Below are 131,038 nucleotides of genomic sequence, written 5' to 3' on the forward strand. Positions count from 1 at the left end.
TCCCTGCTGCAGTATGTGCAAACCTGGTCAAGAACTACAGGAAACGTCTGACCTCTGTAATTGTAAACAAAGGTTTCCGTACCAAATATTAAGTTCTATTTTTCTATTGTATCAAATACTTATTTCATGCAATAAAATGGAAATTAATTACACTGTAAAAAAAAAAAATCGTAAAGTTTACAGTAAAAAAAAAACGGCAGCTGTGGTTGCTGGAATTCTACTGTTAAAAAAAATACAGTAGCAGCATTTTAGGTTTTACGGTTTTAACTTAAATTTACAGTTCAATACCGTAATTTCATTAACTGATATAAGGTTAATATACCAACCTATTGCAGTACTGAACTCTGGTTTTTACCTTTGAAATACACTGATAACCACCAAATGCAGGTGGTGATGAGAAAGTCACATGATGAACCAAAGCCCATCACAAGCAGATTTTAAATAATAACATATATAGAAGGTGCACAGTGTCATTCACACAAACACTAAACACCATCATGGTGAGACTCATTAAACTGAAATATGCAATAAACATTAATTTAACAACATTAGAAGTAACATACAAGCCTAATAAACATAATTGGTAAGAAAAACTAAGAAGAAACAGTTATTTAAAAGAAAAAACATCAAATTCCAAAAATTTTGAAATGCAGGGAATTCTGAGAACAAAAATTTAGTTTTTCCCTGTAAATATTACATTCTTTTTCACTTCACATTCACTTTTTCACCATAAATTATCTGACATGTCTATTACAGTTTTTCACCATTTATATTAGGGGAACTTACCTTTAACCATTTAACAGTTTTTTTTCTGTAGCATTTTCACAGTTTTTTACCGTTAAAATTACGGTCATTTTTTTTACAGTGTATTTAAAAATCCTATAATGTGATTTTTCTGGATTTCTTTTTTTTTAGATTCTGTCTCTCACAGTTGAGGTGTACCTACGATGAAAATTACAGATCTCTCCATTCTTTGTAATTGGGAAAACTTGAAAAATCGGCAGTGTATCAAATACTCATTTGCCCCACTGTACATGTATTCTATATAGAACTTTTTTTAAACAGTTGTGAAATAATTACTTATTCTTGGAGTACGTGATTTCAGAAGCAGCCTTAGTCTATTCTTTTTTTTTTTTTTATTATATAGACATAAAGCATTTAGGCTATTCACATAGAATGCATTTTTGCATTTAAAAGTGTCATGGGACAAAAAGTAGATGCGTTTTGGTCAAGACCAAAGCGCAACCTAGAGGACTACAACTGAACAGTCTAAAGGCCAGGAATCTATGCTGTCATGAATTCATTTTCCTGCAGCTCCAGAGTGATGTGTCACATGGCATTTACAAATGGTGTTTATTTAAAAAAAAACAAAAAAAAAAACACTGTATGCAGAACTTGATGCCCGCAATGATCTATTGAATGGGAATGATAAGATCCAGCAAACCATAACATGTCCATTTAGGTCTAGTGTAAAGATGTGGTCACATTAGAATCAGAATGAGCTTTATTGCCAGGTATATTTACACATACGAGGAATTTGTTTTTGTGACAGAAGCTTCCACAGTGCAACAGAATGACAGTGACAGAACAAAAACACAGATAATAAAAGAATAAAAATAGAACAAGTGAATAAGGAATAACAATATACAAATTGACAATTGTATGTACAGGTATATTACAATAGACAGTTGTATGTACAGGTATATTATGTGCAAATTTGAAATGTAGACTAAGTATGTGTGTTAGTTAAATAAGTGTATAAATAGTGTTCCACAATTATTGTCAGGTGTTCATGAGATGGATTGCCTGAAGGAAGAAACTGTTTCTGTGCTCGACCACATGGCAGCAGTTCAAAGAGGGAGTGTGCTGGATGTGAGGGGTCCAGAGTGATTTTGCCAGCCCTTTTGCTCACTCTGGATAAGTACAGTTCTTGGAGACTGGGGAGGGTTGTACCAATGATTCGCTCAGCAGTCCGGACTACCCTCTGTTGTCTTCTGAGGTCAGATTTGAGCTGAACCAGACAGTTATTGAAGTGCAGAGGACGGATTCAGTGATGGCGGAGTAGAACTGTTTCAGCAGCTCCTGTGGCAGGTTGAACTTCCTCAGCTGGCGAAGGAAGTACAACCTCTGCTGGGCCTTTTAACAATGGAGTCAATGTGAGTGCCCCACTTTAGGTCCTGGGAGATGGTGGTGCCCAGGAACCTGAATGACTCCACTGTCGTTGCAGTGCTGTTCATGATGGTGAGTGGGGAGAGCAGGGGGGTTTCTCCTTAAGTTCACGGTCATTTCCACTGTTTTGAGTGTGTTGAGCTCCAGGTTGTTAAGATTGCACCAGACAGCCAGCTCTTTAACCTCCTGTCTGTAAGCAGATTCGTCACCGTTCCTGAATGAGGCCGGTAAGTGTGGAGTCATCTGCAAACTTCAGGAGCTTGACAGAGGGGTCTTTAGATGTGCAGTCGTTGGTGTACAGGGAGAAGAGCAGTGGGGAGAGAACACAGCCCTGAGGGGCACCAGTGCTGATTGCACGGGTGCTGGATGTGTATTTTCCCAGCTTCACTAGCTGCTGCCTGTCTGTCTAGCAACATTTTATCTAATGTTTAATCTATTGTCAATCATGTAGTGATATTTGAAACACTGCTTTCACAGAAGTCACTTTCAAACCAAGTAGCTTTCTGTTGGGCAACGCTGCAAATTTGTGTGATCAACTTGGTCCTTTTGCAGAATCTACTGGGGGAAATCCCTTGTCCCCTTGCATAAAATTCCGGATTGCAAAGATTCAAATTGAAATGACTGGATTTTGCCCATGAAAATTCACAGAATAACAGTAAATGTAACTGTACATTAATGGAATAGTTCATGGGAAAAAAAATGAAAATTTTGTAAAAAATTTAGCATTACATCACTTGCTCACCAATTAATTCTCTGCAGTGAATGGGTGCCGTCAGAGTGAGAGTCCAAACAACTGATTATAAACATCACAATAATCCATAATAACATTTCTTTCTAGGAAAAAGTCCACCCCCTGTTGTCCTCTCACATCAAAATCCACCAACATATTTGGTTAGAACAGTTTTGGTCTGTTTTTTCTTGTTAACAGTGCTTGGTCTGTGAATATTTCTCTCATGTTTCAGACAAGACTTTGTCACTGGAGAAAGCAGTATTATGGATAGAGAGTATTGTACCCACAAGCAATGGTTTGAGGTTCAAAACATCTTAGACCATCTGTTTGGACTCTCATTCTGACGGCACCCATTCACTGCAGATTGGTAAGCAAGTGATGCAATGCTAAATTTCTCCAAATCTGTTCCAGTGAAGAGCCAAACTCATCTTCAGGGTGATTACATTTTCAGCCAATTATTTGGGTGAATTTAATTTATGACAAACAATATTTTAGTGAATAACTACAGAGGGCCTGTCTACCAACACTTTAACAACAAACATGATCTTAAACCTCACACTCCATGACATGCGATTTCAGAAACCATTACAACATGAGCACCAGTCACACAGGTTTATGGTCTATCTCTTATGATCTCCACATTGCACTACAACACTGAAAAGACACTGTATCTGGCCAGCTGCAGCAGCAGGAGTGGGCAATGTTGTGAAATCAGAGCCGGTGGAGGTAAACCCACTCCTTCCCTGAGACAGAGAGCCTTTGTGCCCCCACCTTCCCCCTGCAGTCTGGGTAACACTCTCACACAGGACCCACGAACAATCGGCTTATTTGAATTCAAGCTGCAGTGCTTTTTCTTTTCTTTTCTGGGTGGAGAGTTTGGTTGCATCTGTTATAGCAGCATTTGAGGAGAGATTATGTTACGACTCTCCCCTCATCTAACAATCACCTCTCTAAACAGCGAGGTCTTCTCATTTTCCTCATTTCAGGACAAAACAGCGACTTTCTTAGCAAATGTTGTCCTGTGTATTTAAATGATCAGTGAAGGTGTTGATCGTTCAATGTTTCACTATTTCTGCTTTTGTTTCTGCAAGGCTCCTGTTGTCTACCATTCCTGGGTGGCATGTAGAGGCTAATGTTTCCCCTTTGTCTGGGGTCAGACCCATTATCCCCTCATCTCTGTCTGAGTTATGTGTGTCTGTGCTGACATTCGCCTTCCCCTCCCCCTGTTTTCGCACATAGCTTTGTTTCAGAAGACCCCACACTTTGTACAAGCCCCTCTGCTCCTCCTCCTCCTCCTCCTCCTCACACTATCACTCTTTTCATTGCTCCTGCTGCTCAAAGTCTCACCGCCTTACACAAGTCACTTGTGCTAAGGTGTAATTAACATGACAATGGAATGTGGTCTCATTTTGTGGTTTTTGTTATTATTTGCTTGACTTCTTGGAAATAGAATTGACTTTGTGGCCTTAGAAATTCCAAAGGAGGAGGTCTATGAATAGTGTTTGCTGACATGTACAATACTGTTCAAAAATTTTGGGTCAGTAAGAAATTAGTACTTTTATTCAGCAAGGAGGCTAAAGTGACCCTAAAGACTTGTTACAAATGATTTCTATTTCAAATAAATGTTGTTCTTTTGAACTTTCTATTTTTCCAAGAATCATGAAAAATATTGTATCATGGTTTCCACAAGCAATATTAAGCTGCACGACGTTTTTAAACATTGATAATAATAATAATAAATGTTTCTTGAACAGCAACTCAGCATATTAAAATGATTTCTGAAGGATCATGTGACACTGAAGATGGAGTAATGCATCACAGGAATAAATTATTACATAAAATATATTTTAAAATACAAAATGGTTATTTTTAATTGTAATAATATTTCACAATATTATTGTTTATTACTGTATTTTTTATTTTTTTAATAAATGCATCCTTGGTGAGCACCAAATAATTTTTCAAAAACATTTTAAAAATCTTACTAACCCCAAAAATTTAAACAGTGTTTATTCTGTTGCTTAAATTTCCTTTTTAACCTAAAAAATGAGCAAAGTAACTAACTTCATCCTAGTCTAATTGTTCTGTATACATCTTTAGTAGCTTTCATAATAAAAACAAGATGTGAAATGCAGTAAAAACATTTTAGTTAACATTTTCTGTGGTCATAATTGTACATTTGGTATGCCTGCTTATCAATATCATTACATGGTTATCCATAAGGGTAAGTTATAAAAATGCACGGATGACCATGCAGTCTAATGGCTATATTGAAATAATGATTCAGAGACGTCATATTTGGATTCAGTAGCCACTCTGTGAGTTCATTCAGTGATATATTTGGATCACTGGGAAATCTCAAAGTTCACACGCCTTTTTGAATGATGCATAAAAAAATGACTTATGAAGTCATTAATCCGTAAACACAGGTCGCATGTTTAGTTTTTGAGTGAAGCGTGAGGAGTGGCACCACTAAAAAGGACAAAAGCGCTGCAGGGAATGCTGATGCAATCTATGAATGCAACGCACTTGTGCTGCGTCGCATGAGAATTATGTAAAAACAAGTTATAGTATATTTTTCATCAAGTGGTGAATGCAATATTCCCATACCTTGTGCAACCCACCATTGAATACCGCTAATATAGGAACCTGCTTCTCCTTATTCCTTCACTTGATCTTCCACATAACTGTCAAAGAAACATGAAACCCACCCTGTTACATGATGCTTTAAGTCTTTTGACCATTGAAGGGCATCTGTGCCAGTGGCATTATATCAGCTGCCAGGCCCTCCAGTGTTTGAGAGGCGCTTGTATGCAGTTCTTAGTCAGCTGGACTACCCAAGGGACAAGCAAAGTGGAGCAGTTGTTGAGGAAATTATCCTTTTTCCTGGCTCTAAGGCAAGGGAATACTGGGTTACAGTGTGAGAAACCTGTGCGTTTGTGGCTCTTTGGCATCTCTCAGTGGGAACACCACACCCCTGTGTTGTCTACATGGCTGACATGGGCTTTGAGGTATCTTGATTTCTTGTTCTAATACCTTCTTAGAGGTAACTCTGTTAATTAACAGTCTTTCATTTCATTAGTTTAAGTACTGTTTGTTTATGTACTGTATGTACATGGTCTGATGCCTTAATATGGTAAGGAGATACAGTAGATTGTATAAAACATACTTTGTGGAACCAAGTGCCATGTTGTTTACATTAACTTTTCCGCCATGTATGTTTCAGTCTATACACCAGGCAACAATGGAAACAAACACAGGAAAACATAACTCCTTTCCTGCTAGTCGCTAGACTGATTTTGAGCGTCACTGACCATTTCTCAGTCTAAACAGTCCAAAGGAAGCCATTTTGTACAATATAAACCCAGTATCAACAATAAAGATTCACCATCAGATATACACTACCAGAAGTCTCTTGTGCTCAACAAGGCTGCAGTTACTTGATCAAAATACAGTAAAAGCAATAATATTTTTGAAGTATTATTGCAATTTAAAATAAACCTTTTCTATTGCAATATACTTTAAAATGTAATTTATTCCTGTGATGGAAAAGCCTCATTACTCCAGTACTCAGTATTCACATGATCCTTCAAAAATGATTCTAATATGCTGATTAGATGCTCAAGAAACAGTATTATTATTATTATTATTATTATTATAAATGTTGAAAACAGTTGTGCTGCTTAATACCTTTGTGGAAACTCTGATGCATTGTTTTCAGGATTATTAGATAGAAAAAGAAAATAAATAGATGTCTTTTTAAACATTATAAATGTCTTCACTGTCACTTTTGATCAGTTTACTGTGTTCTCACTGAATAGAAGTATTAATTTCAATTAAAAATTACTGACCACAAACGTTTAAATGTATTACTATATAATGTCAGCTTAAAATGAAGTGAAGATTTGAGACAAAGCACTGTATATATATTTCCATCTACCTCATCTAACCACATTAAAATGTGTCTCTCCTAATGTTTAAATATTTTAGTGCATTTTAGTGTAATCCTACTCTGCACTGACCCGGATATCTCCCTCACTGATGTGAAAAGCACTAACACAGAACAGGAAGTCCAAGGGAGGCAGTTCCTGCATGGATGTAGTCACCCTGGTGCAGGGTCACTGGAAGCAGCAGGAGTCCTTTAACATGTCAGCATTCACCTCAGAAACCTCTAATACATGTTACCTTTGAAGCTGGTTTTTACAAGGCATTTGAAAAGCTGATTGTTCCTTGCAGTGGTTATTTCATTAAAGCAAATGGAAGTCAATGACCGGACACTAGTTATGAGGTGACAGATGATACGGCACAGAAATCTGAGGCTTACATGATATGATATATAACTTTTCCATCATACATTCTCAGACATTCAATACACTGTGTAAACCCCCAATAACAGACATTATTAGATGCACCTGCAGTGGAGCCTGTGTGTGTTCCTGTCTTGCTGTACACCCTACAATTACTCAAGCACTTGGGTTCAAACTCTCACTCTACTGTGAACATCACCATGTAATATGTTTGTACAACAGCCCCTCAGAGTTGGGAAGAATTTTGTGTAGCACTGGACTACTTTCTGTATCTGACAACACATACATCTGTGGAGTCTCTGAGCTAAATTTATCTTGACACTTAATAAAATATTGTAATAAAATCACAATAGAATTGGCATATTGATTTATATTGTATAATTTTTCAATGTCTTGCATATCACATAAACGTATTGACTGACACTCTTTTTATTACTAAAATAATTGACCTACAGCCATACCAAGATGTACTTTGAAAATGCTTATTCAACCCCAGATCCTGTAGATCCCATAGCATTTGTTCAGCCAGTGCCCTGATTTATTTATGGGCAAATCTCAAAATTGGAGTCACCACCCAGCAGACACATAACAGGCACACAACATCATAAGACGTTGATATTTGGTTAAATTTCGGTTGCGATGTCGGGTGACCAGAATTCAACATAAATTCAACATCTAATGTCAATGTTAAATTGATGTCCAATACCGACGTCAGCTGACGTTGAGATTTTGTTGTTTTTAGGTTGTGCAACCAAAATCCAACGTTAAGTCAACGTCAAATTGACGTCAAATATTGGCGACAACCCGATTTTAATTTTCAACCAAAATGCAACGTCTGTCCGATGTCATGTCCAATGTCAACCTGATGTCACATAGACGTCTGGTGCCTGCTGGGCAGCCTATCCATTTTAAAATCACTCATAGAGCATATGCTACACCATATAGATGATACTGAATGGGCTTAATTCTAATTGTCCAATCCTAATAGTATTACATGTCAAAACGCTGCAGTTGGTACAGTTTATCATATGTTTTCCCGAATATCCAGAGATAAATAATTTAGAGACTCAAGTTTTCTGTGCTTTGGAAGAACTGATTGGGTTTAATATCTCTCTGGATCCTTGCCTGTGCCTTTTGAATGATAACCATTCTTTGAACCTTGGAGCAAGGGACAAACACATTCTCTTTTTAGGCTTCAATACAGCAAAGATGACAACACTCGGGTGCCCTGCATCAGGATGCTAATGCAATGCCCAGAACAGTGCAGGTTTGGTTAAAGGTTGCAAAATCATCTGTGACCAGTTTACTGTATGAAACATAATTTCTGTAAAACTGTAAAGTGTGTTTTACTTAATTTCTACATGGTATTAGTATGTCATATGGATGCTTTCAATATTTATAAGCAGTGTTGATGATAGATCTTCCTTGTTTTTTTTCATAACAAAGAAAATCACACACACACACACACACACACACACACAAATAACAGTCAAAACCTCATTTTGATGAAAGACATTGATTTTTCTCTGACATCTAATGGAATTCTTAACTGCCTTTTATACATCAGCTCACACCATAAAGTTTTAACAGGAAGCAGTGAAGAGTGTCTTTGATCCGGTTAACTGCAGGAGGGTACATGTGCACTCATAATGAAAGAGTAATGAAGGAGTCATGTTTCAGTCTGAAAAAGAAAAATCACTGTTAAAGCCAAGTAAATGGACAAAATATGGCTCTAAGAACTTTATTTTTGCAAATTGTAAATGTTCTAACATCGCACAGTATATACTAAGATTTTCAAGTGTGTGTGTTTAAAATAATAGACCAACAATACTCACCAGTCCATTAGCTCAAGTGGTAATTTACTACATTTCATCCCCCTGTGGACATCTAAACTTAACGCAAAACTAAAATTCTTCTGAAAAGATAATGAGAACATCTGTGAAGACGGAATTTTAAAACTTCTGGTGTTTGGAATATATGAAGAGTTCATTTGCAAAAACAGAGTTTTACTCAGTTTTTAACAATTTTCAAAAAGTTTTTTTCATTGTGCATTCCAGTTAACCTCAATGGGTTATTTTGATTAGGTTAAAAATAACTAAAAAAATACAGCTAACTAACACAATAAAAACATGATAACAATAAAAAAAAAATGATTTTTGAAAATGTAAAAAAAACCCAGAGTTATCTTTTTTGCAAATAAACTCTTCATATATCACACACACACACACACACACACACACAAATCCCAAATGCATTATGAAATATATGCTTTCTCTAAAAACAGCATGCTGATTCTGGTTCTGCTGAATTTTTTGCCAGAGCATATAAGCTTTGAATCAAACTGACCTTGGAGAAACTGGATATATACAAAGAAAATGACCAATCCTGATGTGGTTGTGGTCAGAACAGATGCTTTGACTCATGTTAAAACACAGATGCATGAAGACACAAAGTCTTATTCATTGAACATGAGGACTGGCAGGGGTCTTTAAATGCGTTGTATGGCAATCTTCCAAATAGTGTGCGGTCATGCATGTCTACCTTTAACATGATTTATGGTGGGAAGAGGGAATGTATTCTTTACGTACACCGAGGAAACACTATATCCTGTTCCACTGCTAGAATCTTTGCCCTATGGTCATACATACATTTCAATCACCTTTTGATCTGTCTGTCATATGTTAGTCCTTCAGGTTTGATTTCAGTCATCTAATATGAGACAAAGCTTGAATTTAAACTTTGTACAGGATTTCAGATGTCAAAATTATTTCTTGAATTTGTACAGGTTTCAAAATAACAGGTCTGTCTAGAAAATTGTTACATAATTTGTGATATTTCAAGCTCAGTATTCAGTATTCATGCTTCTTACACAGGACATTACTGATGATAGTGTGATATGGGAGATGTAGAGTGAGGCTAGTTGTCACATGAGGAAGTTGTCAAAAGAGCTATATATAACTATGTATAACTAGATTAAAAATAAAGGTTCTTTATTGGCATTGGTGGTTCTTTGAAGAACCTTTACACTCATGGAACATTTCAAATGTATAAAAGGATCCTTATAGTGGAAAAAGGTTTTTCAGATTATTCAAATGTTCTTCACACTAAGATAAAAAAATGATTATTTTAAGAACTGTTTACTGAAAGTTTTTTGGGAACAAAAATTATTCTATGGCATCAAAAAACAAAAAAAAAAACATGCAAAAGTTCTCTGGCTGAGGGTTTCATACACACAATTCAAAGACCTCTTGAATTATAATTTTGTGAAATCGGTCTTTCAAACTAAAATCCTAAATAACATATATTGCTAACAAGTTGTAAAATGATATTGGTTCACATTTTAAATGTTAAAAATTCATAAAATTTATAAATTGCAATATTTGTTGGCAAGACCAATGCACTGGGTTGTTATTCTAACTTATCTTTTACATTTTTGCTGTTTCATGAATTATTTAGTTGTTTTATGTTTATATTTTAATCATTAGTCTATAATAGTGTGTTTAACGGCAGGTTCCATTGTGAAAACTTTCTCCATATAGGCCTACTTTGACATTTTCGGCCAATAATTTAAGTATTTTGTGTAACCAAAATGAAAGACAAACTGCCTTGAAATATTCACTGGAATAAAAAATTAGCTCCACTTTCACATGTAAGGTAGATAATAGAATAATTATGTATTTTGCTTGTTTGCTGCTTAAACTGAAGCAAAATTATTTGAGCGTCACACTTACTTGATGCTGTGGTGTAATGACAAAAAATCTCTGCATAAAGCGCCCCATTAACCACCTATTTTGCCTGTATTGTTTGTATACCTGTGTAGATTCTTTTCAAAGGCAGTCCAGACGCGAACACGCCCATATAATTAAAGAAGCGTTTTGATTGGTGCGCTGCTGCGCGCCTCCCCTGCGTCAATTCGTCAGTAGCGGCGGTTGCCTTGGGAGCGTAGACACCAAAGTACACACATGCAGGGTCGAGGCGTCCTGCTCTCCAGAAATGTGACACATTACAGTCGTTGGATTAAGCAAACCGAACGATGAGGCCTTATTCCTGAGACTACATGTAGAATGAGATTCATTTGAAGGCAGATATGTCTGTTCAGCACCGCTTGGTCCAGCTGTCAGCCGCGTCGCTCGCTGTTGTTCTCTGCCGCGACGAGGACAGCAAATACAGCGCGAGCAGCACCAGCGGACAGGATGTGTTTGCGGACTTTAAATCGCAAAATTCGCGAAGCTTCTGGAATAAAAGACTCGTGAAAGCGGTGTTGGAAGTTTCCTTCCAGGGATGGCTGGAGAACTACGTGCTTCTCGTCCAGGGCAATGCCAATAACTTGGAGGTGTTGAGGGAAGCGTGGATGCGCAGGGCGCTGAGGTCGCCCAAAGGATACACTATCAAAGCAGTGGGTAGGTGATCAGCATTTGGCTGTTTGCAGGGTCGTTATGAGATGTGGAATCACTCGATCCTCTAAAGGCTTTGTCTACAGCCCATGGTCACCCTAAAAATTTAACTAAACTTGATCAGAACCAGTGCATTGCATAAGTGAGTCCCAGAAGAGCGAAATCTGAGGAAGGCTTGGGGTTTGACATTTGTTGATGAGTGACATGGTAAAATTTGGTAAAACATTTTGGACAAGGAGACATGCACGGTTGACACTTTTTTTTTTTTCCTGATCCTGAAAATCCTGAAAATTATTGTCAGTTATTGTGACAAATTTTTGTGTCCGGATCTATTACGTTAAGTTATCTTTTAAGGCAGAATCTTTAGATATTTTTTTCTAAACATTTCTATTTGAAAACATATAAATAAATATTTCAGTATTTAAAAACCTTTAGTTTGTCTGCATGAAAAAAGGCGAAAAAAATCCTCGTTACTGTGTGTCAAGGTCATGTTTAAGAAAATCACTTATTTTGTGAAAAGGCACATTTTGTTCAAGTCGAATGGAGTAACCCTAAAGTTTATTCATATGGATGCATCATAAAAGTTTTAACTTTAAACATATTTTTGAAAACCTTTTTTGAAGATAATGATTAATTTGCATTCAAAAGCACAGAAAATTAGTACATTTTACATGATGGTTACACCATTTGACAGTTTTAGAGTCAAAGTAGAAAATGATATAAATGTTCTCAAAAATATATAAAGCCAACATGAATTTCTTAGAACTTGACATGTATTTTAAACTAGATTTGTAAATGATTTCTCCTTTTTATCATCTCACAGATCCTTACTGAAGTTGACAGATTTCATTTGAAAATCAAAATATAACCTTCAGTTTTCCCAGCGGATCTCTATAGGGATCCACATACTTCACTGTCCTTATGAATGCCTTATCCTCCTCTGTCTCTCTATAAAGGTCCCCAGATTGTTTTTCCCAAGCTATAATAGAAAACCACATAATTTCCGTTCACTCTAGAAGGTAGCCTCTTAACCTAACCTGACCAACAATTCCCTATGAGACCTCAACATGCTTTAGGCGTAACTGTGTGCGTGCAACATAAGTGCATTATTTCCAGATGACAGGAAATATGATTTCTGGGGAGCTGTGTAACCCCGCTCTCTCCCTCTGACTTAATTCTCACTGCTCAGTTTCAGCCGAAGTGGTTAACTACCAAGAAAATTTGGGCGTCTTGATTTGGTTTGGCTACTAAATTCATGTTGGTTATTATTGTGTTTTGATTGGGGATGAAATAGTTTTTAGTTGGTCACATGTTGAGGTGACAGACCTTTTGTGACAGTGTGGACTTGTGTTGCCTCAGGTGTCGCTGCTTCTGGGAGGCATCTGGTTTGCCTACTGCAAACACGAAGCAGATTGTAAGAACCGCCATTTGCTCTTGCTGTCACAAGCGATGAAGGTGCATGTTAACACACTGGGTATAGTGTGTAACTAGGGCATTTTTGAGCCAGGACCACACAATTATGGGACTGGGAGAAGAAGGGGCTAAAGCCCACAGCTTTTCTCACTTGTTTCATTTTCAATCGAAAATTGGAAGCACACACTCACACATATAAAAAAAAATGTTAAGACCTCAGGTCAGGTTGGCCGCTGTGGTGACATAGGCCCAGACCCAGTGTCTTTTGTAATTTATTACCCATTCACTAAAGCCTATAGTACTGAGTTATGTCCTGTCCAGTTTGTCCACCAGCCGGGTTTATAGCTTGGCCACTGGAGACGATGTCCCTTGCTTCATTCTCAGGGTGGTACCATAGAGTTGTTTTATTGTTGTCTGGAGACGGCGCCAGGACATTGTGTTGGCAATGATTTAGGTATGGTTTGATGAAAGTATTGAAATGATATATAACTGTAAATAACTTATTAAGGTCATTGGGAAGTTACACCTCCAAGAGCTTTTTTTTAAACATCGCTTTAGAAGTGACACGCTTTCAGTACTTTGAACGCTTTCAGTATTTTTCTAGGCCTGTGTTTAGTCAGCAGGAAAGGGTTAGTGGCTGTGATTACCCATCAGCAGATGGGATGATGAATGAGCCTGCCTCCCTCTCTGTCCGCTTGATTATCAGTATACATTAAGTGAAAAGACTGATTGTTCATGGGGTCTGCTGTGCATTTTTAGCCTCTTGCTCATGATACTCATTGACTTTTCAGCTCAAATGTTTAGGCTTGTGTCTTTTGTGTGCTCTTTGAAACGTAATAAATACATTTATATTGATTTAGACCACTATTTGCATGACTTATTAGTTTAAAAAAATTATAAATCTGTCGTCACCTTCATGTCTTTCCAAATCCACATGCCCTTATTGTATAATTATATTCACCTCCAAAGTTTTTATGTAGCCTGCATCTGTGTCCAGATCCAAAAATGGCACGTTGTTTAAGCCAAAACAGCAATAGAACGTAACGGTTTCTGGACGCAGATATGCTTAATTTGTTCTGTCAAAGCTATTTTATGACTAAAACGTTTTTGGAATATAGTGTACTGGTCAAATGAACTTGTTTTATAATATTTTAACTATTTATTACTTTTACGATATTTTTATTTTTATGAGTTTTTATTTTATATTTGATGTTTGTGTTTTTTTTGACAGCCTGATTACTATGAACCGCCATTTTTTTGGGAAGAGGAGTGTAAAGGTGGCATGTTCCATGGAAATAATAACAGCGGGCGGGTTGGGAATGGCAAAAGGATGAGAACCTTGAAACAATTGTCTTTTTTTGGCAAACTATCTCTTTTAAGTTTTGAAGAAACTTCAAGAAAGTTAAATGGGCAGAAACGGCTCAGACACTTCTGTCTCTGGCCGGTGGCCTTGATACAGAGAATTCTTCATGCATCATTGATCAGTGAAGCTGATTAAAATTGGAGGCGTAGGAATAATGTGCTCTGAACTACAGAAGTTTAGGATGATGACTGTAAAAATCATTTGCAGAAACAAGAAATTCAAGGCTGCCTCACCCTTGTCCGTCTGTCTGTTGAAATCTGAGGTGCTTACAATGGCTGTCTGAAGTCTCTGCATTATTGAGGAGCTGTGGATCATGCCGTCATACTCAGAGGGGTATAACATCTAAGTTCTAATGAGGTGTTCAGTAAGGTTGAGCACAATTAACCTCACTGATATTTTCAAAAAAATACTATGCCATCTGGTTTAACTTAAGTTTTTATCAGCTGGACTATGTTTGTTAGTGCACATTTATGCTATCTTCATACCTATCTGTGAAAATATACATGTGCCTCTACCAAAGTAACCTGATTTGTTGGAGGTTTATGCAATGTAGACTACATCTCTCAGATCTCGGCTCATTAGCCATGACATGGAGTTGTGCTGGACTCTTTTATCCTGAGGTCAACACCCCGTGGTTCTCATGCATTGAAAGCTGCCCTCTTGGTTAACAAGGCACCAGAGGTCATTGCTCCCCAGCGCTTTTCTCAAAGATGTCATTGCTGACCACAACACTTCCAGGTGTGCACCGTAAACAGAGGAGGCATAGTTCAGTCAACATGTTTTTGTAAAAGAACAAAAGCTTTCTTATTCCCATGAAAGCATATCTTTCGTTAACTTGAGGAAAAACCTAATAAAAGCGAGAAAGAAATTTGCTTACACATAAAAAAACTATTGTAAGAGTAGCATACGATATCATCACAAGCAGATATTCAAGAATAAATAATAAGTAATAGAATAATCCATGTGTGTTACACAGAAAACTATTATAATGTAATAAATTACATTAAAAATGACATGCAGTATCGCCACAAGCAGAGACAGGATAAACATGTGGGTTATTTATTTTTAATATCTAGACACATAAAGAGCTAAGTCATTTTGTACTTTATTTAATTTAACTTTCATCACAGCCAGAGATTCCAGGATAAACATGTCAGGTATGTTTATTTATTTAAAAGCTTCCCAGGTGAAAAACAAGTACACTTCCATAATGTACTTAAAGTGCTCTATTTTCGTGCACTAATTTTGTACTTAATATACTAAAAATGATCCTTTAGTACTTCTTAAGGTTAACTTAAGATCATCTAAGTGTACTCAACTGTGCTATTTTGAGACACCATGAATATGAACTAAAATGCACTTTTAATATCTTTGTATTTAAAAAATGAATTTAGCTACACTTGTAGTACACTTAAGTGTACTAGTGTATGAAAGATGGGTTCAAGTGTACTACAAGTGGTAACTAAATAAATTTTTTAAATACAAAGATAGTATGTTAAAAGTGCATTTTAGTTCATATTCATGGTGTCTCAAAATAGCACAGTTGAGTACACTTAGATGATCTTAAGTTTATCTTAAGAAGTACTAAAGGATCATTTTTGGTATAAGTACAAAATTAGTGCGTGAAAATAGAGCACTTTAAGTACATTATGGAAGTGCACTTGTTTTTCTGGGTTTTTAAAGCAAATTATCTAATCCATGTGGCAAGAATAAAAGAGAGACATATGCTGTGTACATGCTGGAAGATAAAGGTGGAGCTGGATCAGGTTTCTAAGAAAGCAACCAATGGAATGTTTTCCAAGATAACCAAACACCCAAAACAAAGTCTGCCACAAGCAGCCATGTGTATTTCTTCAGACTTCTCCATTTTTCACCCGTTGAAATTGTGAAAATCCTTTATTCATCAGTATAGTGAAACAGCCCTGACATGACGTTCTTGTCCTAAAACTCTCTCTCATAGAGCTCTTCTCTGTCCTTCTGTCTGCTGAAGCTAATTTCACGTTGAAAAAATCCATCTCTTCCTGTGACTCCAATTATCTCAACATCCAAAAATTCAAGCTGTCCATCCAAATGCTTTCCAAACACCACAAAAGACTTCTTATTTTCAGCTTGAGAACTCACCATTTGTTTTGAACACATGTGATGTGAGTGTGTGTTAGCGTGTATATGTGCCTGTCTGTGGGTTTTTTCTATTTGTGCAGGAGATATTTCGTCATGTCTCCTTGAACACAGCTGACATGGATTTCCCTTATCCGTCCTAATAGGAAGGCATCATACTATATATTTGAGAATCTTACCTTTGTCTTAAAGTATGTTATATACTGTTTGCAGCATCCTTTTCCCATTACAACAGGAAGTGAAGCCTTGATGAAATCTGAGCTGGATGACATATTTATGTAGTTCACAGCCAGGTGGAGATCTAGGCCAGTACAAACAAATGAAAAGATTATCCTGCTCTCCTACCGTTAAGCATTGCAGCTAATGTGTTTGCAATTACAGAACCGGTTTTCCCTCATATGTCCATTCCTTTCACTAAATAATGCATTTCCTTTCCAAACATGATGTAAATGGTGTATTCTTGAGTAGTCCTGACCTGACTAATCCATTTCCATGCTCCTACTTAATTGAAATCAAGATATTGTAACAAAGCTTTTGGCATTAAAGCTGTTGCAGCTTAGTTACAGCTTCACTATATGTGCAGGGCCTCCAAATGTAAGGTTAACAAACCCAAAATCTGATGTAGCTCAGACATGGTCAGAGGAAATGGTTCTCATCTGGTGGAAATTACCAGCATGGAACTTGATTAGCGGTGTAAAAATGCTGTAAACTGTGGCTCCTTTAACTTCAAGTAGGAACAGAGACTAGTATGAAATACCTTATATCTTCAAGCTAATAATGAAACTGAATCCTGGATATTCCTTGAGGAGTAACAAAGAGTTTATAATAAACACAGACCCTCAAGATGATTTTTTGGCAGTAGATTTAGCATTTAATTTTACTTGATTATGTATTATATATTATTATGTGTAATTATACTTGATTATGTATTTGATTTAATCACAAATTTGCATTCTTTTGAGGGAATATAGACTACTGTTTAAAAGTTTGGGGTCAACTTTTTATTCTTAATTTTTTTAAATAAATCACTTAAGTTCACCAAGGGTGCTTTTATTTAATCAAAAATGTGACCCTGGAGCACAAAACCAGTCATAAGTTGCATGGGTATATTTGTAGCAATAACCAAAAATACATTGTGTGGGTCAAAATTATTGATTTTTCTTTTATGCCAAAAATCATTACGTAAAGAAAAATCATGTTCCATGAAGATATTTTGTAAATTTCCTACTGTAAATATATTAAAACTTAATTTTTGATTAGTAATATGCATTGCTAAGGACTTAATTTGGACAACTGTAAAGGCAAGTTTTGAAAGTTCAAAAGAAAATATAAATATTTTGTAACATTATAAATGTTATAATGCATTATAAATGTATTTGTAATGTTTTTAATGTCTTTTTTATCGATTTAATGCTTGCTCAATAAAAGTATTCAGTTCTTTAAAAAATCGTACTGACCTTCAAACTTTTGATTGGTAGTTGTTATTCCAAACACATCACTTTTCATGCTATATGATATTTGTTACTCTTGCTCTATAGACCAAAGATCTAAGAACATTTACTTTTCCTGTGGCAGGTAATATGGCCTATTTGCATGAACTTCAAAAGGGTCCCTATAGTCTTTTGGCTTGAAACCTGAGAGATGCTGCCAATTGATAATGACCTCCTTTCAGGAGACCTGATACAACATGCTATGTACAAAACATTATTCTCTTCAGTACAGGACAGCGAGCTGGTGGGGCTTTCAGAACGTGTTTATATGAGGGCCTTTGTGACTTCTCACAAAGTCAAAATGTTGGTTTAGTCACTCGTTTTCGTTGTACGTTGCAAGTTTGTCAGTGTCAATCACTGAAACAGCTGTATGATGATAAAGTAATCACATACCATTTGTTCAAAATGACAGCATAAATGTGGAGACATATTTCGTCAGCATTGTTAATGAAGCAGGTTCCTCTGTTAATGAGTACACAAGTCCACAGAGTATCATGAAGAATGTAAACATTGTAAAATGGCTTTTAATCAGTCTAACAAACCATCATGCCTGTGTGGGAGGATTGGTAGAAGAACTTCATTTTTCCCTTGGAACATTTGACATGGTTAACATTTAAGACAGGTGTTTCATTTCAAAACTACACCAGACACATTCTGTGAGAGGTGTGTTAACTATCAAGAATGTTTGTGAGTGGCTGAAAGGGATAAATGTTTAGGGCCTCTTTGGATTTATGGGCCTTTTTAACTTGTGGCATGGCAGGCAAAGCACTGTAAAACCTTCATAGTAAAAGGTGTGACCAGGAACCCTAGAGAAACTAATGACAGCACAAAAAGATTTTCATTAGTCCACTAACAACATGCAAAACTGAAAAGAGCAAAGGCTGAATTGAAATTGTGCATGGATGAGAACACAAATACTGTTCTGAACAGTGGACTGAAGCTATTCCAAAGCAACATATGACTCTGCTTACTTCATTATTTTTCGTGTTAATAGAGCGTCCCAGGTTTAGGGCCAGTGACTGGCATGATCTGAAGGGAGGTCTGAAGGCATGAACGCTTACTGGGATTAATGTTTTAGTTCCCAGCGGAAGAACTCGGTGAGAACTCAGCCATCTCTTTAACTGTTATGTATCTGAGGCATAGATGCATTGCCCTGTTTTTGACGTCTGTGTGAAAATGTAATCATGCATGCATAATTTTTTGGCGGTAAAAGAATATCGTGTTTCAGGTGTGTTTTAAGAGGGCGTTCTAGGAGTTTGGGGCTCGGCCTTTTAAAGTACCTCATAACTTTCAGGTAGCTATGGGGCATGTCTGGAGATCTGAAAGACAGCGTGGTGCATGGATGTGCATGTTTCTCTTTGCAAATTGCTTTTAAGAGTCAAAGTTTTAATGTGAAGAACTTGTGTATTTTTTATGTGAAGAAGACACATCTTTTTCTAAATCAAACATATACTCATTTCCATTGAGTCAAAGTTTGTACTTGAGGTTTGTACCATTCATATCCAGTTTCCTTGAACCATGAACTTGAATGTCTTAAAAAAATGCCTCTTGACTTTCTAAGGTCATTCAGACATTTTTATCACTGAGCAAAGGCCAGAAAAATGTCCAAATAATTGGGCTTTCAAAACCTGTGATATATTGTTTCCACCATATGTTACCCATTTCTTGGTCAGGTTAACCACAAATAACCCCTATATAATGCAGGACTTTCTTTAGTGTTGAGATGGCTTTGTAAAAGGCATGTTTTTATAGTAAACTAGTAAAAAAAATTGAATTCAGTTAAATTTTTCTTGATTTTGTCAATATGTCATGTGGGGTCAAAATGTTTAAAACCTAATTAAATCTTCAGTGTACTTTTATTAATCTGGCATTTGGGCACTTGTAATGTTTGACACCTAGAAAAGCATATGATTTCAGCCACCTGTGAAGCACAGAATTCCTCAGAGGCAGGAAGTTGCCTATAGGGCGTTAAACAACATGTGTGGCATTATCAAATTACCTTTAATTCCACTTTCTTTTTCCCGCCTCCTTTCACTTCGGTCCACTGTGTATTTTTGTTGTTTCAGCCACTTAAGGTGGTTCAGAGAGGATAATGTAAGTAATGGTTTCAGCTGTGACAAGGAATGAACCTTACCACTTTCAAATCTTGTATTTATTAGTACAAGCACACGGGCACTGAAGAGCACCTTATATGTGGTGTATATGTGTGTTGCTTAAATCAACAGAGCACTTGCACGTTAATTACACCTCTGTGGTTTCGTTCTGTGAAGTTTGACGCCCACAGCTGACCAGGTTGTTTTTAACAGAATGTTTCTTGACATGAAAAGGCACACTTTTATTTATTTCCTTTTTTGTATGTAAAATTTGTAAATACAAACCTGTTATCAAAACTGAAATAAAAATATAAAAATGCAATTATTGGTATTTTACTAAAAGAGTTTATAAACCCAGTCCTAAAAAAATGACCAACTTTGATCATCAGAAAACCATGTGTGTGGAGATAGATTATGTAGATTTTCCCATTAAACAATAATACAATATTATTAAATATATAAAGTTTTTATTTTAAATTATGTTTTGTTTTCCATATTTCATGTCTAATTTATGATCGTCTTTATTTACTATTTATTTTTTGTGTGGTCAAGTGATCTCATGGCCTTGTTTGTCATTTCAGTACCATGAAAGTGGCCTGCTATGACCTGTGTGATGAGCGGCAAGAGCTGTAGGGTAATGTAATAAAGACAAAATGGGTATCTGAGTAGCCATGCACAAAACATTCACATGTGATTTTCAAATCTTGTTTACTCTAATTAATTTATGCTTAAATGTCAACCACTGGTTATTTTTTTATATTCATTTCTAACTTAAATTAAGAGACTTGTCCCACTCTCTTTCTATGTCTTCCTTGCCGCTGTTTACAGTGTGACATGGCTGCCATGGTATCTGGTGAAGTATTCCTGTGACAAAAGTCTTAATGTTGTCAGAACAGCTTCATGATACAATGAGCCCAGAGTGTTTCCCTGGAGAGAGGAATTAAGGGTACATGTGTCCTTAGTAACAACCACATGCCCACGTCAGCTCAATTGATTCTGGAACTCTCAATTGTTGTGCAAAACGTTTCCCGCTTTCTCTCTGAAAAGAATATTTGAACTCCTAAAAAGACGTTTATAGTAACGTCTTCTAGCTCTGTTTCTGCAGTTAAAGCATCTAAATAATTCTATACATCCCAAGGACAACCTAAAGATGTTCTGTTCTCACATTTACAACACTTCCCTGAAAATTAAAGAAGACAAGGATTGATTTATCAAGTGCATGCATCAGTCTTTCCTCTTTTTACACCTCTCAAACTACATGTGGTCAGAGACCTTAGACAGGATGTTTCCTGTTTGAAACCCTAGACAGGATGTTTTTCCCATGGAAAACAGTGTCAAAAGTGGAAGGTGATGTTTCAGCTTACTATTATCTCTGGGCTCCCCTACAACAAAGGAGAATGGAATAGTTGCTAAGCACGCAGAACGTCAGACATTTAATGGGAACTAGCAGATGAATGAAGCTAAAAGTGCAGGTCAGGAATAGGAGTGGCTACTTGTACAACTGACTATGCCTCTTTCATTTACTTTTGCATATATAAAACTAGTAATACAGTAACAAGTATATTTTCATACCATTTCTTCCAGGTTTGAGTGAGTTTGGCCCTTTAGTTACTGATGAACTTTATTGTGGGAGTAAGTTTTACCTGGGATTTGGTTAATTAATCAACAACAGAATGGAAAGTCAGTGCTGGCAGGTGTCCAACATTTAATGTAGTCATCCCTAGTTAATAATCTATACTTTGGCTCTATCTATGGTCACAGATAACTGAAGAATCTACTTACTTCTGATCAGTGGTTAAAACAGAAAAGTTTGAAAATGCATTAGATGTGGACAATGAAATAAACAGCTTTGACATGAATACTTGATCACTTATATGTTGTTTGTTCCACAATATTTCCACAAACAGCAAGTATTAATGTCTATTCAGTACTTGCCTACCTGTGGAAATACTGTGAAACAAGCAACCTATGCTTTAGGACACAAACAATAGAGCTCTTCATTAACGTAGACACTTTATTTGAATGTAAATGTTTAGAAATTCTTTGTGTGGTATTATCTCTCTCAGAACTACAAAGCAGTTCAGAGATTAAAAAAAAAAAGCTACTACATTTCCAGGCTTTAGAAGAATCAAGTAAAATTCTTTGAGGTAATTTACAAGTTTTTTTGAGGATTAGTTGCCCATATTTTCTCGTTGTGTGTTGGTCTAAATACTCCATCTGTAATTAATGTGTTTATTGAAAATCATTCCATCTCACTTCTGATTAAAATTTAGTCCTCTGTGGATTTTAGGATTTGTTATTTTCTACCAATCTCATGGTATATTTAAGAGCCTCTTTATCCATTAAAGAATACCTTATAATCGATTATGAGTAAAAATTTGTAAAAAAATACATCTTTTAAATGACACTGACTTCAACTGACCATGTTGTATTTATTTATTTTTCACAGGCGATCTGTCCCCTGTGCAGATGTCACCAATTTCCCAGTCTCAGTTTATTCCACTGTCTGAAATACTGTGCTCTGTCATATCGGATATGAATGCCGCCAATGTGGTTGTTAATCAGGAAGCATTGATTAATCACATGATGAAAGCGCACCCAGGTAACACAATATTATGTCTTGTTTCACTTACTGTGCTTACTTGTACACAACCTTATTACATTTTTATTTTAATTCATATTCATTATGAAACAGCTATATTCACACAAATAATATCTGTTTCAGGAATGACCATTCCCACTCAAGACATCCTGTACAGTGCTCTGGGAACTCTTATTAAGGAGAGGAAGATCTATCACACTGGCGAGGGCTACTTTGTAGTCACCCCTCAAACATACTTCATTACCAACAACATGGTGAAAGAGAGGAATTGGTGGAGTGCTGGCGACAATGACCTGCCATCACCTCCTCCCATCACGTACCTGGTGAGCAACGAGAGCTGCATGGACACCTCTAATGAGGTTCCTGTCATGGCCCACTGTAAGTCCTGTAGCTGCTTCACCTCTCCGTCCATTGTACCTCCATCTGTCCAAGATCACCAATCTATCAGCATCAGTGAGTGCACTGGAAAAAGCCTCAAGTGGCCCAAAGAACACAAACCTTCCATTCAGCACCAGTCCACATCTACTGCAGACTACCAGGCCAGTGAGATTAGTAAATCCACCAACACAAGCCGCAAGGACAAGGAGAAAGCTGGCCGCAAATTTGGCCTTAATCTCTTCCGACGAAACACAGGGAAGAAGGAGAACAAGGCGAAGAAAGAATATGCCACGTTCTCTGGACAATTCCCACCGGAGGAATGGCCTGTCAGGGATGAGGATGACTTAAACAACCTCCCCAGAGACCTAGAACATGCCATCATCAAACGGATCAACCCAGATCTGACAGTGGACAATCTAGTAAAACACACAGTTCTTATGAAGAAGCTTGAGGAGAAAGCTGAGAGAGTAATGGAGAAAGCTGTGGACAAGGGCATTTCCACTGAAGCTCTTCTGTCTAAGCAGAGGCATTATACCTCTAAGCCTGTGGGGAAGAAATCAGCCCCAAGAGCTACTCGCAGCAAGAGAAGAGGCCCTACATCCAAAGAAAAACAAAGAGCAAAGAGTAAAACCTTGCAATGTGCTGAAGATTTAGAGGCAGATGATCAAATTCTTCCACACCTCAGAGCAGAGTTTGCTTTGGATGAACCTGACAATCAGGAAGAAAGTACCATTCTGAATCCAAAATGTGTCTACAAGAAACGGATAGACAACCCTTTTCTGGCATTGCCAGGAAGAGATGTGGAAACAAACATCAGCCATAAAGAACAAAGGAGGAGAGAAGCCAAGATTCCAACCTCCGGACGCCGGGAAAGACCAGGTCACAGGTCAAAGTCCTGGGATCCTCACCGGGCCAAAGCAATCACTGACAGCGTGGAGAAATCTCACACACTGAAGGACGCAGCCTGTGAACAGCTCCATGAATGTGCACCGACTGTAGACTCCACCCTGGATGTTCAACCAGTTCAAGAGCTTTGTGGAGATTACAGCTTGGCGTACCCTGAGAGCAGCACTTTGAGGATAGAGGACAAAATTAGGCTGAGAGAGAATAAAGTCCGAAGCAGGGAGTTCAGAAATGGCAGAGTAAGAGAAATTAAATGTCAGGGTGGAGACATGAGAAATGTTCCTGACCAAAAGAACAATGTAGATCATGCTACACATTGTGATGTAACAGAAGTACCCCTCTCGTGGCCTAAACCTACAATTCAACGTAGACTTTCCCTACATCTACTAAACAGTAAAGAAGAGTCTCATCACCGTCCAGATCTGCTGTCCTCACATCAGCAAATTGGCAATATTACTAGCCATCAGCTGTCAGATGGTCAAACATTGGACAGAAACACAAGCCAGACTGAGAGTGAAGTTTATACAGATGATGAATATCGCATCTATCAAAAGACAGTGGAGGATGAGGATGGATGTAGCTCTGTCTGCCTGAATGAGGAATGCGTTCTTGACTTTGAGGTATCACAGACCGGCACAGCTCGTTGCCGTGAGCCTGTCTGTGCAGATGGTGGTTGGGATGGACATTTTGTTGAGGAACATGCTCATCAAAAACCCACCAGAACCACATACAGGTCACATGAGTACAGGTGGCAGTCTTCTGATCACCAGATCCTTCAGAAAGGTGCTAATCCCAAACAAGAAATCCAGGGTCTGAGGAAAAGACCACAAGAATCCAGTTTGGCAGATGATGAACATACTGAAGCCCTGGAAAGCAGCATTTTTGACTACTGTCAGACAAGCGAAGTGGAGTCCGATTCTGAGACCATACATAAATCTGCAGATGAAGCAGAAGCTGGCAAATCTAACCACTGGATCTGTCACCCAGAATTAAAAGACTGCCATCAGAGAACAAATGAGACATCTGAGGATGCTGGCAACATCAATGCAAGCCTAAATGACCCTACAGGGGCCTGTGCAGGAGAAACCACAGAGAATCAGAGTTACACAGCTGATAGTGGGATTGACTCTCCAAGGTTAGTCTGAAAGTCATTCATCTGAGATGTGCATTTAATCCATAAATGTAATCACTTAATTTTGCTACAATTAAAATATCTACTTAATGCTGCAGTCCGTAACTTTTTTTGGTTAAAAATGATCCAAAATCAATATTTGAGGAAGTACATAACCAGCCAGTGTTCAAAACTATTGCCTTACTTTAGCCCGATTCACGGTTAGCTTATAATAATGTTTTCTAATTTGAGTGGTACGGGTAGGTTTTCACGGGAAATTCGAACATGGCACTGCGTCATTACGTCACGTCTGTAAACATAAAGAAGTTGTTCCGGCTAGTAGGCTATAGTACATGCAGATGCTGCAGGTGGCGCATTGTTTGTAGCCTTTTCTCACAGCAGCTGGAATAATTAAATGTATAATTTTGATGGCGGATTGTTAATCCAGGAAGTATTATGCGTTTACGAAACACATGTGAATGAAATTAAATTATATTCCAGTTCTAAATGTGCTTCTGATTACAGCTAGCCTGAGTTTACACAAGATTTGTATTTTAAAGAAAACCAGTTCGAAGGGAGCATAATTTGCTTTTTGGGTTAAAAGAATTTCTTAATATGAAATTCGAATGGCATGACAATTAGATTAAATTGTACAGAAATTGAAATCTACATGCTAATATACACTATACTCATAGTGACGCAATGCTGATGTTGTTAATTTGAGAATAAAGTATAACAATAATAATAATTTGCATGGTTTGATGTAACATGAGCTAATCGATCCTTAAATTAAATCACCATTGGAAGCACGATTTATTGTAATGCTTTTACTTACTTATTCAGATGACAATATCCGGTGAAAATTCTTATTTGGGTCATATATTCCAAGATGTAGACTAATCTGTGATTGCGAAGAACAGTAAATATCCACACCGGTGTGGTGACTGACAGCTACATATACTCCTCAAAAGTACTGGTTGCCAGAGTACAACCCCACGCAAGCAAGATAATTCCGCAAGTAACTGCAATTCCAGGTTTTCAAACACAGATGGCGACAAAGAGGCAAAACTTACGGACTGCAGCTTTAAATATTCATACTGCAATCAAATTCAAGCGCTAAGTACAGCTCAAGCTCATTTAAACACCATTTACTTACATTTGGAGATACATGAAATTTTTATGGATTTCATCCAAGATTAAATATTTTGCTTTTTCATTAATTATTTGCAGGACACACATGAGTGTAACCTCCAGTAACTCAGCAATACTTAAAGGACTGAAGCATCGTGGCTTCCTGCAGAACCTTGAAAAGCTCCACTCCAACAGCATTCACCCTCAGAGTTCACTCCTCAAACTTACACCTGTCGTGAATGTTTAAGCAAATTAAAACGTAGCTCAGAATCTGGGTATAGTTATATGATGTAAAAAATGTATATAATCCAACAAATGTAAATATACCACCCCACCCCCCATGAACAACTAGGAACTGAATGTAGGTAGTGCATTTATATACTTAATTCATTACAGTTTTACATTTGAACTGATTAAGAATGTTGATGGTTTTTTCCTTTTTGTACATGAATCCTTTGTTGTTTAGAGAGAAAGTGAACATTACGAGGAATAATCCACTATGATCTATGTACAAATGGTAGGTAATTTGCAGAAATAAAATGTTGATAAACGTTGTCATTCTAGCTTTATTTCTTGTTAGATATACTTCTGGCCTCGAATAAACTATATACACAAATGGGTCATACCTGAATTACATTTTTTATTATTATTATTATTATAATAATGATTATTATTATAATAATTATTTTATTAGTATTAATATGAAAATCACATTCCCCAACTAATTTAATGTATTTTCTAAATCAAGCAATGTTTAAGAATATATATTTATTTAATCATACTATAATGTAACTCAAGGCATACTGCAGTGTGTAAGCTAAATATGATCATTTCTAATAAACTAATGTGAGCCTGAAACATACATACAGGTTTTTACATCTACAAATCCAAGTTCCTCACATTATCTTGAAATTTTTCATCTGTACCTCTATGAATGAACAGATTGGCCTCCGGTACAGTTGAATGGAGGTAAATACACTGTGCATTCATCAAAATGTTGCTTGTGGTCTTTGTTGACTTATTACAACAAAGCTTGCCTTTACAATGGCACTGCCATTGACGGTCATGAAAAATTCACGATTGGCCTGCAGTTAATCCAACATTCACACAGACAAAGGCAAGCAGAGGTAGCCGTAGCTGTTGTAAGATGTGTGAAACACACACATATGGCACTGAAAATGGGACATGGGACATGCACCCATCTATTTTAGATTCACTTCTAAGCCACCCACAGTTTGATTCCAGCACTTTTAACCAGGGGGCTGAAGTGAGAGGCTCTACAGGTTCAGGCAGGAGCTCAGCAGATGGGGTTGCTGAATGACAGGTATTGAATGATGGCTGACTGTGTCATGTTTCATTCAGCCTCACTGGCAGAGAACAAAGGCTAAATCCTTCCTGTGTTCATAAAAGACAGCACAAGCATACTGTAGGCTAAAAACCACTGTTATTTATGAGGTCAGTGACATTAAATCTGCATAACGTAACCAGGTTCTTAGCACTCTAGATTGACAAATAATAGAGTAAATACACCAGCTAGTTTTAAGGTGTTAAGTTAAGTCGTGACGTATTGTCAAGTATGGTGACCCATACTCAAAATGGTGCTCTGCATTTAACCCATCCAAGTGCACACACACAGCAGTGAGTAGTGAACACACACACACACCCGGAGCAGTGGGCAGCCTTACTCCAGCGCCCGGGGAGCAATTAGGGGTTCGGTGCCTTGCTCAAGGGCACCTTAGTCATGGTATCGAAGGTGGTATGTTCATTCACAATCCCCACCTTCAATTCCTGCAGGTGCGGGAATTGAACCAGCAACCTTCAGGTTACAAGCCCGACTCCCTAACCATTAGGCCACGACTACCCCAAATATATTATTTGTGTTGTGTTTCTCTTTTAAATAACATACCAACACTATATTTGTCTTTACCCTTTCCCTCAGAAACTTAAGCATTGGTTCTTGTGTTTCTCAAACGTTTTAAGGGAAAGGGCGCTCCCTAGTGCTCCCTGATCACAGTGGGAACACAGTCTGTGTTTCAGGAAGCTGTTTGCTCAGGATGGCCACAGCATATCCACTCATCCTTATAATGTTATGGTTAATGTTTACTCGTCCCTCACATGATATCAGCCATGGTGGCAACACATCCTGATAGTCTGTATTTTGTAAAAGTTTTAATTTATTTAGAGTTGGTGAATGTAGGCCGCAGTATACTTTTATACGGAATCATTTAAGTATCAGCCAAAGTTTTTTTTAGAATTAGGTGAGCAATGCATTGCTATTTTGGTACAATTCATTAGTAATGCATTAGATATAAACAAACAATTAGCATTTTATCATAACATCTAGATCCATGTATTATGTCAGTTCATAATACATTCATGTTCATTTATACAACTTCATATGTTAAAAATAAAGAATTCGTGAATGTAGAAATTAATATTAACCAAGTTTAATAAAAGTTTTATTCATTGTTAGCCCATGATATCTCGTAAAAACAAACCGAACCCTATTGTAATGTTTTACCCTGTTTTATCGTTTAGTTGGGCCCGACTCTGAAGGAGAATGTGCCTTCCGCCAGGACAATAGAGGGCGATCGAGCGCTTGTTTCTTCGTCGCTTTGTTTTTTTGTGCTCATGCGCTCCAACATAGTTGGCGCCAGATGATCCGCGGCGCCGTCCCGCTACGTACGTACGGAGGGAGGGAGAGAGAGAGAGAGAAAAAAAGAGTGACAGAGTGCAAACCGCAACCAGGCAGTACAGACGCAACAGAGCGAAGATCTTCAGGCCGTTGACTACGCCTCGACGACCAGCAGCGCATCTCGCAAAACAGCCTTTAAAGGGCAAAGAGGTCGGAAATGTTTACAAAAATACGTTAATATATGACCGTTTAACGTGTATGTGCGTCAGGGTTTTTAGATTACCTTTGCTAGTTAACTTAGCTGGCTAACTAGCGTGCTATATTTGATTCAAGGTTGTTATTTAATTAACGTTATGTCATGCGACGTGGTGAATGCTATATCTTGACACATTTAATGAGTTATCTGCGATTAGTGGCGCTCGGTAGGCGATACCGATGAATTGTGGACGTCACGAAGTTCGGAGGTGTTGTGTAGCAATGGCGGCGGGGGCAGCTAGTGTTCCGCTAGCGAGGCAGCTTAGCTGGAAGACAGGCCATGTTTGTTTCACGCAGCTAAAAATGGGCTAGGACTATAGCATGATAAGCGCAGCTTATAGCAACGCTATGCTCGTGTCAAATGATTTGGGCGATTTCAGAATAGCATACAGCCGCAAAAGACGTTGAGAACATGGTATTTTGTTTTTAATTCGACGCCACAAAACAAAAACGCGTTATGTAAGAAGGGGGGCGCCTTTCCCGGGCTTTCGCGAATAGCGTACATCTGTGATTAGCCATTAACTCGAGCTGTTTGCCTTGTTTATGTCCCGATATCTTGACTTTTTAGAGCTATGACAGCACAGCTTACTAGCGAGCAATAAAACTAGTCAACTAACATGACCTAGTTTATTTGCATTTGCTCACGTCGTGTGTTGCCTCTGCGTGCTTACATTAGGGGCGGAAGCTAGTCGCGGCGGCCATTTTACAGCTAGTTAGCTCGTCCAACCTCTGGCGCACAAGATGCCTACCGTTAAACGCCTTGTGTTTTCTCGAAGCTGTCTCTACATGAATTTATGGTACTAATACGTGTATGTATGACTGAGAAATGATACGTAAACTTTAGAATTTAAGGCGGGCTGTTAGCTTATCGATTCAATATTATTTTGTGATCTAGCTGTAGTGCTAGTTAGCCAGCTAGTTAGCTGATAATACATGCTCAAGGAAGCTAACTAGCAGCTATTTAGCCAGCTAACCTAGCCAACAGTGACAAACCAGCTGTGTGAAAGTTTGTTAACATGGGTTTAAGTATATTCTAAATTGATGGCATGTTTAAAGGATTTCTTTGTGATTCAGTGTTGTTCATTTGGCTTGAGACATTTGAATATCTGAACTGTAGATTCATATATACCTAGCCTGTCAAGTTAGCCAAATATAAACTGCCCATAGGCTAACCTTAGCCAATTTGTAGCCAAAGATATTTCTGCTAACTAGCTTTTATGATTGTTTCTAAATCAGCCTCATGTTTTGTTTACAATTTTTAATCATTAAATGTTTTTGCAAGCTGTGGTGCATATAGCCCAGGTCCCGGTTGTGTTTGTCTATGCAGCAATCTTTAAGGATGTTGATGTATTTTTCTCACCCTCATAACTGATGTAGATTTCAAGCTTATATGTCTGAATGTATAATTTGCCTGTTGTTCATTGACAGGGGTGTCGAACTCCGTTCCTGGAGGGCCGCAGCCCCCTAGGAACCGAGTTGACACCCCTGATTTAGTTGAAGCTGTGTATTTATTTGTCACATGAAATAGCATAAATTTACTTAATGTAATGGTTATTTACTTTCTGAAAAAAGTAGTCAGACCATTACTTTTATTTTTTTCTCAAGCAGTGAAATCTATATGATAGTTAAATGTTTGAGTTGAAATATTTCATTATGATTATGTAGTTAAATATTTGTTGTCTTCCGACAGGCAGGACTGATCCTGACTCGAGAACTGACTGAGCCTGTGACGGGCATCCTTTCAAGTTTCTTTGCGGGAAAGCGGTGCTCGTAGAGCAACGCTAAGTTTCACTTAACCGGGAAGACGGAAGTCGTCAGGCTGGAGTGCGTCCTGATGGCTGAGTCAGAGACTGACTGTGACACACCAGGTCTCGATACGTTGGGATCTGAGTGTGTCATTGCCCATACGCAAGTCGGTGACTTGCATTATGGAGCGGAGACGGAGATTATGACTCAGGAGGACAAAAGACTTGACCTAGAGGCTATTCACGGTGATTTAGGAGCAGTGACATGCGTGGATGTGGTAACAGAGACAGATCATGACTATATTAAATCTGAAATACACCACGATCATCATCATTACTTCAGCAGCGCAGAAATCAAAGGCAATGAGCATTTACTCGGTGAAGTGCTGTTAAAGACGGAGATAGGTGGTGGAGAACATATCGTAAAGGTGGAGTCTGACCATGGAGGGGAGCTTACAGTAGAGTCAGAGAATGGCGTTATCATCCATGAAGCTCATGGTCTTCAATGCAGTGAGTGTGGTGAGATTTTTGGCTGTATGTCTGATCTGCACGAACACTTTGAAATCCACAAAGCCACTCATCCCTACATTTGCGTCCACTGTGGTGAGAGCTTCGCTGTTGAAGCCAGTCTGAGAAGTCACATGAGGATTCACATGAAAGAGAAAAGTTATACCACTGGTCTTGAGATGGTTGGTAAAGGAGTCATTGATGCATTCAACTTGAAACCCCATCAGATGATGCACTCTCCTGAAAAGCCGCACAGATGTTCAGAGTGTGGCAAAAGCTTCGCCGCTGCCATCACTCTCCGGGAACACATGAAAATGCATTCGGATGACAAACCCTACAAATGCACTCAATGCCGGAAAAGCTTTGTGCGCAGACGCCATCTGAAAAAACATCAAGAGCTGCATGCCCATGACAAGCCGTTTACCTGTCTTCAGTGTGGTAAAGGCTTTACGACGGCTTCCAATCTCAAACAGCACCAGAAGACTCATGCTGGTGAAAAGCCACACAGATGCACCCAGTGTGGAAAGTGTTTTGCGGCAGCAGCCACGTTAAGAGAGCATCAGAGAATCCACTCAGGGGAGAAGCCCTACAAGTGCACCCAGTGTCGGAAGAGCTTCGTCAGGAAACGCCACCTCAAGAAGCATCAGCTGGTCCATCAGGGTGGAAAGCCCTACCGCTGCTCTCAGTGCGACAAGGGTTTCAACCATTCCTCTTCCTTGTCACGACACCACAAGGTCCACCTTGAGGCCAAGATGTACGCCCAGGCGGATAAGGATTTCCCCTTCGATACTACGCTGAAGAGGGGAATGCACACAGGTGAAAAGCCATACAGCTGCAACCATTGTGAGAAGAGCTTCAATCACTCGTCATCGCTATCCAGGCATCAGAGGACTCATTCTGATGGAAAGTCCTACACCTGTGCTCAGTGTGGGAAGAGGTTCAATCATCCCTCCTCTCTTGCAAGGCACCAACGGGTTCATTTGGAGGATAAGTCAACTTATAGTGCTATTGCAACAGGAAAGGGATTCCCCCACACTACCATCTTGAAACAGAGAATCCTTCAGAGTGAGAAACCATATAGGTGTGCTCAGTGTGGAAAGGGTTTCAATCACTCGTCCTCTCTGTCTAGGCATCACAGAATTCATATTGATCAGTAAGCCTGCTTTCCTCTCCCACAAGTGGTGCGCTACCATTCATCCCATGATTCAGGCCAGCTTGTAATGTTAAAGAGTTTGGCAAAAGATGCAAGAAAATCCAGAAAGCCTGCGTGGACCTGCTCTGAGGGAACTTAAAAAATCAAGTCCTTTTGACTTTTTAAGAGCAATGAATTTCAATTTGGTATGATTGACACTGAAATCCCCTGTGTAATGTGCACATGACTAGATGCATACATGTCATTCTGGAACATGGTGTGTGATTAAAACCGTAGACAAAACTTCCATCATCACTGACTTGTGCTTTAAGCTAGGAGTTTATTGAAGCCTGGCACAATCTTAAACTGAGTATTAGGTCAAGTTGGTTTTGAATGGTAGATAATTAAGCAAATAGGTCTAGACACAACTATTCACTCCCCTAGTTTGTATCTTTTACCCATCTGTATCATTAATGGGTTGAGTAACTGATATCACTTGTAAATATGTTGATTTCTTTTTATATAGATGTATAGGTGAGTAGAGTGCTGTTCTTTTCTGAAAAAATTGAGCATTTTTGATGTATGATCCAGTTAGTCTTATCCATCTCTTGTAGGTGAAGTGGGATGGTGCTTTTAGGGGATGACACTAGTTTTGAACAAGCTGTCCTATGTAAAGGCTATATTAATTATCATAAACCCTTTATGATACAAACCAACAGTCTGCAATCTAAAACAGCATATTAACTTACTAACTCCGGGACATTCGCTCGAGAGCAGCACAAAAAGTGAGAGGCAAGAAATGTCTCGTCATCGAGTCAAGTTGAGAAAAGTAGATCTTGATCATAAAAGGTCAACCCAACAAAATCATATAATTTAATTCTGTTGGGAAATTCGGTTCACTTTTCATGTTGCTAGTTTTCAACACATCTGAATTGTACAGCTGATTTTGTTATATTATGCGAACTTGGTACAGCCTAAGCATTCCCCTGAATGTCTTCAGTGCTTCTCCCTGCTATCCACCTATGTTACCAATGCAGTGACTGACTGTGCATTTAAGATTTTCCCAGTCATTGCTCAAGTCAGACAGCAATGTATAGCATTTAGTTGTATTCTGGATACATTTTGCAGAGTATCAACATTTAATAATAATAATAATAATAGATTGTGTATACTTTAATGCAAATACAAAATAGAGCTTGCTTTTTTTGAAATTTGTTTGATTTGTCCCCCCCTTAATTCCATGGGTTTGTGCTTTCTATTTACAGTTCTGTGTATGGAGAAAATCTTTTACAAACGGATGTATTTTTTTAATAAGGTTTGGGTAATTGAAAGGGAAATGAAAGGAATACTGTTTTTATGGGAGTGAACATTGTATCAGAACTATTCTCTTTCCCCCCCCCCATTGGATAACAATTGTGCTTCATCACGTAGCATAGGTTTATTCATTGTGTTAGTTAGGTGCCTTATTGCATGCCATGTAGAAATGTATGCTGAGCTGTAATAGAAAAAATAAGGTTTTGGCTCCTGCTCCCTTTTTGTTTCTTTACATACTAATCAATGTTTTAATTTGACTTTTTTTTTTTTTTCCTTTTTTTTTTTTTTGCTTCTCTGTACATGAATGTTTACACTGTTACTTCTGTCTTTTAATTTACTTGTCTGTCAACAAGCCTCTTTGTAGAATAGAGGTTAAAGAAAGTTACAATGCCATTGATCCATATGTTGGTTGCCCTCTATAGTGGTCAATTCTTGTCCTATTTGTCTATTCCCCCATCTTTGAGTGGCTCACATATATGGATAAATAAAGGTTGTTGACTATCAACAAGTTCATACAGTGTTTTTATAGTACCTATCTGCTTTTGTCCAGATTTGCTGTGTTGTAGTGTATTTAACATTGTATGTTGAGGAAGACACATTATTGGTGACATAATATTTTGAGTTTAATCTGTAGTATTGTTAAAATCTGAAAGTCTGATTATACTAAGAGTAATTGTTGAGGTTATCCTTGTAGCAAAGTGAACAGGAATTTGAAGTTTCTGACTGAAGTGACCTTGTGTCAGATGTGTGTGCAGGGCCATCTGCTGGTAGTTCATGTTTATCGTTGTTCAGTGTGCCTTTCTTTTAGGTTTAAACATGTTTTGTTTCCAGTGGTTGAGTGGAAAATTACATGTGTAGATATTTTCCTAACAGTTACAGTGGACTTGCTTTTCACATTAGGGCCAGTAGATTATTTTTCAGTCAGTTACATGTTTATGTTGTTGGTGATCATGTTATAATGGTTACTGGAGATTTAGTAATGTAAATGTCAGTTTCAACTTCATGGTAGGTTATGAATCAGAGGTAACTACTTTCTTTATGAAACTTTTTTTTTTTTTTATTTTTTTTTTTTTATCCCTTTTAAATTGATTTCAATTCTTTTTACATTTTTCTTTCTTTTTTTTTTTTTTTTTTATTCATTTGGGATGTTTTGGAGATTAATGACTTATTCATTACTTCTCTTTATGTATTTTCAGCCAAAATACCTCATTGTTTAAAACCATGGCACTAGTTCCTCATATTCAATTACCTCAAACAAGGCTGGCTTATTTTATGACAGGTTGAGAAAATCTGATTAGAAGAGTCAAGATGAATTTTTTTCACTTAGTTCTTTAATTATACATTTTTCTATTGGGGCTGGAAAATCGTGCACACAAGTAAGTTTTCTGAATTAAAATTTCCTCTTAATTACTGTTTAATAAATATATGTATATGTGTATATGTATATGTGTATATATATGTATATATATATGTATGCGTGTATGTAAAATTTAAGTTTTTTTTTTTAAGATTACTGAGAATCTGGAATACTCATGCATGGGAAGAAACCTCAGCTACATACCATCCAGTATTCTTCCTTCCATTGAAACGCTGGATTTCAATTTTAATGTTTTGAAACACTTAATTTTCTTTTCTTTTTTTTTAGCCCTTGATCTTTCAAGGTAAGCAATATTTTTACCATTTAAATGTTGTCTAATGTGCTGCTGCTCTATAAATTATATTAAATTATGTATTTGCTTTCAGATGCCAAATCAAGCGCATTGAAAATGATACTTTCTACAATGTGAAGAATTTGACTACTTTGATTCTCACTGGAAACCCCATTACATATTTTGGACCTGGATGCTTAAATTCTTTACATAATCCACAAAGACTAGTTCTTGTGGATGTTGGTCTCTCATCATTACAGCTTCAAATGAATAACCTAACCAAGCTGCAGGAGTTTAGAGTCGGGACAAATAACATCCAGTCCATATCTCTCCCTCCATTCATGAGCACCTTCAAAGATTTCAGTTTACTCGATCTACATGCCAATAATATATCCATCATCAAAACTGATCACACTGCTGTGTTGCGAGACGTTGGCAGAAACATGACTTTGATCCTCTCTAGGAATCCGTTATTATACATTGAACCAGGAGCTTTCAAAGACATTTGTCTTAGAGAACTGAACATCCGATCTGCCTTTGTTTCACCTGCTGCTCAGCAAGCTGGCCTGAAAGCTCTATAGTCATAATGTCAAAAGGCTGAAATTTGGGAAGCACAAGGACTATTTCAGATTTCACTTTTCAGATACTTACTTTTTAGATTGTCTGTGCTCTATTTATTTCCAGGAGGTATATTATTACATTATGGAGAAGCCTAGTGAGCCAATTTCTGTCATTTGCTGTATGATTAATTCCACAAATGTAGCAGTAATCGGAGGTCTAATTGACGAAATTGAGTATGTACATTTTCGTGGAATCAAGGAGCTTTACTTGATTTCTGTTAAGTACTTCGCCAGGTAAACAGCTTTCACTTCTCCATACTTTAGAAAAACTAATTATACACAACAGTGCACTATTTGGGCTGATGCTTTCATAGACTGCTGCTTGTGCTGCACCTCACTTTTGTTTGGCACCCCTCAAATCCGATATTTGAATTTGAGTAGTGGTCCAGAAATTGGCCTTGATTTAGGAGGACTTGATTCCCTTGAGATTCTAGATTTCCATCATACAACTGTTGTACGTGTCGGATACCTTTCAGTTTTTTCTAACTTTAAAGTACTCAAGGTATCTGGATGTTTTTTTATTCAAGTCACCTTTACTAACATAGTCTTAATGCTCTCAAGATTGCTGGCAACAATTTTCAAGGTGATGTAGCTAGGTATCTATTTAATAATCTCACCTTTCTAGGACATCTTGACATGTCGTATTGTCATATGGTAGTGTTACATCCAAGCTCATTCTGAAATCTTCAAAGGCTTAGACTTTTGAATCTCAGAGGTAACAATTTAATAACGATACATTTTCTGGCCTATCCAGACCTTAAACAATTAACATCACTTTGTCGATAGAAACAGCATTACTAGCATCCCACTTCATGTTCTCCAAAAGTTGCCCACAAATCTTTGAGTTTGATTCGTCCTCTAACCCCATCGATTGCTCCTGCTCCCAGATAGATTTTGTTTTGTGGATGATCCAAAATCATAACGTTTTGAAACGACCAGAAAACATTTTCACCAAGTTCAGATTTTAGAGCAACAGACTTTGACATTGACAGCTGTGTGCACAAGAAAAGACTCACAATTGTTTTATCTGTATGTTTTGTTACAGTAGTAGTTCTTTTTTCATTCTTGGTTTATAGGTTCCAGTATTATCTTCAGTATTGCTGTATTCTACTGAGAGGCTATAGATCACCTGGTCAACAAGAATGTTCCTATGACGCATTTGTGATTTTCTCCAGCTATGATGAAGTCTGGGTCATGAATGAACTGATGGAGAATCTGGAGAACGGTGTTCCACCTATTCAGCTTTGCCTTCATATGCGGGACTTTCAAGCAGGGAAGTCCATCGCCTCCAACATTATCGATGAAGGAATAATGGGCAGTCGTAAAATCATTGTGGTCGTGTCTCAACACTTCATTGATAGTGCCTGGTGTCGCTTTGAGTTTGAATTAGCTCAGTCTCGCTTTATGATGGAACGCAGTGCCAGCATCATCATCATCATTCTGGAAGATGTGGAAGAGAGGAAGACTAAGAAAGTGTTTGGACTTCATAAGCATCTGAAAAAGAACACGTACCTAAAGTGGAGCAGAGACCCTTTCAGTAACATGAGATTCTGGATACGCCTCAGGAAAGCTATTATTGCCACAAACCAATAATATTATTTAGAAAGCAGATGTCAGTATGGTTTTCCAGTCATGCTACATTTCACAACAGCTTTTAGTAACAGTTTTAATATGTGATATTTTAAATAAGTTTAAATAATTGTGTGTATTCTGATTAAATAAATTGGGTCCTCCTTTTTGAACCATGGATTTAGAACCATTTTTGGCAAAGATGCCTTTCTACTCTTGAGAATGCACTACAGAATTGAATAAATTCCCTTTAAAAAAAAAAAAAAAAACGTGTTTTGGTTTTGTTTTTTCCCTGCAGGAAAAGCACAACAATTGTGTAAACCGATTTGTCCAATGCTATGTGTTACAGTAAAAGACATTCAAGCTCCACACTCAGTGATATGTGAATTTGTTAATGGAAAAATACCTAGGTTACTATATGATTTTATAGCTGAATTTCCTCGATCCTAAATAACGCTGTTCTTTGTTTGAGTTTTCCATATATTTTAAAATATCTTATCTTACAATCATTGCATCACAGGAAAATTCCTTTGCTGAATTATAATTATGGCGCATGCAGAAAAAATGTTTAATTGGGGTGAGCACACTATATTTATGTGCCGTTGCCACGTTTCTGTCCAAAAACTTGCATCTTACTAACTTGAAGCAATGTAAAGTTTAACTAGGCGATTAATGTGTAAACCGGTTTTTAAGGGGAGACGCTGCAGGCAAAAACACTTTTTCATGCACCTGTCAAGTTTGAGATTTTGAACTTTTTGGTTTTTCATAAAGTGTTTTTTAAAGACTAGTGGAGAGAAAACATCCAAAATACACTAAGTGTTTATTTTATAGCACTTTTTCTATTTGTGTCAATAGATTTCAATCACAATACATGTTTTTAAAGGCCATTTTCTCAAAATCAGTTTTTTTTTTCATACACTGAGCTATAAAGCTCCACTTCAGTATCACTTAGACATACCAAACTTTACGTTTTTATTCCTGTCTGTATCCTGAAGGTTTTTACTGAGGGATTTGTTCATATATAATTTGCTTGATTATATACAACATTTTATTCCTCAAAAAATTGTGAAAATGTGTTTTTTATGTCTGTATTTTTCCGTCTGTAAAAACATTTGACCCTAATATGTAAAAAAAAAAAAAAAAAAAAAGCAAGAATTTCACTGGACTTCATCCAGTTTAGATTATTATACTAGAAATGTATTTTTTTAAATTAGCGCATATTTCCTTAAATAATGCCTCATTTGCATATTTAAACCTAATATTTTAGAAAACTTGTAATACAAAAAATGTTTGCAATTACCAATGTAATCAACATTTTCAAGTAATTTTTATGTACCCATGGGTAAGTAAGGCAATAACTATTACTTAATTTTTTTACCCTATTCACCTGCAGTGTCTAGCCTTATTACAAGGCTCTCTTGAATACTTGATTCTGATTGGTCATTTGTGGTCATATATTTCTGAATAATCTCTGCTCATTCCAGTAAAAAGTCACACCATGGCATGAGAAATTACAGACCCCACCAAATTGCAAACCACAGTTTAAAGTTTGTGTTCACTGAATTTAGAAGTGAATCTGACATTTGTCTCTGTGCTGTAAGCAAGTTGGCAGGTCAGAGCTCACCAAATAGAACCACATCTTGTATTCCAGTGCTTCTTAGGCCTAGTTTTGTCGCATATCACCACACTCGGCCTCTTCTCGATTTCTTTCGTCAAACAAGTGCAACTAGAGTAGGCATTTGGTGCCATCTTGCTTTTCACATTGGTAAAATTCAGGAGACTTCAGTATTGTAATTGCTTGCTGACAGCTATAATTAAAAGAAAAGACAACATTTAATATTTAGACAGAAGCTTAAGAGTCTCTAGTTAACGCAAAGAAAAAAAAAACTGGTCAGACGAACGAGAATCTGGTAAGAAAGCAATACACAAAAAACTAAATGAGAACTTGTAAAAACTAGCCTACAGGAGAACCTATAGAGGAAGACAAGTATAGCTTAAATTGCAATCTCTTATTTGTTTTTTAAAAGTAATAAAATATAGGCTAAGTTAATATTTTGATGTTGTTGCAGTGTTTATCTTGTTGTAATGGATTTTTTATTAGCGAAATCTTTTAGGTAATCTACAAAAATCAACTCAAATCAGTGTGTCAATGTATTTGTTTTTCAGTGTGCTACCATTCATCCGATGATTCAGGCCAGTTTGTAAAAGAGTTTGGCAAAATATGCAAGAAAATCCTGTAAGTCATGTGGACCTGTTTTAAGGAAACTTGTTGTAAAATTAGGGACTTTAACTTTTTGAGAGCAATGCATTTCAATTTGGTATGACTGCCACTGAAACCCCAGTGTAACGTGCTGTGCACATGACTAGATACTGTACATAAATGTCATTCTAGCATATTATGCCATTTTGACATAGTATTAGAAATTCCTGATTTATGAATTGGTAATTATTTTCTTTACTAAACATGTTCAGTTGCTTTCAGTAGTTTTTAAATATTGTTTCTGATTGTTAACTCATTGCATTCTGAAAAAGAATTACTCATTCTAGATTTACCGGAATAAGCACAGGGCTATGACCTTTTGATTATATATTTTTCACCAAAATTCCCCATTGTTTAAAACCACGGCGTTAGTTCCTCATGTTCAATGACCTTAAACAAGGCTGGCTTTTTTTCATGACAGGTTGAGAAAATCTTTATGAGAACAGTCAAGATGAATTTCTTCACTATTAGTGCTTTAATTATATATTTTTCTGGGGCTGGAGAATCATGCACAAAGGTTAGTTTTATGAATTTAAATCTCTTCTTTATTACTTTTTTTTTTTTTTTTTAATTCATGTGACATTTTATTTATTTTTAAACTGAAGATTACTGAGAATCTGGACTACTCGTGCATGGGAAGAAACCTCAGCTACATACCATCCAGTATTCCTTCCTCCATTGAAACTCTGGATTTCAGTTTTAATGTTTTGAAACACTTACAGAGGACTGTTTTCCCAGTTTTGTCTTTTCTGCGAGTCCTTGATCTGTCAAGGTAATCAATATTGTTACAATTTAAATATGTTGTATAATGTGTTGCTCTATAAATTATATCAAATTTATGTGTTTGCTTTCAGATGTCAAATCGAGCATATTGAAAATGATACTTTCTCCAATGTGAAGAATTTGACTACTTTGATTCTCACTGGAAACCCCATTACATATTTTGGAGCTGGATGCATGAATTCTTTACATAATCTACAAAGACTAGTTCTTGTGGATGTTGGTCTCTCATCATTACAGCTTCAAATGAATAACCTAACCAAGCTGCAGGAGCTTAGAGTCGGGACAAATAACATTCAGTCCATGTCTCTTCCTCCATTCATGAGCACCTTCAAAGATTTCAGTTTACTCGATCTACATGCCAATAATATATCCATCATCAAAACTGATCACACAGTTTTGTTGCGAGAGATCAGCAGAAACATGACTTTGATCCTCTCTAGGAATCCGTTATTATACATTGAACCAGGAGCTTTCAAAGACATTTATCTTAGAGAACTGAACATCCGATCTGCCTTTGTTTCACCTGCTGCTCAGCAAGCTGGCCTGAAAGCTCTATATGGTCTTAATGTCAAAAAAATAATGTTTGGAAAATATAGTGGAGAATTCCAATTTCAGTTCTTGGATGCTGATGTTCTAGATGGCCTTTGCTCTATTTATTTCCAGGAGGTCTATTACTATATTAATGAAAGGCCAAGTGAGCCAATTTCTATCTTTCGCTGTATGATTAATGCCACAAATGTATTAGTAAAGAATGGCATGATTGATGAGATGGAGTATGTATTTTTTCGAGAAATCAAGGAGCTTTACTTGCTTTATGATCGATTAGGAACTTTACCAGGTAAACAGCTTTCACATCTTTATACTTTAGAAAAACTAGTAATTGCACACAACATTGAACCTATTCGTGCTGGAACCTTCATAGACATGCCTAAGCTTCAGTACTTGGATTTAAGCTGTAACCGAATGACATTAAAACGATGCTGCACCACACTTTTGTCTGGAACCCCTCAAATCCGATATTTGAATTTGAGTCAAAATGGAGAAATTAGTCTTGATATAGGAGGATTTGATGGACTTCATTCCCTTGAGATTCTAGATTTCCATCATACAAGGGTTGTAGGTATGGGATACTCTTCAGCGTTGTCCAACCTAAAGTATTTGAGATATCTAGATATTTCTTATTCAAGTGTCATCTTTATTAACATATATTGCTTTTATGGATTGAGGAATCTTAATGTTCTTAAGATGGCCGGCAGTAATTTTCAGGGTGATGTAGCAAGATATTTGTTTAATAATCTCACTTTTCTAGAGCATCTTGACATGTCGTATTGCCGTGTGGTAGAGTTACATCCAAGCTCATTCAAAAATCTTCAAAGGCTTAGACTTTTAAATTTGAGAGGAAACAATTTAATGAATATAGATTTTCTGGCCCTCCCAAACCTGAAACAGTTAACTTCACTTTATGTCGATAAAAACAGCATTACTAGCATCCCACTTCATGTTCTCCAAACGTTGCCCACAAATCTTTCAGAGTTTGATTTGTCGTCTAACCCCATCGATTGCTCCTGCTCCCAGACAGATTTTATTTGGTGGATTATCCAAAACCAGAAAGTTTTGAAGCAACAGGAAAATATTTTCTGTAAAACATTTTCACCAAGTTCAGATTTTAGAGCAACAGACTTTGACATTGACAGCTGTGTGCACAAGAAAAGACTCACAATTGTTTTATCTGTATGTTTTGTTACAGTAGTAGTTCTTTTTTCATTCTTGGTTTATAGGTTCCAGTATTATCTTCAGTATTGCTGTATTCTACTGAGAGGCTATAGATCACCTGGTCAACAAGAATGTTCCTATGACGCATTTGTGATTTTCTCCAGCTATGATGAAGTCTGGGTCATGAATGAACTGATGGAGAATCTGGAGAACGGTGTTCCACCTATTCAGCTTTGCCTTCATATGCGGGACTTTCAAGCAGGGAAGTCCATCGCCTCAACATTATCGATGAAGGAATAATGGGCAGTCGTAAAATCATTGTGGTCGTGTCTCAACACTTCATTGATAGTGCCTGGTGTCGCTTTGAGTTTGAATTAGCTCAGTCTCGCTTTATGATGGAACGCAGTGCCAACATCATCATCATCATTCTGGAAGATGTGGAAGAGAGGAAGACTAAGAAAGTGTTTGGACTTCATAAGCATCTGAAAAAGAACACGTACCTAAAGTGGAGCAGAGACCCTTTCAGTAACATGAGATTCTGGATACGCCTCAGGAAAGCTATTATTGCCACAAACCAATAATATGCTTTGGAAAATGGTTAGTTCTTGTGTATACCTCAAGATAATTTGTCAGTATAGCTTTCCAGTTTTTTCACAACAGATTTGACCTGATCATTGTGTGGGACAGCATGCTAATTTGTCTTTGACTCATAGGTTGGAATAACAATGTCCACACAGTCTGTATCTTGTCTCATTCATTTATTAAATAACACAACAAAAACAACAAAAAACACATACACTAAAAATATGTGGAGCTACGGTAAGAACCATAGGCTATGTGACCCTGGAGCACAAAACGAGTCACAATACATTGTATGGGTCAAAATGATACATTTTTATTTTATGCCAAAAATCATCAGAATATTAAGTGAAGATCAAGTTCCATGAATTTTGTAAATTTCCTACCGTGAATATATATGAAAATTTCATTTATGATATGCATTGCTAAGAACTTAATTTGGGCAACTTTAAAGGCGATTTTCTCAATGTTCTTTTTTTTTTTTTTGGACCCTCAAATTCCAGATTTTCAAATACCGTATTGACCCGACTACAAGACGATTTTTTTCTTGGAAATACATCTGAAAAAACGCGGTCGTCTTATATTCAGGGTCTAGACTTTGACATGTCATTAATACACCCACAACAATAGGTGGCGCCAAACACGCATGAAACGAGTGGGCCATGAAATATGTATTGTAATGTGTGTTGTAATAATGTTAGAAGATCGCGAGTGAAAATGACTCATGACAGTCATGTTAGCCTGATGGGACCAAGCTTCCTCGGTAAGTGATTTTAAAACATAACAGTACCCAGATGTGAAGACTACAATAAGATTTCACTTCTACTGTTAATAACATTTTGGTAGGCTACTATGAGACGGATAGACTAAATGTTATATAATTCAGATGGGCTACCTGTTATTTTTATGGTTTATCAAAAAGTGTATATTTTTAAATGTCATTGTTGGTACATTTTACCAGTATTTACCATACTTTCAAAACAAAAATTAAAATAGGAAAAATATGCAATGCGATAATAATTTAAGAAAAAATGTGTTTTACAGAGAGAGAAGAAAACAAACAAGATTTGGTTTTCAAAAAGCCTTTTTCCAAAAGGTACATCTGGAAAAAGGGGGGTCATCTTATAATCAGGGTCGTCTTATATTCGGGACAATACGGTAGTTGTATCTTGGCCAAATATTGTCCATACATTAGTGGAAAGCTTATTTATTTATTCAGATGATGTATAAATCTCAATTTTGAAAAAAAAAAAGACCCTTATGACTGGTTTTGTGGTCCGGAGTCACATAACTTCAACGGAAGATAAATATCGCTTGATGTGAACAGGTGACCTACTTATGCACTAGTGGTGAAATAATCATTACATTTTGGGCCCTATGTGTGTATTTTGATGAAATAAACTGGTGCCTCATTTGTAAACTATGTATTTAAAGAAAAATGTAATTGCTTTTTTCTATGTATACAACAAGTTTTTGCAAAGATGCCATTGTTGTAGATAATGTGAACAATGGGCTTGTAAATGCACTTCAGAACGTCCCTTCCTGATTACAACAATAATGTAAACAAATTTATGTCAAATTAATTACTTTCATCCTGACAAGTGTGGTTTGTTCTTTGTAGGGAGTTTTGCACATACATTTTGAACAGACTGTAGCCGAGCCAAGGTTTTCTGACTAACTCCCACATAAAGAGAATTACAGTAGTCTAGGCGTGAAAAAATAAAAGTATGAATGACTGTCTCCAAATCACTAAAAGACAGCAAGGGCTTCACAGCTTAAAAAAGCAGGACTTTACCTCAGAATTAATTTGCTTGTCAAATTTAAAATCAGGATCAAATAATACGGCTAAATGTTTCACCACTGCTTTGTTATATACATTCAAAGATCCAAGAACAGCAGGAATAGAAGAACAAAATCCAACTGAACCAAAAAACATGGTCTCAGTTTTGTCTTCATTTAGTTTTAAAAAGTTTGCAGCCAACCATTTTTTAATGTCCAGAAAGCAGTTTACAAGCGGACTCAAATTAGACCAATTTTCCTTATATAATGGCAGATAGATCTGCATATCATCAGCATAGCAATGAAATGCAACAGCATGTTTCCTAAATATACAGTACTTCCCACAGGGAGCATATACAGTGAAAACAATAAAGGAGCGAGAAATGATCCATTAATAGATAGATCAACTGCAAAATTAAAATTGTCATCATTTCCTCACTCTCATGTTGTTCCAGACTAGAGCTGGATAATGACTGATTACATGTAATCTGGATTATATAATCAAATTCCAAAAAACAAGTTCCCATAATCAGAGTATATTACATTTTATAATGCTTATGATCAGATTACAGTTACATTTTTATGTATTATATGATTATGTATTGTGTAAACAATGGCAGTAAATTATTTATAATTTTACAATCATTGCATCACAATAAAATTCCTTTGCTAAATCTTAATTATTTTGCATGCAGGAAAAAAGTTAAATTCCGAATCTTACATTTACATCCTCATTTGTTTAAATGTCTCTGTGGCTGTGCCAGAAGTAAATTGGCAGGCCAGAGTTCACCAAACAGAAACCAATCTCTTGTACGGTCCTACTTTGATATGTCTCATATCACTGATGTGATGAAAATGTGTCACTTAAAAATATATTGAACAATTCCCTAAAACAATATAAAGTTTATGATGCACTTTTAAGATATTTAAGAGTAATAGGTCAACAGTCTTCTTTCCTATCCATTATGCTTCACATTCCAGTCCAGCAGGTGGCAGAAATGTACCTTTAAAAGGGGGTTGGGGGGTCTAATGCTACTTCATGCATTCTGAGTTATTTACACTGTTAAAGAGTTGGATTCTCATTCTAAACATGGCCAAAGTTTCAAAAAACCTAATTTGGACGTATGACAGAAGTATTTCTGTGCCAAATACACTCCTTCTGGGATCGTACAAGTTTCGGAAAGTTTTTTCAAGCATTGCTCTTCATGACGTTATGAAGGGCGGAACTTCTTGTATGGGCATTTCTCCTGGAAGAGCGCGCACACAGCAAGCAGAGCAAGAGCAAGAGTGCGCCCATCAATGTGCTTCATTCAGCAGCACTGCACAAGACTTGCTCGGGAAGAATGTCTCCAAAGAAGTGTGTTTTTGGTTGTAAGGGAAAGATTAATGTTAATGTTAAAATTAATGTTATATATAATTGTATAGGAAATTGGATTTTAATATTACAATTCATCTATTCAGAAAGGCACTTCTTCATTCAAGATTTACGAAATTAAGCACAAGCCTACTTCCCTTTGACATCCTTTCACCCATAGTTCCCCATTGTTGAAAACCATGGCATTTGTTCCTCATAATTGATGACCTCTACCAAGGCTGGCTCACATTTTTATGACCGGTTGAGATCACTCAAGATGACTTTCTTTACTGTAAGTGCTTTCATGATATATTTTTCCATAAGTGCTGGAGAATCATGTACAAAAGTAAGTTTTTCCCATTTAAATTGCTATTTTTTTACTGTTGTGAAATATATTCATTTTATTTATTTATTTATTTAGATTACTGAGAATCTGCACTACTCATGCATGGGAAGAAACCTCAGTTACATACCACCCAGTATACCTTCCTCTGTTCAAATTCTGGATTTCAGTTTTAATGTTTTGAAACACTTACAGAAGACTGTTTTCCCTGTTTTGTATTTCCTGCAAGTCCTTGATCTGTCAAGGTAAGTATATTGTTACCATCTAAATATGTATGTGTTGTTCTGTAAATAATATTGATTGATGTATTTGCTTTCAGATGCCAAATCAAGCACATTGAAAATGATACTTTCTACAATGTGAAGAATTTGACTACTTTGATTCTCACTGGAAATCCTATTGCATATTTTGGACCTGGATGCTTAAATTCTTTACATAATCTACAAAGACTAGTTCTTGTGGATGTTGGTCTCTCATCATTACAGCTTCAAATGAATAACCTAACCAAGCTGCAGGAGCTTAGAGTCGGGACAAATATCATCCAGTCCATATCTCTCCCTCCATTCATGAGCACCTTCAAAGATTTCAGTTTACTCGATCTACATGCCAATAATATATCCATCATCAAAACTGATCACACAGTTTTGTTGCGAGAGATCAGCAGAAACATGACTTTGATCCTCTCTAGGAATCCGTTATTATACATTGAACCAGGAGCTTTCAAAGACATTTATCTTAGAGAACTGAACATCCGATCTGCCTTTGTTTCACCTGCTGCTCAGAAAGCTGGTCTAAAAGCTCTATATGGTCTTAATGTCAAAATGCTCATGTTTGGAAAGTACAGGTGTGATTACAAGATTTTGTCATCAGATGCAAATTATTTAGATGGTCTTTGCTTTATTAATTTTCATGAGGTATATTATTACATGAAAGAAAAACATAATGTGCCAGTTAGTATCTTTCGCTGTATGAAAAATGCAACAAATGTAGCTGTGAAGGGTGGTATAATTCGTGAAATAGCAAATGTGCCATTTTATGAAATCAAGGAGCTTTATTTGGTTTCCAATCAATTAGATACTGTGCCAGGCAAACAACTTGCACATCTCCATACTTTAGAAAAACTAGTATTTACCAACAATGTTGCAACCCAAATTCCAGACTTCATAGACATGCCTAGTCTTCAGTATGTGGATCTGAGTTCAAACCAAATTACATTAACATCATGTTGCTCATTTTTTTCTGGCACCCCTCAATTGAGGTATCTAAATTTGAGTCTAAATCCACAAATTAGTCTTTCTACAGGACCATTTGATGGACTTGGTTCCCTTGAGATTCTAGATTTCCATCATACAAGGGTTGTAGGTATGGGATACCTTTCTCTTTTTTCTAACTTGAAGTATTTGAGATATCTAGATATTTCTTATTCAAGTGTCATCTTTATTAACATATATTGCTTTTATGGATTGAGGAATCTTAATGTTCTTAAGATGGCCGGCAGTAATTTTCAGGGTGATGTAGCAAGATATTTGTTTAATAATCTCACTTTTCTAGAGCATCTTGACATGTCGTATTGCCGTGTGGTAGAGTTACATCCAAGCTCATTCAAAAATCTTCAAAGGCTTAGACTTTTAAATTTGAGAGGAAACAATTTAATGAATATAGATTTTCTGGCCCTCCCAAACCTGAAACAGTTAACTTCACTTTATGTCGATAAAAACAGCATTACTAGCATCCCACTTCATGTTCTCCAAACGTTGCCCACAAATCTTTCAGAGTTTGATTTGTCGTCTAACCCCATCGATTGCTCCTGCTCCCAGACAGATTTTATTTTGTGGATTATGCAAAATCAGAAAGTTTTGAAGAAACTAGAAAATATTTTCTGTAAAACCTTTTCACCAAATTTAGATTTTAGAGCAACAGACTTTGACATTGACAGCTGTGTGCACAAGAAAAGACTCACAATTGTTTTATCTGTATGTTTTGTTACAGTAGTAGTTCTTTTTTCATTCTTGGTTTATAGGTTCCAGTTTTATCTTCAGTATTGCTGTATTCTACTGAGAGGCTATAGATCACCTGGTCAACAAGAATGTTCCTATGACGCATTTGTGATTTTCTCCAGCTATGATGAAGTCTGGGTCATGAATGAACTGATGGAGAATCTGGAGAACGGTGTTCCACCTATTCAGCTTTGCCTTCATATGCGGGACTTTCAAGCAGGGAAGTCCATCGCCTCTAACATTATCGATGAAGGAATAATGGGCAGTCGTAAAATCATTGTGGTCGTGTCTCAACACTTCATTGATAGTGCCTGGTGTCGCTTTGAGTTTGAATTAGCTCAGTCTCGCTTTATGATGGAACGCAGTGCCAACATCATCATCATCATTCTGGAAGATGTGGAAGAGAGGAAGTCTAAGAAAGTGTTTGGACTTCATAAGCATCTGAAAAAGAACACGTACCTAAAGTGGAGCAGAGACCCTTTCAGTAACATGAGATTCTGGATACGCCTCAGGAAAGCTATTATTGCCACGAACCAATAATATTACATATATACATGTTGCATAAATGTTTTAAATAAATAAACTTTTGCCTCATTTTCAACCAAAAAGTTGAAGAAGAATTATTGCATTTTATGTTGTTAAACCATTTTTTGCACTGCAAAGCTAAAATGGAAAATAAAGGGCTTTCTATGGACTATGGGAATGCATGTTGGAAATTAATAGCTTCCCCTTTGAAACAAAGAGGAGAAGTGAGAGTTGCTTGCACACATGCAATACTAAGACAATAGAGTATAAACAGATTTGTCAAATGTGAAACAGATCACAGCTTCACACCAGCTGATGTGTGAATTTGTTAAGTTTCAAATCTAGTGACAGAAAAGCTCCTAGTTTGCTGTTTGATCTAGAATCTCCTGACTGACAGTGTGTTCTTTCTCACACCAAATTTTCCATAGATCTCACGCAAGATCATTATTAACAATGATCATGTCATATGGGGAACGGATGATTTTCCTAGGCTCAGTCTTATTTTTGGTGAGTTCTGGACAAGGACAGGAATGTGCCACGGAAAAAAAACGTTTTAAAGCTATAGGTTCTCAAAGAATACTGTTTGTTTATGCAGGCCCAGTAATATAGTTGCATTTTATAGTAGTGTTATTTATATTAAGCTATAGTATTATAAACACACAGGGCTTCTTAACTTATTTTGTATTAATTTGAATCATGTTCTTGTAAAGTGGGGTTTTGGGTTTTGTTTTATGTTCATGTTTTCATGTCTTTTATTTTGGAGTTTAGTCATGGTCCCTGTTTGTGTCATGCTTCCCTTGCCCTCATGTATTTGTACTATTGGTTCCTTTGTTCATTGTGTTATGTTCTGATTGGTTGTCCTAGTCATGTGTCCTGTCTCTCATTGGTTGGTTCTTGTTATGTGACCTGTATTGTTTGCTATAAGTAGCCATCATATTGCCATTGTCTCCTGTCGTGTATTGATGTTGTAACCCAATGTCTGTGAGTCTAGTCTGTTCATGCCAAGTCAAGTCAAGTCAAGTCTGTCTCTGGTCAAGTCTGTTCATGCCATGTCAAGTCTGTTTCAAGTCAAGTGTGTTTCAAGTCAAGTCTTCGTTTTTTTGGATTATACTTTTGTAAATAAAACTGCACTTGGATTCTTAAACTCGCCTCCAGTGGACTCCCGTTACAGAATACACGACCGCAACTATGAACCCAGCAGTATCTCTCCTTCGCCTTCGACAAGGTAACCAGGCCATTGAGGAGTATGTTGAGAAATTTTGTGAACTTTGTTTTGAAGTGGATTTTAATGACACTGCTCTAAAGGTATTTTCCGGAATGGACTTAATGACTTTCTGAACTATCTAATGCCTGATAGCAACATACCAGTGACTCTTGAGAAATATATTGACCTTGCTTTGTTGCTGGCTGGTTTACTGTTTACTGTGGGGATTGCTGATGAGGAACTCTGTTATCCTCCAGTATCCGCCTCACCAGAGGATTTGCACGTCATGTCTGGAATTGCTCACGTCATGTCTGCTATGCCAAAGCCTGCTTATGTCACACCTGCAAAGCCAAAGTCTGCTTACATCATGTCTGTTACGACTAGGCCTGCTCACATCATGTCTGCTACGACTAGGCCTGCTCATGCCATGCCTGCCAAGCCAAAGCCTGCTCACGTCATGTCTGACAAGCCACAACCTGCTAACCTCCCACCTGCTAATCCAGGGCCTGCTCATGTCATGTCATGCTGGCATGATGTGAGCAGACTCTGGGCCAGGACTGAAAAGTATGATTGCCAGTGTGATGGACCCACCACTGATGTCAGTGCGAGCAGCTGGCATCCCCGGGGCTTCAGCCCTGGCTGTCACAGAGACTGTTCCCCTGACCTCAGTGCTTCCTGTTATGGTGGTAGCCATCCCGAGTGTTTGGGCGGCACACTGCACTTCTGAGGCCTCTCCTGTCCACGAGTCTGCTCCAGAGGCCTCTCCTGTCCACGAATCTGCCTCAGGGGCCTCTCCTGTCTACGAGTCCGCTGCAGAACCTCCAGTGGTGGCGGGAGCGGCAGCGGCATCCGCTGCAGAACCTCCAGAGGTGGGGGGGAACCTCCAGAGGCAGCGGCGTCCTCTTCGGAACTCTTTGCCTGTCCTGTCACAGCCATGGAGGCCATCCATGAACTTTCTGCCTGTTCTGTCACGGCCATGGAGACCGTTCATGAACTCACATTCTGCCCTGTCACGGCCAAGGAGGCCGTTGATGAACTCACAGTCTGCCCTGTCACAGCCATGGAGGCCGTCCATGAACTTTCTGCCTGTCCTGTCACGGCCATGGAGACCGTTCATGAACTCACATTCTGCCCTGTCACGGCCAAGGAGGCTGTTGATGAACTCACAGTCTGCCCTGTTATGGCCAAGGAAGCCGTTCATGAACTCACAGTCTACCCTGTCACAGCCATGGAGGCCGTCCATGAACTTTCTGCCTGTCCTGTCACGGTCATGGAGACCGTTCATGAACTCACAGTCTACCCTGTCAAGGCCAAGGAGGCCGTTCATGAACTCACAGCCTACCCTGTCAAGGAGGCCGTTCATGAACTCAGAGTCTGTCCTGTTACGGCCACAGAGGCCACTGTTAACCTCTCTGTGCTCTCTGTTTCAGTCCCGCCTGTTCCGCCTTTTTGGATACCTCCCTTGATGTGGTGGTCATATGTTCCACTGTGGGGATCTCTGCCCCTGTCTGCACTGCTGACTTGGTGGTTCTCTGCCCCACCATGGCTCCCTGCTCTGCCTGCCCCGCCATGGCCCCATGCTCCTCTGGATCTGACCTGGTGGTCTCCTGCTCCATTGTCCCACTATCTGCCACTGCTCCCCAGCCCAAGTCCTCCTGTATTTCACTGTCTGACATTGCCCCATGATCCAGGTGGGGGTGTATGTAAAGTGTGGTTTTGGGTTTTGTTTTATGTTCATGTTTTCATGTCTTTTATTTTGGAGTTTAGTCATAGTCCCTGTTTGTGTCATGGTTATAGAAATCATGTCTAAAATTATACTCCGCAAAGAGTGGGAAAGTTCGGACAATGTGACTGACCAGATAACATGCTGATTTATGTAACGGGGGAGAAACAGAGCAACACCCCGAGCTAAGACAATATCTAATTGGTCAACACACCATTTTGGGATGTGTCCAAAAGCCCAGTTAAAAACTCAGGACACCATCAAACCATGCTTTTTGCTTTTTATTCATTGCTTTTAGCCATGCTTTTTGCCACTGCTGTTTACCCGTGAATTCTTCAAGCGCCGTTCCAGCGTGCTCTGGCCTACATGCCAGCTGCTAACACCATGATGAGAAGAAAAACCACCTAGACTCGTTACATCCTTTCTTTCTTTTACTTTAGTTTTTTTCTTTTCCATTGCGAGTTTTGTGTTGTCAGTTTATGTCTTGCCGCCATGCCTTGTCTCCGAGTTCAACTTGAGTCTGTGATCGACTTCATTTTGTGTGTATTTCTCCGTTCATGCGACGTGAAAGAGTACTCACGCGCTGTGAGACCGCTTTCTGTGTGTGTATGCTTCAGTGTCTGCGCTCAGAAAACCGGACCGAATTGAGCTCTCTCTTATGTCGTCAGATTTATCCAGTGCGGGCCGTCAGGGCCAGCAAAGCCTTCTCTGCTGGCCTAAACACTATCAGAATCACTGACTTAGTTTTAATATATAGTTTTCCATGAATGTGTATTAAATTATTTCCAATAGTCTATTCTCTTAATTTCATAGCTTTTCTCTTGGTTGCACTTGCACCGCTTCCAGTAGTGTATGTTTATATTAGAGCTTTTATCCAATCATATTTCAGCAATCGTGTTGCCAGGGTGAAAGAAATCTGCCTAAGGCATTCAGAATCAAGTGCAGGTGTCTGTACCTTAAAATCAATGGCAATGAAACCGTTACTTTAACCAATCAGATTTCGAGTTGGCAGCACCAGGGCCATCTAGCAGGCTTACGATAGCATCAGCATTTTCTCGTCCTTTGATTGGATGTCCAGAGAGCGTACTAGTAAAAGCTAGCAAACAATATCACTGTAAATCATTTTTGGTTTCACAGTATTATTACGGTTTCTCAGGTTTCTTACCATATATGCTGTGTGTCACGAATCCGGTTCATGGTCTTCCGTCCACTCACCATCAGAGGTCGCCCTTCCTTCATATTGACTCTCGCACCACACAAACTGTTACCCATTACACTGGACTGCATTTCCCATCATCCATTGCACTGAACACACAACTGTCATCATCACACAGCTGTCACCAATCACACGCTCACCTGAGAGCTATTACACACACACACCATATAAACACACTCAGATCCTGATCTAGTTTGCCGGGTATTGATCTGCGTATAGAACTCCTCAAGCGCTAGCTGCCTTACCGAGCCATTCCGTGTTCCTGTTCAGTTCCAGTATTGTCCTGCATTTATCACTCCCCTAGTGTTAGCTGCGATACGGAACCTATTTCTTGTTTTCTAGTCTGTGTTCCCTGTATTTACCCCTGTCTCACTGTTTGGACTCTGTTTATGCCCTGCCTGGATTATTTCTGTGTACCTGGACTTTCTCTCTGCCTTGCCTTTTGAATATTGTTCGCGCCTTGCCTGGATTATTCCTCACGTTTCGGATTACCTCTCTTGTCTAGCCGTCTATATACCTGTTTGCCAGTTGTTCGACCCTGCTTGTGTTTTGACCTTGTTTCTAAATAAAGATTGCACTTGGATCCGCACATTAGCCCTGTTACAGAATACTTGGCCATACAAGGATCCAGCAGCTTTTTCTTTTGTTATCAACATTTTTTATTTTTCACACATAACATCCAAAATAAACAAAAAAACAAAAAACTAAAAACAACAAAAAAACACAACAACAGACACATACTCAATATCTCAAAGTCCAGTCAAAGGGAGGGAGAGAGGGAAGGACAGGAAAAACACAAAAGTCACTCCTTTATACAGTCATGTATATCAAAGAGAAAGCACTGCCAAGCATCAATGGTAGAAGGCTTGGCCCCATTGATTCGTGCTGTTGTACATTCACAAGTCACTATTTGCAGGAGGCTACGGATCCAATATGTTTTTCCACACATGTGCGGTGTAAACCAGTTTTGTATTATTGTCTTCTTCGCAGCTGTAAAACCAGCAAACAACATTCTCTTTTGCATTGAAGTTATACAGAGACCAGAATCATCATCAAGAAGACACAAACTTGGATTAACAGACCAATCCGTTTGCAGTAAGGATGATAAAACCAGGTTTACATGTGTCCATAGACTGATGACGACAGGACATTCCCAAAACATATGCAGAAAAGTACCCGATGCTGTAGTATTACATATATGGCAGTTGAGATTCGGTTGTAGTTTCATTTTAAATCTTTTGTAAGGAGTTATGTATGCTCTATGAATGACTTTGAAGTGAATAAGACGATGAGCCAGATTTTTAGATGTTAAACTGAGATTAGACCACACTCCCAGTCGACAGACAAATTAAGGTCAGATAATTCCCTATTCCAAATAGTTTTAATAGAAAGAGGTTTTGTAATGCAATCAATAATCTTATTATATATTAAAGAAACAGACGGCCGACCAACAGATGGTGCAATCCAATCCTGCATAGGATGAGAGGAGATGGGAGATGCCCAAGGAATTCCATATGCTTTGAGAGCAGAACGTAATTGAAGAAAGACAAAATATGCGGATGCTGGTAGACAAAATTTGGTTCTTAATGTCTGAAATGATGGATCCAGCAGCTTTTTCAATGAACATTTGTCAAGAATTTTGTTTGCCCCTAAACAAGGCCCACGATCACTGGAAAACCATATTAGAGAGTTTTTAGCCATCGCACACTATTAGGATTTACCGGACATTATTTTAATAGAGATTTTCTGCGATGGCATAAATCAACCGCTCAAGTCTAAGCTTAGATGCGAGGGTCCGCGTTCATCACTCGCTCATTTTATGGATTATGCTTTGTTGACTGTTGGCTCTTTGTTCACTGTGGGTTTCGCGGAGGAAGAACGCGACACCGCATCCGTGACTGAAATGGCGGCTGCACCGGAGCGCGCTCACATAATGGCGGCTACAGCAGAGCTCACTCACAAAATGGCGGCCACAACAACACCCCCTCATGTCATTGCTGCCAATCATGAGTCCAGTCAAGTCATAGTTGATTGTCATGAATCAAGTCAAATCAAAGTCGATCGTCATGAGTCACGTCACAGCTGACATTCCAGAGTCTCTTCACGTCTCAGCGGATCTTCCAGAGTCTCTTCATGTCACAGCTGATCACCCAGAGTCATGTCACGTCACAGCTGACCTTCCAGAGTCTCTTCACGTCTTCGCTGACCTTCCAGAGTCTCTTCACGTCTCAGCGGATCATCCAGAGTCTCTTCACGTCACCGCTGACCATCCAGAACCACGTCACGTTACGGTTGATCAGCCAGAGTCCTGTTATGCCCTGTCTGTTGCACCCAGATCATCAAGGTCAGTCTTCCAGTATCCCAGTCTGATGTCTAGTGTGAGGATGTACTACTCGTGTCTGCATGCACAGCTGGTATCCCCAAATCCACTCACTCCAACCCTTCTGTCCCTAAACTAATTCCCCTGTCCCGAAGTGCTTCCCATGATGGGAATTGCTTCATGTTGCGGTTGGGCTGCGTACACCACCGCAGATCTGTCACGAATCCGGTTCATGGTCTTCCGTCCACTCACCATCAGAGGTCGCCCTTCCTTCATATTGACTCTTGCACCACACAAACTGTTGCCCATTACACTGAACTGCATTTTCCATCATCCATTGCACTGAACACACAACTGTCATCATCACACAGCTGTCACCAATCACACGCTCACCTGAGAGCTATTACACACATACCATATAAACACACTCAGATCCTGATCTAGTTTGCGGATTTTGTGCTCTACTAGGCCTCCCCAATTAGGTTCTCTTTAGTCCAAGTTGTAGGTCTGCGTAGCTTCCTTGGCCCTTTTTGTGCCCCTGGATTGAGCTGATGCTCTTCACCTACATGTATGTATAGCTGAGGATTCTGCTCCCCGGGGGCAGGAAATTTTCCCCGGGGGCTATTATTCCCTTAATGGCATGTTGTTAGGCCTTTCTTCTTAGGCCTCCCTGTTCATATCATCACTTGATCTTGACACAGAGGTGTTAGGCCCCCCTTCAGGGGCCTCCTTGGTCATCAAGGTTCCAAAGCAGTGCTGCATCCTCAAGTTGTTAGGCTTTTTCGGGTGTCCTTGATGTGGTAGCTTTCAGGTTGAGCCTGGTGTTTGGCTTATTACCTCAGAGTGCGCAAACGCAAAAAAATACAACAGTGTATTTTATAATTTCATATTTTCACACAGACAATAGCCGTTTCTCAATATGCGTTATTGCCTGTTCTTGTGGACTTGTGAAACGTCATTGCCGAAAAAAACGAAAAACGAATGAAAAAGGTGCACTAAGCAATATTTGAAAAATGCTTTTGACCACAGTGTTGGACCGAGTCCCAAAACACACTTGTAGCCAATTAGCAGTAAGGGGCGTGTCTAGTATGATAGAGAGAAAAGAGTGCTCAATTTGAGTGCGTAGGATGGATATTAGCAGATCGACTATAGATAGCGAGAGATGGCAGATAAAAAGAGGGAAATATCAGAGGAACAAAACATTAAAAAGAAGGGTTATGATCAAGCAAGAGGTAGGACCTGTGTAAATATCGGAGCAGCTTTCCAACAGTGGAGAGAACTCAAGGAGCTGGAAGGCTTGGAAGCAGATGCCGAGGTTGCGTTGTTACTTCTTGATAGGTGAGTAACATTGATTTTGCATTGTTCCACACAACTTGTCTGTGTTGGCTTTTGTTTGAATATGCTTGTGTGTCATCTTTGCTTGTTTCCGCGATTGTCGTTGCCATGGTTGTGTTCATATGTGTGGGGTGGAGATATCAAAAGAGGGGTGAGGTCCTGGTCGTGTTTGTTTTGGTGCTTACAAACATACACTCGTTCACATCCTTCTCTTCACTCACTGAAGCAGAAGTCTCCAAACTCATCCTTTCTAATGATCCTACTACTTGTCCGCTTGATCCTATTCCATCTTATCTCCTTCAAACCATTTCTCCTGCAGTTGTACCTGCACTCACTCACATCATGAATACATCCCTTCAGACTGGTGTTTTTCCCTCAGCATTTAAACAGGCTCGTATAACCCCACTACTTAAGAAACCCACCCTTAACCCATCTGTTTTAGAGAGCTACAGACCGGTTTCCCTTCTTCCTTTCATTGCAAAAACACTTGCCTTTCTCACACAGAACAACCTCCTCGACAGCAACCAGTCTGGTTTCAGAAGTGGACATTCAACCCGAGACTGCCTTGCTCTCAGTTGTTGAAGTCCTAAGACTGGTTAGAGCGGATTCCAAATCTTCAATACTTATCTTGCTGGATCTGTCTGCTGCTTTTGACATGGTTAACCACCAGATCCTCCTGTCAACCCTATTGGCAAAGGGCATCTCAGGAACCGCACTGCAGTGGTTTGAGTCTTACCTATCAGATAGGTCCTTCAAGGTATCTTGGAGAGGTGAGGTGTCCAAGTCGCAATATCTAACTACTGGGGTGCCTCAGGGCTCAGTTCTTGGACCACTTCTCTTCTCTGTCTATATGTCATCACTAGGTTCTGTCATTCAGAAAAATGGCTTTTCATATCTCTGCTATGCTGATGACACTCAACTCTACCTCTCATTCCATCCTGATGATCCGACAATAGCTGCTCGCATCTCAGCTTGTCTAACAGACATTTCTTGCTGGATGAAGGACCATCACCTTCAACTCAACCTTGCCAAGACAGAACTGCTCGTGGTTCCATCAAACCCATCGTTTCATCACAATTTCACCATCCAGTTCGGCACATCAACCATAACTCCTTCAAAAACAGCCAAAAATCTTGGAATTATTACGATTGATGATCAGCTGACTTTCTCAGACCACATTGCTAAAACTGCCCGGTCCTGCAGATTTGCTTTATTTAACATCAAGAAGATCAGGCCCTTTCTTTCGGAACATGCTTCAAAACTCCTTGTTCAGGCTCTTGTTCTATCCAGGCTGGACTATTGCAATGCTGTCTTGGCAGGTCTTCCAGCCAGTTCTATCAAACCTTTACAATCAATCCAGAACGCTGCAGCAAGATTAATTTTTAATGAGCTGAAAAGACTGCACCTCTGTTTATCAATTTGCATTGGCTACCAATAGCTGCTCGCATAAAATTCAAAGCATTAATGTTTGCCAACAAAACCACCACTGGCTCCGCACCCCTTTACCTAAATTCATTACTTCAGACTTATGTACCTTCTAAATGAAAATGAACATCACTTTATTGTGCCATCCCAAAGAGGCACAAAATCACTTTCATAGACTTTTAAATTAAATGTTCCCTCCTGGTGGAATGACCTGCCCAACTCAATCCCTAGCCATCTTAAAGAATCTGCTAAAAAAACACATTTCTTCCATCTTTATTTCACCCTCTAACTCAGTCTTTTCTAATTCGATTAAAAAAAAAAAAAAACTAACACTAGCTTTTCTAATCTTTTTGTATTTTATGTATTAGTTTTCTTTTTATTTATTATACAATTAATAAAAGCAAAAAGGGCCTCTAACTCTGGCTTGCTCTATTCTTTTTCTAAAAACCCCCCCAAAAAAACCTTGCTACATATACTGCGTTAAGCTAATTGAGACTTGTTATAGCACTTGCATATCATTGCTCTTTTGTTGATTTTGATTGCTTCCATTGTCCTCATTTGTAAGTCGCTTTGGATAAAAGCATCTGCTAAATGACTAAATGTAAAATGTAAATATCAACATTGTCTGGCAAAATTTGCTTAGTGCACCTTTAAGGAGGCGAAGATGTGCTCAGCTGCCTTCAAATCCTTCATCCCTCAAAGGCCCATGTCTGAGCCCTTGAGGTAAAAAGGACTTGAAGGCAGCTGAGCATGTGTCAATAAGCAAGAGGCAAGACTTCAGGGAGATGATCCAGACAAGGTGCTCTCAACGCTCTCGTAAGTCCCCTATGCTGGACCGATGATGTGTTTGGCTGTTCTCCTCTTATTTGAGCTGCAGAGTAACTCCGCTCCTGGACGTTCCGCTCTGCAGTCATGACAGGTCATCAGGCCCACAATGAACCTCCCTGTTATACTGCCCTTAGGGTAGAACTAGTGAAACTCCCCTTTCTCTGAGAGCGATCTTGAGTACACCTTTTCCCCTGAGGTATGAGTGTGATGGTACTCCCTTCATTACTAAAGGCCCTGTTATTAAGAACTCGCTATGAGGAGCCCTATCTGCGTAAATGTCTTTGAGTCCCAAGTTGCCGCTACAACAGTTTGCTAGGCCCTGAACTGGGCTACCTGGCACACTGTCTTGTGGTTGAGCTGCCATTGCTCCCCTTAGTCCTAAGGGTTGATTATGAGCCTGCAGCTTCCATGAGCCCCTTCAGCAGGCCTGCCCCTCTCCTGGTCCTTCACAGCAAGCCTAGTCGAGCTCTGTGAGGCAGTCATACCAGGTGAATAGGCCTTCCTTGGCCTCCCTTGCTTTAGAAGGGTCACCTATGAGCATGCCACATTGAGCAGGGGAGGCGTATGCGTATGGCAGTTGCTATTCACTAGCATTCAGAGTTCAGACAAAACATGATGATGCTCGTTAAAGATAATCCAAATATTTTTAGGAGAACAGACCTGAACATTGCTAGGTTGAGGTTCCTCAATCCTAATAGGGACAAAAAAACTCATCACACAGTTTTGTTGTGAGAGATTATGACTATGATTCTCTCTAGGAATCCATTATTACACATTGAACCAGGAGTTTTCAAAGACATTTATCTCAGAGATCTGGACATCCAGTCTCCCTTTGTTTCACCTGCTGCTCAGAAAGCTGATCTAAAAGTTCTCTATGGTCTTAATGTCAAAAGGCTAATGTTTGGAAAGTACAGGGGTGGCCACAGATCGCGGGCAGGGTGGCTACTCATGACCGCTCCCCAACCGGTGAGGGACGCTTCCGTCGCTAGCGTTACATGGCGACAAGGGGCTCCTAGCACCAGTCCCTGAGACAAGAACCAAGGTTTACTCCTGTGATGGAGAGACTTTATTTGCTTTCCATCACTGCTTTACTGTGTTCGTGTTGGTTTTGCTTGAATGTATTTCTGATCCAGCTGAGTGGGAGTGGCAATGAGTGTGCTCGAGAGAAAGTGCTAATTTTAGTGTGTGCATAGCAAATGTTTGTGCAAATATGTTTTGTTTTATCCGTTTCTTTAATTTGCATTATTATTTGTATTTATTTAATTAGACTCTTGTTTCTAAATCTCATGTATGAATCATAAAGTAAGTCATGAGTTTATTTTATAGAAATGGTATGTTCCATTGGATGAAAATGGATGGCCGTCACTACTAGTACGGGGGTGGACGGATAAAGAGCTTGTGAATGTGATTGTGCTGTGAAGCAAGTAACTCCAGCCTCAGCGAATTGGATGGGAGTATGTACTGTTCATAGCATGGGCGTAACCACCATATACTTTGGGGGGGACGTTTTCCCCCCAAAATTGGAAAAATACCAATCTGTCCCCCCCAATAATAGGCCTATTATATTGTAATATGTGACATATGGTATGCCCTCCTTTAATGAACCCTGGTTGTAGCCTAGTGATAATAATAAAAATGAAGTAAATAATCAAAAAGTTGAACATAAAGTATCGGGTAGGGTTAGGGTAGGTGTAGGGAGGGCTTTTGTCCTAATAATTTTAAATAAAATTTAAAAATTACACTCAATAAGTTATTGCATACTATTTTATAATGTATTACAATGCAGAGGTGCAGATAAGTGCCACTATTTTAGACTTTTTATTACAATCTGTGGTTTGAAGCTCTTAAACCTATTTATTTGCACATTTTGCACCTCTGCTCTAAATAAATAACCCTTTGGACTCCAACTTCGCTGTCCTCCTTGTGACTGCTCAGGTCATTATCACACCTCCACATGTCTAAGGCACATATGCCGCGTGACCTTGATCATGTTAAGCGGCTTTCCCCTCGGGGAGAACCCCTTGGTCTTGAGCCACCACTGTAGGGGCCTCATGTACAGCAGGCCAAAAGGTATCATGTTGGACGCAGCTGCCATCAGACCCAGCAGCCTCTGAAACTGCTTGACAGTGAGTGACTGGCCTTCTTTCACTCTCTTGACTGCCATGAGAATCAAATCGATCCGAGCAGGGGACAGACATGCCTGCATCGTGGTTGAATCCCACATCACAGCCAGATAAGTGGTTCTCTGTAATGGAGAAAGCACACTTTTCTTGGAGTTTAGTCTCAAACCCAGCTTTATCATCTGAGCGAGAAAGACATCTCGATGTTGAACTGCCATCTGCTCCGATTGAGCTAAAATCAACCAACCGTTGATGTAATTCATCCTGTGAGTGGGAAGTATAGAGACATGGAAGTATGGGTCTTTTAGATTTATTGTGACAAACCAGTCCTCGGACCTGATCTGAGACACGACGTGTTTGATAGTAAACATCTTGAACTTCAGTCACATGACTGAGCGGTTCAACTGACGCAGATCTAAAATGGGACGCAACCCTCCATCCTTCTTTGGAACTATGAAGTACCGGCTGTAGAACCCGGACTCTCTCTCGTGAGGAGGTACCAACTCTATGGCCTCTTTCCTCAACAGAGTGTTCACTTCTGTTCCATTACCAGAGCCTGCTTGGGGCCAACCAGAGTAGGAATGACCCCGCTGAAATGCGGCAGTGGAGAGCTGAACTGAATACGATAGCCGCCTTCTATCGTGTGCAGGACCCACTGAGACACATTTGGCAGTAGTTTCCATGCTGCCAAATAGTCTGCTAAGGGAATCAGTCTCTCGAGACTCGAGTAATTGAAGCCACAGGAGACAGCCGATCTAGCCGCCCTAGAGACCTCCGAAAAGGTGGCAAGCCTCTCAGCTCCGCTACGTCTCCGGGGGGAAGAGACTGAGAGCAGCGCTCGCTGGAGACCGCTGCGCCCTGGAACACTGGTAGGGTTGGCTGGCAGACCGATCTCCTGAGGCCACTGAGGAGAGCCGGGCACCTCGGAAGTCCTGAGCCATGAGCATCAGGACTGCCTCAGCTGAAGCCTCCTATTGAAAACGACGGTCCTCAGACCTGCGTCACCTCTTAGGAAGACTAGACTGATAGAACCAGAGCCTGCTCAGGCAGGACCCAATGAGATACGCTTGGCAGGGGCTCCCACACCACCAGGTGACCTACTAAGGGAACCAGTCTCTCGAGACTGACCTCTGGTGTACTTGGAGCGGCTAGCTTGGTGCCCTGAAGCAGAGGACTGGCAGGAGATGGCCGATCTAGCTGCTCTAGAGACCCCCGAAGGGGTGGCAAACCTCTCAGCTCCGCTACGGTTCCTGGCTGAAGAGACTGAGAGAAGTGCTCGCTGGAGACCGCTGCGCCTTGGAACACTGGCAGGGTTGGCAGACTGATCTCCCGAGGGCACTGAGGAGAGATGGGACCGTGTAATGCGGTGTACACCGCTCTTCCACAGAGGGGGCCGGCCCTCAAAAGTCCTGGGCCATAGGCATCAGGACTTTCTAGCTGAAGACTATCCAGCGAGAATGACAGTCCGCAGATCCGCCTTTTGCTAGAAGCCTTTGGCCTGGGAGCGCCACTCTGACTCCAAAATTCTGGGGAGTACAAAAAGTGACACTCCCTGAATGAGGAGCTGGAACACGATTGGGCCTGCTCCCACCCAGCAGCCCTTGCTGACCACCTCAACCTCCTTGGAGGAAGAGAGGTAAACATCTAACTTCTCATAGTCAGATGAAATACATCATTTAATTCCTCCGAATTAAATGCAGCCAAACAACCAGACATGTAAACACGGTCTGATGTGAAAAGATTCAATAAAGAACCCGGGAATAACCATAAAGCACGCGTTGCCTCTGCAACTCGCGAATACAAACAATATCAGTCTCCTCAGAGAAAGATAGCAGCAGCGGGCTCTCACTCAAAGGGGGAAGAAACCACAGCGTGGGCTTCCAAACCCTGAGAGAGCGCTAGATCTGGGGAATGCAGGTGGAGAAAGGGCGAGCCCGTCTCCAACCCGTCTGCCAGATCCATGTGCGATCCCTGCGATCTCACTCGCCGCCGTGCCTCCGCAACAGCGGAACCGGAACCGGAACCGGAACCGCGAGATCACAGGCATGGACACACTCCTCGGAGCATGCCCGGCAGGAGCGGAATGCATTGCACCTGGGAAAAGCACAATCAGCCCCCCTTTTTTTCTTCGAGAGTTAACTGCGCAAGCTCCGCTTCCTAGAAATGCTGCTCATAATGATATTCGTTCACAATATGCTTGTGCAACTGCTTCACGAAAGCTCATCAGCATCCTCCACACAGATGCTGCCTGCCCTCGCTATATGTAGTTTACAATTGAAGGAAATAAAGAGTAATAATGGACAGACAACACCAAATAAGACTGACACACACAGAGTGCTTGCTGAATGACAGAAAGATGATGCTGGTTCCACCGCACGTGCTTTTAAGCTTCCTGGTCGCTACGTCACCCCACCCGTGATGTCTCGCCTATCCATTGGACTGATTACACGTGATTCAGAGCGTGGTCACGCTGAAGGCGTCCCCATAGTATTTTCGACACAGCTCGAGTCCCTGAAGGGGAAACTAGTAGTGATGGGAAGTTCGGATCATTTTACTGACTCGGACCTTTGAGTCTCGTTCAGCAAAATGAACGAATCTTTTTTTCGGGAGTCATTTCGTTCATTTCGTTCATTTTAGCTAAATATAATACGTGCTACTTCCCTAACACATCTACTACTTATGCAAACGTTGATCACACTACAAACAATACAAAACTAATGCTATAAGAAACAGAAAAGATTAATTCATTGTTTATCTGGGTCTTCTATTATTAGCTCACCTCACCTCTTATCTGACAAGTCTTCGGGTTTGAGTCGTTCGTTCATCACGTGACAGCCTCATAAGCTAAACCTATGCAGTCAGAGCCGGAAAGAGAATTGATTAGTTCGTCTCCCGAGTCTTCGGGTTTGAGTCGTTCGTTCATCACGTGACAGCCCCATACGCGTAACCTATGCAGTGAGAGCCGGAAAGAGAATTGATTAGTTCGTATCCCGACTCTTCGGGTTTGAGTCGTTCGTTCATCACGTGACAGCCTCATAAGCTAAACCTATTCAGTCTGAGGGAAAAATACTTATTATTATTATTATTATTATTAATAACCAACTCTTTAGTTTATTACCTTTGTTACCACATTCAGTGTTATGGAAAAGAACCATCATGACAGAAATTCACATTTATAAACTGTAATTAAAAAGCTACAATTTGAGACCAGAAACGCATCACGTAACTGTAAGAGTAAATAATAATAATAATAATAATAATAATAATAATAATAACTATGCACCCGTTTGTAAGGAAGCTTGTAAATTAACTAATTTATCTGTCCAATGCTGTCACGTAATGTGACAAAAGAACGAACGACTCGAAAGACTCGAGATGAGAGTTCAAAAAGAACGAATCGTTCAAGAACGACCCATCTCTAGAAACTAGTATTTACAGACAACATTTCAGACTTCATAGACATGCCTTCAGTACGTGGACCTGAGTTTGATGGACTTGATTCCCTTGATTCCCTTGAGATTCTAAAGAACACGTACCTAAAGTGGAGCAGAGACCCTTTGAGTAACATGAGATTCTGGATATGTCTCAGGAAAGCTGTTATTGCCACAAACCAATAATATTACATATATTTGTTGCATATATGTTATTGCATTTTATGTTGTTAAACCATTTTTCCCAAGGTAAAACTCCTTTTGAAAACTGCAAATTAAGGTCTTTCTATGCATCATGGGAATGCACGTTAGAAACGAATAACTTCCCTTTTAAAACAAAAAGGAGAAGTGACCTATGTTTGCACATGCAATACTAAGACAACAAAGAATACTCCGATTTATGTCAAATGTGATTTAAATTGAAACAGATTACAGCTTCACACTCACTGATGTGTGAATTTAAGTAATGTTCTTGATCTAGTGAGAGAAAAGCTCCTAGTTTGCTGTAGGATCTAGAATCTCCTGTATAACAGTTTGTTCTTTGTAACATCAAGTTTTTCATAGATCTCACCCAAGATTATTTCTAAAAATGATCATGGCATATGGGGAACGGATGATTTTCCTAGGCTCAGTCTTATTTTTGGTGAGTTCTGGACAAGGACAGGAATGTACCACGGTAAGAACAACACATACAATAATATAGTTAATATTGCTCATATGTATGTTTTAAAGCTACGTTCTCAGAGAATACTTTTTGTTTATGCGTGCCCAATAATTAGTGTAGTAGCATTTTATAGTAGTGTTGTTGTTGTTGTTATTATTATTATTATTATTATTATTGTAAGCTATAGTATTATAAACATGCAGGGCTTCTGAACTTTATTAATTTGACTGTTCTGTTGAGACATTATCTAATAGAAATGTAAAAATGTCTTGGTGTCTCTGAGAGAACATGAAGGTTAATAAAATAATCAAAAATACCAAAAGTAAGTTAATAAAAAAGTAAGTAAGTTACTTTTGGGCCTTTCCTGTGTCATTCTTTCATTTCTAGATAATCAAGAATATGGAGTACTCATGTTCTGGGAGAAATCTGACTCATATTCCCAGCAGTCTTCCCTTCACTGTGATGTCTCTGGATTTCAGTTTCAATTTCTTGACCGTTTTACATAAGTGTGCAATTCCTTTATTGGTCAATTTGCAAGTCTTGGATCTCACAAGGTAAATGAACAATCATGAATCATCATGTGTTACAATTTAAACACGTTAGCTATTTTTTTTAAATGTAGTAATTTTTAATCTTTTTGAATTTCAGATGCCACATCAAGCACATTGAAAATAATACTTTCTACAACGTGAAGAATTTGACTACTTTGATTCTCACTGGAAACCCCATTACATATTTTGGGCCTGGATGCTTGAATTCTTTACATAATCTACAAAGACTAGTTCTTGTGGATATTGGTCTCTCATCATTGCAGCTTCAAATTTATAACCTAACCAAGCTGCAGGAGCTTAGAGTCGGGACAAATATCATCCAATCCATGTCTCTCCCTCCATTCATGAGCACCTTCAAAGATTTCAGTTTACTCGATCTACATGCCAATAATATATCCATCATAAAAACCGATGACACAGTTGTGTTGCGAGAGATCGGCAGAAACATGACTTTGATTCTCTCTAGGAATCAATTATTACACATTGAACCAGGAGCTTTCAAAGACATTTATCTCAAGGAGTTTCACATACAATCTGCCTTTGTTTCATTAAATGCACAAAAGGAGTGTCTAGAAGCTCTTACTGGGCTCAGTGTGGATAAGTTGTTCATAGGAAGTTACAGAATGCAATGGAAAGTCAAGGTGTCAAATGGAAGTTATCTTGATGGTCTGTGCTTAATTCATTTCAATGAAATATATTTTGTTCAAAAAGAATTTTCTAACTCTGAAATGCACTTGTTCCGCTGTATGATCAATGCGACAAAAATCACATTGAAAAGAGGATATATTAAAAGCATGGAATATATTCCATTTCATCGTCTTAAAGAACTGTATTTAGGCCCCACTTCATTATCTGCTCTACCATTGATTTCACCAATGCCTAGCTTAGAAAAACTAGTGGTGAGGAACAATATACCCATGACCTTCAATGGCATTGGTGATTTGCCTCTTCTTCAGTTTGTAGATTTGAGTGGAAACTTTTTGATTTTGAAGGACTGCTGTTCCCAATTTTTTCAAAGAACACCAAATATTCTTTACATGAATTTTAGTCGAAACTCAGAGATAGGGATGGCGGATAAGCCATTTTCTGGATTAGACTTGCTTGAAGTGTTGGACCTCCACCGTACAAAACTAGTCATAGTTTTTTACTTTGGATTTTTACATGGTCTGAAAAATTTAAAGTATTTGGATATATCTTACACAAGTATTACTTTCACAAGACAAATAATTTTTCAGGATCTGAACAATTTGACTGTGCTTAAAATGGCGGGAAACAGTTTTCATGGTGATGCATGGAGTTACCTCTTGCAAAATCTAACAGGTTTGGAGGTTCTTGACGTCTCACACTGTGGCATTGAAAAAATCTCCAGGACATCATTTATTGGCACCCAGAAAATACAGAATTTATATTTAAGTCAAAACAAGTTGATGATTTTGGATTTTCTGGCCCTCCCAAACCTGAAACAATTAACATCACTTTATGTCGATAAAAACATTATTACTAGCATCCCACTTCATGTTCTCCAAAAGTTGCCCACAAACCTTTCAGAGTTTGATTTGTCGTCTAACCCCATCGATTGCTCCTGCTCCCAGACAGATTTTATTTGGTGGATTATCCAAAATCAGAACATTTTGAAGCAACCAGAAAATATTTTCTGTAAAACCACAGATTTTAGAGCAACAGACTTTGACATTGACAGCTGTGTGCACAAGAAAAGACTCACAATTGTTTTATCTGTATGTTTTGTTACAGTAGTAGTTCTTTTTTCATTCTTGGTTTATAGGTTCCAGTATTATCTTCAGTATTGCTGTATTCTACTGAGAGGCTATAGATCACCTGGTCAACAAGAATGTTCCTATGACGCATTTGTGATTTTCTCCAGCTATGATGAAGTCTGGGTCATGAATGAACTGATGGAGAATCTGGAGAACGGTGTTCCACCTATTCAGCTTTGCCTTCATATGCGGGACTTTCAAGCAGGGAAGTCCATCGCCTCCAACATTATCGATGAAGGAATAATGGGCAGTCGTAAAATCATTGTGGTCGTGTCTCAACACTTCATTGATAGTGCCTGGTGTCGCTTTGAGTTTGAATTAGCTCAGTCTCGCTTTATGATGGAACGCAGTGCCAGCATCATCATCATCATTCTGGAAGATGTGGAAGAGAGGAAGACTAAGAAAGTGTTTGGACTTCATAAGCATCTGAAAAAGAACACGTACCTAAAGTGGAGCAGAGACCCTTTCAGTAACATGAGATTCTGGATACGCCTCAGGAAAGCTATTTTAGATAATTAATCTATATGTATGTGAATGTATGTCATTTAAAATCAAATAAACTTATGCTTCAGTTTAAACAAATAATCTAAAGTGGACTTATTATTTCAGTCATTTTTCACAAGGCAAGCTGTCTGTAATGCTCCATTTGTTGTGGATACTGCACACAGAGAGCTTTCAGCTCCTCTTGGCATGCACGTCTCTCTTGAAACAAAGGTGAGAAGTGAAAGGTGCATGCACACATTAATAAATGAAAATACAGAACTATATTATACACTGTTTTTTTTTTTTGCGGTCAAATAAATTCAAGCCTTACTTCTCATAAAAGTGTTACTGGAAACATTAATGAGTGGATGTATAAAGTAATATTCTATAAATAGCAACGGTAAAGTTCTTCATTATATACACGTGTGTGTGTGTTTTTAATTAATTTTAAGCTGTTGCATGTGGAAATGAATTGAAGTGTACTTTTTTCAGTGTTGCAAAAGTTTATATAGAGAAATCAAGTTTTCATTGTTTATCAAGTTTTCACTAGAGGAAACTTACACAGCTTTTTTGAGCCTGACATCATAAAATATTTACAGCTGAAACCGCAGTCTTTTACTCCTCATTATGGATCACCAACACAATGGCCTTGTGTGTGTAAAAGATGTTCACAATGTTTATGTTACAAAATTCACATATTTGCTTTTCTCTTTGTTCTGACATCAGCTGTCACACCTATCCAGGTGGTGTCACCCTAACCTGGTGAACTGGTTTATCACACATGCTTCACATTCCTCTATATAATGGATGTGTCGGTACAGTTTCATTGAAACTACATTTTGCCGCTTGTCTTTGGATGATGCCAAGAGAGTTTAAACATGTCTCGGAGCAGTACAGCAAACCAAAGCCGTTACAGCACTCTGGAAAAACCCCGGCAGTCTGGAAGATACAGCAGCTCCAGCAGCCGGAACAGCTCTAGAGAAGTGCTGTGTGATTTTTGTCTGGCTAAGAAGAACAAAGCAGTGAAGTCATGTCTGACATGCTTAACCTCATTCTGTGAGACGCATCTCCAGGCTCATTATGAGTATCCAGCTCTCATGAAGCACAAACTGGTGGCAGCAACAGGGCAACTGCGTGAGAAGATCTGTGCGGAACATGATAAACTTTTGGAGGTTTTCTGCCGTTCTGACCAAGCATGCGTTTGTGTTTTGTGTATCATGGAGGAACACAAAAAACATGATATTGTTTCATCAGCTGCTGAAAGGACAGAAAAGCAGGTGAGCTTATCAGCTGAGAGATCATTGACTGGCATGAACAAGCGTATAGTGGCTATGCTACTCAATGCAACTAAATCATGATCGTTAATAAATTCAGTGCTTTTTCACAATGAGAGGATCAACCAGTCAATGTCTCACAAATGTTTTTTTGTTTGTTTGTTTTTTTTTTAACAGAAACAGCTTGGGTCTAAACTGATGGCTTCACAGCAGAAAATTGAAGAAAGGATAAAGAAATGGCAAGATCTCAGGCAGGCAGTGGCATCCCTAAAAGTGAGGAATTTAGAAAATGATTGGGAAGAAATTCCTGCTCATATCTATTATGTTAGTTAATTGCTTACGTTAAATAAACTGCTGCTACATTGAGGTTTAATTTGTTGTAATTTAATGCATTAGGTCAGGGTTTAACATCCATGGAACCTTTCCATTCTACAAAAGATTCTTTATCGTGGAAAAAGGTTCTTTAGATAATTAAAATGCTCTTCAAAGTAAGAAATATATGGCTCTTTTAAGAACTGTTCACTAAAAGGTTCTTCTGTTTCACCTGTTCCCGTGTCTTAAATGTGAGAAAACATTTGACTGGTAAAAGAAAAATGTGAATAACAGTCCCTGTCTCATCCATGGTGTTTTTCTCATTATAGCATTCATCTCAGAGTGTACTAGATGAAAATGAGCGTATTTTTGCGGAATTGTTGCGGGCTCTAGAGAGGAGGCATGGAGAAGTGAAGGAGATGATCCGAGCCCAGGAAACCCTTCTGCTGACACGTGCAGAGGGACACCTGGCCCGGCTGGAGGAGGAGATTACATTACTGAGAAAGAAACATACTGATCTGGAGACGCTGTCCCAATCTGACGATCATATTCATTTCTTACAGGTATTGTTGAAAACCACTGTGGCCCACAAGGCATTTGCATTTTCACGAAACAGTTCCTTAAAAAACATATCTGCTTATTTTCTCCTAGAGCTGGCAGTCTCTTTCTGCTCCTTCTGGATATGAAGACTTGTCCAAGGTGACATTAGCCCCTCATCACACTTTTGACAATACAAAGAAAGCCATCTTTGACCTGAAAGTGCAATTAGAAGACATAAGCAAAGAAGAACTGAACAAAATCTCATCAGCAGGTGTTTAAAACCCTCTATTATCAATTTATAAATAAACTGTTTTCTATTTGAATATATTTTGAAATGTAATTTATTCCTGTAATGTCAAAGCTGAATTTTCAGCATCATTATTCCAGTCTTCAGTGTCACATGATCCTTCAGAAATCATTATAATATGCTGATTTGCTGCTCAAAAGTATTTCATTATTATCAGTGTTGAAAACAGTTAATTATTAATAGGTAGTATTTTGTGGAAAACCATGATATAGTGTTTTTAAAAAAATTGTTTTATTCAAATTCAAAAGGACTGCATTTATTTGTAATAGAAATTTTTGCTAAATCTTTACCCTCTTTACTGTCTTTTTAAAAAAGATAAAAGTATTAATTAATTTTTTTAATGAATCTTACTGACCCCAAATTCTTGAACCGTAGTGAATATATTATATAATACATTTACACATACATGCTTTTCATCTGCAGTGAAGGAGGTTAAAATTCTCCAGACTCTGGACCCTGCAAAAAGGCAGGAGTTTTTAGAATGTAAGTTTAAAATCAATATAATCAACAGTAAGACAATGTACTACATAAACGTGTTTATGCTGATTAATTTAATAACACCCCTTCTCCAACTAGATTCCTGTCAGCTCTCAGTGGATCCTTCAACAGTCCATCCAAACCTGCACCTGTCAGACAGAAACACAGTTGTGCGGATGAGCAATGAGCCTAAGTCATACCCGGAGCATCCCGATCGCTTCGAATACTGGCAGCAGGTGCTGTGTAAGGAGGGTCTGGCCGGCGGCCGCTACTACTGGGAAGTGGACTGGAGTGGCACAGAAATAGACATCGCTGTGACTTACAGGGGGATTCAGAGGAAAGGAAATGACAACGCTGCCAGCTTTGGGGGGAATGACAAGTCTTGGAGTTTGTACTGCTCTGAATCCAAGTACTCTTTTGTACACAACAGCAAAAGGACAACTATACCTGTCTCCGATTCCTCCAGGATAGGGGTGTATGTAGATTACGAGGCTGGAACAGTGGCATTTTACAGTGTGTCTGACACCATGAAGCTCTTGCACAAGGTTCAAACTAAATTCACTGAGCCTCTGTACCCTGGCCTTGGAGTCTGGGGATATGGGAGTACAGTACGGCTGTAATTATAGAGTAAAATTGCTTTGCTGAGTATTGATCAGATTGTGGTTCTCCCATATGCATTGTATCTTATTTATCATTTTACTCAATTCAGTGAGAGCAGGAAGTGAGCTACTTTCCTTCCCTGGGCATTTAAAATATGAATCACTGACAGTCATTCTGATGCATAGGCCTTAATCAGTGGCTATATAAACATCAGTTTTCACTATCAGCAGTGGGCGATCCTTAAAAAAAGAGAGAAAGAAACACTGATATTTTTTCATGTGTAGTGCATAAATTAGCTTATTGGTTTATTTATTTAGTTATTTCTTGGTTCAAAATGCTTTATACCAGCATCCTGACCCCCATTAAACACAAAGACTGTATATTGTGTGTGCTATGTTACACAGAAAAGTAGATTTCTAGATATAAAGATTATTAAATCTGACAAATGAAGAGAACGTTAACTGTGAATCTTTTTGTATGCTGTGTTGCTAAGGTGTTGTGATTCCATTACAAGTTACAACATAAGACAATTATGTATAATTGTATTTTAATACAAATAATGTATTTCATTACATGTCTGAAAGGATTCTAATCAAATAAAAATGCATGACTATTTGTAATGGCCTTATGTTTTTATTCAAAACACATCCACTAGATGGAGCCATTCCAAACTTTTTTAAAGTGAGACTTTCTTTCTTAATAAAACTGAGGTAAGCAACTCTTGTGTTTTGTATTGTGTATTGTGTTTTATTTGACACATTAACACATTTTAAAATGTATTACAATAATCGATATGACTAAGTCATCATTGTCACATAATATTAATATGGTCAAATGAGACAAACTTTTCACAACCAATATCCACATTCACAAGTCTGTTTTTATGACTCATACATCACTCATTCTTCTGACCACGTTCTTATCCATGAATATTATTTTCATAATTTGCACATAGCGTCAGCTGGTTACGTCAGAACATCAAACGAACAAAGAAAAGATGGTGAAGAAACGCAGCAATGTAAACATTGATCAGGCTTGCTGTTACGCAGCAGTGGATTGAGATACCGTCTCAGCAATGGTACAGCTGTGAAATCCTGCTTTCTTCAGATTGGTTGTTGCTATGGCAATTTGTAGAATTGAATTGAAAATTGTTTTCATAGTAGGCTATTCTGTGGACAGAATACGTTTGGTAACAGCTATTCTGAAAATTTGACCATCCCTGCAGCAGGATAATAGTGTCAGCTGTGAAGCTTGTCTGATAAAAAGTGCTTTTTAGACAAGATGAGTAATGCATTGAACATTACAACACCAGTAGCACATCTAATCCGAGGGGAACTACCAGTACTAAAACTCTAATGTAAGTGTTTAGATCATGCATAGCATATCTTGTCTAGCAGAACAAAACATCAAGATGTACAACCACTTTATTAAGTACAAGTAGCTGCTTTTCATAGACAAGACATACGTCATGACATTACATCAAATTATCACTTCTAGCTACCTATCTCACATAATGTACTTCTCTATCAAACAAAGACTATAATGGTACATATTAAAAGTAATGAATTAGGCTACTTCAAAAACTAAAGTATTTGTAATGTTATTAAATTAGGCTTTTTATGAACCATGATTAAAATGAGAAATTACAATTATAATCTCTATAATATATATAGGCTATATATTAAATATATGTATTTATTTATATATGAAAGCACATTCACCACAAAGGTAAACTTTAGTGCCTCTTTTTACTTTGAGATCGTTCAGAGGTTAAATGCAGATTTAAAATCATAACGAGAAATGGCTTAATAGCACTAGCATCTAACAATGCCTTGATAAAAACTGTTCATCGTAAAAATAAAGCATATACATAAACAAAAATAGGAAATAAAACAGTTATCGAATAAGTGTTCTGTTCTGTGTCCTAAACTCCTGAAACATTATTTCATATTTTAGAGCAACTGGGAAAGAAATCAGTTAAATTTGTATGTGGGTGCGTGTGAAGATATTCAGATGTAACCCCCTTTGTAATCATTAACATTTTCACAAGTAGCTAACTGTAATTAAACATGTTTCTTAGTAACTGTAACTAATTACAGTTACATTTATTTTTGTAATTAAATTACGTAACAACGTTACATGTAACTAGTTATTCCCAACACTGAATACAGGCCTACATATAACTAAACTAAACACATGTTGAATGTAATATAGATGTTTACTGTAAATTAAATCATTTTTTATCTCTTTTACATTTATTGTTTTAGATCTAGTTTCCGTGTAGGCTATTTTATTTTTCTCTCTAGCGGTTTTTGTTCATGGTTTCACTTCAAAATGACAAACATTTTGTACAGTGTATCAGGATGTTGCAGTGTGTGTGTGTGTGTGTGTGTGTGTGTTGTGTTGTGTTGTGTCTGGAGGCGGAGCTGTGCGAACAGCTGGACTGTTTTAAGTGCGCCTTCAGTCCACACGGCGGGACACGAGAGAAGAGGAGCGAGGCACCACAAATCTGCCGAAAAACACCGAGAGCGAAGGAACTTTACACAGCCGCTGTCATTTGGACGCTTGAGGAATAACGATAAACCTGTAGCGGTCACTGGCGACTGATGCAGTCCGTTTCTGAACAGTCTGCGCTCTGTCTGAGGGTTTAACAAAGGTGGGAGACGCTTCTGCTGTCCCCTGTCACAGGGGGGAAGGTGAGATACAGTGTCTACACATACACTACACACACGGATGTTACAATTAGATTAATCTGCAACTTCAATCGGCCATTTTGCCTTGTTACCAAAAGGATGTATTCATACATGGTTATTAAGCGACTCACAGTTTTCAGTCATAGTCAAGTTTATTCATTCAAATGCACACCAGCTATGCATGCAGCAGTAATTGCAGGCAACGAAATGTTCTGTTGTTTCTACAGGTCCAGAGAAGAGCATAGACAGAATCACAGATATAAACTAAGAGTCAAGAATGTTTACAAAATACACAAATATAATACATAATAATGCATATGTAAATAAGAGTATAAAAGTGTAAAATGTGTGTAGAATAATGCAAATTTCACAGCTTGGTATGCATTGTGCATCACAATATCATATATGCAAAATGCCAGGTAACAGTCTAGGGAACTGTTTATCGTGTTTTTGTCATTATAAAGATGATTTATTTTATATTGCAGATATGATCTTTAAGATGAGCCGGTTTGGGGTCATGCAACAAGTATAAATGCACATTGATGAGCAGAGGGAGACAGGCTGGCGAAGGCGAAAGAAGTGGATGTTTTGAGGGGAGCAGTAGAGGATCGTGTGCAGGAGATGTCTCTGTGGATGATATTACCCGTCAGTCTCCCAGCTCTGACCATCACTGGAATATGGGTCGTGTAAGTCTATTTTATGTCATGTCATATGAAATATGGATATGATCATGCACAGGATCCATACTATTATGGATAACATGTGCAGATGTCATGTATGCTTTGATAGATTACATAACTTTCCACCTAGTTTGATTTTTAACTGGATGCACACCAATTCAACAGTGTTTATTTTACAGTGTTGGTCAGTTTGCAACTTTATGGTCTGGAAGAATAAATGATGTAGCTTTTATATGTTACAGATTGTTTTAATAGTGTGATGTAACCAGTGCCCAGCTAACAAAAAAGGATGTTTTGCTAACATTCCCATTAAGTTATAAAAATTGTATTTCTGAATGATCAAAATGTCTTGGTTTTGCAAAGATTATGGTAATATTTCATTTCTTAATTTTTATATCTTTTGTTCAGAACTTTGAGAGAACCTTGTCAGAACAAATTCGGGTACATGTAGAATATGTTGAAGCCAGTAAGTTTTATGCAAATATATCACAGTTTTATGTTTGTGCTGCATTGAAATGTTTTTTTTTTTTTTTTAATAGTATACAGAAATTGCCTTCTATCTCTCCCAAAATTATATCTCTATTTTTGTTTTTTTTTGTTTTTTTGGAATACCTCAGAGTTGCTTCTGATTTGTGCAGTTTTCAATGTAACATAATTTGTTGTGGAAAGGTGTATTATTTCTGCAAGTATTAAATCATGAGCAAAAACATCTGAAATGCAGCCACTTTCAGTAGAATGTATAGTCAAATTCCTGAACCTACTCTTTGAGGAGTGGGCTATACATAAATCTGCAAAGTTGCTCATGACTGACTCGCCTGAACTTGCCTGAAAAATGTTGAAGACTTTGAGGTCATTTTTAGTAATGTCGTCATGGTACTGAAATGGAGAGAATACCCAAGATGTTCAGAGAGCTGTGCATGAACTGGCATGTGATTGACTGAAGAGTCGGTTTAAAGGAAATCAGTTTTTTAACTGGAAGTCTGTGATCAAGTGGAGGTGGAATACCTTTTATTTGCTTGAAGGTGCAGAGCTGTGCTGGCGTCTCATTGCTTGTCCCTACTTCCTTCCTGTGGTATGCTTGCAGGCGCCCTGTTTCTAAAGGGAGTTCAAGATCCCCTTCCTCTCCTGTAGAGCCTTGAGTTTGAAGTCACTGAGGTGGTTACATAAAGCCTGTGTGAGTAAAACAGAGGAGGGCAACTTAGAGCAGCATCAGCAGCTTCTCATTTACTATGCCAGAGAGAGAATGTTTGGTTTAATCTTTCCATGACTCCTGTAGTGACGGTCTGGGAGAAGTTCCCAATACAACATGGACCAAGCATGTCCCGTTCTAGAGACTTTTTCTTCCATTATCTGTGCAAGAAAGGGCATGTTTTCATAGCTGAAAATGAAACCTCTAATTATGACCTATAAAAGAAATGAGTTACGGTTTCCAAAAATAACAACAACTAACAGTTCAAAGCACAACTGAAACTGTTTGCTGAATAATCACGCTGAATTGTTTCAAAATGTAAGTTTTTGTTAGTTAAACGCTCAGTTATAGGCAGTTTTTGAGTAGTACGTACGTAGCCCCCAGTTACATCCCAGTGAAACGGTTGTTTAAATTATTCAGGCTACATTGTAAAAAAAATAAAAAAGTTTCCATTTATGTGAGGGTAAGTTTCCAAGTCAGTGTTTCCACTTGGACGTTATTACTATACGTTGAGGCTGTTGTTTATGGTAACGTCACACAGGCTTGAATAGTCCCACAAATATGTGCTGTTCCCTGCAACGTTGAACACATTGTTTATGCAAACAACACTGAGAATATTTATTCATAACAAAGGCTTTATATTTTAAAGCTTGTGCACGGTAACAGCTGAAACTGTCAGTGCTACATCTGTGTCCTCTGTGTTTGTGATGAAAGGTTTGGAAATATTAGCATTGTGTGCCTCTCTGGTTGGGGATGAAGCCTGATTTTCCAATCAGATCAGGTTTGGTTTGATTAGACCTGAAGCTCTTGCTGATGAATTTCTCACACTTACATATACCTGCTGTAGATGTGCAGGACAAGATGTCTTTGTGAATGACCGGAGTATATGATGTTGAATGGAGGGGGTATGGGCACTGGTGGAGCCTGCCATCTGTTTAGGAGGTTGTTTGTAAAAAGACATAAGCAATTAGAAGAGGGTTCATTAATTAAAACATGTTTCTAACATTATGAAGCATTGAACACAGCCTCTTTCTTAGGAGAGTGCTGTCTGTAGTCTAATATGTTGCTTTGCTGCTCAAGAAAAATTTCTTCTTATTATCAATCTTGAAAACAGTTTTGCTGCTTAATATTTTGGTGGAAACTGTGATAATTTTTTTCAAGATTTTTGTACAATATAATTATTATTTTAAAAACACACAATATAATTGAAAATATATAGAATGTAAAAAAAAATATGCATTAATGATTTTTTTTATCATGTGGTTGCATATCAGTTTGCAGCACTTTTCGTCCCCATTACACATTTTTAGTTGTGCTCTCAAATCTGTCACTGTTTTTGCAATTGACTCGGCAGAATGCAAACAAGTGTAAATAAAACTGATATCCTTACACAAATCAGTTTGATGTTGAAAAATGCAACTCCTTTGCTTTTCAAATTTAGTTGAAATAATTTTTGGACATTCCTATTCCAAGCTTTAGTATTTCCAATCTAGTTTTGACTTGGAAATGAGTGAATACTACAAACTTTCATCAGGGCTTAACTTAAGTCTTTATTTAAAGCGATCTAAAAATGAAAATTCTGTCATTTACTTACCCCCTTATGCAAGACTTTTCTTCTGCAGAACAGAATATATTTTGAGAAATGTCTAAGTGTTTTTAGTTAATACAATGGAAGTCAATGGTTACCAAATCTGTTTGGTTACCAACATTATTTAAATTATATTTTATGTTCCACAGAAGAAAGTAAGTCATACTTACTTATTTAGAATGACATGATTTTGAGTAAATGATGACGGAAATCTCATTTTTGTGTGTACTATCCCTTTGAAATAAACAGTTTGAAATAGTGATGCACGATCATGATTTTTCATGGCCGATTCCGATACCGATTTTTTTACAAGCAAACCGGCCGATTCCAATACCGATTTCCGATTTTTTTTTAATCAAAGCAACAAACAAGAAAGAATGAAAGTATACATAAACAAGATGTTTATTTGGTATTTAACAGGCCAAACTGGGTTTTGGCTATTGAAAATAACTGCACAGTAAGTAGGCTACATTCAATACAAACATTGGTACTGACAAAAGCATTTAGCTTTTGTTTTTAAATTGGGTTGAATCTATAAACTGGCCTTAAATGAAAACATTAACTGTAACCATGAAATTTTAAAGGCAACAACTGCATAGTTCCACAATCCAAACAGCACAATCAAAACACATTCAACACTTCAAACAAAGATGTTACTTAATCAGCATTCAGCATTTGTTTTCATTTTTAAATTTGGTATAAAGAAAAAAAGGTCTTTACCAGTGAAACTAAATAAAACCAAAGTTGGCTATATGAATATATTATTCCAAAATGTTAAATCAAATAATGTTTAGTGCAACGAGTAAAACAAAGATGCTACAGCAGGTGCTTTTTAAATCAAATTAAGTCAATGTAATTTAAGGTAAAATAAAAAATAGGCCTAATCATCCTATATCTTACAAAACTGATGTTTACTTCTGGTTTTTCAAAAGTGCATACGAGTTCTTCTTTACAAAAACAAGCATTTCAGCTTTGTCACAAGTTAGTCTGTTTCGTTTCTCATCCAACACGTGAGAAGCTGAGCTGAACAAACGTTCACTGTCTAAGCTTGTGCAGGGCGCGGACAGGTACGCTCGCGCAGGAAAGCGGCTCTTATTTGTCCGCGATTAACTTGTCCTTTGCAGACATTGCAGATTGCAAACTTCACGTCCTGCGCACAGATTTTGAAATACTTCCCCACAAATTACATGTTCGCGAATGATTAGGCCTACAAATGTAGTCTGTGCACGCGGGCGCACTTCTGGAAAAATCGACCGGAAAAAAGACAAAAAAACGGCCGGTTGCCGATCGCACATTATAAGCAAAAACCGGCCGGTTCCGATTTATGGCCGGTCAACTGCTGCATCCCTAGTTTGAAAGAACAAAAATGAAGAAGTAGGCTATCGTTTAGCCAAGAAAAGTCACTATCAACTCCTGTCACGAGTTATTCTGAAGAACGAATCCAAATCTTATGGTGAGCAGATGGGCTGAGGTATCTAAGCGGGAGCAGGGTTACTCTGTATCCAGACTGTGTTTTCTGAGGAAGGCCTGTGTGACTCTCTGTGATGTTGAGAGTGACCTGGTAACAGCCTGCGTGATTATTCACAACACCAGCCAGGGCAGATGGTAGAATGTTTGTTTACCAAATGTAATTTCTCTCAGAGTTGTGCTAAGTGTAGTACAAGGCTCAGGTGATTTGCCTCTGGTGGACACACACACACACACACACATATTTACTTGAGATGAAAACAAACCTAATTGCTGCTTAGCCCACTCCTGACCCTGCGTGCTGTCAGATGCAGTTATGCTGGACAAATGCAAATGTGTTTGTGTGTGTATATCAACAGTGAGATCCGCATGAGAGAAAGACGGACAGAGATGGTATCCAGCAGCAGGTGCCGTGTGTGTTTACTTTCCACAGAGCACTTAATAGCTTTTCCTGTCTCATTGTTCATTTGTAAGCAACTTTTGCTTTGCTTGGAAATGCTCTTTCATCAGATTCTGTTAAAATCTGTAGGCAAACGTTTGCTTTGACCGTTATCTGATGGTCCTGTGTTCATTGACATCTCTTGAGGGTCGATGTGACTGGATCAGGGAGGTGTTTGCCTCGTTGCATCAGCGTGAGTAAAGAATGACACATAATGCCAATGTAAGCTGAAGATGCACAGGTCATGACTAAATTTCCAGAGCTTTCTGGTTTTTGGTGCAGAAAATATGTCAAAAGGACAAAACTCTGGTTTTATCAGTGAATACTCAGGCTGTTGCAGTGACACCAAAGCATATTTTTGATAGTTTTTCTGTCTGTCCATATGCGTCATGTTTAATAATAAAGTAACTTGCTGGATTTGATATGTTTCATATTTCTAAGCCTTAGGCCTGTACTGTGTCTCTTTGTGTAATCTCAGACATCAGTGGTTTAAATTGGTTTTGTGGTCAGCTTGATTTGAAACAGTTTTAAATTTGACAGAATCGTGGTTGCATTCAAAGAAAGATTGTTTTGGGATATTATGTTTTTATTTTAATTTGTTTATGTCCATTCTGTTTAGATGATGTTTATTATGTACAGATGCAGTGGTAACACTTTACCATTGGAAGGTTTAATTAGTTAACTACATTAGCTGACATGAACTAACAATTAACAATACTTCTAAAGCATTTATTTAACCTTTATTAACCTTTTTGTTAATCTCAACATTTACTAATACTTTTTTAAGATCAAAAGTTGCATCTGTTAACATCAGATAATGCACTGTTAACTGACATAAACATAAATGTTTTTATTAAATACAATAAATGCTGTAAAAATGTATTGTTTATTATTAGTTCATGTTAATTAAAGCATCAACTAATGTTAACAAATGAGACCTCATTGTAAAGTATTACCAATGCAACAATAAAGGTTAAAAAATTCACTTTTCGCAATCCTTTTTAAATGAGATAAATTTGTCCTTGCGAATAGGAATGAAATACAAGTTAGAATCCTTTTTATTTTGGTTTTGACTGATTATATTGTGTGGCTAATGTATCATAATTTCTATTTTTTCAGGTATGCCATGGCCTTGAATAACCAGCATGTCTGTCCTGTGGACAACTGGTAAGAATTGAACTAAGTATTATTGTGTTTTCTTTTTATTATTTTATTCATTGTTATATTGCATTATACTATGGAATATTTTATTATTTATTATTATATAGTTTATATATGATTATATATTTTAATTTAATGATTAAATATATTAAATATTTTAAAATGTGAAATTCTATAATACACATGAAATGTGAAACACTAAAATGAAGAAATTCATTTTTTAAATGTCAAATTTTTTATTTTTTAAAGTTAATTTTATAAAGTATTTTTATTTTTACATGTTTATTATGTTGCTAACTGATGTGCATATATTCATCTTTTGAAAGAAAAGAACTTGTTTTAGCACATGTGCTTTGAGGCTATTAATCATTTACTGATTATACCTTTTTAAAATGCACACATCAGAGAGAGACCCTCCTGAATTTGTATCTCCTACACTTCTTCTGGCGTCATCTGCTCTAATGAGTAATGTATTTGATGTTGAACGAGTGTCTGAATTCTTTCTCATTAACTTTATTTGGCTCAAGGACGTGTTAGCCAGTGAGAAATTGAATCCTGTTTATTTTCACTGTTAATCGCAGGTTAACTTGTGCTTCATACCATGAGAGCTTTGGTCAAACATTAGCATATGGAGCATAGCGGTGACTAGGTAACTTCAGTGTTAGCGCTGCTCTTGGGCTTTGGGAGGTGGCACATTGTGCTTTAATTAGTTAAAGCAGTAATAATGGCGTCTGTGTGTGAGTCCGTGAGCAGAGGCGGTCACAGACAATTACTCATCATTAATATGAGTGATGAATAAAACCCACTGTCCCAGAATATCAGTGAAAAATGACTAGGTGTCATATGTAGAGCTGAAGCTGAGCAAACAAGATCAGATTTGCTCTGTTTAATGAAACGTTGCCCACAGGCTGCCTTTACCTTTTAAAGTGCTTTGCATTCCTGGGTAATTTTTAGACTCTGGAAACAACAGTGCTCTTTCATTTACTTTTTTCGCTTGGAGGGAGGAGCATTAGTCCTGTAGTGTGGGATGTGTTTGCTTTAGTAATGAAGTGTAGCCACATTATGTTTACCTTGAGTTCTGCATGGTGTAGTATGAATCGAAGTTATGGTGACTGTCAAAACACGTTTATACTGGAAGTGAGTTGTAACTGTGGTCGTATCATCCAGTGTACAGTAGGAATGCCAGCGGCGTGTAACTTGTCCAAATTCACAGACAGATGCAGCTGTCCTACTGACTACACTCAGATCTGTCTGATATGATTGATGATTACTATTTATATCCAGTGTGCAAATCTCAAAGTATACCCAGGTGAAAAACAAGTACACTTCCATAATGTACTTAAAGTGCTCTATTTTCGCGCACTAATTTTGTGCTTTATTATACTAAAAATGACCTTTTAGTACTTCTTAAGGTCAACTTAAGATCATCTAAGTGTACTCAACTGTGCTATTTTGAGACACCATAAATATGAACTAAAATGCACAAAAGTACAAAATTAAGTGCGCGAAAATAGAGCACTTTAAGTACATTATGGAAGTGTACTTGTTTTTCACCTGGGATCTGATGGACTCATTTTGGCTCTGTTTTAACTCCGTATGTGTATTAATAACATGGTTGTTTGTGTGTTTGTTTACTTACAGGATGTATAACCAGTCATGTGAGGTGGATCTGCCAATGCAGAGGGGACCAACCTTGTGCTGTACTCTGGACAATGTTCCTCTCATAAGGTCTGTATGAAATAACAGCCAATGGATAACAGGGTTATAGGTTTAGCATAAGTAAAGCTAGCAAAGCTATAAGGCCTAGCTAGTTTGGGACTAAAGGTTAATTTGTAGTTAGTGATCAATATATGCTTCACGTTAATTCGAGAAAAACATTTGTATAATTTTTTTCATGCAGTGACAGGGTTGAATGCTTGAGCTTTACAAATGCAGACAACACTACAATTTAATGTTATTATACGTTTAAAAAAATTTTTTTTTTTTATTTTAATTTCAGTTATAGTAAGTTTTCTTGTATTTTTGTAAATTTTTTTAGTTTTAAAATAACTTTTTAGTTATTTTTGTACACCAATTTTTAACTGTTGAAAATGTTTTAAATAAAATATTTTTTTATATTTCATTTTATTCTAGTTTACAATTTTGTAGTGTTTATATAATGTTATAATAATGGTTTTAACATAATTTTTTTTTCAAGTAATGAAAATGTTTTTTGATGATTTTAGATACAGTTAACTATAATAACCCTGGATAATAGTTCCTTGAAACTATCCAATAGTTCTTACAAAAAATATAGAATTTGTGTTTCTAATGCCTTCAAAAAAGTAATTGAACACCAAAGTGCACCTTATTCCTGGAAAGTGCCGTTCTCGGCCCGCATCCCTACCTGAGGCAGTGGTCTGTGTCAGCACATTCTTCTTGCCACGACCCCTTCCCTTCCTCTGCATGCTTGTCATTTCTATTTTCCTCAATCTGAAGACCGAGACAGGGTCAGGGGGAGAAACAGGATTCTAAAAGCATGTGATCTACATGGCACCCTTACGAAACAAGATATTTCACCTTTTCAAGATATTCTTCCTGCTGAGAGAAAAACACTTAGAGGAGCTACAACTTGTCCACCACACAAAGGAATTTCCCAACTTACTGAGGAAAAACCGAAAGCAAACTGACAAAAGGGCAAGAACATAGAGATAGTTTTAGCCAAAATATGTTGTTAATTTATTTGACTCTTCTAGGCATTTTATCATCAAAGGGAAATCTAACAATGCATATATTGTGGATTCTGAAATAACTTGTGGGATCTTTGACCCGAGCTGTTCAATAGACCGTCTGTCTCCTTTGCCTTCAGAGCTGTGTGGTTTATGGAGTATGAACTTGAGTTATATGTTAAGTCTTATTTATGTGTGCCTTTGGGTGTGTCCATGATCTGCATTTCTACTACCAGCATGTGTGTGTGTGTGGGTTTATTTTGACTACTACCCACTATAGTCTGCGGTTCTCAGCCCAGAGGTGCTCTGAAGTGGGTGAAAGGTCAGATCCACACACACTCACACTTGGAACAGCATACTCATTTCTAGCTTATCATTATAGAGCTTAACACCTCAGTGATTTATTTATAGAAAGCATAGCTATATGCAATCCAGCAGAGGCTCATTTGGCTGGAACTTATTACATGCTTTAGGAAAGCTGAGTTTGGTTCAGAGAATTTTTGCCTTACTGTTGATTTACAGTTATTCTGTCATACTTAATTAACTGTCATGTTGTCCCTAAAGACTTACTTACTTCTGTGTAACAAAATAATTTCTTAATGTTTTGAAGACTGTTCATCTAGGTCTTTTTCCATAAAATGACAAGTTGAATGTATTTTCAATGAATAATGATTAGATTTTAGTGTGTCCCTCACACAAGACTATCATATGGTTTCAAAAGTCATATTTATCACATTCATGAGACCATTATGATGTTTTTTTGTCATTGTTTTAAATCTTAACAACACTTGTCACTATAAACTGTTTGTTTTGAAACGACATGAAGATTCTTCAGTCTTAACTACAGAAGAAAAAAAGCCATACAGGTTTAGAAAGACATGAGTGTGATTAAATGATGACAGAATTTACATCTTTTGTTGAGATCCAGTGAGTCTGTTATGCCTGTAAGTTTACGTTTGTTTACTCCATTTGTTTTCAGCTTCATCTCCTTTTAAAGTCTTCATACCACAGTGACATGTTAAATAAAACTGAAATGGTCTTCAGTAATAATTACCTGTGTGTTTATAAGGACAGTTTCCTTTCATGGTGAGGTGCTGGCCCAGTCTTTCATCTGTTAAGGCCCTATCTTTGCTTATCTTTTGTCTTGTTCCCATACGGAATGACAGCTGTGTGAGAAAAGCTAAGGGTCCTCAAGCCCTTTTCTAGCTCTATCCTTCTTTTTCGCAATAACCCACAGCTGCCAGTGTGTTCCCAAGAGCCGAACAGGCCTATTTTAGTCAGCTGCCAATGGGAGTTCATCCCTCAGGACCCTTTGCTTTGGAATGTGCATCTATGTATGTTTGTCTATTCATGTAATGAGAACCCTGGGCATCTAACCTCTGTTCTGATGTTCTGATCTACAGTAAATGCGGCACACTTCCTCCAGAGAGCTGCTTCTTCAGTCTCATCTGCAGCACTGGATCCTTTATGGGTGAGTTTACAATTCACACCTCCCACTTACACTACAGTTTAGAAGTCAGTAATATGTTTTTGAAATATTTATGCTCTCCAAGGCTGCATTTGTTTGATCAAAAATACAGTAAAAATGGTAATATTGTGAAATATTATTGCAGTTTAAAATATCTGTTTTCTATTTTATAATATTATTTTTTTTAAAGCTGCTGTCCGGAACTTTTTTTGGTTAAAAACTATACAAAATAAATTTTTGAGCAAGTACATAACTGGCCAGTGTTGAAAACTATGTCCTTACCTTAGCCCGATTCACAATGGTTAGCTTATAATAATATTTTATAATTTGAGTGGCACTGGTAGGATTTGCGGGAAATTTGAGCATGCATCCGTGTCATTACGTCACGTTTGTAAACATGAAGTTGTCCTGACTAGTAGACTATATCGCATGTGAGAATGCTGCAGGTGGCAGATCATTTAGCCGCCTCCTCACAGCAGCTGGAATAATTAAACTTTTATAATTTTGATGGCGGATTGTAATCCAAAAAAGTTTATGTGTTTATGAAACACAAGTGACTGAAATTAGATTACATTCCAGTTTTAAATGTGCATCTGATTACAGATAGCCTACAGGGGATTACACAAGTTGTGTATTTCAAAGAGAACCGGTTCTAAGGAAAAATAATTCGCTTTTTTTGTTAAAAGAATTTCTTTATATGAAATTCGGATGGTATGACAATTAGAGATTAGACTGTATTAGACTGTACAGAAATTGAAATCTACATGTAAAGCTAATACACACTACATACACGTTGTTAACATGAACAATTTAAGAACAAAGTATAACAGTAATAATAATTTGCACAGTTTGATGTGATATGAGCTAACCGATTGTTAGATTTAATCATCATTGTAGCGCAATTTATTATAATACTTTTTTCCTCAGTTGGTCAGAACAAAAGTGTCAGTCTTGTTACTTAATCGTTCAGATGACAATATCCGGTGAAAATTCTTATTTGGGTCTTATATTCCAAGACGTTGGCTAGAATCTGTGATTCCAAAGTACAGTGAATATCCACACATGCCACACATACTCCTCAAAACATTAGATTCATCCATGCTGGAGCCATGCCAGTGCACGACCCACGTTAAGAAAATTATTTTGCAAATAACTGCAATTGCAGGTTTCAAACAGAGATCGCAACAAAAAGGCAAAACTTACAGACTGCATCTTTAAATGTAATTTATTTCTGTAATGCAAAACTGAAGTTTCAGCACCATTACTCCAGTTTTCATTTCACATGATCCTTCAGAAATCATTCTAAAATGCTGATTTGATGCTTAACAAACATTTCTTATTATTATCAATGTTAAAAACACTTGTGCTTTATGGAAACCATGATACTCTTTTTCAGGATTCTCTGAATAGAAATGTAAAAAGAGCAGCATTTATTTGAAATATAAATGTTTTGTGGCATCATAAATGTCACTTTTTATCAATTTAATGCATCCGTGCAGAATAAAAGTATAATTTTCTTAAGAAAAAACACAAACATATTGGCCAAAAACTTTTAAACAGCAGTGCTCATTCTAGATTTTATTTGCATTTAATTTCACATAGTGGCTATGAAAAATCCTTAGCCACAAAAAAATCACACTAACAGAACGTGCCATCCTAAAACTTGTGTCTAGCTAATTATGATGCTCAAACATTAGTGTTTGCACTTTTTGGGGAAATAAACCTTCAAATAGCTTTCTTACATATTTATTGCATGTTAACCTGGGATAGGAGAAAGTATTTTAAAATTTGCAGATTGCACACTTCACCTTTAAGCGTTAACTTCCGTTTTCGTCTCATTTATAGCATTCCTGAACTTTATTTGGATTTTGGAATTTCAGATCGATCTGTAGTTCACTCCCCAGTAAATGAGTCCCATCTGTAGCACAATGATTCAGTGTCTGGGCGGCAATCAGCTCAGGAAACCACAGGCTTAGTGTGTTTGCATTTGTGCAATATCACCACCACTGGTTGACGAGCTATACAAGGCCAACTGTCTTCAAAATTATGGATGTTTTTATGTTCACTCGTGTCACATTTTTAGGAGAAGACGTTATCATCTAAAAGCTGATTATACACACTGCTCATTCTCTAAACTTGCCCGGAAGAGCAATTGTTTGCGTGCCACTTTGGTATTTCACAACTCAAAAAATCTGAGTGGATATGTGCGTTCAAGCATTTATAAAACTGAGCAGTCGATGCAGTCACTGCACATTGCCAAACATTGTCATCAGACGCCAAGTGAGTTGCTGTTCAGGAAGGATGAATCATCTTCAGAAATTATCTGAATTGAATTTGTATCACATCACAGCAAAAACAAGGACCAGAGGCCAAGCAGAAAAACAAGAACAGAAATCCCCTTAAAATACAAATGTTAATAACATTTAGATGCTTAAGCTAAATTGAATTAAAAAAATCTTTTTTTTTTTTTAAAGAACCGGTGAGTCATAGCCATAAAACTTGGCTCATGGAGCTCCCTGAACATAAATTCAGCTGTGTCCTGTGTGAGCAGAGCTATACTTCACATAGATACTGTCAGTTACAGCCGAGTGCAAACTATACAGCAGGTCTGTGAGAGGAGAGACTTGTAAAGAATGATTGGTTCAGTGTGACCTCTGACCCGAGCGTCTGGGCCTGGTGGCAGTGTTCATGCTGAGAGCTGAGAGGCTGTATTGTTGTGTTCAATCCCGCACCCTGTGTAACGATAAGTGAGAGTGTTCTCCTGCTGGGAGATTCGGGCTCTGCCTGTTTGCACAAGGAAATTACCGTTGTTCATCCAACAATACAAGAAAGTTGGGTTTTGAATTATTTTTCAGAGTGTTTATATAACACGACTATCAAACAAAACCTCCTCGAATGCTACGTGATTTATTGTATCACCGTTCCAGGACAATAGTACCGTAATACAGTTGTTTACACTAAAAAGTTTATAAAACGCAGTGCACGGCCCGATTAAAAACGCATGCCGACCTTTCGATCAAGGGTGACCAGTGGTTCCCTAGAGCTGCATTGTTTTCTTGTGGCTTATATAATGCTCAGTGTTCCCAAATCTGAGCTTTCAAGAGCTTTTTTGATATCAGCACGGCACTAGAGGAAACATCCCTCAGCACTGTAGTGCTCTTAACAGAGGGGAAACAGGGTGGAGAGAGTTCACAGCAGGAACTGACCAAAGCTAGTTTAGGCTCTCGTAGACCATGTGACAGGGCTGTTGTTTACTTTTATCTCTTGTTTTTTGTTCTCTTGAGGGAATGCTGCACCAAGGTGAAAACCTGTGATCCATAAATACACAGGTGTTGCCTCGCTAATGTGTTTGGGCTGTGGTATTTCCGCCACATTTCACCCCTTACTAACTGGAACCTTCTCGGAGCAGAGATTAACAGAATTAGAGGAGATTACATGACTGAAATTCTTTATGAGCGCTGATTTAGAGTCATTGTGTCATCCTCATACAATATTCCTCACAAGCTATCATTTACACATCTCATTGCCCGTTAAACAGTTTTCCATGGATGATTGGCCGACGAGTCTCTCTCCTGTGATTTAAAGCAGTCTCATCCACATAAAGCATGGAATATCTCATCGGTTTTTATATGATTTTTTTCTCCCACCGGAAATTAAATTGTAATTAAAACTATTACAAATTGTGTTCCTTCATGGAAATAAAACAAAAATAAAATAAAATATAAATATTAGATGAAAAACTTAAAAAAACAAAAATTTGAAATGTTCCCTATGCAACTAATTGAAATAAAATAACTAAGTTAAAATCCTGAAATGGCTAAAATTAGGCTACTAACTAAATGAACTGAAATTACTAATTAAAAATAAAATCAATCAAATAGAAATAAAGTAAAGCTAAATAGAAGCAAATAAAAAACAAAATGACAAAAGCACATAATGAAATTACTGAATTTAAACTAAAATTAAAACCTGAAAAAACCTGAACATCCAAAGTTCGACTTTACAAAGCTTTATAAAATATTTATCCAGCTGTTTATTTAATTAATTACAAATATACTTCCTTTTCTTTCAAATTTGAATTGCAATTCTGCATCCCTCAATTTAAATTCAGTTCAGTTCTGAATAATGCACAACAGTAGTTTGCAAGTGTCCTGTCTGGCAATGCTAGTGTTCTCTCAGACTGTCATATTGACGCCAAACCAATGACACACTCAAGGCATATTACTCGCCTTGACCTTTCAAAATCTGAAATATCTATGTCAAGAGAGGCACATTTTCAGGCTAAACGTTGCCATTAATGTAAAGTGAGTTTGATTGGAGTTGAACATAGCTTTGTTTGTCTGTGAAGTGTGATGGTAGTTACACAGCAGAAATAATAATAGCCCATGTCCAATGGGCACCATGTGTTTCATGAATCCCCAGTCTTGTGTCCTGCGGAACGTATTTCCAGGAAACCGTGCTTACAAGCACACCCACACACAAACATATACACAGACAGGCAATTGGAAAGACCTTTTTTGACCTTTCGTTACACCCATTTAGAAGAATGGGATCCTGGGGTTGTCCAGAGCACAAGAAGATAAAGTTTAAAGTTAGTCCGCGGTAAGCAGATATATTTAGCCATTTTCAGATTTCTGCTGAATTCCCATTGTTTCCTGTGCCCGTATCTACTGAGGGCCCATTCATGAGTGAAACGTCAACAGTAGATGTTTTGGAAGGAAGACTGCAGCTGACAGTGTAGTCCAATGTAGTAAACAACCCTTACACACCACAATTTCTGTTGCTGTCGTGCCGTTTCAGCTGGATTTTATTCAATAGAGTTAATTATCTTCGCCTGCAGACTTGTTGTTTGTTTTTCCATGCTCGTAACTTCAACTACACCATGTTTTAACAAACATCCTAAATAAGTTACTACCACAAAAGTTACATATCTTATATGTAGTTACATCTTAGCTTTCTCCAAAAAAGACCAGCATAGATGGTCACCAGCATGTTTTGTTTTGGATGCTGGTCCTCAGTGAGCTCTAATTGATCTAGCTTAACCAGCAGGACTTCACCATGCTGGTTGACTTGCATCATACTGGTTAGAAACATGGCTATAGTGGTCCATAAGCAAGACCAGCACTAACCAGCATGTAAATTCATGTTGGTCCTTCATGCAGTGTCTCAGTACTGTAATCGTGTCGTGACAGCTTTAATGTTGACTAGGAGTGTTCTGGGAGGTGGATGGGGCTGAGAAAGGAGGGGTGGTTTATTGTCTACCCCCCACCCCCTACTTTGCCACTCTAACAGGCCACATCTGCCCCAGTCAGTTTTCATTAAGCATTAACCCAGCAGTAAAACAGTTGAGCAGATTGCAGCAGCTTGATTTACATTAGAGATCTCACCATGAAGCCCCTCTTTTATCCATTCTCTCCTCATCTTTCCACATTGCCAGGCTTTTTAGATTTTCCAGGAAAACAATGAGTATTTTCTTGTCCAAAGAATACTGGAAATCATGTTTTGTCAGAGTGAGTCTGACTCAGTGAGCCTGAGGACAGCTGGTTTGGAAACAAGTAAAGAGACTTTCGTTCTTCTCTCTCATTTTTTGGGTCACGCTAACCTAGTAAGATAACACACTGCATGCCTTCATGACTTATTTGTACAAACATTTGATAAAACAACCTAAGGAGAGTGAATTAACTTGTTCCTGTACTTTAAATGATAGCTTTAATCTGTTTTTTGAAAATTTGTGGTGTGCTACTGTTCAAAAGTTGGAAGCAAGTAAGATTTGTTTTTATATTTTTATGCAGGTGCATTAAATTGATCAAAAGTGATAATAAAGACTTTATAATGTTACAAAAGATGTTTCTTGAGCAGCAAATCAGCATTCAGCTTTGCATCACAGGAATAAATTACATTTTAAAATACAGTACATTACAATGTATATCAGTTTCTTGAAATAGTTATAATATTTTAAAATTTTTACTGTATTTTTGATCAAATAGATGCATCCTTTGTGAGCATAATAGACTTCTTTCAAAATTTCAAATTTATATGAATAGTTATATTATTATAAAGTAAATAGGCTATATAGGCTCTAGTATCTCTGTGACCGTACAGAGGACAGGTGGTTTGGATAATGGATGGGTTGATATTGGCTATATTACGATATCTGGACTATTTAGCTGTTTCTGTTCATAAAAAACAAAAACAAAACACTGGTGATTGTGTTACTTTAAATGAGTGACTCTCAGTCTCTCAGTGAAACTGTGCCAAGCACAAATACATTAAGATGCTTCGCTGTTTTATTGTATTCATTTTGGCAAATGGATATTTGACATAAGTGTCACTACGTCTGGAGAAAAAAAAATGGATATGCCTCATATATCATCTTTGATGTACGTCAGTGGAAGATTTCCCAATGAGAAGTTGAAATCATTAGAAGATGAGGGCATGTCACAACAAATTTTTCCTTTTCCAGCTTTTTCCGATTGTTTTGGATAGCATACATCACTTACTGTCATGCTTCTACTCACCAAAGCCAATTTTTACTTTCATTTGGCACTTATTGAGTGTTACTTTTGGACCCTGTTTATACAGATAACATTGATACCTCAAATGAACTTTGGTTAACAGTGTCTGCCAAATATGAATGCAAATATGAACTCACATACTTTAGAAATCTTAAATGTTGCAAAACTGCAAAATGATGTTATAAACATTTGACAAGGCATGTCTTAGTGACTGTTGGAGGCTGTCCAGATGATTGCCACAAGCTGTTTTATATGTTGTAATTTTTATTTAAATGTTTAGTTCACCCAAAAATGACAATTATGTCATTAATTACTCAACCTCATGTCGTTTCAAACCTGTAAGACCATCAAAAATATCGTAATTTGTGCTCCGAAGATGAACAAAGGTCTTATGGGTTTGGAACAACATGAGGGTGAGTAATTAATGGCATAATTTTCATTTTTGGGTGAACTATCACTTTAAAAAGTCACATTCAGTGTCTTTTAAATTTGTGCTTATCAATTGTTGGTAAGGCAACAATTTAATTATTGTGTTTCTTTATAAAATATTTTTTGTTCTCTTCCCACTCTCAGTGATGGTGATAGTGTTGCTACGCTATGCCCATGTGATAGAGAAGCACCAGAACTGTGTGTTAAACACAGCAAGTCTCTCCACCGGCTGGATCTGTGCTGCAGGACTCATCATGGTCGGCAACTTCCAGGTACAGCTTGCATAAACCTTACTTACTGTGTCCAAAAACTGCTCCACATCAGCACAGGAAGTTTTCTCCAGTGTCTTCAGGTTGAGCATTTGACAGTAGAAGAGGAAACGTACTCTCAAAGGCTTTAGGCTCTTATTTATGCACAGTGGTTTCCTGTAGAAATATTGTTATGACCTGCTGTAGGGCTGGTGATTTAAAAGACTAGTCAAATGTTTGGACACACCTAGTCATTGTTTGTTAGCACTATTTAAATTTTTTCCCCATATATATATATATATATATATATATATATAGATGGGAATATATATTGTCTGTGAATACTACATATATATTCACTTATAAACTCGGGCTTTGATCCTGAGTTTCTGGAGCGCGTGCAAATGAATGTGTGACATCAGCGGTGAACAGCCAATCACAACACAGAGCAAGTGTGACTCACTTCTTGCGAGAGAGCCAGCGAGATTCAAAACTCTTTTGTTAAAGGTTAAGAGATGAAAGAATATGAGGAATTTAAATGCATTTACACTGAGGTACTTGTCCATGAAAGAGGACAAATAAAGGAAATTATCTCGCTCTGTTAGTGCAGTCACAAGTGAAACTATATTTGATAATATATAGCAATATAGACTCGAACATGTAAGGTCACATGTAGCCATTTTTAAAGTGTTATCTATTGATTCTAAGCTTATTTATATTACATATGATCTGAATATATTAATATTCATTTAAAATAAATGCTTTATAATAATTGTTAAACTAAAAGTGCTTGTGTGTAATGGATTAATAATAATATAAATCATATTATAATTATATAAGTCATATGTAAATTGTAATTATCATAAAATTTTGTTGTCATTTTTTAAGGTACTTTATAGTGACCTTTAATTTGTTGGAACAGAAACTGGGGGACTGAATTTTTATTTAATTTTTTTTGCGTTAGACATGTCACTTTGCCCACATCCGATTGGTCCAATTTCACTTTGAGATCTCTTACCCAGAATATAACCTGCCCTGGAGCAGGTTAGCTGTGCAGTATAAGTTACTATGGCAATGAACACAGCTAAAAGCCAAACCACTTTTATGGTACCTAAAACCCAGGATAGGTGCAAACTAAACTGAAACTTACCTGGCTAGCCAGCTAATCCGGCTTCATGGTACAGGCCCCAGGTCTTTATGCATGTTTGTGTTTGCGAGTGTATCTTAGTGTGCAGTTGTGTCCATGTATATATATATATCGGTGTTTGGGTTAGAGTTTAACTGTTAAATATTTCTTGAGAATACCTGTGTCATCCGTGCTTGAGTTATACTTTACTCCCGTTCTGCCCTGAATCCTCCTCCAGAGTGTTTAGATGAATGATAAACGGCAGACTCCATAAAGCCCCTCATGCAGAGCCACATGCTCCTCCGAGTACTGTGAAACCAACATCTTTTACCTTTATTCATGAATTGGCGTTAGCCCTTGGCGACAGCGTCTTTGCAGGTTGAAATGTTTGGACGTTTGGCTGAGTGCCCAGACCGCTAGTGATGTAGGGAGGTCGGCCAATGGGGGCATCACAGGTTTTTATGGGCCGGTTGCCATAGAGACAGAAGGGGGGAGAAAAACCTTTCTCCTGATAATATAAGCACCCGCGTCTTAACTATGTACTCCATCAAAAGCAATGCACAACCTTGTGTGTAGGAGCACAGGTTCAGACTTGTTTGTCCATCTCTCAGTGAAGCGGGTTATATTAATGTCTTATTAACTTTCATTGGCAGGTGTTAGAAAAGAGGCTTGAACCTTCATCCTTGCAGCATAATGAACTTAATTCATCTTATCAGCAATTTTGTTGTTGACGTAGAGTTGTTTTGGTTCTGCTCCCCTGCATATTTGAAATGTTTTGAAATCAAGCAAAGCTACTCCCTTGCATTTCTTTAAGCTTAGTCCAATAGCTGGCTATTGAAACATTTGTTTGTTACGTCCTGAGATGGTTTGGAATGGACTGATATAAAGGGTTAGTGGTAACACTTTAGTTTATATTGTTACTTTACTTTTTACTTTCTGGCAACAGTAATTAGTTACATTACTAGTTACATTACTTTTTCTTCACGCCCCACAGAAGTTGTAACTGTGTATCTTCCAGATAAAATTCTTCTAGAATGTTACTAACAACATATTTCTGCCTCATCATTTGACCAAAATCCACATTGGATCACAGTCAGAAGTTATTACAAACACTCAATAGTGATTGATAGTGACATTCAAGTAGAAGTGTTGTATTAATCTCATTAATTGTCACGTGTAGCTTGAAGTAATTTTTCCGTTACCCATATGCGATTAAATTTCGTTATGTATTTTATCAAATCACATGAGTTTGTAAGAAACTGTTTAATTTTCCAAAAATATTTTTAATTATATTAATATAATGTACCACATGCTGATCAGAGGGATGTAATGCCAGAGTAAAGTAAAGCCACAACTTACACAACAGATCTTTTTTCCTGACAAAATCAATATAATGCAATATTTCTATCTGCTGAATGTAAGCTTTTCCATTTTCCAAGCTTGCCTGCTGCACTGGGGACATCACATTCATGTGCGAGTCATGAAAATTATGAAAATAAATCTGGGAATTATTTGATTGTTAGATTTTAAATCAGCGGGGTTGAGGCATCAAAAGTAACTAAGCTGTTTTATGGAAAGTAACTGTAATATTATTACTTAAATCTTATTAGTAATTAGTTACACTAATATTATTACAGTAACTAAATTACTAGTAACTAGTTACCGCCCAACACTGTATAGAGTACATATTCTACATGATCATATTCTACATCCCTACTCCTACCCAATACCTAAACTTAACAACTACCTTACTAACTATTAATAAGCAGAAAATTAGGAGCTTATTGAGGCAAATGTTGTATTTAATGGTTTGTTAATGATGAGAATTGGACCTTAAAATAAAGTGTGACCATTCATTCATTTTTGGAACACAAATTAAGATATTTTTAATGAAACCTTATAATATAATATTTCTGTCCCTCTATTGAAAGGCTTCCATCAAAACTCTGATGTTTTAAAAAGTTCATGAGATCATAAAAGACATCCACACTAATTGAATGGTTAAATTTAATTCTACTTAAGAAACACGATTGCTGTATATAATGAACAGATTTATTTTAGGCTTTGATTCACATACTGTATAAGCGTTCATTACTGTACATTACTGTACAACGACGCTCGCGGTGTTTTCAGCATCTGCCGTCTCACTAAATGAGGACATAAATACATGACCAACATCCCCAGAACTGCTCTGAGAGTTGCTTCATGAGCATTTGACCGTTTCATTTGAGTAAAACGATCGTCATATCACATACATAGGCTATACAGAAACTTAAGAGGTCCTCATGGCAACCCGTCAAAATAAAAGTTCGGTTTATCTAGTACTACTACTACTACTACTACAACAACAACTTTTGTTTAAAAGAATAATCACACAATACGCTATTTATTCCATGTTTAAATTTTAATGGTAAACCCATTTGTTTGCCAAAAAATTGAGTTTAACTCTCATTTGATTAAAAGATAACTGAAATTAATGTTTTATGGCTTCATTTGCACTGCACTGTAAATTAAAAGTAATCGAAATTACTGTCACATAGGCCAAGATTAAGATACTGTCACACAGGCCAAGATTATGACGACATAAATTGTGACATTTCAATAGGCTATTGAACCAAGTGTGCCTATAACAGGCTATTAGTGTTATAGTTTAATTAAAATAGTTGCAGTCTTCTTCACAACTTCTACAATGGAGCTATGAAGACAATTAAATTATTTACACTTTTATATTATAATTATGAGAGGTTATGCTATTCCACATACATTTCTAACATGTAAATTATTGAAGCCAAATACTTACATTTCCCAAGCTGTTTAGCTGTAGTACAGTATTCATAGGCTTAATCATGAAGCATGCAGTGGCCCCACTTTTAACTCTCTCTTTATATTACCCTTATTGTAGATGGATGTATGGAGGATGACAAGAGTAAGAAGTGCAATCAACACCAGGGAAGGCAGTTTTTGTCAGAGCCCTTGTTATTCTTAATTTTGACATTAATTTTCATTTTTACATTAGACATAATATATCGGTTAAAAATATCGGTTATCGGTCCACTTGGTCTGTAATAATAGGTATCGGCATCGGCCCTGAAAAACACATATCGGTCGACCCCTAATATAGAGCACATCCAGTATGGGAAATAAAAGCTCAACCTTTTTTGGTTGAGTTGCTTGATGTGCAAGAACCTCACTACTTCATGCTTAACATGCTCAAACTGCTCAATTCATACGGGTTACTTTTACTCTTTATGACCTTTTTTAAACTTCAACATTTTGGTTGCAAGGACTTTGAATAGATGAACAAGTTTCTTTATAAATATTTGCGTTTGTGTTTTTGGAGTATGATGGAAATTGTTGGAACAACATGAGGTTGTAAATGATGATAGAATTGAAATTTTTGGGTGAACTAACCTTTAACAACCTCTACCAACTTCACCAGAAATATCATGATATTTGAGCAGCATCTCCAGCATGAAAAAAATCATGGAAATGATTTAACCCAGTCTTTCCAGCAGGGAAGATAGCTTTAATGCCTCATGTTAGGTCATTATGATGATACTGGACCACCCACGCTGTGTGGAGAGCAACAGTGTATACTGAGCAGAGAGATCCATGTTTGGGTCGCACATGTGAAGTCTGCAGTCCATTAGGTCATGTTTGCCAGCCCTCTTTCCATTCTGCTCTGCTGTTTTCCTCTTGTCTGTAGTCTGGAGCTGTTCAAAAAAAGAAAGAAAAGCTGTCTGCTCTAGAAGTCCCTCCCTCCTCCTCTGTTTGTGCAAGGAAATCGTGTAAAGAACGTTCCTGCCCACTGCCTGCCACATTGTGATCCAGTCAGGCCTTCATTTAAATGAGCTGAAATGCAACAGGGATGCTGTTTGCCAAATAAAACTCCCTTGACTACAGAGGAGTAAAAGCTGTTGCAGTGGATTGTAGAGAAAACATGTTAAAGGGGCCATAAACTGCCTTTTTATTATTTTGTACTGTTCTCTGAGGTCCCCTTATAATGTTATCAAGATTTTTACAACAACAAACATCAACATTTATAAGTATTAGGATATTTTCTGTCATGTTTTTAACCCCTTCATCGGAGCGCTCTGTTTGAATAGATGTGGCAGATTATAGACTGCTGCTATTATTGGCTAATAGTTGTGTATGTTTGACAGCCTACATCCTTCACAAATGGACACTTCTGTGATTTAGGTTAAAAAATTCATAAATACTCAGTACATATCAAACGATCTGTAATAACCAGTGTTGGGGAAAGTTACTTTTAAAAGTAATGCATTATAATATAGCGTTACTCCCCCAGAAATAACTAATTATGTAACTTAGTTACTTTTTATGGAAAGTAATATGTTACGTTACTTTTGAGTTACTTTTTAAATCTGGGCATGGCTTGCTTTTTAATATAAAAATGTTCTTCTTTTACAAATGCAAAAGTTACACCAAAAGTTAAATGAATACGCCTCAGGCGTAATTTCACGTCTGTACAGTAGAGGGCGCAGCTCAAACAAATTGCATGAAGAATATGACGCAGGAGAAGAAAATTCAACACTATTTAGCAATAACAAAAATAAAACACAAATGTGTAATTTTTGCTTAGTGTGGTTGAATTGGATCATCGAAGGTCAGTAGCAAAGACATTGGTTAATAAAATGGCATTAAATACATAAAGGATATTTGTCTTATTTAACATATTTAGTAATTACATATTTGTATAATATTCTGAGTTTGCATTTCACTGTTTTTATTCATTTTGAGGAATACTGAACCCGTTTTTGTGTAGTGAGATGAGTAAATGCATGTTCATATTTAGTCTAGAACTACAGGAACTTCATGTTCACACACAACGCTCTGCACTTTTTCCTAATTTCTCTTAACATGAGAACACGAGAGCTGTCACTCAATACATGGGAAAGAAAGTAACTGGCATTACTTATTTGAAAAAGTAACTCAGATATTTCCTTCTAAATTAAAAAGCAATGCGTTACTTTAGAAAAGTAATCTGATTTCATAACTTGCGTTACTTGTAATGCGTTACCCCCTACACTGCTAATAACTGACAAAGCAATAGTGACCACATAATAAAAACATGTTACTCACACTTGTGTGTGTACTATTGGATCCAATAAAGTCGGCAATCAATCTTTCTGAAAATCCTGCATTGAATTGTGCCTTGTTTGTAAAGAAATCCGCAGTAAAATGAAGTGAATAAAGGACCAAGTTCTTACTGATGCATTCATTCACTCTTTCCTAATATTGCGATCAGAAGGAAGGCAATGCAAAGACTGTTTCTGAAGCTTGGCACTGCACAGTGTCTTGTTGTCTTCAGAGCCATCTTTATCGTTTGATTTCTGCGTAGACATGCGTTCGCTCTTCTCATTATTTACCCACTATGTGCGTGGATTGGTGGGCGGGGCTAAACAGGCAGTGATGTAGAAGCAGGCATTGATCTTAGGCTCTGTTTACACTAGTGCGTTTTCGTTTTAAAGTGGCGTTTTAAAATGAAAATGATCCTAGTCTACACTGGCGTTTTCACTGCATTTCAGGAACGATCTCCTTCTGAACTGAAAACGCATGCCACATGATCATTTAAGCAGGTACAACCATAGATATGTATAGGCAGATGCCCTATTATTTAGAAGGCGGACGCGTCTGCGTGCTTGGAGCGGTCGAATGGGGAATCTACCTATAAATTTCTATGGGTACAACAATGAGCAAGATGTTATCTTTTACACGTCTGTAGGATTATTTATTTATTTGGTCAAAAATGCAGTAAAAACTGCATGATTGTAAAATATCGCTACAATTTAAAATAACTGTTTTCTGTTTGCATACATTTTAAAATTAAACTTATTCCTCTGATGGCAAAGCTAAATTTTCAGCATCACTACTCTTTAGTGTCACTAATCCATCAGAAATCATACTTATATGCTGATTTGCTCAAGAAATATTTCTCATTATTATCAAAGTTGAAAATAGTTGTGTGGCTTAATATATTTGTGGAAACGGTGATACATTTATTTCACTTTTTTAACGTTAGTTAGTGTGTAATGTTGCTGTTTGAGCTTAAACAATATCTGCAAAGTTATGAAGCTGAAAGTTCAATGCAAACAGAGATATCTTTTAAAATTACGGCTTGTACTACAACGAGTTACTTCCCGGGTCCGATACGTCACGGACCCAGATAAACCCCGCCCCCGGGAGCATGCAGCAAAGGGGGCGAGGCCATGCTGCACTGCTTTAGAGAAGAGGAAGAGAAAACTAGGGGTGCACGAAAAAATCTATTCATATATGAATCACGATTCTGTCTTCTAACGATTCTAATGGATTCACAAGTTTCAAAATCAATGTTCCAAAACAGCGGTTCTTAATCCTGTTCCTCGCGCCCTGCTCTGCATCTCTCTCTCTCTCTCATTCAGATCATTAGCTCGGCTCCAACAAACTGTTCCAATTTGGAATACTTATACCAATACTTATTTTCACACAGCTATGAGAAGCGTTATACATGGACGCGTGTGCAGTTGCTGTGCTGTATTAAAGCTTAATTCAGGATAAAACCGTATATTAAAAGCTAACAGAAGTAGCACTTACAAATAACAGCATATCTAAAAGTATGAGACAACAACAAACAAATATCCTCTGCATCTCATTCGGGCTCAAGTTGATAAGCAATATAGATGACGCCATTGTTTACAATACAACCGGAGCACATGCCGCTGAGGCGAGGGGTGGGACGTTCAGACGCGCACTAGAGGCGTTTTAGCGAATCACAACACACTGGACCAGCTAACCAATCTCAGCCCATCGCGTATTTCTGAGGGAGGGGCTTCATAAAAGCAGGAAATAATCAGGGCATTTATCAGAGAGGTGTGGAATAAAGGTAAATTATGTGAAAAATAATGCGTTTTCCAAAAAACAAAGCATGAACACTTGTTTGACTGCACCCCATAAACACAATCAAGCCTAGAAAAAAAAGTCAACCACCCCTTTAAAAGAACTGCACTTATTTGAAATAGAGACCTTTTGTAACATTATAAATGTCTTTACTGTCACTTTTGATCTATTTAATGTGTAAAAAATATCTTACTGACCCCAGACTTTTGAACACTACATGTTTAAAATGTACATTCTTCCTCTCCTGGGAAAAACAGCACAAAAATATCGATGACTCATCCTGTGCTACACAGATGTTTGTTAGATCAGATGGTCTCTAGCAAATCTCGGTTCATAGTTGTGATGTAACTGATGTATTTTATTTTTTAAGGAATAAACCCTTCAAAATGTCCTGCTTCTAATTTCAGTAGGAAATATGTCACTTCGTGAGGTCTTAAAAGTCTTGAAATCATATTCTTTATTTCCTTAATGTGAAATATTTCCAAGTGAATGGAATATTTAACAAGAAAAATGTGTAGTATGGGACTTGATTTTATCCATTGGGAATTGATTGAGAAGTTCAGTTGGATCCAGAAGCTTGGAGGGAAGAAGTTGAAGGATAATTGTTTCAGAGATGATCCTATTTTTACAAACATTTTTTCTTTGCACCAATGAATTATGTTCAGTACATTAAAAAAGTAGTAAACAGCACTTTTTAAACTGACTTTAATTGCAGACGATTGAATTGTCTTGATTACAGTACAGTCCAGCCTTTCAGTAATTAGTTTTTAACTGTTTTATGACAACTGAAAATTTAGACTTACTTATTCCATTCCCATCACCAACATTCAATCCCGAAATATTTTTGGGATAGAAAAATGGATTGCTCTATCCTTCCTATTTTCTACGAAATGGAGGGAAGTTTACTGGAAATGTGGGTGAATGAGTCACGGCTTACCATGTGCTGTGTGTACAGAGTACAGAGCTACCATGATCTGACAGACGGGAGAGGCGGGAACGAGCACGTGGCCTGAACGCCACATCTGCACCTCATCAGCAGGCCTGCCTGCCCTTCTGGAGCATTCCACCGCTGCGGTGTAGGATGACAAGGGAGCAGGCAGACTCTCATTATTAGCATCAGGAAAAAGGGAAGTCACGTTATGTAACTCTGGCTGTGCTGTTTAAGTATCCGAAATTTGATAGAACTTGATAGTCCTGATGGTCTTGGAATTCAAGTTTTGGTTTCAGAATACTGAGGTGCAGTTCCACAGAACTCGACTGGGAAGAACAAAGCTTCTTCGACTGTGTCCTGTTTTGATAGGTACAGGTGTGTGGCCACACTGTTCCAGCAGACCTGTTTGAGCTTGCACTGCTGCCTTACGTTTCCTAATAAGCTAAAGCCCTATTCAAATGAGTCTAGTTTTTTTGCAGATGTACTTTTAAGCTCATCCAAATTTAATAGTGTTTTTCTCACATAACCTTGGTGAAAATTACTGTGCAAATTGTATACAGTTTTTTGGCAGGTTTCAGGGTTCTTATGAGTAGGGGTGCAATGGATCGTAGATGATCCATGATCCGTACGAACCAGTCCCGAATCCGCAGCTTCAAATAAATTATCCATCCACCACCCGCACCTATATTTTTGTCTGATTTAGATAGCCGCACCCAATTGTCACATTCAGGGTTCATACGGTCATGAAAAACCATTGGACCATTGGTCATGGAATTTTAAAACAGCAATTTTCAGACCTGGAAAGTTTTGGAAAAGTCTTGTTTCACAATTCTCTGTACAATAGAATTATGTTTAATCAGGTCCTGAATTTCAGTGCGGTATTGCGCATACAGTAGGCTATACCGCATTACACATTCCCGCAGCTTTCGACTTTAAAATGAGGGAAATTCCTGCAAAACATTTATTAAATATAGCGTGTAGGTTAGATGAGCAAATAAATTCACACAAACCATCAGATCAAATCAGTCATTTGAAAACAGCATGAGTGATTCAGCTGTACTGCGTCCACTGTCTTTGACCTTCTCTTCACATCGGCGAATCTAGAGCTGCACGCTGCAATACAAGACTTCAGATCACGTTTCGGTACAGTTTACAGAATTGTCAATTGCCTAATTGGTCATTGTTGCCTCTTCACAAAAATGTATTATTTGCATGTCTTTTTAAGCCTTTCGGTACTTGCGCGCTCCAGATGCGCTTTTCTGTGCGCTCAAAGTCACATCCAAAGCGCCCGTTGCGAGCAAAGCTTGTTGCGCTTAAGTGGCCAAATACACACAAAATGACGTCAAAATGGTCATCCTGGCGAGTATCCTCATAAGCACTGTCAGTTTTGTCTTAAGTTAATGTAAACAGTTGCGAATGAAAACGCATGTGTATCAGTATTGGATCCGTGAAATAGGTCCAGTTATATAACTGCCATCCGCGCATCACTAATACACACAAAGTTATGTGAAAATACCTGTTTTGGAAAGTATTCTGGTAAACACAGTAGGTTATGTTCATGTCTTAAGTTAACATATACAGCTGAGAAAGAAACCGAATGTGTGCCAGTCAGCATTAGGTCCGTGCATTTAGTCTTAAAGAGACAGCAGCCTAGAAATACCTACTTCTGCCTTGTCTGCTAATCAAACAACACCACAGCTTTAACAAAGATGAATCTGTATTTAACTTATGCAGTAAGAATTATGTTGTTTTATACTTAATTATTACATTTCTGCACCTGAATACTACTGTTACTGTCTTTTATATAGCCAATCATTTTATGTTGTATGCTGTTCATATGCTTGTAATTTGTACAACTGTTCTTGTTATATATTTAAGCTAGTAGTTTCTGCTGGGGTATAGAAGTACTTAAAAGCTCACTTTAGTAATAAATGAAAAGTAAACTTTTTTTTAAATTTTTTTTTTTGCTGATCCGAAAAATGATCCAATCCGTGACTCAAAATCCGTAGTATGATCCGAACCGTGAGTTTTGTGATCCGTTGCACAACTACTTGTGAGAAATCAGGTCTGTGATTTGTGGTGTATTATTTTTCCAGATCGCTTCCCCTTATTTATTTTGACATTTTGTTGAATTATGAAACTAAAACAAAATTTTGTTTGTTGCACTGCCTGGTACACCTGCCAACTTTCTGGGTAAAATAATACTTTGTAACTGATGGCAGACTATCAAATAGAAAAAAGTGAACTGAATCGTTAAGGAGATTAAATTCCGGCAATTTTCTGAGAACAGCCACTGTGGTTTCAGCCTCAGGTATGATCCTCACCTTAAAGTCTGCATTAACAGCAAATTCATCCTATCTATTTTAAAAATGCATCTAATTGTGAACAATTAATCCATGCATATGTTTCATTTATAACAAAAATTGAGGTCACACAATTTTTAATAATGTCATAACTTGATCTTCCAGTGAAATAACAGACTTCTCTTTCTCTTTTGGACTTCTCCAATCATTTAGTAAACTCTGCCCTTTCTTATAAATGACTGCAAGCTCACATTCAGAAGTCCCTGTCAATAATTCAGTTTCTTCTGCTGCAGGGCACAATGTGGAAGAAAAGATTAATCACTACTTATATTGCAACTTTAACCCTGTAAAAGCACGAGAAATAATAGTCAGAAAAATGTAAATGTTTATAGTTTAGAGGGCTAAGAAATATGCTTATCAAATCTGATAGGCTTTATAGAAGCTGAGGATTGGTGGCCAGTTGTTGTTCAAGGACCGTGCACAACCGTAATTGGATTTTGCTCTGATTACTGGATTTTCATCCCCTAATTTATACATGGAATAGGCCTATATTTACAACATTAAGTCACGTCTATTCAGACCACATCTTTTTTATAATCCGAGTCCCATCTAAATAATTCTTAAATTAGAGTTCCTGAGAACTGCTAGAGTTCCTGTGAACATGTGTGCATGTTTTATATGTGAGCATGAATGTTTATGTTTATGTGCGTGCTTGTGTGGTCCCCTATAAACATTTAACTACAGCCAAACGCGTGTTTCTTAGTCAGAATTGGACTGGATGAATCATCCTGAATAAATGAAGCATGGGGCTCTTCCTGTGTTTGGCTGTTTAAGTGTGTGTAGTTGCGTGTTCTGTGCACAGAGTTTCTCACTTGGTCTTGGTCCTGATGGTCTGACAGCTACTGGCTGCCAAAGCAAACTGTAGATTCCTTCTGCCAGCCTGTGAAGATCTTTTCTTCTGGATTCCCAGAGTAGAGGAAGAGGCCCCTGAAGGAAAAGATACACATGGACATGATGAATAAAATATCTATTGCAAATCCCATTACTTATTATTAGGCCACTCAATTTAACACTGTTAATATTATTTGAAAAAAATAAATGTGTGCAATTAATCATGGCGACTGACTCGAATGTGAACTCGAAAAAAACTTTTTCTTTTTTTGGTGCCAATTCAATCTTGAAATACCACTTTTATGCTTTTGCGAAGTGTACTATTACTGCTACTACAGGCAACATGCCTTGCCAGACCACACTTACTGAAAGCAGACAGCACAGAATGAGTGGAGCTGTTCACACAGGGCATGTTCATGTATTCAAAACAGCTGGATGGAGCCCAGCAGAACAAAAAGTTCAAGGTTTAAATACTTTTAACTTCTCACAGTATCTTAAAGACAAACTTGAGATGCTGAAAAACAGCAAGACCTGACTTGAATTTGATTAATTAATCGGATAGTATTTAATTTGATTGAGATTTGGATTTGACAGCCCTACTTATTGTATGCTGTCAAACTCTTAAAGATGTTTTTATTGTTCTTAAAACACTGTCTGCACATAAAGAGATCTACAAGTTTTCCTGTAAGACAGGCATTCAACCACATGTTAAAGCAAGTCCATATGAGAGCTCCTCTCCTCTCTCTTGCTAATTTGGCAGCCCAGGGCTCTAGAAAATAACTTGCTCTTATATGTCTTTTATTGTGGTTAGTTTAGAGTCCCAAGTGTTTGCCTGGATTTCTTATTTGGACATGTTATAAGGTGCTCTTTCTTAAAGGAATAGTTCACACCAAAATGAAAATGTTCTGAAAATGTACTCACCCTCAGGCCATCTAAGATGTAGATGAGTTTGTTTTTTCATCTGAAAAGATTTAGAGAAATGTAGCATTGCATCACTTGTTCACTAATGGATCCTCTGCAGTGAATGGGTGCCGTCAGAATGAGAGTCCAAACAGCTGATAAAAAACATCACAATAATCCAAGTAAACCACACGACTTCAAACCATTGCTCCTGGGTAATATATGAGTCCTCCATTCATAATATTGCTTTTTTATATATATAAAAAAAAAAAAACAGGAGAGAAATATGCAAATACAAAGCAAATATTGTCTAAAACAGGTGTAGACATATATGCTGGTGGATTTTGATGTGAGACGACAACAAGGGACAGACTGCATTTGGCCAGAAGCGATAGTTTGAAGTTACAACACACTGATGGATGATGGATTTGTTTTTTGTTTTTTTACAAACAAGCAGCGTTTCGCTTCACAAGATGTTAATTGATGGACTGGAGTCGTGTGGATTACTTGTGATTATTGTGATGTTTTTATCAGCTGTTCGGACTCTCATTCTGACGGCACCCATTCACTGCAGAGGATCCGCTGGTGAGCAAATGATGTAATAATGAATTTCTCCAAATCTGTTGCAATAAAGAATCAAGCTCATCTTTGATGGCATGAGAGTAAGTGCATTTTCAGAAAATTTAAATTTGGGGTGAACTATTCCTTTAACTCAGGTGTTCACTTGCAGGTGAAATGTGAGTGGCCAACATTGTCTTTTAGCAGATTAATGCATCAAAGTGTATTTCAATGGCATAGGTCACATTATCACAGTCTCATCCCATGTGCTTGTTTCCCATAAGACTAGGAAGCTTTCGAGAGCTTCAATCGTTGTCCTTAAACCTGAGATGCGCATTACATACCTTGCACATTACAGAGCTGAGAGCATGTCCTTGTCATAATGACAGTGCAAGTAAGCAGCAGGCACAGCAGCTCAATATTTAGACACTGAAGTGAAGGGGAAGTCTTAGCCTTAGGAGAACATACAGGATATCATTTGCTGAGATAATCAGTGGTTCGCTGACAAAGCCTGGAGTTGATTTATGGTTTCCAAAGTTCCAACACTTGATACTTGGCTTTTGTAAAAAAATAATAAATACAGATGAAGTTAATGAAAGGGAAAGACTGAGGGACAGTGACATATTGTATGCTACTAAACTATGCAATAATAGATTGCTATGCAATAATGTTTTGAAAGAAATTAATACTTTTAACCAGCTAAGAGGCTTTAAATCGATAACATTGATAATAATAAGAAATGGTTCTTGAGCACCAAATCAGCATATTAGCATGATTTCTGAAGGATCATGTGACACAGAGTACGGGAGTAATGATGGTGAGAATTCAGCTTTGCATCACAGGAATAAATTACATTTTAAAATGTAGTTTTTAAGAAAACTTTTTTAAAAAGAAAAAAATTGCAATATTTCACTGTTTTACTATAATTTTGATCAAATAAATGAATCCTTGGTGAGTATAGGAGACTTCTTTTAGAAATGTTGTATATTCCTTATATTATGGTACATTTTAATGCATGACATTGACTTTAAAGCGTGATATGGATTTTTAATGACATTCTCCAGTTATTACAGAGCTTGTGTTGAGTGGTTTATAGTGGAGTTAATAGGGCTCAGTGTAGTTGTGGGTGTTCTGCTGCCCTCTGCTGCTGGAGGTGTTGTTGTATGTGATGTGTGATGTGGCATTATGTGAACTCCCATTTCTCTGCCTTCAGCGTTCAGACCATAAACACACCACACGGTCATATGTTGGCAAGCACAGCAAAGCTTGCTGCTTTAAAAATGGAAATTCTGCATAAACAGCAATTTTCTTGTGTTTCCCAATATGTTCCATGACAATTTTGGGACTGTTGTTTTATAACTGACCAGATCCACTTAGACTTACTGTACTGATAGTTTTAACCCAGCTTTAATTGTTTCAAGTACCAATAAAAAAAAGGAAATGATGAAAAGCTGAAATAGTTATGTACATATGTGAATTTTAATTGCTTTTGTGAGCAAATAATATTTATAAAATCAAGTAATTTTGATTACAGATTAAGTCTATAAAATATGTTGACATATGCTTTCAACATGAGTTTAATGTGTTACAATATGACTCCTGTTTTGTATGGTTTTAATTAGTCCTTCCCGAACCGATGTTTATTCTAGTTTGTACTGAGCCGTTAGGGCTCTCTAAATGTGATTTTTTTCCACAGCTGGGAAAAATGAAAATGAAAAGAAAAAAAAAATTGTGATGTGGCTATTTTTAGAAAGGAAAAAACACTCCAGAAAGTTAGTTTTTTCCACTTCGAATAAAGGGAAAATGCAGAACACTTTTTTTCTTCTTCATGGTAACCATGGATTCCCTCCACACCAGCTAAACTACACCCACAGTATGTGACATGTTGTTAACCCTATCTGTAGTTTTGATTGGTGAATCTGTGCTCACTGTTTTCTGTCTCTGTGTTCCTCACAGGTGGATAACGCCAAGGTTCTTCACTATGTTGGAGCAGGGGTAGCCTTCCCCACCAGTATGCTGTTTGTGTGTCTGCAGTCTGCACTGACCTACCGCCTGGCGAAGACTCAGGGAGAATATAATATGGGTCATTTGCGCCTCTTTATGACCCTGCTGGCTTTTGTGGCCCTGGTGCTTAGTATCCTTTACACTATCACTCATCCTCATGTTATTATATTGGGGTTTTTTTGTATTAAGATTGTAAATCAGTTTAGATTAGTGCTGTCATAATATCAGATTTTCACTACATGATTATCTTGGCCACAATAATTCATGGTAACGATATTAATGCAATAGCTATAGAAAAAAAGACTATAAAATCCATCTGTATTATTTTGTTTAGCTTGTTTTCTCTTTTTTGGCCTATGAATTACCCCAAGGAGATGGAGAGAGAAAATTAACAAGTAATGAAAAAATAATGTGTAATTATTTGTTCTTTATTCATTTTTTTCAGTAACACTTTAGTATAGGGACCAATTCTCACTATTAAGAAGTTGCTTATTAGTGTGCCTATTAATAATGTATTGGCTGTTTATTAGTACTTATAAAGCAAGCACATACAGTATTCTGCATGACCATATTCTGCATCCCTAATCCTACCCAATACCCAAATTTAACAACTACCTTACTAATAATAATCAGCAAATTAGGAGTTAATTGAGGCAAAAGTCATAGTTAATAGTTTGTTAATAGTGAGAATTGGACCTTAAAATGAAGTGACCTTTTTTTCTTCTTCAAAACAGTATACCATTCTGTCCTGTTCTCCCACCATTTCTCATACCACCAAAACCGATACTAAAACAAGTAATTGTAATTGTTATTCTCATTTGTAAATTCTTTTAATGTAAAAAAAAATAAAAAAAGTGTAATAATAAATATAATGTAAAGGTAAATGCAGTTTTAAAATATCGGTAACACTTTATTTTAAGGACCAATTCTCACTCTTAACTAGTTGCTGATTAACATGCACATTACTAGCTTATTGGCTGTTTATTAGTACTTATAAAGCACATATTAATGCATTATTCTCTATTAACATTAACATTTTCTTTTAACATTTTAGATCTCTTAATCCTACCCCATACCTAAACTAACAACTACCTTACTATTAATAAGCAGCAAATTAGGAGTTTATTGAGGCAAAAGTTGTAGTTAATACACTGTAAATAAAAAAAAAAGTTGAGCCAACTTAATTTTAAGGCAACCAGCTTCAGCAGATTTTTGAGTTTTCTCAACTTTCTCAAGTTTATACAACAAAAATTTGGGAATCTCCCACAAAAATAAGTTGAGCAAACTCAAAAATCTGCTGAAGCTGGTTGCCTTACAATTAAGTTGGCTCAACTTTTTTTTTTTTTTTTTACAGTGTAGTTAATAGTGAGTACTGGTCCCCAAACTATGCATTAAAATATGCATTAAAATGCACAGGAAATGCAAACTGCGACGTTATTGCAAATCTGCAAAGTAAAATAAATAATGTAACAATTTTGTCGCACTTTACATAACATAAGCGAATTTGGTGAGTTATTTTCTTTGATGTCAAAAAAACATTAATAGCATTTAAAAAATGATTAATTCTTACAGCTGTGTTCTGTAGCTGTTACTTTTTCATTGGTCAGGCTTATTGTTGCAATATTCTCAGATAACATAATATTCTCAGAATGTTTGAATATCCTGTTGTATTCAGCTTTCAAGTTTTGCACTGCTTTTCTTTCTCAGTCACTGAGTTCATGCACGTTCTTCCTGTAATGCAAACAGGCCTGAGCATGAGTTTACAGTGTTCACTATGATTCCTTGACGAAACTTTCCTCAGGCGGGGTGTTTTTTGTCCAGGAGAGTTTTGTCCTGCAACATGCATCAGCCATTTTCGAGTGGGTCTTCTGTGTCATCATTATGCTGTTCTATGGCACATTCGCTTTTGAATTCGCCGGGATATCTAGTGACACAATGATGGTGCTGGCCCGAGGGCAATCTCTACAGTCCATAAGCCGAGACCACAAAATGGAGTCTCTTGCTGGGGCCAGTCAGCACCAGTCTGAGAGCCTGTCCATACTGTAACCTCAGTGTCCTGTATCTCTCTCTCAACGCTATTAACATGCAGAGGGAAAGTAACAGAAACTGGACATGGATCTCATACACCTTTGCCAAAGAATTCAGCTCAGATTTTGCACATTTTTGAGAGACTTCTTCACTCTCTGGGGACCTTTTGAATCGCACAGCTTCCATGCTGGGAAAAACAAAGATCATTGCCTGGATGTGTTGGAGTTTCCATTAGATCTCATTGAGATTTTTAAGTATCTGAGTTACTTGGATAAAGAAACTACAGACTGCTAGATGGCAAAAGTACATGCGTCCATTGGTGAAACCAGAGGACCGCTACATCAATGGTGTAGTAAACTAAACCGAAGCCTTTTGCAACCATCAACACTCAAGCATTTTAACATAGTGCCTCAAAACAAATGTTATTGTGCCAATTCCAAGACAATGGATCCCAAAATGCTGATGTTTTCTGTGCCTTTAGGTTTTTTTCAAAGGCAGAGATGGTTAAATAACATTTTATTGTCACATATCTCTGCTGTCTGTTAACTGATCAAGGTGTTTCATTTTGCCTTAATCACCGTATGCTGTCTGAAATGTATTTTTCAGGAGATTGTCATTACCGATGTGCCTTATACCAAAAGCCAAATACCGATATTTAATAGAAATGTATATCAATAGTCAAACTGCCTTGAATATATAAGGCATGTATTTTTTTGATATGCAGCAAATATTATGCTGGTTGTAAACAACTAAGCTGAACGAGATCAGCAAAAACCTCTCGCGATACAGGCGCATAAGCTTATCACATTAAGTCGCCAGTAATTGGTGCCATTCCAGATGTCATGTTAGAGTCTATGAGTATTGCTGTACATTGTGACCAAATGTAATTGAGAAGAGAGTTTGTCCTGAGGTCAGTGTGATCATAGGTTTCCCTCTTTCTGTCACTGTGGGAATTGTGTGTGCGTGTGTGTGTGTGTGTGTGTGTGTGTGTGTGTGTGTGTGTGTGTTGCGGGTTTATGGGAGTTGGTTACAAGGAAGCATCTAGTAATGAAAGACTGAAGCCGCGTCCCAATGTGCATACTATCCATCCTAAATTCTATGTGATATTAGTAATTTTCAATACTATTTAGGGCAGAGAGGGTGGATAGTATGCACATTGGGAGGCAGGGTGAGTTTTCTCAGAAGCTGCCCTTTAATGTAAAGGGTGACTAGTTTAGGTGTTCTTAGATTTGCAGACAAAACGACTTGCAGCGGGACTGCAAGTTCATAATTGATTTTGTTTTGAAAAACAGATGCAATTTGGTTTACATTGGTCAAATGTTTTCACACTACCAGCATGACAAAAAATCGTATTGTTCCTCAATTAATATTAAGGGAGTTTTGTCATTTTAATTTGTCAGGATAAGAGCCATATTTATGCTTATCACCGATTGATCCTACCAGTGCCGTCCTGAAAACATCTTTTGTGCCATTTCAGTTTACTAATTCTCCTCGCTCAGGAATTTCAGATCTGTCTTTTGCTGTCACACGTCTCTCTGCATCGATCCACCAGATACAAGTGAAAGTTTAACCATTTCCGTTACTTGTTTAGAACAGTTACGTTCCCTGTGGAAATCAAAAGAAGAAATTTGAAGAACTGATGTGCAGCTCTATTCCTCACTGGACAATTCACAGTAAAAGTAGTTCATAAGACTCATTTTGTGTATTTCAGTTTTTCCAAGTGTTATTTCACTGATAATCTTCCACTTTGCTGAAGCTATGAAATCTAAATAAAAAAAAGTTACATATCACTCCATCAGTGCCATCAAATATAATATTTGAGCAGTGCAGAATAAGGGAGGATTATCTGTGAAAAAAAAAAAGTATTAAATTTCATTTTGTTTCTCACATAAAATGATCACATGGCTAGAAGAATTGAAATACAGCAAAGTCACACACCAGCACACAGTTTTTGCTTAACAGGCATGAGATACATTTTTAAAGTAACATGCAAAGAACCAATATCTTCAAAAGTTTGCAAATATTCTAATTTTGTGTTCCACAGGGGAAAAAATAAATAAAGATGTCAACATAAGGGTGAAAAGGTCATTTTTGACTAATCCTTTAAAAAACAGTTAAAAGAGTCATTTTTTTCTGCATTACCTTTTGCCTAGACTTGTGTTCCTTCATGTATTATCTATTAGTTTGCTTAATCTTGGACTCTGACAGTCAATAGCTGTACAGCTGCAAACCTGCTGTCATCATTCAACAAGACTCTGCCCCACATCAGCATTTAATGACATAGATAGCAAAAATACCTTCACGTGCCTTTGTTTCAACCAAGATCGAATCGCTCATTGGAGAAATGTTTTGGGGTTTTATGGAAGGATGTGTTTGATTGTGCTGTAAATTTGCCTTAAACTATATGGAAATAAAGCAGAATCAGACATTACACTCTAACCTTTCTCTCTCATCTCTGTGAATAAACTTTGCTTAAGTCATGTAGACTGTGTCACACAATTCCTGTTAGTGGTCACCATGGCCTTCGAGTTTATTTAAATAGATTGGATTTGGTCATTCTTGTTTGACTTAAGTGTTTCGCTTCAGCTTTTGGTGACCTATTGCAAAACTGTGTGGTAAACATATTATTTGCACATAATGGAATGATTGGTTGGCGTATTACCCAACAAATGAGTCATTCATTGTGTTTAAAGACATCCATACTGACACCAGACATATATGAAGAATTTTCCACACTTTAATTATTCACAATTATTTACATGTCAAATTCTTAATTCAATCTTTAAAACAAAAGTTGAAAATCTGAAAGAACAGTAAGAAGGTGATTTATAGTGTTTTAGGGGTTAATAGTCTACCTCGGTTGAACTCCCAGAAGTCTAAAGAAAACAAATGAGTGGCTTTCACACACATCTCAAGTGTGCAACATAATCTGGCTTTTTTCATAAGTGATACATACACACACACACACATATATGCTCACACTCCAGGGGTGACAATTGATGTAAGACCAGCACAGGATCTGTACATGTAAACAACAATATTCTCATAATATCCCTCTGCCATTATCAAACATTAATGAGATAATGCAGTAAAAAAAAATGAAGCATAAAAAGCAAATGTTCTCATGATGCGAGAAAAAGGCACACAAATTAGACCCTTTTAAGACTGTAAATATATGATGCAAGGAATATGTTTATCAGATTGTATAACTTATAAAACCTAAAGCTCCCAATGGTCCACAATATGCTTATAATTCTTCGCAACACGCTGCTAGCTGTAACTGGTTACAGCCACAATGAAAAACGGACTAAATAATTAATTTGGCTCATGAAAAAGAAATTACAATGTAGTAAAAACTGAATAATTACCAAACACAATTGCACTGCAGTTTTCCCGAGCTCTCCTCCGTTGATCGGAAAAAAACAAACAGATATTCCCGCCCAAAACTCGCGCCAGTTGCTGCTGACAGAGTAATGTTTTGATAGCACCAGAGTCACAGTACTTAGCTTTTTAAGGTAATCAAACTATGAATTTATTACTTAAGGTTTTCTCTATATTCTAAGCTGGTATAGGACGCACTTTAGCTTTAAGGAATGATAGATTGTCATGAGTGCTGAAACAGTTGTGAGGGATCCTTTCACGATAGACTTCTTAATAAAAGACCGGATTTATCAATCTTGACATTTACAGTATATATTCGTCTAATCTTAAATGTAGCATATGCGGGAAGAGAACCAAAATCAGCTGAGAGAGGAGCGCTGGAGGAAAGAGCGACTGAATGACTGAAGGTAAGACTCCTCTCGGTTTAAACCTTGAGACTCTTGGCCATCTCCCAGGGGAACTCTGATCGGCCAAAATGACCGTAGCAGGCGGTGCTCTGGTAGATCGGTCTCTTCAGGTTCAGGTCCCTGTCAGTGGAAATTGAGTTTGTTAGCTTTTCACCAAACAGCCCTTGCCTGAATCCTACTTACACCAAAACTGTACTTAATTAAATAAAATGTAGGCTACTTAATTTATGTGCATCGTTAGGCTACTTATTAAAAGACGCTTAATACATAGGCTAGTAGAACCGCCATGCATTTGGGCCTATTAGTGGTAGCGATACTCCCCCTGGAGGAAATATCGGGAAATATCATGTTAACATATTTTAGCCTGCTATGACGATTGAGCAGGTATTGATCAGTGTGTTTCTTAAGTTTTTTTTTTCATGTCACATATTTTTAATATGTTTACACACACAATGGGGAACTGCTATAGGTGTAATGGTTTGTGTACTGTACTATCTTTTTTGTCGGTCCCTTAACCCTAAATCAACCCCTTACATAAAAAAAAAATAAATAAAAACATTTAGTATGATTTATAAGCTGTTTTCCTCATGGGGACCAAAAATGTCTAAAAATTTACTGGTATTACTATCCTTGTGGGGACGTTTGGAAGGAAATACCAGGTATATACACACACACACACACGTTTGTTTCTGTGAATTGTGGGTACTTTCCATACTTCTATACTGACCAAACAATATTTTCTATCCCCTAACCCTAAACCTACCCCTTACAGAAAAGCTGTTTGCATTGTTACACTTTTTTCAAACATCATTTACTATTTAAAAATTTTTTTCCCCTTGTGGGGACCGCAGGCCAGTCCCCACAATGTCAAAACTTTCAGGTTTTACTATCCTTGTTGGGACACACACATACACACACATTCGTAATGTTACACCTTTGAATCTACCCAAAATAGTGCAAACGTGAACTTGAACTAAGTTACATGCTAGTCAGAATGTGCAAGTCATGCTGCTATAAATACACTCAATACTGTATAACCCAGACATTAAAGTGTAAAGAATACACAACATTGTATTACAATAGTGTCCCCATTATTTCAAGAGGACAGTTTTTACTTGCTGTTTATATTAAATATTTATATTTACTTAAATTAATATAGAACATGTTAATTTTTTTTTATTTTGTGCTTACTTATTGACTAAAATGTTATTTTTGTCTACTAAAAGTAGCTGCTATTTTAGTCTAAGTAAAACTGATTGGATGGGTATAACATATAACCATTAATTATAATAACCCTTAATTCCCCCTTATTTTAGTGAACTAAATTCCACGTAAATAATGTTTCCCTCAATTTTAACTCACCCACATAAAGTACTGAATTTAACCATCACGTTTTTAAGGCTAAAATCAGAAAATGTTGTTTCCCTCACCTAAAGTAGTAGAACATAATAAGAACATATTATCTTATTAATTGTTTACCTAACAATGACACCTGGTCGGAGGTCAAAGTTCTTGTTGACAATCTGTAGCAACTCCTTCTCTGTTTTTTCCGATGAGCCGTAGGTGAAAAGGGAGATTGAGAGAGGGTAGGCGACTCCAATGGCGTAAGACACCTACAGAACACATTAAATATTCATGACCCTGCTCCAGACACCAGCTCATCCATTCCAGTTTTAATCCATGTCAGATCAAATTGGTCAATAATGTGGATCTACTTTTTCATCTAGACATAACCTTATGCATTGTTCACAGTTTTTTATTTAAGATGTCTACACTTTCGTCTTACCTGAACCAACACTCTTCTGCACAGTTTGGCCTTCACCAGAGATTTAGCCACCCAGCGTGCAGCATAGGCAGCAGAGCGGTCCACCTTGGTGTAGTCCTTTCCAGAGAATGCTCCACCACCATGAGCCCCCCATCCACCATATGTGTCCACAATAATCTTCCTACCCGTGACACCAGCATCTCCCTAAAAAGCAAAAATTTTATATGGTTTAACCATAGTTCGCCAAAAATGAGAATTCTGTCATCCTAATGTCATTCCAAACTAGTCAGTTATGTTTTTCTGTGGAAAAACAAAGGGAGAATTTTGTGAAGAATTACGAAATAGTTCTTCACCTCATAGAAGTTTGTGTCTAGTCTGTGTTGTGCACAGATTAGAAATAGCTCACCATGTTCTGCTACAATAAACATGACAACTAGTGCTGTTGTGGTGTCAATGACATTGGCACGACAGCTTTTCCATACAGTAGGTGAAAATTTTCAATGAATGATTTAATTTTGGCATGTTCCTCACATAAGGAATTTTATTCCTTGTATTGCTTAGGAAGACTTGGAATATAGTGCACAAATAATACTAACTACTTTGTGTGTGTGTGTGTGTGTGTGTTTTGATAAAGCTGCACAAAGATTCTTCAAAAAATTAATTCTGTAGAAAAAAATACAGCATAAAGGTTTAAAACAACATAAGGGTGAAAATGTAATCACTGATTTTCTTTTTTTAATGAATTAAAACTTTAAAATTCATTATACTACAGCGTTTCATTCAACCGTTTGAACCATAGAAAGTGCTCACCTGAGGCCCTCCAATGACAAAGCGTCCACTTGGCTGCAGATGGTACACAGTCTTATCGTCTATATATTTTGCTGGCACCACAGCTTTAATAACCTTCTCCTTCAGAATACGCTTTTGCTCCTCCAGTGAAATGTTGTCGTCATGTTGGACGGAGACGACCACTGTGTGGACACGCAAAGGAATCACAGCACCATTCTCCTGCTTGTAGTGCACAGTGACCTGAAGTTGTGGAAAACATCTGAAGTCATCATTTCAATTGACATAAGGGATGTGAAGGACATTTCCTGCTGTATGGTCTGAAAATGGCAGAACTCTAAAATAGACCAGAGGTTTCAGCTTCCTGAGAGCTGCCCAGCTTGAGTTGCTGGCATGCTCCTGAGATTGACGGGTGCACAGCCGTGTCCTCTGTCCCACTGGGAAAAGTAAGGACCGGGAGCCCTGGATGTCATGCTGGAGTTCATTTTCTCTCAAGCATTAAAAGAGACCGCCTCATGGTCACTATCTTGCTCAACAGCCGTCACACCTATTGGCCAATGTGTTGGTTCAATGAACACTCGGCTGATAAGATAGCATGGTCAATGTCAGTCAGAGGCTTTGAACCTGCACATTGTGGCTTTAAAGACTCAATAATATCAACTTGTGACTGTAAGTGTGCAAAAATAACGTCACAACATTTTTTACTCTAAATATATTTAGTTTTTTCAGTCATATTTTGCTGACCTGAGTTTTTGAGTCTGGGCGGAGCCATGGGATGGTGCCATCCCGCCGCAGCTCAGCCATTTTGGCATTGAGTTTGTGAGCGAGGACAATGGTGAGTGGCATGCACTCCTCCGTCTCGTCAGTGGCGTAGCCAAACATGAGCCCCTAAGACACAACGGAAATGCAATATGAGGATGTTTGTCTCAAACTATGTGCTCAAACACATTTTTACACATCCGTTGTGATTGGACCTGGTCTCCAGCTCCAATATCTTCCTCATGTCTGTCAACGTGGACACCCTGCGCTATGTCAGGAGACTGCTGCTCGAGAGCCACCAGCACATTGCAGGTTTTATAGTCGAAACCTGAACAGATGGAAGAGCAAAGAGTGGAAAAAAATGGTGGATTAGTTAGTTAAGATCTGAAGTACTAGGCAGTATGCTGAATATAAAAGTATGTGTTGATCTTGACCTTTTTCAGAGTTGTCGTAACCAATGTGTTTAATGGTGTCTCGCACAATCTTCTGGTAGTCAACGTTGGCCCGAGATGTGATCTCACCACAGAGGAGTACCATACCAGTCTTACAAACAGTTTCTGATGATTAAAACAACCTTAATTAGTCAAAGGACCCATGACAAAGGATAATTGCCATTTTATAATCCATTGCTAGGTTAGAAATGGAAATGTTATCCATTTAAATGCCCTTAAACTTCAGGGACGGAAAGAGTGCAAGAAATGGTCACTCTGTAACTGAACAAGAGTCAAGATAAGTTGGACTGTTGGACTATAAACTTTCAAAGAATATATTGACAGTCATGTTTATACAGAAAGCCTTTACGTGTTTATTTTGTTTGCGATTAAAAATGTTCACTCACCACAGGCCACTTTGGCATCCGGGTCCTGGTTCAAGTGTGCGTCAAGAACTGCATCACTGATTTGGTCACAGATTTTATCTATTAACGAAATCACACCATTATGAAACAAAGTTATGTAATGGCTCAAATGAAGGTTCAAGTGTGGGTTTAGTGTTATAACACCACAAAGTTTCAGTTTAAGGGTTGAAATGCCTCTCTTATACGAAGACTGTAGGACACAGGAATCCCAACAAAGCAAAACCCCAGCTGAGCAGCTGGAGGACAATACCAGTGGTCCTCTCCTTTCAGAATCATTCACTCAGTCTATATTTGTGCTGCTAGCTGAGGCAACAGTTTAGGTGAGTTACATCAGAAAATACGCTGTCCAAAACAACATCTCAGGTGATAATATGAGACAAACAAGTCAAATCTATGAGATCGCTTCAGTCTGGAACATTATGGAATAGATTTGTGTGCATCTTGTACATGCACCTATTGATTTATCTGGTGAAATATGTGCTGATGGGAGATGTTTATCAAGACTCTCAAAATTTGTTCATGTGAACCAGACAGGTTAGTTCGGAGTGTTGTAATATTTGTCCAGGAGGAACCAGACCGGATTAGATTAAAAGTCATTAAATCTTATTAAGAGTCATTAAGTTTGAAAGAAGCTTTGAAATATGTATTGTGAAATACACTAGGCAAATCAAACTGGCTTAGCATTTTTCAGGAGTGCAGCATATGAAAATGTCTACAGAACTTTGGCCTTGCAGCATGACATGAGAGAACCGCAATATGGTTGATAAGAAATGTGAGGTCTGGCAAGTTCCCACATGAAATAGAAATAACTACTGAAGCAAAATCTGTTGGCATACAGGTGCGCCGATAATTGACTCACTAGACAGCCATGGAACGGTATCATGCTCAGTTCATTATGAAATAAATTGCATAGTAAATATGTAACTGAGAAAAGCCCCCAAGTGATATGCAGTAATTTAACACCTATGTAAAAGTCATGACCTCTAATTGACTATTTTTGTCTACTACACTTTCACTCAATGGAATACCAGTTAAGCACATGGTACTGTGGAAGTTTTGCTACTGAAAGTGTGAATGAACCCCATTGAACTGTTGCTTAAGCAGCTTACTACTGTACGAACTGTTGCTAAACCAGCTCACCACTTCTATATGCTCCAATGACTTGTCGAGGCAGGTGAATTAGTCTATAGGTACATGTCTTGAGGGTTTTTCTCCATACAAGTACCCAGGTCCAGAATGCAAAAGACATATAGCACATACTACAAAATGGAATTTAAATGTAAAAGTCAGATTGAAAATCACCTGGATGCCCTTCTCCCACAGACTCTGAGGTGAACATGAAGGCTCCGTCATCATGAGCGTCATTCATTCCTTCCATGTTTGCCAGCAACTGAACAGATCTTCGAAATCAACAGGACAAAATAATCTATCAAGTGCTCAATAATTTTCCTCCAACTTTGGCTAAAGCAGGCCAAGTATGCAGAGCTCCTTATAGTCCCGAGGGTATAGAGGAAAGAATGATAGAAAGAAAGAGAGGTTTGCAGATAGATCACAGACTATATAACACACAACCTCGTCTCGAAGCAAGTTTGCCCCTATATATGGCAGAAAGAAAACACACACACTAAGCTTTACTCACTCTCTCACTCACAAACATACACACATACACACACGTGTCATGTGAACGAGTGGGGCAGACCATTCCAGGGGGTGTTGTTTGGGGGGAGGAGATTCAAACTTTCAGAAACTTTCCGTTAACCCCTTGTGTGCTCAGCTCGGTCATAGGATGGCTTCCTTTGGGGTGGGATGGCTGCTGCTGTCAGTGGACAAAGTGGACACTTGTGGGCTAGAAATCATCCTCATATCATGCTAATACTTATCAGAGCATGGAGCAATGACAAACAGACCTGAAGGTGATTTATGATAAACTTTGTGGAAAAGTTATGTCAAGTAATATCAAATCTAAAGTGGGGTGTGATGAAGTTAACTGCAGATGTGATTGGATGATACAGCACTCCTCTCGTTTGAAAAAGACATGTGCTTGGCAAAAATGAATTTTTTGTGGTTGTGTAATAAATGCATTGCAAAACCCTTTAAAAAAACATAATGGTTTAACATATAACAATCAAGGTATGTTCCAAAACATGCTGTGCTGATCTCTGTTAAAGTTTGAACTGTCTATTCTCAGAGTGTGCAGGCTTTGGGTTATTGTGTATCCTGATATGACTGATTCTTTTTTTTTTTTTTTTACTCTAGTCAGTTGCAGATTGAAGATTTCCACATTCTCAATTAAAAGTTCCCTTTCAAAGCTTCAAAGCTGCAAAATGGGTCAAGCCAGGATGTGTCCAAGGGTTGAAATGTCAAATTAGGAAGACCTACTGGATCAAAACTTTGCAAAATTAAATAGTGTACAGAATTTATTTGTATACATTTTATTTTGCTGCTTCATTCTCTGATCTAGGGTGTTTGGTTGATCTGCATACTACTACAACTACAAATATTTCAAGAGCTCTAATACATGATTTTGAGCTGAATAATGACACTTGTCTTTGTAGGGTTGCTTTGCAGCAGAATTTGAATTTGTTTTACTTAATTTTGCATCACTTCTATTATTTCTTTCTTTATTACTGTGACGAATCTGTATCGTATAAAGTGCTGTACTGTATTAAAGGTGACTTGACTTGATAGAAACCAAGTTTAATAGTTAATAGTTTATTGTCATTTAGTAGATGCTTACAAAGCAACTTGTAGTACAGTAAATGCAGGGCCCTCCCCTGAAATAATCTCATGCCCTGCTGTCAAAGGCACAATGGTGACACGGCAAGATTGTGATTTTAGTTACTCTCCAGTTCTTTAGGTGCCCACACATGGGATTAAACCTACAACTTTTATGCTTGAGCAGAAAGACAAACAAAATCTATATAGGAACCTATAGGATTGACCTATATAACTACTGAACTGGCTGAACTGCAATGGTGGATTGCACAGATGCTGAATAAATGTATTAATGCTTATCTGTGGCATTATAATATTGTAAATTTACAGTTGGTGTTAAGTGTACAAATTTAGTTTTTCACATGGCAGCTGAATTTTGGAGGGAGAATTTTTAGTGAACAAATGAGTCAATGGCGTGAGATGGCAAGACAAAGGTCAGTTTCTTGTTGAACTCTCAACCTGGGACGTGTGGCATAAAAGATGAATTTCTTTTGCACTGAACAGTTGAAGACAATTATTTTCAATAACCATTACATTATAAAAATAATTAATTGTAATAAAAAAAATTTTACACAAAAAAAGACTGAAAATGAGCATTGATTATTTTTCATATAAACTACACACGGACAAACAGATGAGCACGTGAGACCACACTTTATGGACTATGATCTTTTAGCTGTGAGTAGATATGTGGTAGCTGTTCAGAGTTGGCCCAACAATCTGGTCAGAAAACAAACTCAACTAAACAGGATCAGAAAACGGATGCAAGCAGGGCTAAAATGAGCTGACAGTCACTAGCCCTGTGTATTGTGTGTGTATTGTGTGTGTGTGTATGACTGGTCCACTCCTGAATACACATATGACAGAACTATTCATGTCCAATAATATGTCCTAGAAATATAGACCTATCCATTAGTCTGATTTCAAGATCTGTTCTTGTTGCATTTATAATTTAATCGTTAAATGAATTCAGGTGACTCTGAAATGAAAGGCTTATGCTTTCCTAACTTAAATGAGCCTAAATTAATTTTGTGTTTAATTGTAATTGTGTATTAAATGTTTGGTCACACTTTAGTCTGGGGATCAGTTCTCACTGTTAACTAACTATTAACAACAACTTTTGCCTCAATAAACTCTTAAATCGGTGCTTATTAAAAGTTAATAAGGTAGTTGTTAAATTTAGGTATGGGGTAGAGTTAAGGGATCTAAAAAATGGTCATGCAGAATATGTGCTTTATAAGTAATAAACAGCCGATATGCTAGTAATATGCATGCTAACAAGCAACTAGTTAATAGTTAGAATTGTTCAGTAAACAAAAGAGTTACCAAATGTTTAGTTATAGATGATGTTCACCATTGTAGTTCTCTCACCGTGCCTAAAATTCCTGTACAATAATATTTTAGGTACTAAAACTCAAAATGAATGAATCCCTACATGATAATAATTCGTGACAACAGCTATATGTCTTTTGGCATAAGTAGGTGACAGTTTTGCAGGCTGTCCAGATATGATTTTGACCCATTCCTCCAAACAGAGTTTAGTGGGATGACCCAACTCAGTTTTAAAAAAAATGCCATGATTTCTCAACTGGACAGTGATGGGGTCCATTGTAGGACATTCACCTTTTTTCATGTGTCACCCTAGTGTTCATTTGTCCTTATGTTCAAGATCATTTTCCGGCTAAAAGATTAACTTTCTCCAACGCTATAGTTTCAACAGACTGTAAGACATTTTCCAATAGTATTTCTATCCATTCTTGCTTGATTTCAACAAGACATATAGTTGTTCAACTAAGGAATGTCATCATATTGCAATTTAGATATTTTGAAGTCTGGGCATTGTTTGGATTTAGATTTTTTTTTTTTTTTTTTAAGAAAAGCTGGTTTTGTGGTTATCATCTTGCTAATGGGCTTTTTGGCAAACTTCAAACTTGGCTTCTTTTGTATCGCTCACCCACACAGGCCTGTTATGCAGAGCTTTGTTGACTGGTGCACCTTTACAGCGTAGCTGGTTTCTGAACTCTGTGGCTTGTTCAAAAGAATTACTGACTTGTTTGTGGCTTTGCTTACAGGTGTTCCTTTTGTGGGCATTTCTGTGTGTTTTAATTCTTTTGATTTATCTTCCTTTTCGACCAGGTTCATTCATTGAAAATGGTCTTTTAATCATTATCTCTTTATCCAGAATATGATTCCAGTTGGTGTGGATGAGGTGCATCGTTTCGGTTTTATCAGGAAGGTGTTATTGTTGCTTCTGCTGCATGCAAGAGAGAGAATTAATACTTTTACATAATAATAACATAATGTTTAATGCATAACATGATAATATGTTGAGAAATAGAATATAGTATGTATAAAACATGGATATGCATTTGTTTTATGTCTTTTTGTTAGGCAGGTCAGTTTTTGTATCAAGATGATGATGTAATTGTGGCAGAAATACACTGTAAAACAAAAAGTTGAGCGAACTTAAAAAAACATTTTTTACCAGCTTCAGCAGATTTTTGAGTTTGCTCAACTTGTTTTTGTGGGAGATTCTCAAATTTTTGTTGTATAAACTTAAAACAACAAGTTGAGAAAACTCAAAAATCTGCTGTAGTTTGTTGCCTTAAAATTTTAAGTTGGCTCAACTTTTTTTTTTTTACAGTGTACACAGGTTGAAAGGTTGATGTTAGTTGAGGTGACAAGCATCTATTTATGTTTTGTTACCGTTCTCTTGGTACAAAACGTACGTGGCTACTACTGATTGGTGTACGGTGATAAACAGAAGTTGTCACCTGCCCTGCCCTATTTTTTTAAAGGTAAACTCTTCTGATAAGCATGGAGGAGTGAAATGTGTCAGCCAATGGCTAACTGAGACGAGGATGTTTAGTAGGTGGGGTACGCATGCTTACAGCTGATTGGCCCATAACCCAGACACATGGGTAAGACTCTTGAAAGTGCTCCAGTGAGGTGGACCTAGGTGAACTTTACAGCTGGTGCTGGATATGAAACCTTAGCTGCGTCTTGGATTTGAAACTGTGCCATTTATTTATGACCTTTTATTATGTATAACACAATAGATTTCCAGTCTCCACCCCGACACTCACTGCCATCTCATTGCCAGTTTAGAGCCTTCAAACTAAATCAAGTCAAATCACTGTGCATGAAGCATGGAACAATTATTTTACAGTTATTTTCGTTCAAAAATACAATTAAGCACTCTGTTACTGCTTCAGTGTCATTACTGTAATAATCAACTAGAAATACTGCAACCGCAGTTGCTACTATAACAAGCGAAGGAGGTTTCCCACATTGGCTCGGCGGTCGGCTGGAATGCAGCAGCTGCAGGAGAGGGTGGGATGTTGGGACAACTTTCATCTCAGCACATTCCAGCCTACAGCAGCCAGAAGCAACTGGCCTCTGCCTCTCTCCCCTAAAAATAACTATTACCACCAAAACAGAGCTGGCCCAGATCCACTAACCTAACTATATCATCTTACATAATCAAGTTCTTAACACTTGTAAGCAAACACACCTGGGACTGACTATGTGCTAATGTAGTGGAAGAGCTCTGGAACTCATGAAGGCCAGACATATCTTGCAAAGGTCTGTGTGAAATTTACAGAAAGGTGTGACATTCACTTTATTTGTGAAATATATAACTTTATGGCTGAGATTAGTGTGAAAGCCTTGTATACTTTGTACAAGTATTCAAACATACCATGTTTTTATATGTCCTTTTTATCATATAAATCATTGTGTAGTCGTGTATACTGGACTTTCGTGGTTATAATAATGTCCTCAAAACATCAGTACAAAGACATCTTCACTTTTTTAACTTCTGTGTCTCATTCAGTGAGCTTTAATGTGGTCTAATGGGTTTTTGGAATTCTTTTGGTCATGCAAAGTATGATAGCATGATGTCCTTAGATCTACAGTAATCTATAAAATATGGTAATTGTGTGACTGGCATCTGTTTGATTTTCTTGCAATGTTATGCCTGTAATTGACACTGAGACTAGAGCACCAGGACCACAGTGACATATCTTCATTTATATGTAAATCAATAACTGGTGCATGACATAAACAACAGATATACATTTTTAGATGAATAAATCATCTGTATCCACACCAGAGAGTCTGTCTGAAGTGAACTGAAGTGTGATGCACAAAATATTGTATACAATGCAGCTGCTTCAAGTATATGGCCGTAAATTAGCCTGTAGAGGGCAGTAATGTGCTATATCAGGAGTATAGATATTGTATACTTTACTCTTTTTCTCTTGGTAGATATACCCAGTGAATTCAGTACCTTCATTCAGTACACTTTAGATCAATGGGACAGATATTCTTCTACAATAAAAACTGCAAGGAAAAAATGTTTTAGGAGGAATGTTGTCAGTAAAAATATCCATGTGTACTGCTGGAAAACATTTAACAATCCTAAAAAATATATTTTAAATCATACAAACATTGTTCATCTTGTTATAGGGCACAGTCTAAAAATACAGAAACTAATTTCTATTATTTTTAAGTGCGTTGATTTTAATCTCATTAATATAGTAAATATTTTTAGGTCATTGAAGCATTCTTTCTGAGTCATGAATTATTGTAGGAACAAATACACAGTGTACAGTATGTCTTTCAAAATGCTTTCTTCGAAATCTAATTCTCATCATTGTCACAATTTAATTTCCAGATATTCATTTGAGTTACAGCTGCTAATTTCTCTGTAAACAGCTGTTCACGATTAACCTCCTCAGTATACATTTTAAAATGTGAGTGGTCCATGTGGGAATGAATAGATAAACAGTCTGCTGAAAACAGGATGATTCTAGCAATACCACAGTTGTAAGGCTATGGTTAGGTAAGATAAAAAATATGAAAATGCACTTAGATAATGTAATTATCTTTTAATAAATATGTATTTAATGGAAAATTTAACAAATATGATTCAGTTGGAGAAATACTAGCCTGTAAATGCTTTCAGATTAGTTTAAATTTCTGTCTAATAAACACTGATTATTTTCCTTTGATATTTGTTTAGAATTCCCCATATATGCTACAACATTTCTATATATAAACCATATCACATATATATATATATATATATATATATATATATGTCACATGTATGTTCCCGTTTGTTTCCTGGTTTTCCTTATTTGGTCCTTCCTTCGCCTCGCAAGTGACTTCCAGAGCCCGCTCCTCCAGAGCGCCCCCTGGAAAGTTTTGGGGGGGGCCATATGCCATGGCCGCCCGAGTCCCCTGACCCACCATGGCTCCCCGGGTCTGCCTGATCCGCCCTGGAGGCTTTCCTCTGTGTCGCTGTACTGCACCAGCCTCCAGGGCACCCGCCCCCCTGATGGTACTGTTACGGCGCAGGATGCGCCATCCGGGATGGGGGGCGATCTGTCACATGTATATTTCCGTTTGTTTCCTGGTTTTCCTTATTTGGTCCTTCCTGTTCCTGTTTTCGTTATTAGTTCATTAGTCTCCATCTGTTTAATTACTCCTCACCTGTTTCTGTTCTTCCTTGTTTGATTTCCCAGTGTTCTTAAGTCCTGTGTTTCCCAGTCTCCGATGTCCGGTATTGTTTGTCTTACCCCCGTGCTCCTTGTTTGAAACACCTGTTTGCTATCAGACGCTTTGTTAAAAGAGGCCTCCGCTTGGGTCCGGGAGGTGGCTTTGGTTTTGGACTTTTGGTTTGGTTGGCTTTTGCTTTGGCACCTTCAACACTGCAGTACACTACATTTCCTTACATCCATGCATCTTACATTACACCCTGACATTACTGACGTTTTCCAATTTATAGTTGTTGTTTTTTTTATGGTTTCTTTATTATTTCTATGTGACTTCAGTCCTTAAATAAATTAGATTTTGAGTCAACATCTTGGTTTCGCGTGTGTCCTCTGTTTGTTGCTTCCCTTGAGCCATGGGTCGTAACAATATATCAGAATCAGAATGAGCTTTTATTGCCAGGTATGTTTACACGAGGAATTTGTTTTTGTGACAGATGCTTCCACAGTGCAACAGAATGACAGCGACAGAACAAAAACACAGATAATAAAAAGAAGAATTAAAAAATAGAACAAGTAAATAAGGAATAAAAATATACAAATTGACAATTGTATGTACAGGTATATAACAATAGACAGTTGTATGTACAGGTATATTATGTGCAAATTGAAATGTAGACTAAGTATGTGTGTTAGATAAATAAGTGTATAGTGTGTGTTCCACAATTATTGTCAGGTGTTCATGCGATGGATTGCCTGAAGGAAGAAACTGTTCCTGTGCTGGCCGTTCTGGTGTTCAGAGCTCTATAGTGTCGACCACACGGCAACAGTTCAAAGAGGAGTGTGCTGGATGTGAGGGGTCCAGAGTGATTTTGCCAGCCCTTTTTCTCACTCTGGATAAGTACAGTTCTTGGAGACTGGGGTGGGTTGTACCAATGATTCGCTCAGCAGTCCGGACTACCCTCTGTAGTCTTCTGAGGTCAGATTTGGTAGCTGAGCTGAACCAGACAGTTATTGAAGTGCAGAGGACGGATTCAGTGATGGCGGAGTAGAACTGTTTCAGCAGCTCCTGTGGCAGGTTGAACTTCCTCAGCTGGCGAAGGAAGTACAACCTCTGCTGGGTCTTTTTAACAATGGAGTCAATGTGAGTGCCCCACTTTAGGTCCTGAGAAACTGTGGTGCCCAGGAACCTGAATGACTCCAGTCGTTACAGTGCTGTTCATGATGGTGAGTGGGGGGAGAGCAGGGGGGTTTCTCCTGAAGTCCACGATCATCTCCATAGTTTTGAGCGTGTTGAGCTCCAGGTTGTTAAGATTGCGCCAGACAGCCAGCTCTTTAACCTCCTGTCTGTAAGCAGACTCGTCGCCGTCCTAAATGAGGCCGATCAGTGTGGAGTCATCTGCAAACTTCAGGAGCTTGACAGAGGGGTCTTTAGATGTGCAGTCGTTGGTGTAGAGGGAGAAGAGCAGTGGGGAGAGAACGCAGCCCTGAGGGGCACCAGTGCTGATTATGCGGGTGCTGGATGTGTATTTTCCCAGCCTCACTAGCTGCTGCCTGTCTGTCAGGAAGCTGTTGATCCACTGACAGACGGAGGTGGGCACGGAGTGCTGAGTTAGTTTGGGCAGGAGGAGGTTTGGAATGATAGTGTTAAAGGCCGAGCTGAAGTCCACAAACAGGATCCTCACGTAAGTCCCTGGTCTGTCTAGATGTTGCAGAACATAATGCAGTCCCATGTTGACTGCATCGTCCACAGACCTGTTTGCTCTGTAGGCAAACTGAAGAGGATCCAGTAAGGGTCCAGTAATGTCCTTCAGGTGGGCCAGCACCAGGCCTGTAGTCATTTAGTCCTGTAATTTTGGATTTCTTTGTGATGGGGATGATGGTGGAGCGTTTGAAGCATGAAGGGACTTCGCACAGCTCCAGTGATCTGTTGAAGATCTGTGTGAAGATGGGGTCCAGCTGGTCAGCACAGGATTTCAGACAGACTGGTGTAACACAATCTGGGCCTGGTGCTTTTTTCCTTTTCTGCTTCCAGAAGACCTGGCGCACCTCGTCTTCGCTGATCTGAATTGCAGGTGTGGGGGAGAGGGGGGTTGCTGGAGGTGTTAATGGTTGTGTGGAGAGGTGTTCAGGGTGGGTGTGGGGTGTATTTTCAAACCTGCAGTAGAACTCATTCAGATCATCTGCCAGTTGTTGATTCTCCACAGTGCTGGGGGATGGTGTCTTGTAGTTGGTGATCTCTTTCAGAGCTTTCCACACTGATGCGGAGTTACTGGAAGAGAATTGAATCCTTATTTTTTTCAGATTAATTCCTCTTTGCCGCTCTGATCTCCTTTTCCAGTGTGTATTTGGCCTGATTATACAAGACTTTGTCCCGCTTCCTGTAAGGATTTTCTTTGGCCTGACGGAGCTGTCTGAGTTTTGCAGTGAACCATGGTTTGTCGTTGTTGTAGGTTAAAAGAGTCCTGGTAGGAATGCACATATCTTCACAGAAACTGACATAAGATGTTACAGTCTCTGTGAGCTCGTCCAGATCGGTGGCAGCAGCTTCAAAAATACTCCAATCAGTGAGAAAGAAACAGGCTTGTAAATCCCGCTCTGCTTCATTAGTCCATCTTTTAACAGTCCTTAAAACAGTAAACAGTAAACAGTAAACCTTTAGCTGATTTCACATGATATGATATTCAATATTCTAAATCCTAACCCTTTGTACAAGTAGTTCTTGTAAAATCAGTGGAACTAAACTTTCTGTGTGTTTAGAATGTGTTTTAACCATGCCGTCTTTGACACAGGTTTTTTGAGCAGTAGGCTCATTTTTCGATGCTCTCTGCGCTCCTACAGAGTTCTTCCTTGAAAAGCCTTTATGGGATTCCGGGTGTCACCCTTTCAGTTTGTCAGTGTTCAGGTGTTTTTTTTTTTTTGTAAATCCTGGTGTGTAGTATATAGTTGTGTGCCATGTATGTTGGCTTTGTTCTACAACAAGTAAACAACCAAAAAAAAAAAAAAAGCCTCAGTGTGCAAGTCTGTAGATCCTAGACTACACCTACCTCTGACACCAGGAGTTGGTGTCACATAAAAATATCATATCTCAACCATTTTATATAATTAAAATAATTTTGTTAGATCAATAGAGTAAGTGTGATTTCAGTATGAATTGTTTATAACTGTAATAAGCATTATTATTATCATCATCTGTCACTTCTTTTAATACCTGTGTGCGTCTATAGCGGTGGTTTTCAATCCTGGTCCTCGGGACCCACTGCTCTGCACATTTTGCATGACTCTCTAATTTACACACCTGATTCAGATCATCAGCTCATTAGGAGAGAGATCCATGAACTCAAATGAGTGTGTCAGATAAGGGAGACATGCAAAATGTGCAGAGCAGTGGGACCCGAGGAACAGGATTGAAAATCACTGCTATAGAATATCAATACCTTTATCCAAGGCCTCTGTTTATGGAGTGAATATTGTGCCAAAATTATACAAACAAATCCAGCGTTTTGCAAATAAACACAATCTGCTTTGCAAAGTTAAACTCGACTTTCAAACAAACACAAAGTGATTTGCAAATACAAAACTCTATTTGAGAGAAAATGCAGAGGTTTGGACAAATATATGTATTGTGTGTTACAACTGTGAGACTCATTTGCCTTTTTATGAGGAAACATGGCTTGATTTTCTCACATGCGTCAAAGCAGATTTTCTCACAAATGCAACTGAGCAACTTTCTTTTCCAAAAACAGCAGATGGCGATGTCGGCTAATTTACGCTAGTCTCGCGAGACCCGAAGCACCCGTTTACCTTTTCAGACCAGTATGAGTGGGGAACAGGTGAGTTTCTGTCTTGCTATCTCTATAATTAACCATTTAGATGTTTTCACAAAGTGACCCTACTACAGTGTCAGTGAAATTCACAACAAGTGCTGTAAAGTTGTTAACATGATTAATTAGTTCAAAAATCAGTAGTGACATGGCTAAACATTTAACTAGGCAGTCTTTCTCTATAAAAACTGATCCATTCTCTGTACCTCTTATCCTCTGTGGGATCGCAGGATATTGAATATACATAGGCCTATATATTGATACAATTGTTCAACATTCAAAACAATGCAGGGGTATAACAATATATCGTGTCACAATGCAAATGCAAATGTATTATGGATAGCGACAATATTGTGCATCAAAAATAAAAGCTTAGACAATTTAATTTAGTATCAGATATAGTAATATCACCCAAGAAGTCATTAATTATTAATAAAAACAACTTTACAGCACTTGTTGTGAATTTCACTGACACTGTAGTAGGGTCACTTTGTGAAAACATCTAAATGGTTAATTATAGAGATAGCAAGACAGAAACTCACCTGTTCCCCACTCATACTGGTCTGAAAAGGTAAACGGGTGCTTCGGGTCTCGCGAGACTAGCGTAAATTAGCCGACAGCGCCATCTGCTGTTTTTGGAAAAGAAAGTTGCTCAGTTGCATTTGTGAGAAAATCTGCTTTGACGCGTGTGAGAAAATCAAGCCAAGTTTCCTCATAAAAAGGCAAATGAGTCTCACAGTTGTAACACACAATACATATATTTGTTCATACCTCTGCATTTTCTCTCAAATAGAGTTTTGTATTTGCAAATCACTTTGTGTTTATTTGCAAAACGCTGGATTTGTTTGTACAATTTTGGCACAATATTCACTCCATACTCTGTGCTCTCCTCTGATGCCCCAGCTGGATGAACTTAGGGTCCTTCTGTATGCTGTTGTTAAGGAAGACATGGACACAAAAATACAGGACTTCAAGAAGTTCTTCACTGGAGAAAAATTTGTGGATCTGCAGATGCATATGCCTCTAGATCAGGGTTCCTCAAATCTTTCCCTGGAGGGCCAATCTGCCGCAGAGTTTAGCTCCAACCCTGATCAAACTCACCTACCTGTGATTTTCTAATGATCTTGAAGACTCTGATTAGCATGCTCAGGTGTGTTTGATTAGGGTTAGAGGTAAACTCTGCAGGAGTGGGCCAGATTTGAGGATGCCTGCTTTAGATCATTGGTCTCAAACTCAATTTCTGGAGGGTCACAGCTCTGCACAGTTTAGCTCCAACCA

The 131,038-nt window shown here is 37.9% G+C and overlaps 8 protein-coding genes, 1 long non-coding RNA gene and 1 pseudogene across 18 annotated transcripts; 8 read left to right on the forward strand and 2 right to left on the reverse strand.

Annotated features, from left to right (window-relative positions):
* Positions 1-8,775: 8,775 nt before the first annotated feature.
* On the reverse strand, positions 8,776-11,023 carry LOC131551912 (uncharacterized). The gene is made up of 3 exons (XR_009273847.1): positions 10,938-11,023; positions 9,042-9,121; positions 8,776-8,887 (listed from the first exon to the last, which is right to left on the reverse strand). It is a non-coding gene; the product is annotated as an uncharacterized LOC131551912 (long non-coding RNA).
* Positions 11,024-11,113: 90 nt separating this feature from the next.
* stox1 (storkhead box 1) lies at positions 11,114-26,757 on the forward strand. 2 transcript variants are annotated; one of them, XM_058796588.1, is made up of 5 exons: positions 11,494-11,606; positions 20,659-22,224; positions 22,527-22,679; positions 22,803-25,095; positions 26,302-26,757. In XM_058796588.1, the coding sequence occupies exons 3-5, from the start codon at positions 22,547-22,549 to the stop codon at positions 26,447-26,449; spliced, it is 2,574 nt and encodes an 857-aa protein (XP_058652571.1). In that variant the 5' UTR covers positions 11,494-11,606; positions 20,659-22,224; positions 22,527-22,546; the 3' UTR covers positions 26,450-26,757. The 2 variants fall into 2 exon arrangements, with proteins under 2 accessions (XP_058652570.1, XP_058652571.1); XM_058796587.1 differs by lacking the exon at positions 20,659-22,224 and having other exon boundaries at positions 11,114-11,606.
* A 2,100-nt stretch (positions 26,758-28,857) lies between these two features.
* si:ch211-198a12.6 (uncharacterized protein LOC563253 homolog) lies at positions 28,858-34,807 on the forward strand. Of its 2 annotated transcripts, none has more exons than XM_058795345.1 (2): positions 28,858-29,047; positions 30,783-34,806. In XM_058795345.1, exon 2 carries the CDS (start codon positions 30,927-30,929, stop codon positions 32,499-32,501), a length of 1,575 nt encoding a protein of 524 aa, XP_058651328.1. In that variant the 5' UTR covers positions 28,858-29,047; positions 30,783-30,926; the 3' UTR covers positions 32,502-34,806. The 2 variants fall into 2 exon arrangements, with proteins under 2 accessions (XP_058651328.1, XP_058651329.1); XM_058795346.1 differs by lacking the exon at positions 28,858-29,047 and adding an exon at positions 29,392-29,889 and having other exon boundaries at positions 30,783-34,807.
* A 199-nt stretch (positions 34,808-35,006) lies between these two features.
* LOC131552009 (toll-like receptor 4) lies at positions 35,007-49,114 on the forward strand. Of its 5 annotated transcripts, XM_058795342.1 has the most exons (4): positions 46,348-46,442; positions 46,518-46,684; positions 46,759-47,801; positions 48,460-48,636. In XM_058795342.1, exons 1-4 carry the CDS (start codon positions 46,374-46,376, stop codon positions 48,495-48,497), a joined length of 1,317 nt encoding a protein of 438 aa, XP_058651325.1. In that variant the 5' UTR covers positions 46,348-46,373; the 3' UTR covers positions 48,498-48,636. The 5 variants fall into 5 exon arrangements, with proteins under 5 accessions (XP_058651327.1, XP_058651326.1, XP_058651324.1 ...); XM_058795341.1 differs by having other exon boundaries at positions 46,304-46,388; positions 46,759-49,114; XM_058795340.1 differs by having other exon boundaries at positions 46,759-49,114.
* On the forward strand, positions 36,873-37,806 carry LOC131552012 (toll-like receptor 4). The gene has a single exon (XM_058795347.1). It carries the CDS (start codon positions 37,254-37,256, stop codon positions 37,650-37,652), a length of 399 nt encoding a protein of 132 aa, XP_058651330.1. The 5' UTR covers positions 36,873-37,253; the 3' UTR covers positions 37,653-37,806.
* On the forward strand, positions 40,497-43,070 carry LOC131552010 (toll-like receptor 4; annotated as a pseudogene).
* Positions 49,115-55,977: 6,863 nt separating the features above from the next.
* Positions 55,978-68,072, forward strand: LOC131552803 (toll-like receptor 4). 2 transcript variants are annotated; one of them, XM_058796917.1, is made up of 4 exons: positions 55,978-55,992; positions 65,128-65,239; positions 65,615-65,781; positions 65,876-68,072. In XM_058796917.1, the coding sequence occupies exons 2-4, from the start codon at positions 65,153-65,155 to the stop codon at positions 68,070-68,072; spliced, it is 2,451 nt and encodes an 816-aa protein (XP_058652900.1). In that variant the 5' UTR covers positions 55,978-55,992; positions 65,128-65,152. The 2 variants fall into 2 exon arrangements, with proteins under 2 accessions (XP_058652900.1, XP_058652899.1); XM_058796916.1 differs by lacking the exon at positions 55,978-55,992 and adding an exon at positions 56,681-56,762 and having other exon boundaries at positions 65,118-65,239.
* Positions 68,073-68,903: 831 nt separating this feature from the next.
* Positions 68,904-72,142, forward strand: ftr14l (finTRIM family, member 14-like). The gene is made up of 6 exons (XM_058796918.1): positions 68,904-69,313; positions 69,488-69,583; positions 69,952-70,185; positions 70,274-70,433; positions 70,893-70,952; positions 71,046-72,142. Exons 1-6 carry the CDS (start codon positions 68,915-68,917, stop codon positions 71,564-71,566), a joined length of 1,470 nt encoding a protein of 489 aa, XP_058652901.1. The 5' UTR covers positions 68,904-68,914; the 3' UTR covers positions 71,567-72,142.
* A 1,848-nt stretch (positions 72,143-73,990) lies between these two features.
* zgc:154058 (Transmembrane protein 150A-like) lies at positions 73,991-112,200 on the forward strand. Of its 2 annotated transcripts, XM_058795821.1 has the most exons (8): positions 73,991-74,242; positions 74,725-74,925; positions 80,722-80,769; positions 82,405-82,491; positions 84,875-84,942; positions 92,028-92,155; positions 107,694-107,871; positions 109,543-112,200. In XM_058795821.1, the coding sequence occupies exons 2-8, from the start codon at positions 74,861-74,863 to the stop codon at positions 109,785-109,787; spliced, it is 819 nt and encodes a 272-aa protein (XP_058651804.1). In that variant the 5' UTR covers positions 73,991-74,242; positions 74,725-74,860; the 3' UTR covers positions 109,788-112,200. The 2 variants fall into 2 exon arrangements, with proteins under 2 accessions (XP_058651804.1, XP_058651805.1); XM_058795822.1 differs by lacking the exons at positions 73,991-74,242; positions 74,725-74,925 and adding an exon at positions 78,814-79,149.
* A 284-nt stretch (positions 112,201-112,484) lies between these two features.
* mat1a (methionine adenosyltransferase 1A) lies at positions 112,485-119,389 on the reverse strand. 2 transcript variants are annotated; one of them, XM_058795818.1, is made up of 9 exons: positions 119,026-119,388; positions 117,706-117,783; positions 117,302-117,424; positions 117,083-117,195; positions 116,853-116,996; positions 116,133-116,351; positions 115,344-115,526; positions 115,037-115,170; positions 112,485-113,677 (listed from the first exon to the last, which is right to left on the reverse strand). In XM_058795818.1, exons 1-9 carry the CDS (start codon positions 119,099-119,101, stop codon positions 113,575-113,577), a joined length of 1,173 nt encoding a protein of 390 aa, XP_058651801.1. In that variant the 5' UTR covers positions 119,102-119,388; the 3' UTR covers positions 112,485-113,574. The 2 variants fall into 2 exon arrangements, with proteins under 2 accessions (XP_058651801.1, XP_058651802.1); XM_058795819.1 differs by lacking the exon at positions 112,485-113,677 and having other exon boundaries at positions 115,033-115,170; positions 119,026-119,389.
* Positions 119,390-131,038: the final 11,649 nt, after the last annotated feature.

This window comes from Onychostoma macrolepis, chromosome 13, assembly GCF_012432095.1.
Source record: "Onychostoma macrolepis isolate SWU-2019 chromosome 13, ASM1243209v1, whole genome shotgun sequence".
Lineage (NCBI taxonomy): Eukaryota > Metazoa > Chordata > Actinopteri > Cypriniformes > Cyprinidae > Onychostoma > Onychostoma macrolepis.

Excerpts from the sequence above, each read along its gene's own strand:
- ftr14l (XM_058796918.1), top strand. The coding sequence starts at position 68,915 with ATGTCTCGGAGCAGTACAGCAAACCAAAGCCGTTACAGCACTCTGGAA. Across the intron at positions 70,186-70,273 it reads ATCATATTCATTTCTTACAG|AGCTGGCAGTCTCTTTCTGC; the intron begins GTATTGTTGAAA and ends ATTTTCTCCTAG. Across the intron at positions 70,434-70,892 it reads GAACAAAATCTCATCAGCAG|TGAAGGAGGTTAAAATTCTC; the intron begins GTGTTTAAAACC and ends TTTCATCTGCAG.
- stox1 (XM_058796587.1), top strand. The coding sequence starts at position 11,294 with ATGTCTGTTCAGCACCGCTTGGTCCAGCTGTCAGCCGCGTCGCTCGCT. Across the intron at positions 11,607-22,526 it reads ATACACTATCAAAGCAGTGG|GCGATCTGTCCCCTGTGCAG; the intron begins GTAGGTGATCAG and ends TATTTTTCACAG. Across the intron at positions 22,680-22,802 it reads CATGATGAAAGCGCACCCAG|GAATGACCATTCCCACTCAA; the intron begins GTAACACAATAT and ends TATCTGTTTCAG.
- LOC131552803 (XM_058796916.1), top strand. The coding sequence starts at position 56,732 with ATGCCGAGGTTGCGTTGTTACTTCTTGATAG. Across the intron at positions 56,763-65,117 it reads GCGTTGTTACTTCTTGATAG|TTTTTCATAGATCTCACCCA; the intron begins GTGAGTAACATT and ends TGTAACATCAAG. Across the intron at positions 65,240-65,614 it reads AAGGACAGGAATGTACCACG|ATAATCAAGAATATGGAGTA; the intron begins GTAAGAACAACA and ends TTTCATTTCTAG.
- zgc:154058 (XM_058795821.1), top strand. The coding sequence starts at position 74,861 with ATGTCTCTGTGGATGATATTACCCGTCAGTCTCCCAGCTCTGACCATC. Across the intron at positions 80,770-82,404 it reads GTCTGTCCTGTGGACAACTG|GATGTATAACCAGTCATGTG; the intron begins GTAAGAATTGAA and ends GTTTACTTACAG. Across the intron at positions 84,943-92,027 it reads CAGCACTGGATCCTTTATGG|TGATGGTGATAGTGTTGCTA; the intron begins GTGAGTTTACAA and ends TCCCACTCTCAG.
- LOC131552012 (XM_058795347.1), top strand. The coding sequence starts at position 37,254 with ATGAATGAACTGATGGAGAATCTGGAGAACGGTGTTCCACCTATTCAG.
- LOC131552009 (XM_058795341.1), top strand. The coding sequence starts at position 46,320 with ATGACCTCTACCAAGGCTGGCTCACATTTTTATGACCGGTTGAGATCA. Across the intron at positions 46,389-46,517 it reads TCAAGATGACTTTCTTTACT|ATTACTGAGAATCTGCACTA; the intron begins GTAAGTGCTTTC and ends TTATTTATTTAG. Across the intron at positions 46,685-46,758 it reads CAAGTCCTTGATCTGTCAAG|ATGCCAAATCAAGCACATTG; the intron begins GTAAGTATATTG and ends ATTTGCTTTCAG.
- si:ch211-198a12.6 (XM_058795345.1), top strand. The coding sequence starts at position 30,927 with ATGGCTGAGTCAGAGACTGACTGTGACACACCAGGTCTCGATACGTTG.
- mat1a (XM_058795818.1), bottom strand. The coding sequence starts at position 119,101 with ATGGAAGGAATGAATGACGCTCATGATGACGGAGCCTTCATGTTCACC. Across the intron at positions 116,997-117,082 it reads ATATTGGAGCTGGAGACCAG|GGGCTCATGTTTGGCTACGC; the intron begins GTCCAATCACAA and ends GTTGTGTCTTAG. Across the intron at positions 116,352-116,852 it reads GCCCAGACTCAAAAACTCAG|GTCACTGTGCACTACAAGCA; the intron begins GTCAGCAAAATA and ends CCACAACTTCAG.